The 144,179-nt window shown below is 34.3% G+C and overlaps 7 protein-coding genes across 8 annotated transcripts; 6 read left to right on the forward strand and 1 right to left on the reverse strand.

The window, feature by feature from the left end:
- Nucleotides 1-5,994: 5,994 nt before the first annotated feature.
- LOC139900624 (uncharacterized) lies at nucleotides 5,995-6,549 on the forward strand. Its single transcript, XM_071883388.1, has one exon. The coding sequence runs from the start codon at nucleotides 5,995-5,997 to the stop codon at nucleotides 6,547-6,549; it is 555 nt and encodes a 184-aa protein (XP_071739489.1).
- A 14,203-nt stretch (nucleotides 6,550-20,752) lies between these two features.
- On the reverse strand, nucleotides 20,753-21,250 carry LOC139900625 (uncharacterized). The gene has a single exon (XM_071883389.1). It carries the CDS (start codon nucleotides 21,248-21,250, stop codon nucleotides 20,753-20,755), a length of 498 nt encoding a protein of 165 aa, XP_071739490.1.
- Nucleotides 21,251-57,253: 36,003 nt separating this feature from the next.
- On the forward strand, nucleotides 57,254-61,197 carry LOC139897043 (uncharacterized). 2 transcript variants are annotated; one of them, XM_071879685.1, is made up of 9 exons: nucleotides 57,270-57,301; nucleotides 57,426-58,059; nucleotides 58,324-58,423; nucleotides 58,832-58,888; nucleotides 59,452-59,569; nucleotides 60,302-60,384; nucleotides 60,473-60,534; nucleotides 60,641-60,722; nucleotides 60,832-61,197. In XM_071879685.1, exons 2-9 carry the CDS (start codon nucleotides 57,752-57,754, stop codon nucleotides 60,886-60,888), a joined length of 867 nt encoding a protein of 288 aa, XP_071735786.1. In that variant the 5' UTR covers nucleotides 57,270-57,301; nucleotides 57,426-57,751; the 3' UTR covers nucleotides 60,889-61,197. The 2 variants fall into 2 exon arrangements, with proteins under 2 accessions (XP_071735785.1, XP_071735786.1); XM_071879684.1 differs by having other exon boundaries at nucleotides 57,254-58,059.
- A 1,709-nt stretch (nucleotides 61,198-62,906) lies between these two features.
- LOC139900626 (probable receptor-like protein kinase At2g23200) lies at nucleotides 62,907-86,077 on the forward strand. The gene is made up of 4 exons (XM_071883391.1): nucleotides 62,907-64,013; nucleotides 71,960-71,986; nucleotides 85,726-85,730; nucleotides 85,864-86,077. The coding sequence occupies exons 1-4, from the start codon at nucleotides 63,111-63,113 to the stop codon at nucleotides 86,075-86,077; spliced, it is 1,149 nt and encodes a 382-aa protein (XP_071739492.1). The 5' UTR covers nucleotides 62,907-63,110.
- Nucleotides 86,078-86,174: 97 nt separating this feature from the next.
- LOC139900627 (uncharacterized) lies at nucleotides 86,175-86,630 on the forward strand. Its single transcript, XM_071883392.1, has one exon. The coding sequence runs from the start codon at nucleotides 86,175-86,177 to the stop codon at nucleotides 86,628-86,630; it is 456 nt and encodes a 151-aa protein (XP_071739493.1).
- A 195-nt stretch (nucleotides 86,631-86,825) lies between these two features.
- On the forward strand, nucleotides 86,826-88,015 carry LOC139897044 (probable receptor-like protein kinase At2g39360). Its single transcript, XM_071879686.1, has 3 exons — nucleotides 86,826-86,941; nucleotides 87,036-87,282; nucleotides 87,424-88,015. The coding sequence occupies exons 1-3, from the start codon at nucleotides 86,843-86,845 to the stop codon at nucleotides 87,855-87,857; spliced, it is 780 nt and encodes a 259-aa protein (XP_071735787.1). The 5' UTR covers nucleotides 86,826-86,842; the 3' UTR covers nucleotides 87,858-88,015.
- An 851-nt stretch (nucleotides 88,016-88,866) lies between these two features.
- LOC139900628 (receptor-like protein kinase HERK 1) lies at nucleotides 88,867-103,508 on the forward strand. The gene is made up of 3 exons (XM_071883393.1): nucleotides 88,867-89,076; nucleotides 102,891-103,337; nucleotides 103,482-103,508. The coding sequence occupies exons 1-3, from the start codon at nucleotides 88,867-88,869 to the stop codon at nucleotides 103,506-103,508; spliced, it is 684 nt and encodes a 227-aa protein (XP_071739494.1).
- The last annotated feature ends 40,671 nt before the right edge of the window (nucleotides 103,509-144,179 follow it).

Here is a 144,179-nt window from a genome sequence, read left to right on the forward strand (position 1 = left end):
GTTTCATGATCTCCTCATCTAGATTTCCAAATTCGACTTTACTCCAACCTTTTAGTTCATTCTTAACATTTTTTAGTTTATCCCTAAACACACAATCTTTTCTCAAACTTGTAACCGGTTTTGACCAAGCATTATTTATCACACGGTCCACACCTTCTTTGTTAAGCCATTCATCAAATATTTTAAATGGTTTTGGGCCAAAGTCAATGATCTTATCTTGAAGGAGAAGTGGACAATGATCAGATTCTCTTCTTTCTAAAGGAACCACTGATAGGTCACACCAAAGATTGTGGAACTTATTGTTGATGAGGAACCGGTCCAACCTACTAAACTTAACTCCATCGTCGCTAATCCGAGTAAACCTTTTCCCATTTAAAGGGATTTCAACTAAGTTATTTCTGGCAATGAAGTCGTCAAATCGTGTGGCCCGAGCATGATGGAATACACAATTTAGACGCTCCAATTGAAACCTAACTTCGTTGAAAACGCCACATATCACCCAAGACGTATCTAAATACCTCATGATACCATCAAGCGAATCCCACATCTCAAGCTTTTTTGCATCGGTATGGGGCCCATAGACGTTGACGATAATCGTCTCATGACCTGAGCCACACCAATTACCTTGAATTGCCAAAAAATAATCACTAGCAATGGCACTATTGGCCACAAAACAAGACAAATCCCACACCTATAGCATCCCTCTCGAGCTACCAAACGCTTCTTTTTAAACATACTCGCAATTATTATTACCCCAAAGTGTATGTACCCACGAATCCTCAAAATGCTTACATTTTGTTTCTTGAAAAGCCGCTATGTCAGGCCTTTCTTTCGCACATAAACCCTTCACCGACCCAAATTTGCCCTTAACCCCAAATCCACGAACGTTTAAGGAAACAATCTTCATAAAAAATAAATACGAACGAGACAAACAATGATCAGTAACTTACTGAGGATTGAGGTTGGACCACCTCAATCCGACTCGCTCCCCAAATTCTTTGACTTCTGCACTGTTGATTGAATGAAACGTTGAACAATCCTCTCTATGAGACGAATTGGATTTCGATTTTGCCCTCGCAGCTCTCTGCACCATACCAGGTTTTCTACCACAAGATTTACACTTATGCCTCTTCTCATCCCCCAAGTTTTTCCCATTTTTTTGCCATATGTTTCAGCCTCTTGATTCTGAAAGAAGCTTTCCAGTTCATCAACATACCCCAATAACAATTATTGCAGAACGATACCTCCGATGTATTAGATGCTTTTTTTGTCGGTCAAACATTACATCCTGCTTTAATTCTGTTGCTCGTGGTGGGCCTTTCCGGAACATTAATCCTAGGAGATTGGGTTTTGACATTTTCCATTTTTGGGCCAGAACCAACTGGGCATTTAGGCCCATTATCGGAATGCACATCATCGAATCCAGCCCGGCAAGATTCACATGCGTTACCTTGAGTGTCCACCTTTTGGGGACTTCCACCCGCCGTATCATTCTCTGTACACGCAGTCAAATCTATCTTGGTATTAGAGCAACAGTTATTATCATCATTAGGAGTATTAACAGTCTCTTTTACCACCTCCTCGTTATCTTCTTCATCAATATGCACCCCCGATATCCTTAACCATGCCATTCTACCATCCAGCCAAAAAGCCGTATCCCAAGCCATGATTTTATGAACCCACCTTTTTAATGGATGACACTCCTGGCTAACGACCTTAGCAGCAGCATCAACTAAGTCGAACACCATCATAACGTTTAGTCCACCGAGGAGTTTAATTTGGATATTATCAAACCCTTCTTCCTTGCAAATTACTTCTAGATTTTTAAGGATGCCCATGTTAATGGCCTCACCCACAATTTCATGTTTAAGAACCTCCATGTTGTTGTTCTTTTCTTCCACCTTGACTACTTTTTTCCTTATTCTCTTCCACTCCTTTAGTAGGCAACAAGTCTCCCTTATTCCTGATATTGTTGAGCTTGGAACGTAGGTCCTCTTTGCCCCCAACTACTTCGCTGAATCTGCGGCCATCCTGAACTTAGACCAATCATGACCACCTGCAGCTAGGCCCATATTCATATTCGATTTGTTGTTCCTATGTTTATCTTCTCTTTCTTCCGGTTTAGGGCTTCGTACAGTAGCTTTAAAGATTTTGATGGGAGCATCTGCAAACTTTATGCCTTCCAGCGACTTCAACATCATATTAGCATCGCTTACGTCTGCGAATCTAACAAACGCAAACAGTCTCTTGGTTGCTACATAGACATCACGTACCGTACCATAAGGTTTGAAAACCTTCCATAGATCTACCACCTTCCACTCTTCCGGAAAGTTGAAGAACATGAATGATGTTAGATGATTTCCGTTTGATCCCTTGCGTTGATAACCATAGTCACCGTTGTACCTATCTCTAGAACCCGCCGTGCCTGCCCTCTCAAAACGCTCTCTCTCATCACTCTTTCTCTCTCTATTTTTCTCTCTCATCTCTCTTATGACTGATTTCCTGTATTGATGACAAATTCTAGGACTTGACTAATTTACACCAACAAACTATCTATATGTTTATATTTGTATGGGCAAACTAATTTTCAATCAACATTAAACTATGCATATCTCCAAACAAATGAAATAACCTAACCGAATCTGTCTAATAGTAACTTCTAGTAACTTCTAATGACATTGTGTGATTATATTATCGTTATATGTTTATGTACACCTTTTGCAAATTTTCAATCAACATTATATTCTAAAACGAATATAGAAAAGGCATACTTACCAGTTAATGATTTGTATTAAAACCTTACAACTTTAATACAAATCATTAACTGGTAAGTGTATGCTGGTAATATAACCTGATGCATCATTACTCTTACAACCAAATATCTATTCCTTCTAGCTCCAAAACCCAGTCTCTGCAAAAACCAAACACAAAGGCATCATTCAAACAACATATCAAACGCCAATTTTTTTGGCTTTAACGCTTCTTAAACCAATCACGCAGATGTATATACAGTCCGAGTCAAATATATTTGGGTCATTTTAGTATGTCACTGTACCTAACAGCCCAATCACTCTTGTTCTCCAATTAATGGTCAAACAAATGATGATGGTTATTTTAATTTCATCCTTGCTAAATGATGTAGCAAAAAGCTCATATTACGTTAAAATTAAAATAAATAGGCTCATATTATGCTAAAAGACTTATGTGGATACTAGGTAGAATGATCAAGTATTGTAGGCTGACCAGAAAACGATTTACTCAAAGAACAACCAAGTATATATTACCTGACGAAAGGCGGCTAACAGAATAGATAAAATAATATAAGACCCGATAGTAACTGGGTCAAACAAATCGTTCATGAGATGTTTCCTCTTCTGCTGGTTCTGGCAAAATATTGATGAAAAACTTGGCCTGGAAATAAACAAAATTACATTTGTAGGCAAAAGAAACATGTAGATGCAGAAATAAGAATATTGTTTAGTATAAATCAAACCTGCTTTGTGTTGGCACCTGAAATTAATAATGTACAAGTAATAAACAAATTAGAAAACAAATTGCAATTACTACTTAATTGATTTTGTCAAAAGTACTACACATGTAAATAGAGTATTTTAATTTAGATTAATTTCTTAATATGAAAGTGATACTTCTAGTAGCATTAGAAGGAAAAATATACTACATAAACTTCACATGAGATTCTCATCTGAAGCCTCTGACAGAGGTGTAAAACTATATGCATTTGATCCTGTATTATTAATCTGCATTCATCAAATACGACATAAGAAAGCAACACAAAATAAAGTAATAATCAAGAATAATCAATCCCCATAATCATAATTGATATAATTAACCCTGGATACCTTCCTTAAAGTCTGTAGAGCTGACTTCAGCTGTAAAATGGCTAATAAGGACGATTTAGCCAATTAGGACACTGTAAACATTTAAACACATTTTTATGTGACTTTTGACCAGGTTAACGTGTACTAACCACATACATGGTTTCACTTATAGCTAAATTTTAATATCTAACCAGATTGACAAGTTATAAATCAAATGCAACCCAAATTGACCCATTTCCATAGAAGTGGGTCAATGTTTCACCTCTAGATGCTAAGTTAAAATCTTTTGAGTGATTGAATAAAGATAATATGACACTGACATTTTGCTTTTTAGCAGGCTTGTACTTACCAGACAGTGAGCATATTAAGACGTTATCACCTGCTTTTCTAACTCGTAGGCTAAGACATAACCTATTCCTGGAAACAAAATTTGCTGATGAACAAGAAAACTATATTAGTGTATACATGGATAATGATAATTTTCATCATATTAAAATGATCCACAATAAGTTCATAAAAATGTTCATCTTTGCATTGATTATTTTAAACAGATACCAACTCATTAAATCAATGACTATTTTAAACTTTAAAAGGTAAGCCTCTGGGCATTTTCCAAATAATTATAACATGAATGTATGACAGCATATGTTAAATCATATTATTAGCAAGCAACTACTTACAGTGTCACAAAATGCAACATTTCCTATATTCCCCTTTATTATAACTTCAAAATAGTGAATTCAACTGTGGTTCGGTGTTCACTATATTTGTGGGGCATGGTAGACATTTTATTATATTTAAATGAAATTATATCATGAATCCATTACGCGTAATCCAGATCATTTCTGTATTGCCAAGTTTGTTAGTGTACCTAAAAGCCATAACTTTGATCGTGACCAAAAAATTTCTTTATCTTTTCTAATTAAAGAGCATGTTAAACACTTTAAATCAACTGTCACACATTCGAATAAATCCACCGCTTTAAATGTTTGGTAAAAGATTTAAATCAACTATCAACTAATGATGATTCAAACAGAGCACAAATTCATCACTTTGTAAACGCAACAATGAAAGATATAAAAGTACCAAAATAAATTTCTACCATGACTACTTAATATACCGGAGAAACAGAGCGTAACTGAGCGTAACTGAGATTTTCATGAATAGGGTTTCAAGTAACGACAATAGTTGTGAAAAAACCCTAATTTTCCGGCGAGTGAGTGACGGAGATTGTGGAGAGAAGAAATATTGGAGGGCAAGTGACTGCTTCTTTAGAATTCAACCTAAATATTAATATTGATGCAGATAGAGCACCATGAGTCGGTAAAAAAATTTTAGCCGTTATCCAACGGTGGGGACGGTGGGAAATTGGGAATCCTCACACCGCGCCGGCGTTAAATCGCCATTAAAGACCGGCGTGGGGATCAGCGTCAGGCTGGTAATGGTGTTGAGTTTGAAAATATATCCGTTATTTTATTTTATTTTTTCTTCTATATATATATCTACATTTTATACTCATTTCACAACAACATTATTTCTTCAAACAAATACTTCCTTCTCCAAATTAACTCCTTTCTTTCATAAAATGTCTTCGACATCATCGTCTAACGAAAAGTATTTGATGCAAGTGCTCGATATAGTAAACAACGAGGCGTTAGAAAATGAAAATGAGGCGGAAAGTTCAAACACACGTCGTTACATAGACCGTGAACATGAAGCCGCACATTTACGTCTTATTACTGACCATTTTGTTGAAGGTTGCAAATACTCCAACAATAATTTTAAAAGGAGGTTTCGGATGCGGCGTCGCGTTTTTCTCCGAATTATGGAAGATATTCTCAACTACCGTAAAGATCCGCTACCTAAATATTTTAGGTATTTTCATTTACGAGTTGATGCGCGCGGCAAGTTGAGTATTAGTACATACTTAAAAATAAATGTCGCTCTACGGAAACTAGTTTATGGTGATACACCCGATCTTTTTGACGAGTACTTGCAAGTCGGAACGAACATGTCGTGAAATGCTAATGAACTTCTGTAAGTGTATTATTGATTTATATAAAGATGAATATATGCGAGAGCCTACCACGGATGATATCAAACGATTGTATGAAGCTCACGAAGATATTCACGGTTTACCTGGAATGATGGAATGATGGGAAACAACGACTTAAACGTCTTGAATGCTAGTAATCTCTTCAACTCAATGCTTAATGAAGAAATAGAAGACATTCCTTTTACTGTAAATGGCGTTGAGTACAAAAGAGGATATTATCTAGCCGACGGTATATATCCCGGGTGGGCATCATTTGTTAAGGCGTTTTCAAGTGCAAATGATGAAAAACGTAAGTACTTTTCGAAGAAACAAGCAGCGGCTCGCAAGTATGTTGAGAGGACTTTTGTTATTTTACAAGGGCGTTGGCATATACTACAACAACCGGCAAGGGCATATAGCATCAATCTTATGAAACAAATGATGTATACGTGCATTATCTTACACAATATAATTGTTGAAGATAATGTTTTTGCTCTAACCGAAAATGATTGGGTTTACGAACCCGTTCGTAATATGCAAACAACTTGGATCGAGAGGTGCGAAACTTACAGGAGGAGGACTAAAGAATTACGAGATAGGGAATTGCATGAGGGCCTACGATCGGATTTGGTTGAACATGTATGGGCTAATCGTGAGACGTCGGGGACGGATTAAGTATTGTGTTTTTTATTAAATAATGTATTTTTAAGTATTTTTTTTTAATTAATGTAATTTTTTATTAATGAAATTTAGAATTGCATTTGTTTTTATATTTTTAATATATAATTAAACTATATAATATTATTAAAAGTGTTTAAAAAATAATTAAATAATGATTTAACACTGAGATTTAACACTGAACGATTTTCCCTGTTTTGGCATCAGTGTTAAATCCAGTGTTAAATTTAACAGTGAGATTTAACACTGAACGACTCTTAGTGCTCTTATGGTTTATCGCCATAGAAGATATACGTAGCTTGGCCGGTATTTTCATGCGGTTTGTAAATTGTAGTGCTTCCAGGGAAGTACCATTAAATCTATGGGCCACATAACTAAAAACTAAACCTTTATCCCTTTTAGTATTGGTTTTGCTATAGTATTTGATTATTAATCAAAACGCTCATTTTGGTAGCTAAGTATAAGGATTCGCCTTCAAATACTTGTAATTGTTAAAAATACGTCGCAAGCCATATCTGCGACAATGTATAAAATTTAAGTCGCGAAGACTTAGAATCATGACCGAAAACAACACGAGTCGCAATGTTGCACGATAATTGAAACACCCTTGACTCGATTTTTCTAATAAAACGCGCGACACACGCTAAAACAGGTTCTGACCTGTAGTAGTTTTTAAGTATAACGTGCATCACCCACAAAGGGTACGCGGCATACATCAAGCATGTTCCGGGCCTGCATTACAAAGCAGCCTTTTTGACTCACAAAACTTGACACAAAAGACCCCTAACTTTGAACTTTCACACTATAACCAAGAACAACATCATATATTCCTTGTTAATTGTGCAAAGTACTTTTTGCACACCATTTTCACACATTATGCTACTAAAACAAACACACACATAGTGACTTTCATACAATTAACAATTTCAAAATACTTGTACTAAATCAAGCTAAAACATATGACGAAAGACTTCAAGGGAACACTAACAAATCAAGTGGTGCATCCTTGGGGGAACAGGACATCGAACTGCTGGAGTGTTAAGTTAGAATTAAACAATGTTTGCTGAATCTGTGAAACTTGTGACCGCGAGTTTAGACTTATGGTCGCAAGAATCACATTAGAGAAAGGGTTTGCTGAGAAAACAAAACTCGCGATGACAAGAATTTAGTTACGGTCGCGAGAATGGTATCTGACCAGAATATTCTAGATTTAGGTAGCTTGCCCGTGGAGTACACCTTTCTCTGTGTTTTAGAGTTGAGATATAACCACGTTAAATCTCGTGTCATTTATCTTTATTTATTTATGCTTTATTATTAGTTTGTCGTTCGTGGGTGTGGTGATTAGTATATATCAACTATCTAGTTTGGGTCCTAAATCCTAACAAGTGGTATCATGAGCTCAAGGTATCAAGTTTGGGAGCGATTGCGAATTGGAAGCAAGAAGAAAAAAAACGAGTTGTTGCTGATCAGATTCGTTTTTTGGTTTAGGTTAAACGACGGGCTAGGGATTTTTCTTGCAACACGTACCGATAATAGATGACTCAGTTGGTCGCAATGAACTCATGGATATGTCTATGTATCCAGGTGAGTTGATCACATAGAAATTCGAGTAACGGTTCTAAAAGTTATCATGCAATCGTACGCGTCATTTGTATGATGATGGTGGTTCTTTTTCGGGAAGGGTACGGAGTCAAGGTCGGGTCAATGGGTTTATTGCCGAGAGATTTGTTTGGAGATCCGGGTGTTGGATCTGAGTTCTCGTTCTTCGCGATCCCATGCGAGAGAATGATTGAAATTTCAAATTAGGAGTTTCAGGAGCTGCTATAGTAGAAAATTCGTAGAGGGTTCATTTACCGTTGGATCAACTTGATGTTTTGGGTGTTGTTATCAGACACACTGATCTACACGTGGTAAAAAATTTAGGCTGATCTGACTGTTAGATCTTGAGATATGATTTTTCGAATCTGGGCAGTTTTCAGGATGAAATTTTTCGGGTTTGATGAAGCGTGCACGAGATGGTTTTTTCTCGAAAACTTCGAACGATACGAGCTATTTTTAAGAGATGTGGGTTTGTTAAGGGAGCTCAGTATGGTGGTTTAACTCATATTTTGGCGGTGTTGTAATGAACGAGGTGCATCGGGTTTGAAAGTCGATAGTGGGAGTTATCGTGGGAAGTTTGTTGCTTACGTGTATTGAAATGGGATGACCAAGTGTATGGTCTGATATTCCATGGTCTATAGAGTATGGGAAGGATTAGAGCTCCTTGTCACTAAAGTAAATTGATTGTCGAAGGGAGTCGGATAGAACGCGTTCGACGGTTGCTCTGTTCTTGGTTGATGTTTCAACAAATGGAGCGTTCTTCTTCGAGGGTGATCAATTAAAAGTCTTTAGGTGATGTAAAAGGGACAGATAATCGTGTAAGTCCAAGAACTTGAGCTTTCTAGGATCTTTGAGGGTGTTAGAAACTCGGTGTGAGTTTGGTAACCGACTGAAGTTATCGAGCTAGTGGGAGTTAGACAACTAGTGGAGTTATGGAGATGGTTGAGAGACTTGTTTCTCCAATGTTCTCAGATTAGTGTGTTAATTTCGGGTAACACTAGGGCTTCGAATAATTGTTCTACTCTCCGATGACAAAGAAATTTGTGACTAACCGGTAATACGAACCAAGTGTCTTCTCAAAAGCAGCGGTTTAATTTCTTGCTCGTACAGTGGGAGTGTTTTTGGGAGAGCAGATGGGGTTTGTGAAATTCATAGAGCTATGAGGAGGTTAGTGTACCAACAAGAAAGCGGAAAGTTGAAAAGTTTGTAGACTTCAAGGTGGTGATTGCGTTCTCACTAGGGTATCTTGAAGAATAGTCTACAAAGGCGTCTATTGGGGTTCCTTTTTTATTGTTGAAGGAAATCATAGATAGACGGGTATAATCTGTACAAGTGGTCGTTGACATGTGTGTTCGGGATTGGACATGTCTAGATCGATGTGTGAGGCGTTGTTGTCTCATGATGAATCCTAAGATTAAAGTCTCTCTCGCTTCAATTTGTCTTTTAGTGTAAGAAGATTATCTTCGTGTTAGAAAATGGTGGCGATAGAAATCGAGATGGCCCAAGCTAGTAAATAAGAGATTGGATTATCGCTCAGCGGTGGTTTTTGGTGCCGAAATACTTCACTTGCTCGTAGGCTAATGAGTGAAGTGCGACGTGATTTAGGTGTCTCATCCGGCGTTATCAAAAGGAGTTGGTAATCGGCTAATCTATAGTTATTGTGGGTTTGTTGAAGAAATATAGTGACGGGTGGGTGAAGGTTGTTTAATGTCTCCTTTGATTGTGTAACGACCCTGGATTCTCCAACATTTATTTATTAATAATTATTATTATTAATACGTGTGATTAAACGAATGTATGTTATTACTTTTACATGTTGCCATGACTGCCCGTACTTGATTCTTTAATGCCCGAAACGTCCTTGTGACACGCGTACATTACACGAATAATATTTTTAGAATATTATTTACATTCATGATTAGTTTTATTAATCATTTTGATTAACTATGGTTATTAGTTAACTACTTGGGCTTTAGTTGGAATAATTTGTGAATTACTTGAACTTGGGCTTGCTAAATGTTGTGGACTCATGGTTATGGACTTATAAGCCCACCCTACACTTTAATGGACTTAATTAGCCCAACACCCATGTAAGTACTACCTTAGGATTTAACTAGATGAAAAACTTAGTAAAAATCTATTTACCATTTACTTGCACCTCATCCCCATACAAGCACCCTTAATTACCATCCTTTTAGTCAATAAGCATGCAAGTAGTAGTGGGCATCTCCCACCCTCATTGGTGGTGGAAAATCACGGCCACAAGGCATGGGGAGGGAGGTTTTTGGTTTCCAAGTTTGACTACATAAACTCTTGTTCCACTTCACCCTTTCACACTTCAACCTTGCATCTATTTTCTCTCTTTTTCTCTCTAGTTCTTGTAAGTATTATGAGCAATTCTCTCTTCTTTCTCCTTGCTAAAACCGAACCACAACACCCCTTTAATCATCATCATTTACTTGTTGTTACTTGTTCTTGTTATTGTTACTTACTTGTAGTTGTTTTGATTACTAGTTCCTTATTGTTACGTACAAATTACTAAGAAGCAAACTTTCTAGTTTGATTCTTCATTTATCTTGTGTTAACAAGAACATGCAAGAACAAAACTCCCAAGTTTATGTTCTACCTCTATTGTTTTAAAAGATTGTAAGTTCATGGTTGTAAAAATCATACTTGAAGCTCATGTTGTAAACTTTAAAGTTTACTTCCTTAAAGATCGAGACTTAGGTTTAAATCTTTAAAAGTATGAAACCCATGAACTTACTACTTGTGTAATTAGTTATTTCTCCATTTGTTCATGTATTAAAATCGTGAATGCAACTTATTTTATTACAGCATATAGTACTTAACCTTGTAATGATCCTGTTGTTGATGATTCGTACACGATGGTTTTGTACGGGGCATCACAGATTGGGAGATTTTTGGAGTGCGAAGTTCAAATTAAACAAGGTTTGTCGATTCTGTGAAACTTGTGACCGCTAGTTTAGAGTTATGGTCGCAAGAATCACATCAGAGAAAAGGTTTGCTGAGCAAACAAAACTCGCGAACACAAGAATTTAGTTGCGGTTGCAAGAATGGTATTCGGTCAAAATATTCTAGATTTTGGTAGCTTGCCCCCAAATTTATTTCCTTGTGTAGATTTGTCTATATAAACACCCTATGTAACCCATACAATGTGTTCACGAAATTTATAGTAAAAAATCTCTAGTTTGCGCCCGTGGAGTAAACACTTCACTGTGTTTTAAAGTTGGGATATAACCACGTTAAATCATGTGTCGTTTATCTTTATTTATTTATGCTTTGTTATTCGTTTGTCGTTCGTGGGTGTGGTAATTAGTATAAATCACCTGTCTTGTTTGGTTGCTAAATCCTAACACGAACATTCACTTACCAAAAGAGTCCTACTTGCTAATCAAACTAAGACTTGCTTTTGCCTTTGTCGCTAGAGCTAACATCACCTAGAAAATTCATACAACAAAATGGAATAAGCAAAAAGCTTAGTGAATATATAAACGTAAAAAATACTATAACTATTAAGCATGGCATACATACAAACATAAGTAATAACACTCACTACATATAATGCTAACGGATCAGTACCCTAATCACAAATGTGATAACCACACAAGGCTTATTGCCACCACCATTGCTAGTGTTTGTTAGGCAAGTAAGCACAATTTAGGATAAAATTCCCATCCAAATCACGCTTCACCACTTGCTCAATCGCAAGTCAATGACGTGCGACCCATTTACCGCCTATATACTCAACTTGAGAGCTCGAACGTTCGTTAATCAGCACAAAATGTGAGCAATATCTTCCGCCACCTATAGCACAATGAACACATACACATATTATGTGACACTACTAAATTTTTTTTTTTTTTAAACGTGGCGGAAGCATTAGTATTAGTTAACCATTACAATAACATAAACATATTTAATTACATATTCAAATCATTTAATATTAAACAATAATTCTAGTGTCACGTGACATTACAACCAAAATTCAGTTTTAACGGAAAAGACACATCAGAGTTTCTTCATAGTCAAACATAACATCGCCAAGCCCGTCTTCTCCCCAAAATGCATCACTTACAAAAGCTAACAACCTGCAGGGAGGAGATGGAGGGGAATTAGCACGAAGCTAAGTGAGTACGACTAACTACAGGCAATAGTATACAGGAACCGTCATACTAATCGTGTCACAAAATCTAACACACAAACATCACCCAAGTGCCGTCTACAGAGACTCTGGCGGCTCAGCCAAACCATTAACCACCAGTTGATCGGACTGGGGCTTACCAGAAGTTCCTCCACCACCGTGTGTATATATATATAATCCACAAGTGACGGACGCGTCATTTACATATATATACACCTCGATTGTCTAGGCTGCCACATGAGGAACCCAACCAGCAGGTTGATCTCTCCTACCGAGGCTACCACACAATAGGGACGTACTGGGCTCCAGCAGACAAGCATCAACTAACATGCAGTCATCACAACATACTAACTAACCACAACAGTAAGTATATCTAACAAGCATGACAATCATAATATAACATGCTACTCTATACTATATACTTCAGTTAGTCCCACTCACCAAATACCAGCAACCAGCTCAGATAATCTACTACTGAGCGGCTTTCTTATCCTTATCACCTAAACATAAGGCAAATCAAGTTAGTTGCTGTCCGTTAACACCAAACAACACAATACAGAAATTTTTGTATCAAAAAGCGTCCGCTAAATTTTTTTTTTTCAAAATATACATCCTGATCATCAATATACAAACGGGCAGCATAACGGCTAAAAACCAACACTTAGTAAAATATTTCACTGCCAAAGAAAACTCGGTCGACTGTCAGAGACAGTCGGCCGACTGTCTTCACTTACTCGGCCGAGTGTCTGATTACTCGGTAGATGGTCTCTCACAGACACACTCGGCCGTGGGTCAAACACACTCGGTTGATGGTCGAGTTGGTCGGTCGAGTGTCAAGAGACACTCAGCCGACTGTCTTTATCTGCAGAAGCTGAAGAACAAAATTACGGGTTTCACCCAAAATCGACCAATTCTTGCTTTAGAGCTCGATTATGACCTCAAAACTGACCAAATCGAAGACACTAAACATGTAGAAACATAAACTCACAAGATTTAGACTCAAACAACATCAAATCTAACCATTTTGACTCAAATTACTCATTTTGTAAAAACTTACACAAAAACTCAAATTTCTCAAAGATTAAAGCATGAAATCTTGTGATTCTTACCTTGATAGAATCAGTAAATCACAAGGAACAAGATAACGTAAAAGATTTAAGCTCAAGAACAAGGATTAAAGATTAGGGTTTGAAGTAGGTGAAGGAGATGAAGAACGAGTGTGTTTTGGGAAGAATTTGGAAAATGCAAGAAATGGTAACACTAGGCATCATATTTGGGTTAAATTCCCACACTGTGCAACACACGGGTATTTATCAGTGTTATCTGATATCTTTCGTACATCATTTGGCAACCCAAACAAAGTCCAAATTAAATAAACAAACATGTTCTGTGACCCTTGTTACAAACTGGTCCTAACCACATCATTAAATAATAATAAACATTAAATAAAAATAAAAGCATATAATAACACAACACCAACTTAAGGGCAATTTAGTAATCTTCAGCTAGGACCAATTGAGGATGTTACAAATCTACCCCCTTAAGAAGATTCCGTCCTCGGAATCTAGTCAAGGTCAAATAATTGGGGATAGCGCGCCCTCATTAACTCCTTGGTTTCCCACGTTAGGTTAGAACCTAAACTGTGCCGCCATTCCACTAACACCATTGGAATCTGTTTCTTTCTTAGCTTTGTGACTCTCTTGTCCACTATACGGATTGGCTCTTCTACTAATTTCTTAGTCAGATCAACTTTCAAATCTTTCAACGGAAGAATCTGACTTTCATCATCCACTTTACACTTTCTCAGATAGCACACATTGAACGTGTTGTGAATTCCTGCTAACTCTGTTGGAAAATCTAAATCAACGATTTGATCATTCAAATTTTCTCTGATCGGAAATGGCCCAATAAATCTCGGTGCTAGTTTACCACGTTTACCAAATCTGATCACCCCTTTCCACGACGAAACTTTCAAATACACACGATCACCTACATTAAATGTTACCGGACGTCTACGCGGATCAGCATACATCTTTTGTCGATCTCTGGCTACTTTTAACTTCTCACGTGCAATTTCTACCTTTTCTGCGGTTAACTGAACAATTTCGGGACCTGCAAATTGTTTCTCACCTGCTTCTAACCAACACGTGGGAGTTCTGCATTTTCGACCATACAACATTTCATACGGCGGCATTCCGATACTCGAATGATACGAATTGTTGTAAGCAAGCTCTATCAATGGAATATGCGAATCCCAAGAACCTCCATATTCTAAGACACATGCTCTCAACATGTCTTCTAACATTTGAATCGTTCGTTCACTCTGACCGTCTATTTGTGGGTGATATGTTGTACTTAAATTCACACGCGTACCCAGATTTTGTTGTAAACTGTTCCAGAAGTTCGATACAAACCTAGTATCACTGTCGGAAACTATAGACAACGGTAGACCATGTCGACTAACGATTTCTTTCAAGTACAACTCTGCCAAATCACTTAACGAAGCAGTGTCACGAGTAGCCAAGAAGTGAGCAATCTTTGTCAGACGATCCACTATCACCCAGATCATGTCATGTCCCTTCTGGGTTCGGGGTAACTTGGTTACAAAATCCATCGTTATATGATCCCATTTCCATTAAGGAATTTCTAACTGTCGTAGAGATCCATATGGTTTCTTATGTTCTGCTTTAACTTGCGCACAAATATGACATTTCTCAACGAAACCTGCAACATCTGTCTTCATTGTCGGCCACCAATATAACTTTTTCAAATCCCTGTACATCTTGGTACTACCTGGATGCACTGTTAGTCTAGATTTATGCGCTTCTGTAAGGATTAAATCCCTCAATTCTCCAAGTATGGGCACCCAAATTCTATCTTTATAGGTCTTTAATCCTCTAGAATCATTGCATAGGTCAAAAAAATTTTTGGTCATTTGCTCAGTCTTTAGGTTTTCATCATTCAATGCTACTAACTGAACGGTTTTCAATCGATCGATCAAGTCTGAAACTATCTCAATTCTCATAAATCTGACATTTTTGACTGTTTTCTTACGACTCAGAGCATCTACGACCACATTTGCTTTTTCCGGATGGTATTTAATCTCACAATCATAGTCTTTAATCAATTCTTGACATCGATGTTGACGCATATTTAATTCTTTCTACGAAAAGATGTACTGAAGACTCTTATGATCTGTATAGATTTCACAATGTGTACCATACAAATAGTATCTCAAAAGCTTCAAAGCAAACACAACTGCAGTTAACTCTAAATCATGAGTAGGGTAATTTCGTTCATGATTTTTCAACTGTCGTGAAGCATACGCTATACCTTTATTTCTTTGCATCAAAACACAACCCAGACCTGCACGACACATCGCAGTAAACCACAAAATCTTTTGTTCCCTCTGGTAAAGCTAAAACCGGCGCTTGACATAACAACTGTTTGAGAGTCTGAAAGGCTTTTTCTTGTTAATCGGTCCATCTAAAGACTACATCTTTTCTGGTTAACTTATTTAACGGACCTGCTATTTTAGAAAAGTCTCTAATAAATCTGCAGTAATAACCTGCTAAACCCAAAAAACTCTTAATTTCTGTCAGCGTTTTCGGCGAGTTCCAGTTCATTACAGCTTCTATCTTAGACTGATCTACTTTGATACCCTGTTCATAAATCACATGACCCAGAAACTGTACTTCCCGCAGCCAAAATTCACACTTGGAGAACTTAGCGTACAACTGTTCGTGTTTCAAAAGCTCTAACACCAACCTCAAATGCGTAGCATGATCCTTCTTGATTTTCGAATATATCAGAATATCATCTATGAAAATAATCATAAACTTGTCGAGATACTGACGACACACTCTGTTCATTAAATCCATAAACACTGCTGGCGAGTTTGTTAACCCAAATGGCATAACTAGAAACTCATAATGGCCATATCTTGTTCTGAATGCTATTTTCAGTATATCGGTCTCTGCAACACGTACCTGATGATACCCTGAACGTAAATAAATCTTTGAAAAGTAAGAAGCACCCTGTAACTGATCGAATAAATCATCTATTCTCGGTATCGGATACTTATTCTTTATTGTTCTCTTGTTTAAATCACGATAATCTATACACATATGAAGCGACCCATCTTTCTTTTTCACAAACAACACAGGAGCACCCCACGGTGAAGAACATGGTCGAATAAACCCCTTATTTAACAGTTCCTGAATCTGAGACATCATCTCTCGGATTTCTGATGGAGCTAATCTGTAAGGACCTTTTACAACTGGGGTAGGACCCGGAACCAAATCGATTTTATACTCTACTTCACGTACTGGAGGTAACCCTGGTAAATCATCTGGAAACACTTCTGAAAATTCTGACACAACGGGAATATCAGTCACCTGCTTCTTTTCTTTCTTAACATCGATCACGTCGGCTAAGAACGAATCACACCCTTTAGATATCGCCTTCTGGGCTTTCATTAGGGAAACCATAGGAAAGTTAAATCCACTGCGCTCTCCCCAACTTATCACTCGGGATCCATCGGCCAAACGGAAAGAAATCATATTCTTATCACACTTAATATTAGCCCTATTAGCTCTTAACCGATTCATGCCTATGACTACATCAAAGCTAGGTATAGGCATCAACAAACAGGTTAAAGGGAAGGAATGGCCCTCGATTTCGATGGTAATTCCAGTCACAGATGATGTGCATGGAACCATTGTACCATCAGCTACTTCTATTCCCAAAGGCGCATCTAACATCCTAACAGGCAACTTCAACTTATCACAGAAGCCTAAGGACATAAAAGAACGATCTGCTCCTGAATCAAACAACACACGAGCTGGCAAGAAATTAGCCAAGAACATACCGGTAATAACGTCATCGGTACTGGTTGCAGGTACCGTCATCTGAAACGCCCTTGCCTCTGCTGTTAGAGGATTCTTTCTCTTCTGCCCGGCAGTAGAAGCAGAAGATCCCCCAAAAGTTACTGACCTCGCCCCTGACCCTGCCCCAGAACCGGTTCTTGACGCAGATGGATAATTCACTGATCTATGTCCTTCTTGATGGCAACTCCAACAAACATTAGACTTAAAGGAACAAGCTGTTGATTCATGACCTATCACCCCACATTTCAGACATCTTCGGGTCATTGGAGAACATGGACCAGCATGAGTCGATTTACAAACATTACACCAACCAGATTAACTAGAAACCGATTCGCTCATACCAGACTTAGTTTTCTGTTTAAACCCGCCTAACTTCTTACCACGAAATCCTGATTGCTTACTTGATTGCTGAATAGACTGACCACCAGTTTGACCTTCTGATTTTCCCCCAAAAGATCCACCTTTTGAACATTCTCTTTTTGTTGCCATTACATTACCTTCAGTAACCTTGGCCATCTCATGAGCTTGCGCCAAGGTTGTTGCAAATCTCGCAACTGTTCTATACTCTGGCTTAATCACCCACATAAAATGCTGAATTTTATCCTTTTGAGTCGGTACCCATTGTTAAACGAACCTTAGCTTCAATGTAAAATCTCTAAAAACTTCATCAATCGTCATACTTTCCGTCATCCTCATATTTAAAAACTCCGTTTTCAATCTTTCCATCTCATACTCCGAACAATACTGCTCACGAACCTTAGCAGTGAATTGTTCCCAAGTAATCTGGCTGATCTATTCTCTGGGTAAATATGCAGTGATAGAGTCCCACCATTCCATTGCATCACCTTTGAGAAGCCTACTAGCAAACAGTACCATAGATTCAGGCTCACAGAAACATGCTTCCAATGCTCGCTCTACTTCTCTTAACCAATTGAGTGTCATTGTAGGGCTTGTGTGACCGCTATACTCAGGGGGTTTGCAGTCTAGAAACTGTTTATAGGTACACTTCTTTCTCGTATCGGGAACTTGAAATGGGTATATCATCTGATTTGGAAACGACTGGTTAAATGGGAATGGCATTTGGAGGTTTTGATAGGTGGTTTGAGGAAACTGTGACTGAGAACTGCCACCGGCTTGAGTATAAAAATTTGGAGGAAAAGTTGTGTTCAACGCAGTGGTATTAGGGTTCCATCTTGTTCGTTCTGGTTCTAGTTCTTTAATTTTCTCTTGAGCTTCTATTAATCGACTTTGAAGGTTTATTACTTCTTGAGAGGTTGCTTCCTCTGATGATACGTGTCCATCTTCATCGGGAGCTCTGAAGATTCCAGTTCCAGGGGCGGCAGGGCCAGTAGCGTTAGCTTCGTTATCTGCCATTACTGCACTACCACAACACTCACACCAAAGCTTAGTATAAATTCTGTTAGTACTAACAACTAACACATAACCTGTCCTAATACTCACCTAACTCATCCCCAGCATGTTATGTTTGACATGACTCTACGAAGTTTGGAAACATGACATTTAGATCACAATGTACATGCTGCCAAACTAAGCTCTGATACCAACTTGTGACACTGCTAATTTTTTTTTCTTTTTTAAACGTGGCGGAAGCATTAGTATTAGTTAACCATTACAATAACATAAACATATTTAATTACATATCCAAATCATTTGACAACCAATATTAAACAATAATTCTAGTGTCACGTGACATTACAACCAAAATTCAGTTTTAACAGAAAAGACACATCAGAGTTTCTTCCTAGTCAAACATAACATCGCCATGCCCGTCTTCTCCCCACAATGCATCACTTACAAAAGCTAACAACCTGCAGGGAGGAGATGGAGGGGAATTAGCACGAAGCTAAGTGAGTACGACTAACACACAACCATCACCCAAGTGCCATCTACAGAGACTCTGGCAGCTCGGTCAAACCATTAACCACCAGTTGATCGGACTGGGGCTTACCAGAAGTTCCTCCACCACCGTATGTATATATATATAATCCACACGCGACAGACACGTCATTTACATATATATACACCTAGATTGTCTAGCTACCACATGAGGAACCCAACCCGCAGGTTGATCTCTCCTACCGAGGCTACCACATAATAGGGAGGCACTGGGCTCTAGCAGATAAGCATCAACTAACATGCAGTCATCACAACATACTAACTAACCACAACAGTAAGTATATCTAACAAGCATGACAATCATAATATAACATGCTACTCTAGACTATATACTTCAATTAGTCCCACTCACCAAATACCAGCACCCAGCTCAGATAATCTACTACTGAGCGGCTTCCTTATCCTTATCACCTAAACATAAGGCAAATCAAGTTAGTTGCTGTCCGTTAACACCAAACAACATAATACAGAAATTTTTGTATCAAAAAGCGTCCGCTAAAAATTTCTTTTCAAAATATATATCCTGATCATCAATATACAAACGGGCAGCATAATGGCTAAAAACCAACACTTAGTAAAATATTTCACTGCCAAAGAAAACTCGGTCGACTGTCAGAGACAGTCGGCCGACTGTCTTCACTCACTCGGCCGAGTGTCTAGTCACTCGGTCTATGGTCTCTCACAGACACACTCGGCCGTGGGTCAAACACACTCGGTCGATGGTCGAGTCGATCGGTCGAGTGTCAAGAGACACTCGGCCGATTGTGTTTATCTGCAGAAGCTGAAGAAAAAAATTACGGGTTTCACCCAAAATCGACCAATTCTTGCTCTAGAGCTTGATTATGACCTCAAAGCTGACCAAATCGACGACACTAAACATGTAGAAACATAAACCCACAAGATTTGAACTCAAACAACATCAAATCTAACCATTTTGACCCAAATTACTCATTTTGTAAAAACTTACACAAAAACTGAAATTTCTCAAAGATTAAAATATGAAATCTTGTGATTCTTACCTTGATAGAATCAGTAAATCACAAGGAACAAGATAATGTAAAAGATTTGAGCTCAAGAACAAGGATTAAATATTAGGGTTTGAAGTAGGTGAAGGAGATGAAGAACGAGTGTGTTTTAGGAAAAATCTGGAAAATGCTAGAAATAGTAACACTAGGCATCATATTTGGGTTAAATTCCCACACTGTGCAACACACGGGTATTTATCAGTTATCTGATATCTTTCGTACATCATTTGGCAACCCAAACGAAGTCCAAATTAAATAAAAAAACCTGTTCTGCGACCCTTGTCACAAACTGGTCCTAACCACATCATTAAATAATAAAAAACATTAAATAAAAATAAAAGCATATAATAACACAACACCAACTTAAGGGCAATTTAGTAATCTTACAGCGAGACCCGATTGAGGATGTTACATATTACTTTCTAAGTTCTTCAACTAATCAATTCTACATTCTAATTGTGAGTTTCTTCTAAATACTACCTTACCCAAAATGAAACCTCTAAAAGTGTTGACTCTAACAAATACATTTCTTTGTTTTAAACCTATTAGTTCAGTTCCACAAGAATTTTATACATACACTTCAACTTTAATGTACAACATTATTATTTTTAATTAGTTTGACACATGAACATGACTAACAAAACTTGTTGATTCACCATTCCATGCAACGTGGATGGTATTGCACCAAACATGCGCAAAGCAGTGCGCCCAAGAATAATGTTAAACCTAGACTGATTTCGTATTACATAAAGGTTTAACAAGGCTTGGCGCTTTAGCGATTCATCACGATTATCTACTAATTCAACTTGCAATTCCAACTGACCAATAGGCCAAGTTGATTCTCCTGAAAAACCAGCTACCGAAACCGCAGTAGGTTTCAGCAAAGCTTTAATAAGTGCAGGCAATTTGTAAAAACATTGCTCATACATTACATCCACACTGCTACCAGTATCAACATGCACCTTCAGAATTATAATGCCAGTATTCGCAATGCGGCATGAAACCACCACTGGTTTATCAAGATCGGCGCTCAAGTTTATAGGAGGAAAAGTAATAGAGGGGCATTGCCAGCTTGTGAATTGATCAGATACTTGGAACAATGACATTTTGCCTTGTACCTCCACCACATTAATAACCTAAATTTCGCGTAAATTCTCTTTCTTGCTCACCATTTTAACTCCCAGATTCTTCACTGCTGGAGCTTTTCGATCAGCAGCATTTGGCACTTGCGGAGCATTAGATTCTGCGGGAAAGATAATCGCATTTGCAGTACTTGCAGCACCTTGAGCTATTAAATGATCCAGTTTACCTTGCTCAAATGCCTCCGCGATCAATTCTGCCAAATCTCTACAGTGGTTAGTATCATGACCATAGTCATCATGGAAAATGCAAAACTTGGATTTATCACGTCTGCTGTTTTCCGCTAAAGGTTTAGGATCAGGAAAAGATCTCGCTACCCTTTCTTGAAAAGAATTTTCTTAGGCGTTTTTGTTAACATTTGGATGATGTTAAAGGACTCATAATTACATTTTTGCGAAGAATAACGATCGCGACGGTTATATCCATGATTATCACTTTGACCTTGATGTCTGTCATTACGCGGGTAACTACTGCCGCCATTTCGCCTTGGATATCCCGAACCGTGAAAGTTGTCATTGTTTCCATCACGGAAAGAATCATTATCATCCCGCCAACTTTTATCCTTTCCCCATCCACATGCAGGGGTTATAGCACTGTCCTCTCCACCTGATGTTAAAGCAGAGGGGTACGAAATAGTTATATTTTTACTATGAAATACTATTAAATACGAAACAATTTTACACAAGTTATTTATTTATTTATTTATAGAATGGATATACCTAAACCTTGCTACAACACTTATAGGCAGTGTACCTAATCGTACAGTAGTGTAGTTTTTAGTAAGTCCGATTCGTTCCGCAGGGAGCTAGCCAAGTTTAACGCTATATTTTTAAACTATATTTATGTCAATATATATATATATATATATATATATATATATATATATATATATATATATATATATATATATATATATATAGTCTTGAAATAAAAACATACTAGAATCACTTCTTTATTCTTCACACTTTGTACATCAGTGATTTCTATACGGCGGTATGAACAATGATGGTAACGATGTGGTTTACAGTCCCACATGGCTATAAAAATTTAGATCCGTTAGGAAATTGGATCTTTATGAAAATATTTGATCTTTTTGAAAATTCAATCTAGCTTTTACTCTAGATAAGTTTTCCGGAATAACCCTTCACCGGTGTTTGCAAAATGTTTTTGTGGGTTTGGTGGGTTTCAGATTTTTTAGCTCAAAACTTGCGGTTTTGTGTCACCCACTTGCTAACCTTGTATTGAAAAAGCAACACGTCCAGTATACTTGCTCCGTATATTACCTTTCGGTAAACTACCGTCCGATTGTAAAGGAAAGCATTGAACAAGCAACTGTTTAGGCAATGTCCCGTGACATGCTTTTAATTATGGTCTATATCGTTTCGGATGCAATTACTATCCTTTGTAGGAGCAATAGTAAAGATCACCCTATAGTTTTTCGGTCTGGCACAAGGTCCTGTCTTTGACCATGCTATGCAACCACCGTTCTTACGATTGACACCCGATTTGGTTCAGGTGACCTAATGAATTCCAGGTGAATTCCTAGGATTTTACGTTCAATGGTAATGAACGCATTAAAAATGGGCTTTCAGAAAACAAGTCGGTTTGTAATTTGATCAAAATATTTTCTCGTTCAAGCTCGAGTTTAGATATCATTGAATTCCATGAGTTTGAATTCTCAATCTTTAAGGTCAATCTCAAGGATTGAATAATATCAGTCTTAAAAGCTGATTTTTGATCTTTAAGGAGATTATCCTTTCTGGGGATCTGATTCATTAGTCTTATAAGCTAATTTGCACGGTGCCCCTCCCATTGTACGAGACAGATCCTCTCATGGTTTGGATAAGTCTGACCACTTGGCGACCCTGTTTGATGCTGAGCTCCATGGATTTCCAGCTGATTTTCGAGAAAACTTTTCAAGGTTTTTCGTAGACTCTACAACTGGTCTGGACGACAACTTCCTGACCTAAATCAAGAAGCGCGTGTCTTTTTCTCGGAAGACTTTACTTCCTTTTAAATCAAGTAGCACATTTCTTTCAAATATATTATAAGAAATTGGGTAAAACTGATAAAATTGTCCAAAACAAAAGTATATCTTCAATTATTTGTACACAAATATGTGATATATGTTTTAAATAATTTGGTAAATTTTTCCCACACTTGGCTTTTATTTTCCTTTCTTTGCCTTTTTATTTTTCTCTATTCCATTTTAAATGAATTCAAGCATTTTGGGTTTTTTTCAATTTATGTCCTTTCCGAGGTAACAATAATTTCGGTGTTAACACCTAGTTTTATCGTTCATAAATATGTATAAACATGATTTTGAGTTCATTTAGTTAAAAATTTTAAAAAATTTTACTAGAATTGGGTAGTCAGTATATAAGACTAGGGCTGTTCTTTATTATCAGAGAGCACTAGATTCTAATACAACTACTGCGTTACTAGTATTTTTAATGGTAACCAAGTGTTTAAATTAAAATTTTAAAAATCCGAAAGAATTTAACCCCTTCCCACACTTAAGATCTTGCAATGCCCTCATTTACAAGAAACCAGTAGCAATTTAAATTATTGAGGGTGATTAGCGTAGAAAAATGATTAAATTTTACCAAAGTTTCCAAACATATTGTTGTTTATGTTGAATGATAAATTGTGCACATCATTTGTTCATTCCTGCAGTTGTTATTTCACATATATTTTGCATCTTGTCGTCAAAATTAATAGCTTTTGCTGAACTTAATGCCAGTCTTTGAAAGTGCGCTGTTTTACCCTATTTTGTACATGAGATAAACTACAAACATATATATATACATATTTTTGTTATATTTTTTTTATAAAACCTTTATTTATTAAAACAATTTAAATGAATAATTTTTTTAAAAAATTTTGTTTCCTTTTACTTTAGGTAGTTTCGGTATGTTTACCTAGTCCATCCCTCGACAAAATTTAAAATTTGTCATTTTCAAAGCGATTGTTTTAAAAGCAAAGATTTTTAGGTTTTTTAATTTTTTTTTTTGGTATACTTTAGATCAATAATATTAAAAATAATGATAATAAAATTTTTTGCCCCGCCATCGGGTAAAGCAATTTCGGTTCCATGACATAGTCTTCAACTTACGACGAATTTTAGAAATCATATTTTTAACTTAATGAAATAAAGTACATTTTTGTTTTTTAAATTCACACCAAACTTAAATTTAAAATGCATAAAATTTCATATAAATATTATTAATATTTATATATTTTAGTTTTACAAACTTATATTAAAAATATTAGTTTTTTTTAAAAAAAAAATATTTACAAACTTAAATATATTGATTTTAAAAATTTACAATATTAATTTTAAAAATATGGTAAAAATAAAATTAAAAATCTTTTTGGTCTTTTATCCCACTTTAATCAATCAAATATTATCAAATATTTACGCCCCTCTTTTGGGTAAAGTAATTTCGGCTATTTTACCTATTTTTACTCCTGACGAATTTCTGAAATATTTTGGATTGATTGATTAAAGATATTTATACCTTAAGAATAAACGGTAAATTTCGTAGTGATGTAATAAATTTTTGTATGATATCAATAATTTCGGTTTCGCATACCTAATTTTATTGAATATCAATTTAATACTTTATAGCGAACGATTCAGCGTTTATTATCAAAAGGTTAAAAGCAATAAAATAAAAACTGTACATACTTACCTATGAGAAAGAATTCTCAGAGACTTGCTTTAGCCGACTCATAGGAGAGTCGTGTGATTTGGTTTTCTATAGCTACATAAGCGTAACCTCGATTCTTCAATAACTTTTATTCTAAACATATGAACGGTCCTTCTCTGATAGAGTAACAAATTCGGTATTTGAATATGTTTGATTGTTCGAACATTTACCTTCGTGTGACCATTTTCCGCATTTATGACATCTTTCAAGGTGTCGTGCTCTTCTTTTTGTTGCGGATTTTGATTTTCCTTTACCAAAATGTGTCTTATGATGATCTTTCCTGAGTTCTTTCCTTACTACGTCCATTTTGCCTCTTATGAATGATACCAGTTCACTCGGAAAAGTGTTATTATTACGTTTAGTAATCATAGCGTGTAATAGTAGACCATGGTTCAGATCAAAGGAATTCTTCATCTCGTAAAACCTAAAAGAAATAAAAATTCAGAATGGAGGGAGAAGACTAGTTCTTTAGGGTCTGCTAGGGAAAGACCATTCGGATTCCATTCTCGAGAACTACACGAAAACAGAATATCTAACTCTAACAGAAATATATATTACCCTTAAAAGATTCGAATTTTCCCACACTTAGTTAGCTGTGGTATCGAAATTGTGATTAACTTCATTGTCAACTTCCATCGGACCATGTATGTAATGTTTAACTCTGTGACTATTAACTTTAAATTCAATCCCATTTGAATTTATCAACTCTATTGTTCCATATGGAAAAACTCTTTTAACTATGAATGGTCCAGACCATCTAGATTTCAATTTTTCAGGAAATAGCTTGAATCATGAATTGAAAAGAAGGACTCTGTCTCCTTCTTTAAATTCTTTTGAACTTTTGATTCTTTTATCATGCCATTTCTTCATTCTTTCCTTATAGATTAACGAATTTTCATATGCTTCATGTCTTAGTTCTTCTAATTCGTTTAGTTGACTTAACCGTAGACGTCCAGCTTCATGTAAATCAAGATTACATGTCTTCAAAGCCCAAAATGCTTTGTGCTCAATTTCTACTGGAAGGTGACATGCTTTTCCATAAACGAGTTTAAAAGGTGTGGTTCCAATTGGAGTTTTGTAGGATGTTCTAAAAGCCGAGAGTGCATCCTCCAATTTCATGGACCATTCCTTTGGATTCGATCCTACGGTTTTCTCTAGAATACGTTTTAATGCTCTGTTGGTATTTTTAACTTGTCCACTAGTTTGTGGATGATAAGCGGTTGAGATTTTACGAGTCACTCCATATCTTTTGAGAACTTTCTCAAGTTGATTATTACAAAAATGAGTACCCCGATCACTTATTAAGCTTTCGGTGTTCCAAACCTTGCAAAAAGACGTTTTAAGAAGTTGACTACAACTCGTGCATCGTTAGTTGGGAGAGCTTGTGCTTCCGCCCATTTAGATACATAATCAATAGCAACGAGAATGTAGAGATTATTATGAGATTTTGGAAATGGACCCATAAGTCAATACCCCAAACGTCAAATACTTCACATACTTGAATGACATTTTGTGGCATTTCATCACGTTGACTTATTTTTCCGGTCCTTTGACAAGCATCACAGGATTTACAAAGAAGGTGTGCGTCTTTGAAAATTGTAGGCCAATAGAATCCAGCGTTATAGACTTTTCTTGTTGTAAGTTGAGGCCCATAATGCCCTCCTGTTGGTCCTATGTGACAATGGTTTAATATTTGATTAGCTTCATCTCCGAATACGCATCGGCGTATTATTCCATTGGGACAACTTTTAAACAAATGTGGATCTTCCCAAAAATAGTGTTTTATATCACTAAAAAATTTCTTTCGTTTTTGATACGACAACCCCTTTTCAAGGAATCCACATACTAAATAGTTTGCATAGTCTGCAAACTATGGAATTTCATTATAATCGATTCTTAATAGATATTCATCAGGAAAGTTATCTTGTATGGCCGATTCATTTAGAACTTCTAATTCAGGATTTTCAAGACGAGAAAGATGATCGGCTGCGAGATTTTCTGCTCCCTTTTTGTCTCGGATTTCAATATTGAACTCTTGTAAGAGTAAGATCCAACGGATTAATCGTGGTTTAGCATCTTGTTTTAAAAACAGGTATCTAAGAGCATAATGGTCGGTATAGACCACCGTTTTAGCTAGAACGAGATATGAACGAAATTTGTCAAAAGCAAAGACAATGGCAAGGAGTTCTTTTTCAGTAGTTGTGTAATTCGTTTGTGCTCCTTGTAACATCTTACTAGCGTAATAAATAGGTTGAAATCGTTTTTCAATATTTTGTCCTAAAACGGCTCCCATTGCAAAATCACTTGCATCGCACATGAGTTCAAATGGTAGATTCCAATTTGGAGTTATCATGATCGGCGCATTAGTGAGTTTTTCTTTAAGAATATTAAAAGATTTGATGCATTCATCTGAAAAGATGAATGGAGCATCCTTTTCTGGGAGTTTATTCATAGGAGTGGCAATTTTAGAAAAATCTTTTATGAAACGTCGGTAAAAACTGGCATGCCCTAGAAAACTCCTAACTCCTCTAACATTGGTGGGATGTGGAAGTTTAGCAATTACATCTACTTTAGCTCTATCCACTTCAATTCATTCCTTTGAAATTTTATGACCAAGAACGATGCCTTCTTTAACCATGAAATGGCATTTCTTCCAATTAAGAACTAGATTTGATTGCTCGCATCTAATAAGCATTCATTCAAGATTAACTAGACATGTTTCAAAAGTATCACCGAAGACTGAAAAGTCATCCATGAATACTTCCATGTATTCTTCTATCATGTCGTTAAAAATCGCCATCATGCACCTTTGAAAGGTTGCAGGGGCGTTGCAAAGTCCAAATGGCATGCGTTTGTAAGCAAAAGTACTATAAGGGCATGTGAATGTGGTTTTCTCTTGGTCCTCGGGTGCTATTGGAATTTGAAAATATCCGAAAAAACCGTCAAGAAAACAATAGTAACTATTCCCGGCTAATTTTTCCAACATTTGATCAATGAAAGGTAAGGGAAATTGATCTTTTCTGGTGGCGTTATTTAATTTTCTATAATCAATACAAACACACCATCCTGTTACAGTCCTAGTAGGAATAAGCTCATTTTTTTCATTTGTGATGACAGTCATGCCACCCTTCTTAGGTACACATTGAACTTGGCTTACCCATGGACTATCAGAGATTGGATAAATTAAACCTGCATCTAGTAGTTTAATAATTTCTTTCTTAACAACATCTTGCATATTAGGATTTAGTCTTCGTTGGCATTGCACATATGTTTTATGACCTTCTTCCATAAGGATTTTATGTGTGCAATACGAAGGACTTATGCCTTTAATGTCATGAATCTTCCATGCAATAGCTGGTTTATGAGCTTTTAACACAGAAATGAGTTGAGATTTTTCATTTTCAGTAAGAGAAGACGATATTATTACAGGTAATTCAGATTCACCATGTAAATAAGCATATTCCAAATAGTTTGGAAGTGGCTTTAACTCTAATGTCGGTGGTTCTTCTATCGATGATTTGTATCGATATCTGTCTTCTTCTTTTAGCATTTGAATTTCTTCTGTTGTTGGTTCATATCCATTAGCCATGAGTGCGGCTAACATTTCAGCTTCATCAATTGGTTCAGTTCCTTCTCCTAAAGAACATTCTCCTGTTCCTTGTAATTCTGGAAATTCTTCTAACAATTCGGCATGTGAATCTATAGTTTGAATGTAATAACATGTATCATCTGCAGATTGCGGTTGTTGCATGGCTCTATCAACAGAAAAGGTAACACTCTCGTCCTCTATACTTAGGGTCAGTTTCTTACTGAACACGTCTATTATTGCTTTAGCCGTGTTTAAGAATGGTCTTCCTAATATGAGAGGAACTCGAGAATCTTCTTCCATGTCCGGAATAACAAAGTCTACTGGAAATACTAAAGTACCAACTTTAACTAGCATGTTCTCCATTATCCCTCTAGGATATTTTACTGATCGATCTGCTAGTTGTATACTTATTCGTGTTGGTTTCAATTCTCCCAGGTCTAGTTTAGCGTATAGTGAATACGGCATTAAAATTATACTAGCACCTAAATCTGCCAATGCTTCTATTAAACTAAGACTACCCAGAAAACATGGAATTGTGAAACTTCCTGGATCTGAAAGTTTTTCTGGTAGTTTATTCAACAGCACTGCAGAACAATTAGCATTCATTGTAACAGACGAGAGTTCTTTCATTTTCTTTCTATTTGTGATTAGATCTTTCAAGAATTTAGCATATCTAGGCGTTCCTGAAATCACATCAATGAAAGGAAGATTTACATTTATTTGTTTAAACATATCCAAAAATTTGGATTGCTCGTCTTCAAGTCTTTCTTTTCTCATTTTACTCGGGTAATGAAGTGGTGGTTGGTATGGTTTAACATAAGGTTTAGCCTTAGCTGTGTTATCTTCATTAACCTTTTCAACTACCGGTTCTGTTTCTTTCTCTTGCTCAGATTGTGGTTCTTGTGTAGTAGGAATAGAGTCATTAGAAATTTCAGGTATTTCAGGTGGTTTAAGTGTAATACCACTTCTTGTGGTAATTGCTTTAGCTGTTTCATTCCGGGGGTTAGTATTTGTATCACTAGGTAGACTTCCCGGTTTTCTTTCACCTATTAACCTTGCTAGGTTGCTTACTTCTTGTTTCAGATTTTGAATAGAAGCTTGTTGATTTCTAAATGCTTGGGCATTTTGTTCATTCATTTGTTTCTGAGATGTGAAAAATTGAGTTTGAGATTCAACTAGCTTCGACATCATGTCTTCTAAGTTTGGCTTTTTATCATCGGTTTGTGGTGGTTTATTTTGAAAAATAGGTCTTTGCTGATTGTAAGTATTACTAGATACTTGTTGATTGCTAGGACCTTGTTGGTTGTTGTATGGAACATTTCGGTTATAATTCTGATTTTGATTGTAAATTGGTCTTGGCGGTTGATAATTATTCTGATAATTATTTCCAGGCCTTTGGTTCATGTATGAAACATTCTCTCGTTGTTCCATTGTTTGTTCAATACTGAGACAATCTTTTGTCAAATGTGGTCCTCCACACTGCTCACAACTAATTCGTATTGCGTGAATATCTTTAGTCATCTTTTCCATTCGTCTCTCGAAAGTATCTATCTTTGCAGAAATGGAATCAAAGTCATGGCTAGAATCGGCTCTAGCCGCTTTAGATGATCTAACAATATCTTTTTCTTGATGCCACTCATGTGAGTGGGAAGCAGTGTTATCAATAATTTTGTAAGCTTCAGTTGCGGTTTTCTTCATAATGGAACCACCAGCTGCTATATCGATGTCTTTTTGTGTAGTAATGTCGCATCCTTGATAGAATATTTGTACTATTTGATAAGTGTCTAAACCATGTTGAGGACATCCTCTCAACAACTTTCCAAATCTTGTCCACGCCTCATATAGAGTTTCATTTGGCTTTTGCGTGAACGTAACAATTTCTCCTTGAAGTCTTACGGCTTTAGATGCCGGAAAGAATTGTTTAAGAAAATTTTCAACTAAAACATCCCATGTATCAATCGCCCCTTAGGTAACGATTCTAACCAATCTTTGGCTTCTCCCTTTAAAGTCCAGGGAAATAACATGAGATATATCTGTTCATCCTCAACTTCTCTGATTTTGAATAGAGTACAGATCCTATTAATGGTTCGAAGATGTTCATTTGGATCTTCCTTCGGTGCACCACTAAATTGGCATTGATTAGTTACCATGTGTAGGATATGTCCTTTTATTTCATAATCTGGCGCATTAATGTCTAGTTGAGTAATTGCGTGACCTTGGCCAGTGCGTTTAGCCCTCATTCGGTCTTCCATACTTAGAGGTTCCAGATTTTCCATGATTGAATTTGTTGAATCTGAATCACTAGAGGATTCTGATTTAATGGTTTCTTCCTCGACAATCTCTGGATGAGTAATTTGTGATTCAGGAGGAATGATTAGTGGTTCAGGATCTCTGAATTGTCCCTGAATATCCTCCAGATTCTCAATTGTGAGGTCGGGTTCAAAAAATGGATTATCGAAAATTTGAATTAGAGTACTTGGTCGACTAGATGACGATTCTAAAGAAAAATCAATGGCGATAATATTGGCTAGATGTCTTGATTGAGTTACAGGTGGTGAACTTATGAAAGTTGGTGAACGTTTTGCTCGGTGCATTCACTGAATATCCTATTAGTTATAAAAATAAAAATTATATAAGTTATCAAATTAATAGACTTTTCTGATTTTGCTCACGTTTTGAATAGCCAATAGATGCAGCAGGTAGCCAGGACCCTTTAAATCGGAAGTCCACAACTCGCCACTAACAAATCCAACTATTACTACGAACCAGAAAATTTTGGATGTCTATCAATTTAACGGTGTAAAATAATTTTTCTTCGAAATTTTGAAATAAAAATCTATGTCCTGAAAACTAGAGCGTCGAGAAATAAGAAAGAAAAAGAGTGCGTCGGAAAACGTCGAAAAATAAAAGGTCGAAAAATAATAAAATGCAGCGTCAAAACTTAAAAGTCTAAAAACTAAAAATTAAAACTTACGTCTAAAGGTATTAAAGCTTAAAAGGAATTCTATATCCAAAATGGCAATAACTTAAAAAGGCACTAAAATCTATAAAATATTAAAGCGATAAGCGACGTCGTAAAATTCTAAGGCGTCTAAATCTTAATCTAATGGAAAAGCACTTAAGGGATTTTATGGCAAATCTTAGAAATCTAACAATAAAAATAAACTACGGCAAAAACTAACTTAAAACTAATTACGAATGATAAAAATACAAATTACAATTAAACGATTAAAAAGAAACAAAATTTAAAAATAAAACTTATGTAAAAAAAATACAATTTTTATAAAAATATTATTTATATATTATTATTTTATAAAAGTATTAATTTATATAATTAATAATAATAAAAACACTTAATATTACAAATAAAATTAAAACTAAACTAAATATATTAATTACTAAAACCCTAATTAGGTTAAATATTAAAAATAATAAAATTATTAACCCTAATCTGTAATTAATGCGTACTAGGTTTGCTGCCAGAGCAGGCTCCGCGAGTGCGGATGTCTGCTGCCCAATAACTCCGCGAGTGTGGAGGATGTAGATTCAAATGAGTAGCATGCTCAAATTCGTACAGTTTTAACGTTTAGTATATTTTTTTTTTACTTTTTTTACTTTTAATTTTTTATGTTTTTAGTTTTTATAAAATATAACTTAAATAAAACTTATATTTTAACAATTACTTATTAGATTTTTATAATTCTAAAAAAAAATAAACTTTTTAATTAAAACACCTAAATAGATATATATATATATATATATATATATATATATATATATATATATATATATATATATATATATATATATATATATTTATGTTTTTATATTTTTGTTTTTAATATTTAAAACTTATATTTTTACAAAAATAGATTAAAACTTAATAAAAATCTTTTTTTATAGCGTTTCGCTTCGGCGTTGAATTGTCCCCGGCAGCGGCGCCAAAAATACTTGATGTTAAAGCAGAGGGGTACGAAATCGTTATATTTTACTACGAAATACTATTAAATACAAAACAATTTTACACAAGTTATTTATTTATTTATAGAATGGATATACCTAAACCTTGCTACAACACTTATAGGCAGTGTACCTAATCGTACAGTAGTGTAGTTTTTAGTAAGTCCGGTTCGTTCCGCGGGGAGCTAGCCAAGTTTAACGCTATATTTTTAAACTAAATTTATATCAATATATATATATATATATATATATATATATATATATATATATATATATATATATATATATATATATATATAAGTCGTATTATTATTATTATAAAAGGGGGGTTTTTACCGTTTAATGACCGGTTTGTCGATTTTAAAACTTTAGTCACTATTAAAACCTAATGTAAAATATTAAAAATAAATATAACTTAATTTAAAGCATAAAGTAAATGACGATAATAAAATTGCGATAAATAAAAGTGCGATAAATAAAATAACGATAAATAAAATTGCGATAATTAAAAAGTACGATAATTAAAAATGCAATAAGATATAAAATAAAGGAATTATGCTTATTTAAACTTCCATAATCATGATGTTCGACGTGTTGATTTTAATTTATTACCATGGGTTCATTGTCCTTTGTCCTAGATTATTCGATATGTCCATACGGTTTTATCCATAATAGTCCATCAGTCATAAATATAAAGTGCGAGAGTCCTCGTCAAATTATCCTTATACCCGAAGTCAAATATTCCAACTAATTGAGGATTCAAACTGTAACAAGGTCTTAATACTTTGTTTAATAAATACACCAGGTTATCGACTGCGTGTAATCCAAGGTTTCAATACTTTGTTAACAATTACACCAATTACCCTTGAATGTAATCCACCCCTGTTTCAACGAGTCCATTGACTATTAATCCATCCCCGTGTCCGGTAAAATGAATAATTATTGGTATTTATAGATATCCCGCCCACCGTACCCGATTAAGCGTATGTGGTTATTTATAGATACGTCGAATTGTAACCTTTAATATTAAATTAACGAGTTATCGTTTAGTTAATATAAAACCCATTAATAGCCCATAGTCTAATTTTCACAAGTGTCGTTCTTTTGTCTAAACCCCAATTATGGTACAAAGCCCAATTACCCAATCTTAATATTTAGCCCAACATCACGATTACTTCGATTTAAATAAGCATAATAATAACTTAGCTACTAGACATTAATTTAAAAAGGTTGAACATAACTTACAATGAGTATTAATAGCGTAGCGTTACACGGACAGAATTTCGACTTACAAACTTAAAACATTCGCCACTATAACCTTATTATTATTAAACTTAAATTAAAATTAAAATTATAAAATATAAATATAAATATATCGTAGATAGATAAGAAAGAAAAGGGGTAATGAATTGATCAGAATGCGCGGCCTTTTATAGGCCCACGTTTCACTGTTGAGCTCCGCGAGTGCGAAGCTTTTGTGCTTCACAGCTCTGCGAGTGCGGAGATCTGAAATCCAGTTCATAGATTAAATCCAAAACGTGGGCTGCGTATAATTATAATATATAATAATATATATAATTAATTATATATTATATTATATTCTTTGCATAGTTGACTTGTAATTTTTGGTCCGTTGCGTCGCGCGCTGAAAGTTGGTTCATGTCTCGGTTCCGGATTTTCGAACGCCTTTTCGTACGATTTAATATCTTGTACTTTGTGTTTCACGGCTTGTACTCTTGTAATTTTTAGACGTTTCTCATCAATAATTTGGACCACTTGGATTGTACTTTGTACTTTTTAGCTTTTTGGTCATTTGCGTCTTCAATTCGTCGAATCTGTCTTTTGTCTTCACCTTTTATTATTTAAACGGATATAACTTGTAAATATAACAACTGCAACTAAAAGCTTGTCTTTCTTGAGGGATAATGCTATGAAATATATGTTCGTTTTTAGCATTATCATCACCTCTGATGTAATCATACGTTTCTTGATGTACCTTAGCAAAAGTTGGCGGAACATCTCTTCTCAAACACCGCACAAGTGTTGGATGTCGTTGCGGATTAATGGCTTGAAAAAACCCAGAGATTTTTTGGTCTTCATTCAAACTTGGTATCTTTTGGCATTCATAGATGTATCGCGTAAGTAACGCATTTAAAGTTTCCTTGTTACCCTGCTTGATGTCATGACATTCGATATGCGTCTTCTTCTGCGGTAAAAGGTTTTGAAACTGCAACAAAAATTTATCGCGAAGATTGATAAAGCCAATAATAGTACGGGCTTGCAAATTATGGAACCACTCCCTTGCTGATCCCTGATGTGGTAGCGGAGTGGTATATAATACTATTAAATTTTACAACGAAACACTATTAAATACGATACAATTTTACACAAGATATTTATTTATTTATAGAATGGATATACTTAAACCTTGTTACAACACTTATAGGCAGTGTACCTAATCGTACAGTAGTGTAGTTTTTAGTAAGTCCGGTTCGTTCCACAGGGAATCTTTTTGAAACAAAGCTCAACGCTATATTAGTTTACTTTTATAAAAATACAAATATATATATAAGTAATATTATTATTATAAAGGGGGGTTTTTACCGTTTAATGACCGGTTTGTCGATTTTAAAACTTTAGTCGCAGTTAAAACCAAATGTAAAATATTAAAAATAAATACAAGACTTAAATTAAAGCATGAAGTAAATAACGATAAATGAAATTGCGAATAATAAAGTGCGATAATTAAAAAGTACGATAATTAAAAGTGCGATTAAATACAATAACAATAAAAATGCGATAATTAGAAGTGCAATTAAATATAAAATAAAGGAAATTAAATATGAAATAAAAGAATTATGCTTATTTAAACTTCCGTAATCATGATGTTTGACGTGTTGATTTTAGTTTTGTGCCCATGGGTTAATTGTCCTTTGTCCTGGATTATTTAATATGTCCGTCTGGTTTTTGTCCATAACAGTCCATCAGTCATAAATATAAAGTGCGAGTGTCCTCGTCAAATTATCCTTATACCCGAAGTTAAATATTCCAACTAATTGGGGACTTAAACTGTAACAAGATTTTAATACTTTGTTTAATAATTACACTAGGATGTCGACTGAGTGTAACCCAAGGTTTTAATATTTTGTTATCAATTATACCAAGTGTCCTTTGTACATAATTTCACCCCTGTTTTAATTATTCTAGTGGCTATTAATCCATTCCCGTGTCCGGTTAAATAAACGATTATTCGTACATATAAATACCCTGCCCATCATGTCCGATTGAGTGTATATGGTAATTTATAGGGACGCCCAATTGTAAATCTTTGTATTAACATTAACAAACTATCATTTAGTTAAACAAATATAAAGCCCATTAATAGCCCATAGTCTAATTTCCACAAGTGTCGTTCTTTTGTCCAAACCCCAATTATGGTACAAAGCCCAATTACCCAATTTTAGTAATTAGCCCAACATCATGATTACTTCGTTTTAAATAAGCATAATAATAACTTAGCTACGAGACATTAATATAAAAAGGTTGAACATAACTTACAATGATTAAAAATAGCGTAGCGTTACACGGACAGAATTTCGACTTACACCCTTACAACATTCGCTAACATATCCTTATTATTAGAATTATAATTAAAATTAAAATATAAATTATAAATATATATATATATTTTACGTATATATGAGAGAAGAAGAAAAAGATGGATGAAAATGATCAGAATTCGGTTTGCTTTATAGGGAGTTTCAAAACTGGGGGCTCCGCGACTCGCGGTATTTTCCCCTTCAAACTCCGCGAGTCGCGGAGTTTGATATCTTTTTTTTTTTTTATATAATCATTAACTTATAAAACAATTAAGTACTTAATTTTAAAATTTTGTTTCCCTTGTTATTTAGGACGAGGTCGTTTCGGATCGATGTCCTAGTCCGTCCCTCGACAAAATTTTAAAATTTGTCTTTTTGTAGCGATTGTTTTAAAAGCTAAGATTTTTGGGTTTTTTTTTTTTTTTTGGCATACTTTAAATCAATAAGATTAAAAATAATGATAATAAAAGTTCTCGTCCCTCTCTCGGGTAAAGCAATTTCGGTTCAAAAACCTAGTCTTCAACTTACGATGAATTTTAAAAATCATATTTTTAACTTAATGAGATAAAGTAAATTTTTGTTTTTAAATTCACACAACTTAAATATAAAATTCAAAATTAATATTAAAAATTCACACCAAACTTAAAATTTGAAATGCATAAAATTAAAAATTTATGTTTTAAAAATTCACATCAAACTTAATTTAAAAATTCATATTATAAATTCACACCAAACTTATATTAATTTTTTTTTCAAATATTTACAATTTTAAATATATTGTTTTTACAAAGTTTACAATATTAATTTAAGATTTAAATATTAATTTTAAAAACATGGTAAAAATAAAATTAAAAATCTTTTTGTCTTTTTATCCCACTTTAATCAATCAAATATTATCAAAAATATGCGCCCCTCTTTTCGGTAAAGTAATTTCGGTTCCAAGACCTAATTTAACTCATGACGAATTTTTAAAATATTTTGGGTTGATTGTTTAAAGATATTTATACCTTAAGAATAAACGTTAAATTTCGCAGTGATGTAATAAATTTTTGAATGATATCAATAATTTCGGTCGCCAAACCTAATTTTATTCAATACCAATTTAATACTTTTTAGCGAACAAATTAGCGTTTATTATCAAAAGGTTAAAAATAAAAATAAAAATAAAAACTGTACAGACATACCTGTGAAATGGATTTCTTAGTTATATGATCTATCCCATTCATAAGATAGTCGGTTTAATTGGTTTTCCATAGCTACATAGGCGTAACCTCGAGCATTCAGTGTCTTTTCTTCTAAACATATGAACGGTCCGTCTCTGCATAAAGTAACAAATTCGGTATTTGAATAGGTTTGATTATTTGAACATTTACCTCCATGTGACCATTTTCCGCATTTGTGACATCGTTCTAGGTGTCGTGCTCTTCTTTTCGCTGCGGATTTTGATTTTCCTTTACCAAATTGTAACTTATTATCTTCGCATCTGGATTCTTTTCTAACTCCGTCCATTCTTTCTCTGATTACTGATACTATTTCACTCGGTAGTATGTCATTATTACGTTTAGTGATCAAAGCGTGTAGCATTAGACCATGGTTTAGTTCACAGGCAGTCTTCATTTCGTAAAAACCTAAAAAAAATAAAAATTCAGAATGGGGGGAGAAGACTAGTTCTTTAGGGTCTGCTAGGGAAAGACCATTCGGGTTCCATTTTCGAGAACTACACGAAAACAGACAATCTAACTCTAACAGAAATACATATTATCCTTTAAAGACTTGATTCTCCCCACACTTAGTTAGCTGTGGTGTCGAAATTGTGATTAACTTCGTTGTCGACTTCCATCGGACCATGTATGTAATGTTTAACTCTGTGACCATTAACTTTAAATTCAATCCCATTTGAATTTATCAATTCTATCGTTCCGTATGGGAAAACTCTTTTGATTATGAATGGTCCAGACCATCTTGATTTCAATTTTCCAGGAAATAGCTTGAATCGTGAATTAAAAAGAAGAACTCTGTCTCCTTCTTTAAATTCTTTTGAACTTCTGATTCTTTTATCATGCCATTTCTTCGTTCTTTCTTTATAGATTAACGAATTATCGTATGCTTCATGTCTTAATTCTTCTAATTCGTTTAGTTGACTTAATCATAGACGTCCGGCTTCATGTAAATCAAGATTACATGTCTTTAAAGCCCAAAATGCTTTGTGTTCAATTTCTACTGGAAGATGACATGCTTTTCCATAAACAAGTCTAAAAGGTGTGGTTCCAATTGGAGTTTTGTAGGCTGTTCTAAAAGCCCAGAGTGCATCCTTCAATTTAATGGACCATTCCTTCGGATTTGATCCTACGGTTTTCTCTAGAATACGTTTTAAGGCTCGGTTGGTATTTTCAACTTGTCCACTTGTTTGTGGATGATATGCGGTGGAGATTTTATGAGTTACTCCATATCTTTTAAGAACTTTCTCAAGTTGATTATTACAGAAATGAGTACCCCGATCACTTATTAAAGCTTTCGGTGTTCCAAACCTTGCAAAAAGACGTTTTAAAAAATTGACTACAACTCGTGCATCGTTAGTTGGGAGAGCTTGTGCTTCCGCCCATTTAGATACATAATCAATGGCTACGAGTATATATAGATTATTATGAGATTTTGGAAATGGACCCATAAAGTCAATACCCCAAATGTCAAATACTTCACATACTTGGATGACATTTTGTGGCATTTCATCACGTTGACTTATTTTTCCGGCCCTTTGACATGCATCACAGGATTTGCAAAGAAGGTGTGCGTCTTTGTAAATTGTAGGCCAATAGAATCCAGCATCATAAACTTTTCTTGCTGTTAGTTGAGGCCCATAATGCCCTCCTGTTGGTCCTGTGTGACAATGGTTTAAAATTTTACTAGCTTCATCTCCAAATACACATCGGCGTATTATTCCATCGGGACAACTTTTAAACAGATGTGGATCTTCCCAAAATTAGTGTTTTATATCACTGAAGAATTTCTTTCGTCTTTGGTACGATAATCCTTTTTCAAGGAATCCACAAACCAAGTAGTTTGCATAGTCTGCAAACCATGGGATTTCATTATAATCTATCTTCAATAGATATTCATCAGGAAAGTTGTCTTGTATGGCTGATTCATTTAGAACTTCTAATTCGGGATTTTCAAGACGAGAAAGATGATCAGCGGCGAGATTTTCTGCTCCTCTTTTATCTCGGATTTCAATATCAAACTCTTGTAGGAGTAAGATCCAACGGATTAATCTTGGTTTGGCATCTTGTTTTGAAAATAGGTATCTAAGAGCAGAATGGTCGGTATAGACTATTGTTTTTGCTAGAACGAGATATGATCGAAATTTGTCAAAAGCAAAGACAATAGCAAGGAGTTCTTTTTCAGTAGTTGTATAGTTCATTTATGCTCCTTGTAACGTCTTACTAGCATAATATATAGGTTGAAATCGTTTTTCAATCCTTTGTCCTAAAACGGCTCCCATTGCAAAATCACTTGCATCGCACATTAGTTCAAATGGTAGATTCCAATTTGGTGTTATCATGATCGGTGCATTAGTGAGTTTCTCTTTCAGAATATTAAAAGATTTGATACACTCATCTGAAAAGATGAATGGCGCATCCTTTTCTAGGAGTTTATTCATAGGAGTGGCAATTTTAGAAAAATCTTTTATGAAACGTCGGTAAAAACCGGCATGCCCTAGAAAACTCCTAACTCCTCTAACATTGGTGGGATGTGGAAGTTTAGCAATTACATCTACTTTAGCTCTATCCACTTCAATTCCTTCTTTTGAAATTTTATGTCCAAGAACGATGCCTTCTTTAACCATGAAATGGCATTTCTCCCAATTAAGAACTAGATTTGATTGTTCACATCTAATTAGCATTCGTTCCAGATTAACTAGACATGATTTAAATGTATCACCGAAGACTGAAAAGTCATCCATGAAAACTTCCATGCATTCTTCTATCATGTCGTGAAAAATCGCCATCATGCACCTTTGAAAGGTTGCAGGGGCGTTGCAAAGTCCAAATGGCATGCGTTTGTAAGCAAAAGTACCATAAGGGCATGTGAATGTGGTTTTCTCTTGATCCTCGGGTGCTATTGGAATTTGAAAATATCCGGAAAATCCATCTAGAAAACAATAGTAACTATTTCCGGCTAATCTTTCCAACATTTGATCAATAAAAGGTAAGGGAAAGTGATCTTTTCTGGTGGCGTCATTTAATTTTCTATAATCAATACACACACGCCATCCTGTTACAGTTCTAGTAGGAATAAGCTCATTTTTCTCATTTGTAATGACAGTCATGCCACCCTTCTTAGGTACGCATTGAACTGGGCTTACCCATGGACTATCAGAGATTGGATAAATTAAACCTGCATCAAGCAGTTTAATAATCTCTTTCTTAACTACATCTTGCATATTAGGATTTAGTCTTCGTTGGCGTTGCACATACGTTTTATGACCTTCATCCATAAGGATTTTATGAGTGCAATACGAAGGACTTATGCCTTTAATATCATGAATCTTCCATGCAATAGCGGGTTTATGAGCTTTCAACACAGAAATGAGTTGTGATTTCTCATTTTCAGTAAGAGAAGACGATATTATTACAGGTAATTCAGATTCACCATGTAAATAAGCGTATTCCAAATGGTTTGGAAGTGGTTTTAACTCTAATTTCGGAGGTTCTTCTATCGATGATTTATATCGATATCTGTCTTCTTCTTTTAGCATTTGAATTTCTTCTGTTGTTGGTTCATATCCATTAGCTATAAGTGTAGCTAACATTTCAGCTTCATCAATTGGTTCATTACCTTCTCCTAAAGAGCATTCTCCTGTACCTTGTAATTCTAAAAATTCTTCTAATAATTCTGCATGTGCATCTATAGTTTGAATATAATAACATGTATCATCTGCAGATTGTGGTTGTTGCATTGCTCTATCAACTGAAAAGGTAACACTCTCATCCTCTATACTTAGGGTCAGTTTCTTACCGAACACGTATATCATTGCTTTAGCCGTGTTTAAGAATGGTCTTCCTAATATGAGAGGAACTTGAGAATCTTCTTCCATGTCCAAAATAACAAAATCTACTGGAAATACTAAAGTACCAACTTTAACTAGCATGTTCTCCATTATCCCTCTAGGATATTTTATTGATCTATCGGCTAGTTGTATGCTTATTCTGGTTGGTTTCAATTCTCCAAGGTCTAGTTTAGTGTATAGTGAATACGGCATTAGATTTATACTAGCACCTAAGTCTGCCAATGCTTCTATTGAACTAAGACTACCCAGAAAACATGGAATTGTGAAACTTCCTGGATCAGATAATTTTTCTGGTATCTTATTCAACAGCACTGCTGAACAATTAGCATTCATAGTAACAGCCGAGAGTTCTTCAATTTTCTTTCTATTTGAGATTAGATCTTTCAAGAATTTAGCATATCTAGGCATTCCTGAAATCACATCAATGAAAGGAAGATTTACATTTATCTGTTTAAACATATCCAAGAATTTGGATTGCTCGGCTTCAAGTTTTTCTTTCTTCATTTTACTCGGATAAGGAAGTGGTGGTTGGTATGGTTTAACATAAGGTTTATCCTTAACTGTGTTATCTTCATTAACCTTTTCAACTACCGGTTCTTTTTCCTTATCTTGATCAGGTTGTGGTTCTTGTGGAGTAGGAATGGTTTCATCAGAAGTTACAGGTATTTCCGGTGGTTTAAGTGTTGTACCACTTCTTGTGGTAATGGCTTTAGCTGTTTCATTCCGGGGGTTAGCATTTGTATCACTAGGTAGACTTCCCGGTTTTCTTTTACCTATTAACCTTGCTAGGTTACTTACTTCTTGTTCCAGATTTTGAATAGAAGCTTGTTGATTTCTAAATGCTTGAGCATTTTGTTCATTAGTTTGTTTCTGAGATGTGAAAAACTGTGTTTGAATTTCAACTAGCTTCGTCATCATATCTTCTAAATTTGGCTTTTTATCATCGGTTTGTTGTGGTGGTTTGTTTTGAAAATTTGGTCTTTGCTGATTGTAATTATTATTGGATACTTGTTGATTGCTAGGACCTTGTTGGTTGTTGTATGGAATATTTCTGTTATAATTCTGGTTTTGATTGTAAATCGGTCTTGGCGGTTGATAATTATTCTGATAATTATTTCCAGGCCTTTGGTTTATGTATGAAATATTCTCTCTTTGTTCCATTGTTAATTCAATACTGAGACAATCTTTTGTCAAATGTGGTCCTCCACACTGCTCACAACTAATTCGTATTGAGTGAATATCTTTAGTCATCTTTTCCATTCGTCTCTCCATAGCATCTATCTTTGCGGAAATGGAATCTAAGTCATGGCTAGAATCGGCTCTAGCTGCTTTAGATGATCTAATGATATCTTTTTCTTGGTGCCACTCATGTGAGTGGGAAGCAGTGTTATCAATAATTTTGTAAGCATCAGTTTCGGTTTTCTTCATAATAGAACCACCAGCTGCTATATCTATGTCTTTCCTTGTAGTGATGTCGCATCCTTGGTAGAATATTTGTACTATTTGACAGGTGTCTAAACCATGTTGCGGACATCCTCTTAACAACTTTCCATATCTTGTCCATGCCTCATATAGAGTTTCATTCGGTTTCTGTGTGAATGTAACAATTTCTGCTTGAAGTCTTACGGCTTTAGATGCAGGAAAGAATTGTTTAAGAAATTTGTCAACTAAAACATCCCATGTATCGATCGCCCCTTCAGGTAACGATTCCAACCAATCTTTGGCTTCTCCCTTTAAAGTCCAGGGAAATAACATGAGATATATCTGTTCATCCTCCACTTCTCGGATTTTAAATAGTGTGCAGATCCTATTAAAGGTACGTAGATGTTCATTTGGATCTTCCTTCGGCGCACCACTAAATTGACATTGATTAGTCACCATGTGTAGAATTTGTCCTTTGATTTCATAATCTGGCGCATTAATGTCTGGATGAGTAATTGCGTGACCTTGGCCAGTGCGTTTAGCTCTCATTCGGTCTTCCATACTTAAAGGTTCCAGATTCTCCATAATTGAATTTGTTGAATCGGTATCACTGGATGATTCTGATTTAATGGTTCGTTCCTCAACAATCTCTGTTTGAATAATTGGTGGCTCCGGAGGAAAGTTTAATGGTTCAGGATCTACGAACCGTTCCTGAATATTTTCCGGATTCTCAATTGTGAGGTTGGGTTCAAAAAATGGATTATCGGAAATTTGAACTGAAGTACTTGGTCTACTGGATGACGATTCTAAAGAAAAATCAACGGCGGTTATATTTGCTAAATGTCTTGATCTAGTTACAGGTGGTGAACGTACAAAAGGTGGTGAACGTCTTGCTCGGTGCATTCACTGAATATCCTATTAGTTTTTAAAAGGAAAGAAAAATTATAATAAGTTATCCAATTAATAGACTTTTCTGATTTTGCCCACGTTTCGAATAGCCAAAAGATGCAGCAGAGGGGCAGGATTCGTTTGGTCTCAATATAATTGAGGACTGTTTGGCTCCAATAACCCGGTCCACGTACAAATCCAACTATTACTACAAACCAGAAAATTTTGATGTCTATTAATTTAACCACTTAAAATAAATTTTCGTAATTTTAAGAAATTTAGATAAGAAGTAGAATAAAAATCTATGTCCTAAAAACTAGAATAGCGAGAAATAAGAAAGAAAAAGAGTTCGTCGAAAAAGGTCGAAAAAGAAAAATGGTTGAAAAATAAAAGGTGACGAAAAAATAAAAGAAACTTATAAAACTTAAAAATACTTGACTAACCTAACCTTATTACTACAACTAACTTAAAATTATAATCGCAAATTGAAATTACTAATTGAAATGATAATTGATACATAGGTAAAAGGTGTCTAAAAATATTAAAGCTTACAGGAAAAATTAAATCCTAAATGGAAATAACTTAAAAAGAAACTAAAACTTAAAAAGGCGTCGCAAAATTCTAAAGTATCTAAATCTTAGTCTAAAGAAAAAGCACTTAAGGAATTCTACGGCAAAGCCTAAAAATCTAGAAGTAAAAATAACTATGGCAAAATCTAAGTTTAAAACTAAATATGAGCTAAAAATACAAAAGTTACGCTAAAACGATTAAAAAGGGACAAAATATAAAAATATACAAAAAGTTGTAAAAAGTACAATTTTTATAAAAATATTATTTTTATATTATTTATTTATTAAAACTACTAATTTTACAAATTAATTAAACTAAATTAAACAAAATATAAAATAAATAAAAAGTAAAACTAAAAATAAAACTAATTATAATAATAATAATAATAATTAGGGTTAATATTAATTATAATTAATAATAATCAGTAATAAATGCAGTTTTAGGGTTTCTGTCGGTGTCAGAGAAACTCCGCGACTTGCGGTATTCAAGGCTTCAAACCCCGCGACTCGCGGGGTTCCAAAATTCAGCTGACAGGTTATTTTAAATTCGACGCGTTTTTCTTTATTTTTTATTTTTTTTTATTTTCTGTTTTTAAATATGTGTATTAATAAAACTTTATATTTAAAACTTAAATAAAAATAGAATCACTTTATAATTTTATAATTTTATAAATAAAAATCTTAAAACTAGATTTATATATATATTTTTTTTATATTTATATGTTTTTAAATAAAAACAAAATACTTAAATAAAACTTATGTTTTTGTAAAATAAAAACAAAGAAACTTTATAAAACTTAAATATTTATCAAACTCCTAAAAATATTTATATTTTTGTTTTTCTTTTTATATTTTCGAATATTTAAAACTTTTTTTTTTTACAAAAACGAATTTTAATAAAAGTAAACTAAAAATCATTTTTTTTTTTTTTTATATATTAGCGTTGCGCTTCCGGCTTTTAAGAGAGTTCCCCGGCAGCGGCGCCAAAAATACTTGATGTGGTAGCGGAGTGGTATATAATACTATTAAATTTTACAACGAAACACTATTAAATACGATACAATTTTACACAAGATATTTATTTATTTATAGAATGGATATACTTAAACCTTGCTACAACACTTATAGGCAGTGTACCTAATCGTACAGTAGTGTAGTTTTTAGTAAGTCCGGTTCGTTCCACAGGAAATCTTTTTTAAACAAAGCTCAACGCTATATTAGTTTACTTTTATAAAAATACAAATATATATATAAGTAATATTATTATTATAAAGGGGGGTTTTTACCGTTTAATGACCGGTTTGTCGATTTTAAAACTTTAGTCGCAGTTAAAACCAAATGTAAAATATTAAAAATAAATACAAGACTTAAATTAAAGCATGAAGTAAATAACGATAAATGAAATTGCGAATAATAAAGTGCGATAATTAAAAAGTACGATAATTAAAAGTGCGATTAAATACAATAACAATAAAAATGCGATAATTAGAAGTGCAATTAAATATAAAATAAAGGAAATTAAATATGAAATAAAAGAATTATGCTTATTTAAACTTCCGTAATCATGATGTTTGACGTGTTGATTTTAGTTTTATGCCCATGGGTTAATTGTCCTTTGTCCTGGATTATTTAATATGTCCGTCTGGTTTTTGTCCATAACAGTCCATCAGTCATAAATATAAAGTGCGAGTGTCCTCGTCAAATTATCCTTATACCCGAAGTTAAATATTCCAACTAATTGGGGACTTAAACTGTAACAAGATTTTAATACTTTGTTTAATAATTACACTAGGATGTCGACTGAGTGTAACCCAAGGTTTTAATATTTTGTTATCAATTATACCAAGTGTCCTTTGTACATAATTTCACCCCTGTTTTAATTATTCTAGTGGCTATTAATCCATTCCCGTGTCCGGTTAAATGAACGATTATTCGTACATATAAATACCCTGCCCATCGTGTCCGATTGAGTGTATATGGTAATTTATAGGGACGCCCAATTGTAAATCTTTGTATTAACATTAACAAACTATCATTTAGTTAAACAAATATAAAGCCCATTAATAGCCCATAGTCTAATTTCCACAAGTGTCGTTCTTTTGTCCAAACCCCAATTATGGTACAAAGCCCAATTACCCAATTTTAGTAATTAGCCCAACATCATGATTACTTCGTTTTAAATAAGCATAATAATAACTTAGCTACGAGACATTAATATAAAAAGGTTGAACATAACTTACAATGATTAAAAATAGCGTAGCGTTACACGGACAGAATTTCGACTTACACCCTTACAACATTCGCTAACATATCCTTATTATTAGAATTATAATTAAAATTAAAATATAAATTATAAATATATATATATATATATATTTTACGTATATATGAGAGAAGAAGAAAAAGATGGATGAAAATGATCAGAATTCGGTTTGCTTTATAGGGAGTTTCAAAACTGGGGGCTCCGCGACTCGCGGTATTTTCCCCTTCAAACTCCGCGAGTCGCGGAGAATGAAATTACAGCTCAGTCCCTTGGAGTCTTTCTCTGCCGACGGTTTTTATTTATAAATATAATATATATATAATTAATATAATTAATTATATATTATATTATATTTATATACATAGTTAACTTGTAATTTTTAGTCCGTTGCGTTGAGCGTTAAGAGTTGACTCTGGTCCCGGTTCCGGATTTTCGAACGTCCTTGCGTACAATTTAATATCTTGTACTTTGCGTTTTGAATCTTGTACTCTTGTAATTTCGAGACGTTTCTTATCAATAATTAGAACCTTTTTGATTGTCTTTTGTACTTTTGAGCTTTTTGGTCGTTTGCGTCTTCAATTCGTCGAATCTGTCTTTTGTCTTCACCTTTTATTATTTAAACGAATATCACTTGTAAATAGAACAATTGCAACTAAAAGCTTGTCTTTCTTGAGGAATAATGCTATGAAATATATGTTCGTTTTTAGCATTATCAATCCCTGCAAAACCATAGGAAATACCCGGCATGCTCCCGGTTCATCCCAATTATAGGTGCTTACAACTCCTTCAAAACGTTGCAGAAAATCCAAATGGTCAGTTAAACCCGAGTAAACTCCCAACGTTGCCGGCACAATGGGTGGTGTAACAATCGGATAATTAGATATATGCTGGACAAACTTGTCTGCAGCAGTAGTAATCTCGGTCGCCTTTTTGTGCGGGTATCAGTATTCTCCGCAAAAAATTTAGCTATCATATCTTGCAAAAAATTCGGTTGCTCAAACTTGTGCTGTATTGATTTAGGCGTAATGCTTTTAAAAGCATCCGCTAAGAAATTCTGAGCATTTTCTCTTCGCATAGCATCAGAAGTTTCACCCTCATCCCCATGGCGAGGAAAGGGTGTCGGTGGTCGCCTGTGATTAACATGCTAAATTTTTACAAATTCCTCCGCACTATCCGAACCATCAGAATATTCACTTTCTTCTCTTGGCTCTTTCGCAATCCTGGAATTATAAACAGAGTTTAAAAGAACGTGGTCTTCTGCATCATCACTATCGCTATCACGATGTTCAACAACTAAGCGATCAACCTGTGATCCTGAATCATTCAACGGCCATAAGTAAGTACGCGGTATGCGAGGTTCACGACCATACTTGGCATCTTTTTTGGCTTGCTCAATAGCAGTGCCAACTACTTTGTTTGCCTTCAAACTCGTCTTCCCAGCCAAAATTCTTAATCGCTTACCTTCAGCAATGGTTTCATCGCGGTTCTGTTGCGAATTTCTACGCGCAACCATTTTATCAGCAGCAACCTTTAGTTGCGGATCAATATTAGCGGTATTGACATTAGACGTTCTAGTGAGCAGTTCTTGAACTGAATTGCTCGCAGTAGCATTAACGTTTGCCTGCAAATTAACCGACAAGGCATTTTGCGAATCACTAGCCAACATATCAGCATTCACAGAGCTTATTGCTTGCTTTGCATTAGCTGCCATGTCCGACGATTAAATTAACTGGTATGCCTTGGCAATTTCCTGCAAATTATCATAACAATGCACGATTAAAATTAAACAAGCAATTTTGATTGTTTAATAGCATAAAACAAAAGAATTCGAGTTTAATTTTGAACGTGTCCCACGGATAGCGCCAATTGATCAATCCTAGATTAAAGAGGTACTTAATTAAGGATTGAGTGCAATGATATTAAGATGGTGAATGGGATGTTTGATGATTGTTTTGTGCCCTGATGATCGTCTTTCATTTTTCAATCAAGTGATCAACCACTCCGACCCGGTCTTGATTGTTAATTAGCATGATTCACCTTGACTTAATATAAATGTTCCTTGGGCAAAGTCACAAGTGAAAATTTCAAAGGTCTGAGCAAATAGCAGAGAATCAACAACCTATAAATGAGAGGCCAAGCTCTCTATTTATAGTTCTCAGAATATTCGCGGTGTGCGGATTGTCTTACCATCCGCGCTGATTTAGCGAAAATATTCCGTAGTCTTTTATTAATGCGCCATATTACCGTTATCTTAACTTTCAGCGGATATGGAAAGTCCTTTAAATAGTCTTCGCGTAACTTCTGTTTTTAGACTTTAGCAATTAAAATATACATATACAATGCTATGTATATGATCACAAACGACTTACAAAACTTCCTAAATCAGTTAACTCATAACAAGAATACAAATCTTCAACCAGTTTCATCTAATTTCTAGGATTCAAAACCCATTATAAGTTTTAAGTATTACACAACCCATCCACAACCATACTAAACCCATTACATCCCTAAATCATCATAATCATAGCAAAACCTCAAATAATATTGAAACATGCAAGTTAGGGTTTATTTTTTCAAATGATGAATAAAGATGGAGATGATGCAAAATAGTTAGAGATTAGCCTCCTTTCAGTTATCTATTGCTTGAATTCAAGATTAATCCTCCAAATTTTATAACCTTATGCAAACCCTGGATGCTTACTTTGCTCCCGTTCTTTCTAAATTTTCTATTTTTGATAAAGATAATAAAATGAGAGATATCTGGAACTTTCAGGAAATAATTGGGTTTATAATCTAAATTCGCATTAAAACCCTCCATTTTTCATATTTGACAAAACAAGCCTTCCTGATCTGGGACAATGCGTGGCGCGCACTAAGCTGGAGCAAAGCTGTCACAACTCTCTCCCCGATGAGCCATTCGTGTCCTCATGAACCACTCTTTATATGGCTTGTATTTTTTTGTTGGGCTTCTTTGTGGTGTTTGTTTTGTTTCTTTAGTTGTGTTTGGGTTATATTGTTTTGTTTTTGTATGGCTCAACTCACTATTAGATAGCTTTCAGTCTTTATTAGATTGATCATTTTTTAGTTCTCAAACTTGCCTTTATTTTATTATATTTGGTAGGTTCTTTCATGTTTTTGTTGAACAACTTCCAATTGTTAATCAGGATGTTAATTTGGATGGTCATACAACTCATTCTGTGGCTGAAGAGGTTCAAGAGGTTAATGAGCCTTTTGTTCATTCTAATTCTGTACAAACGACATTGGTAAGGGGTACTCTACCAAATTTATGAAACAGGTCGAGGAGGCCTCTAAAGCCGGTAGAGAAGCAGGTATGGAGGAAGACAAGATCAAAATTTTGTTTCCTCAATTGATTGATCAAACTGGTGTTTTAATGAATAATCAATGAATTTATTATCGGTTAACATAAGGGGGCGCAAGAAAAGGAGAAAAAGGGTGTGGGTCAAAGGAGTTGTGCTATGCCAACAATGTTCAATTCCTAGGGATAAAAGACCCATCTCGAATTGTTTCGTATCAAAACTATGTGGGGGAATTTTGCCTTCGTCTATGCTTGTTGTTTGTCTAGAGAGTTATCCGGAGGTATTGTGATATGGGATTCAAATTATTTCATTAAAGAAAATATTTGGTGTGATGATAATTATTTGATCGTAAAGGAGATGTGGGTAAGTGTTTCCTCGCCTTTATTCATGGTCAATTATGGCCCGAATAATCCGTCTTCCAAAGCAGGGGTTTGGGATAAGTTGACTAATTCCATCCGTGACTATGACGGGGAGTATGTATTCTTTGGGGATTTTAATGAAGTTATAGATGATACGGAAAGATACGGGTCAAATTTTAATCGGGCGGAGGCTATTGTGTTTAACTCTTTCAATATTGGAAACAATGGGTTGTTGGGCATTCCGTTAGGTGGTAGAAGGTTCACTTGGGTTAAAAATACTTCTACAAAAATGAGTCGGATCGATAGAGTATTGGTCAAGCCCAACGTTTTTAATTACTTTCCGGATTTGAAACTCGCTACTTTGGTTAAATGGGTGGTCCGATCACCTACCTATTTTGTTTCGATGTGACAAAACGGACTATGGTCCGATCCCCTTTAAATGTTATTATTCTTGGAATTTATGCGATGATTTTTATGATATAGTACAGGAGGCAGCTAATGAGGTGATGGATAATAGGTCTCTTACTTTCCATGACAAAATGAAGACTATTATTACCATTACCTTACCATTACCATATTAACTATTAGACAAAAGTTATGAATAGTTCCACGGGCAAAATCGTCATTTCACTTTAAAAGGGTATTTTGGTCTTTTCCCACTCATTAATAATAACTATATCTATTTTCTACACCCTTCTACATCCTCCTTCTCATAAATTTATAATTACAAATTTCAAGCCACATGGGCCATTTACAAACAACAAGCTTTTTCTCATTTACTTATTTATTCGATATATATATATATATATATATATATATATATATATATATATATATATATATATATATATATATATATATATATATATATATATATATATATATATATATATATATATATATATATATATATAAAGTTATGAATAGTTCCACGGGCAAAATCGTCATTTCACTTTGTCTTTTCCCACTCATTAATAATAACTATATCTATTTTCTACACCCTTCTACATCCTCCTTCTCATAAATTTATAATTACAAATTTCAAGCCACATGGGCCATTTACAAACAACAAGCTTTTTCTCATTTACTTATTTATTCGATATATATATATATATATATATATATATATATATATATATATATATATATATATATATATATATATATATATATATATATATATATATATAAAGCAAAGCAAAAGTGGAACGACGGTGTTGGTTAAGAAAATATATTGAGGTTTTATGGCCTTCGATTAACATATTAAATAGCTAAGGTTCACTTTTAACATATTATATAGTTAAAGTTCATTAACAATTTTATGGGCTTGAATCTAAACATTATTAAAAGCTAAAGTTTATTAACATATTAAATTGATCATAGGAAAAAAAATTGTCTATTAACCTTTATTTTCTTTATTTAGGTAAATATCTAATTATATATTACTGTAATAAGTGCAAGTAATCGATAATGCACAAATCCGAAGCGGAGCGAGCGTTATACCACTAGTATTAACAAATAGACAAAAGTTATGAATAGTAACCAGGGGCAGTTTCGACTTTTCACCTTTTTTTATATTAATTTTAACTAAATTTCATTTTACCACCAACGCCCCCACACTTTTTTGAAAAATTCAAATCCACCCCCCAAACAGGGAGGTAAAGTGTCAATTAACCATTTTCATAAAAAATCTTAAATAAACTCCACCCAAATATTCAACGGGTCATATCTTCTCGCTCGCAACGAGTTAAATTTTTCCGACACCATCGTTAAACTCGAAATAATTTTAGGAACACAATGTCACTAGCCACACGCAAAAAGGACGCTTTTTAAAAAATGCTAAATATTTGGGGTGCTTTTCATACACGTTGATTTTGCGTTAAATTTTTAAAAGTCGACAATTCCATAGCGAAACGCGGAGATGCACATATATTGTTAATTTAAAATAACATTTAAATCTCTCACGGGTTATACCTTTTAGTTCGACTCGAGTTGCACTTCAACGACATCATCGTCACAAAATAATTTTACTAAACGCAATAAAATACATTGAAAACCGAACCCCCGGCGCGAAGCGAGGGTTCGATAACTAGTTACCACTATATACTAAAATACTAAACTAAAACTATATACTAAAAGTGGTGTCACACCCCCAAAATGGACCAGGGGTAATTGTGACCAATCATATCATAACACAGTTGTATAAGCGAGAACGATTCTAAATGAGACGTTTTATTTATTAAATAAATAGCGGAAGCATTATTCAAAGTTTTACATCATAAGAGTACAGTAAATGAAAAATGTCTTAAATAAAATGATAAATATGAATGATGGACTCCATGCAAGCAGCAAAGCATACATCAATCACTTAGTAGCAAGTAGCAGCTAGCTCAATCATCACCTGAGACAAAACAAGCTTAAAGTGTCAACCAAAAAGGTTGAGTGAAATTCATAGGTTTATAAATAATATCCAAAGTTTTAGACCACAAGATTTAGTTTAAAGTTGATTGATATAGAAATATCAATCTAAAAGTGTTGTTGCATTTTGTAATATCACTACTAAACAAGTTTACCCTATGACACCTTGTACTGTCAGTGTCGTGGAATCATTATTATGTAACCAAAGACCAACGGTCGAATGGTTAGAGACGTTACTCTCAATAGGCCTACTCACAATAATTAAGTTTGCATTTAAACGTAGCAATTAACGATATTACGGTAGGGATTTAGCATGAATCAAAGCATGACAGCATAGTTAACAATTTAGTACTTGTGTCTAAGCGTAAAACAGTTATAAAGCAAGCATGTGTCTCACCCCAAAAGTTATAAAACAGTTATGAAACAGTAAAAAGTGGGGCTATGAAGTTCACCTTAGTAGCACACGAAAGAATTGAACGGAAGGACGTGACCGAGATCTCAACCTAGAGATAGAACGTATGATCAGACATTGCCTAACAGACAATAGTATATAGTACTATATTGATAGTAATGGTTCACTAAAGAATTTCCATTTTCAGAAGGTTACTATTTATGGAAAGTTTCCACTTATAGTAATTTTCCAATTTTAGAAAGTTCGGGTTAATCTTTAGCAACACGTTGTATAACTTTACTCAAACTTCGTTGCTATCAAATAAGTCAGGAATGACCAGATGTAACCGGGGGCCCAGGATTCTTGACCAGAATCTAAGTCATGGCATTCGAGATCCACAAGCTTACCCATAAATGGCAACCTAGACATTATTCACTTACGACCGTGAGTAGCGATGAAGTTCACATGAATTATACATTATCTTTGATTAACCTTCACTTTAGGTGTATACACACAACGAATTATTAATGTACTTAATAATTATATATGTGATAATATAACCTAAGTTTTATTTAATATTTAGTTATTATACCTTAGTATGTCTTATATATATTAAATATAATTACCTTTAAATAAATACCTAAATTACTTCAAAAATAATAGTGTTTTATTAATCGAACATTATTCAAAAATGTCTAAATAATAAATTAAATATCTAAAAATTACATACATAATTTTTATAGTCTTAGTTAATCATATAGATTAGTAGAAAAATTTAAGAAAACGTTTTTATTATATTTTTGTATTTATTTTTGTTTTTACCCTTAATGTATTCACAAAACAATTTTAATTCTACATAATTACTAAATAAACTCAAATAATTATTTTTATAATTTTTATAAGTTTCTATCAGTCTAATAACCTGTAAAAAAATATTTAAAAAATATTTTTTATTATTTTATATTTATTCTTAATTTACCTTCGAATTACATAATAATAGAGTTTAATTATATAATAAATACCAATTCGACTCAAGTAATTATTTTTATAATTTTTTCAGATCTATATAAGTTTTAAAAACTCAGAAAAAATTATATATATTTTATTTTTGGTTAAAAGTATTTATTACGAATTTTACATTATTTTTACGTTTAAACACTACATAATTCGTATTTAATTATAAATAATATTCCATAAATTATCAAAATTATTTTTATGCATCATAACACTTATAATACTAATTATAACATATAAACATAATTAATTTCCAATTTTACAAAGAATATATAATAAATATAAATATAAATGACAATATTGAAAAAAATTAATAAAAATAGAAAGTACCTCAAATTTTCTTCATGGTTTTGAGAGAATAACTTAAGTTTTTGTGTTTGGCAAGAAAAAATGAATGAGGAGCCATGTATTTATAGGTAAAAAATAGTTGGTGAAAAGAAAAAAAAATAATAAAATAAAGGTGCCAATTTTGACAAAATAATAAAAACATGTTAAAAATATTTTTAATAAGTTTTTGTTTTTGAAAATATTTAGTCAAAATTCATGGGCTCATTATTTAATTTATTAAAAAAAATCTTATTTCTTTTTATTTTTATTTTTTTATAAGCTAAAAATATATATAATGATTAAAATAACTTATCATTTAATTAATAATTATGTTACATATAGTTTTAAATATAATACGCATTAATATTAACTAAAGTTATTTTATATAATTAGTGTAAACTTTAGTTAACAGAACGTGTCAACTAAAAATAAATATTTGATCAACGTCGAATTTAATTATATATTACGTATGGATAACAACCCTATAGTCAAATTAGTCAATTCAGGTATGGAAATATGAGGGTTGTTATAAGTGGTAGAACTTATGGTCGTTCCACACAAAAGAATTGTCGTTCAAGCATCACTTTTCACACTATGAAATTTCACTTCACCCCCCAAAGATATTCAACTTATACACTTCTTCAGGGGTATAAACTGTAAATTTAATTTTTAATTTAAATCAAAAAACAACACCTACCGTAAATTTCCACGGGCCTTATCTTCCTACTGAACGTGAGTTAAATTTCACCGCTACCATCATTAAACTTAAAATAATTTTACGAATAAAACGAGACTAACTACGTTCGAAACGGGCACTTTTTTAAAAATGCTAAGAACACCGACATCTAAAACGGGTCTTAACGCATAAGCCGTTTCACTCTCTTTACGTACATAACGCTACGTTAAATATGAATATGCAGGTCGAACTGCCCCTCCGCATCGCGCGGGCCGAACGGGACTAGTTAAGAATAAGATAAGAGAATGGTCCAACAATAAAAGGGTGTTGGATAATAATAAAAAGTCTTTTCTACTGGATCAGATCAATACAATTGAAGCTAAAATAGAGATAAATTGGCCTACTAATGGTGACCTTTTGAATCGCAGCAACCTTCTTGTAGAGGTTGAAAAGTTGCAACAGATGGAAGATTTGGATTTTGCGCAAAAATCTTGAGTCAAATGAGACGTGAAGGGTGATCAAAATTCAAATTTTTCGCACATCTTAAAGCAACGTCGTAGTAATCAAACGGTTAAAGGAATATATATTAATGGGAAGTGGATTACGGACCCAGTTATTGTTAAAAAGGCTTTTTTTGATTTTTTTTTTTAAGACAAACGTCGATTTATTGGCGACTTGACTGCTGCTTAGTGGTTAAATTGCACCCCGGGCTTGATTTAAAATCCATAAAAATTTGATTCTACTATTTTCATGACGTCTCTTTTTTATTACTTTTTATCATATACGTATTTATTATATTCTTTGATTTATTTGTTTATTTCATTTTATTTAAATTATTTACTTAATTTATTTCTATTCTTATTTTTATTTGTTTTATTTTATTTTCTCCTACTTTTTGGGCCGTAGGTCCTCTCGGAAGCAATCTCTTTATCCGTCGAACAGAGAGAGAGAGAGGACTTTCCCTACTCTTGTGAGTGTTTCACTCGGGGTGGAAAAATGATTTCTCTTTATTCTATGATAGAGGAAGGATTGTCTACGTCTCACCTCTCCCATACCTCACACATGTGAGATTGGGTCTGTTGTTGTAAGTTTTTAGCCCCGGTAACTGTTTCCGTTAATTTTAATCTCGTGGCAGGCTCGAAAATCTCTATGGAAGATCGAAACACATTGGAAAGTATGGTTTTGGAGGAGGAGATTCGTAATGCGGTATGAGATTGTGGTAGCAACAAGGCTCCAGGTCCTGATGCTTTCTCTTTCGAATTCATCAAAAAAATTCGGGATTTACTGAAAGTCAAAATGGTGTCTACTATACATTCCGCGTTCAATGATAAGATCATGCGTAAAGGTGCAGGTTCCGCTTTCATCACGTTGATTCTTAAGGTGTCAAACCCGACTTTAATAAAAGATTTTCGACCAATTCCTTAAATAGGATTGGTTTATAAAGTGATCACAAAGGTTTTGGCGAACACGTTGGCAAAAGTCATTAATAAAATTATTTCGTGTGAACAATCGGCATTTATAGCGCATGAAGAACGAGTTTTTGTTCGACTCTATTCGTAACTTTTCTTTTTATTGGTTGTGTAATAGAGGAAAATTTAATGTTAGTTGAAACGATTGGCTCGTAAAGCTGTTGTAAGTTTGTTTTTTTTCCTCAATAGCGCCTGTTTTTTATTTTTATTTTATAAAAATAGATATTTTGCTGGTAAACAAAAAGGGGAGTGATATGTACACAACCTCAAATTTTTCATACACAACCAAATCAATTTTTAGACCATTTTCCCCTTCCTAAACATGTGTGATATGGAGTAAGTTTAAGTAAGAAAGGGTAAAATGGTCTAAAAAATTGATTTGGTTGTGTATGAAAAATTTGAGTTTGTGTACATATCACTTCCCTTAAAAAAAAAAAAAAAAAAAAAAGGTTCTTTCATGTTTACGAAAATTCCTATTTTCTAGGATAATTTGACAAAAATATATAAAATAAAATAACTATAAAAAGTGCATGTTTGAGTTGGTGAGAACATCATCATCATTGGGTGGAATGGTGACAACTAATGGCATCAAATGCTTATTGGGATTCGCACTATGGAGTACTTAAATTCCAAGATCTACACTACCAACCCATGAAAAGATTTCAAATACCTCAACCCCAAATAATTCATTTTTCTTACACAAATGCAACTAACTTTCTTCTTAATCATTGGCTAGACAGCCCAATTCTCAACTTTCAAACATTTTATTATTATTATTATTATTATTATTATTATTATTATTATTATTATTATTATTATTATTATTATTATTATTATTATTATTATTATTATTATTCATTTAATTCATTTATTACAAAGAGAAATGCAAGATGTTTTTTAGTACGTGTGTGTGCTAAGCTACAAAAAGTAAAAGTAATCAACAACAGTCTCTGTAGTGAGTAATGAGCCAAAAAGGTAACAGTAGCACCCAATCAAACCCAACTTTTGTCAAAAAGTTTACGCATTAAGAAAACCCTTTCTTTCTGTACCAGTTTATGATTATGTTGTAATTTGATACGTTGATTGCCTGAATTTGTAGATAATAAGAAAAAGATTCAAACTTTATTGTGGGTATGTTATAAAAATTGAAGCTTTATTGTGGGTTTGTTAAAAAGATTGAAGCTTTTTCGTGGTTCTGCTCTCATTTGTACAATTAGGGTTTGGTAAGGTATGCATGTGTTTATTTGGCGATTAAAAGATCAAATTCTTTTATTCTCTTCGAATTGAGTTAGGGTTATTGCTAAGGTTGGTGTTTATGATATCAATTGAAGTGTGTATATGATCATCATGGGGTCTTGTTATAAATTAAAGAATCTAGGGTTTTAATTTGATAGGTTATACTTTTCCAATATTTAATCTTGAAACATGGATACTGGGTTTCATTATGATAGAAACATTAGCTCTGCTATGAATCGACACGCGATTTCGTTTCAATCTAGTGGTATAGAAAGTACATCTGAGATGATTATGATGGGTGATTATTACCCAACGAACAATGGTGCAGCAACTATCGATACACGTTTTTTAGGAAATTCATGTTTAGCAAACAGCAGTTCAGGTTTTACACAATCTGCGAATTCGTGTGATTCTGTTCCGGGGGTGAAGCATGATGCAGGTCTAGCTGTTGAGTGGTCTGTTGATGAACAACATAAGTTGGAAGAAGGACTGTCCAAGTAAGTATTTCGTGACAGTTTATGTAAATACAGTAAACGGTTATATGTATAGCACTATAGCAGAGGTGGCAAATTGGGTGGGTTGGATAACGGGTCATATTATGTTTTGAGTGAAAATGGGATGTGTTCATTGAAAAGAATTTTAAGTGCAGCTTTAATCTGTATATTGCCTTTGTTGTATTAGTTACTCCATGTATTAACATGAGCATTTGTTTGCAGTTTTTTATTTCTCTAATAATAATGTACATATCATCTTGTCTGTAGATTTGCTGATGAACCCAGTATCATGAGGTATATAAAGATTGCTGCCACATTGCGCGATAAAACTGTTCGTGATGTTGCCTTAAGGTGTAGGTGGATGGCGGTGAGTTCTACTTATGTTCATATTAACATGATTTACTTGAATTAATGAAACTTCTTACTTATGAGTTATGAATAAGAATAAAAAACGTTCATTCTTGGCACACGGTTTTTATTCTTACTGTTCTATAGATAAGGTTAGATGGACCATACATGATGGGTGGTTATAGAGTTGTCAAATTTCAACTCGTTTACCTATACAAAGTTCGGCTAAAAAGGAAGTGGGTTCAACACGTTGAAAGTCTCTAGAAGTATATTATATGAATACAACCTCTTAAATATAAATATAAATATTAGTTAAATATATATATTAAAAGAAGTACTATGTTATTACTATAATATTACAGTTTAAGTTGAATGGTGCATACCTACCTGATATTTTAGATGGTTAATAAAGTGAAATATTTGGCAGAGAAAACGAAGGAAACATGATGAACCTCATATGGGGAAAAAGTTGAAAGATAAGAAGGTACGCTTATGCCACTTTACATTTTTTTAGTCTTTATGCCCTAACTACTAAAGCACTTAACTTCGTGTATATGTTGATTTAGATTTAATTTTGTAGCTTGAAATTGATCCTATTTAAGAAATCATCTTTTTGTTGATCATTGCTTAGGATATATCTTAGGAGGGATGAACTTGATGATATGTAGTAATTGTAGTGCTTTCAAGTTATAATATTGATAATACCCAACTACAAACAGTTTATTATGCAAGGTTGCAAAAGTCGACGAGTCGGTTGGGACTTTGAAACAACTAGTTGGTCGAGTCGAGGACTAATCGTACGTTGGCTAATGTTTACTTTTAGTAATATGTGTGTACGTGCGCGCACGCATCACGATCATATGGAAATATTTTTTTGCACCATCTCCATTGAATGTTTTAGATCTTTTTAGTATAATATAATGTCCAAAACTTGACGTACTTCACTTAGCACCCATAATACGATTCTCTTTCTTCCCTTTGAGTTTTTATTGTCGTGTTTTGGAAGATAAATTTGCACATCGTTACCGATTTGTCATATTTATTCAGGCTAATCTCGTGGAATCATTCTCAAAGCCGAGTATATCATCAGTTCCAAATTTGTGTGTGGCTCCGTTCTCAGTTACCATGAATAATCGGGTCCAGACCGATGGTATTACTTTTGACGGTCAGTAGCTTGTGCATATTCAACTGCATGTCACTAGCGTAATAATTTGATCAAATAATCGAACATCGTGGAGCCATAAATGCACACTAAGTGATACACTTTATTTGTTAAAAGGAATAAACACATTCATTATAGGTGAGAAAATGGGTAATATATGGATATAAAATAGTGTAGACCTCACCGGATATCAGAGGTGGCAAGATGGGCGGGTAGGCCGGTTGGGGTAACCGTTAATTTTTAGTATTGGGTTAAAACGACTGTATCGGGTCGGGTTAAAGTACTAAAGTATTAGCATTGTACTGTGACTTTGTCGATTTTTAAACTATTTTAGGTAACAAAAATCTAAACCTTTTTTATTACTAATACAATTTATACAATAGTAACTCAAACGTTCGAATTAAATTTAGAATGTTATTAGCAATGAAGTTCAATTTTGTTGAGTTATAAGTCTGTTGACCATGTAGATAAACACACAGTCATGTCGACCCGTTTATAAGTAAAATGGGTTGAAATTGTAAGCTCTACTAGACATCCTAGAAATTCTTATAAAGTATTCTTTCTAATAAAGTTACGTAGTTATCAAGTTTCCAATCTTGTACAAACAAATAGTTCTAAGATGTGTAAGATGAAAAAATTCCTTCCTAATCTTTAACATATACTAGTATAAAGTTTGTATTAATAATAGGTCTTGAAAATTTTGCTAACCGGATGATTTATTCTACTTGTTTGCAGCATTAATTGGGTCAATAAGGCACTTAATTGAACAAAACAACGAAGTTCTTGGTCAGATCTCTGCTAATATTTCATCAATGAAAGTAAGTACTTCTAGTTTTTCAAGATATACAATATTTAGTATTCAAGATACTTTTTATTTATTTAATTTGAGACTTATTTCTTAAGCAGCTGCAGGAAAACATTAACCTCTTCAACCACACTAAAAATAATATAAGTGCCATCCTAAACAAGTAAGATATATACTCATGAACCTAATACTTCTGCTGGTTCTGGTACTTGTATATTTCCCACATTTTATTATTGCTAAAAATGTGTTTTTTTTTTTTTTGATTGCAGCATGAGGTATATGCCTGGGCCGCCATTGCCGATATCACTTAACGAGAATCTTGCTCATAGTATTTTGCCCACTACAAGCCAGGTATGAGGCATGCATTTTAAAACCAGTATCTTCGACCATTTATCATCTGATTGCGCATGCAAATATGATATCTTGCGCCCGCTAATTTTTTTTTTTAAAAAACTTGTAGAGAATGATGTTTGAAGCATCGAACGGGATGCATATGAAGCAAGAACCAGGGTTTTGATGTGGAGTTTTTTCGAGTTTGATTGCAAGTACAGAACTAAACCTGCTGTAAATTTGATAGGTAACGTTTGTGCAAATCTGTATTGATTGCCTATTCGGGTCCATGTTATATTAAAAAAAAAAAAATTGTAGATCCCATTTTTGGCTACGTGAAAATGTTTAGGTCATTGCTTAGCTTCGCGCGCACTGTGACTAGCGCCCCAATTTAAGATATGGTATGTTAGATTTTTGCGTCGACAATAAGATCTCAGTTGTAAGAGATTTTAGTTAAGCAGGTAGCAACTACTAAGATGATTTAATATTTTATATGTAGCTATACTTTTTGCAGTTATAATAGATTTATATATAACGTACGAATCAATCAATGCGCGCTAATCTTTTCATTCTTTTTGTCCTCTTTGATGTCCGCTTATGTATCGTAAAGGATTCATACTAACCAAGTGTCATTTGTAGCCTATTTTCGAAGTTTTTCAAGTTTTCGCTGAGCCTTAGCCTGTTAGCCCTTGCAAGCCATTTGATTATTTTCCATTTAGCTAAAAAATATCACCTGACGTGTTCAAACTGATTGATAATTAAAACACTTGAAATTACCAGTGCATTTTTTTTTTATGCTCACATCATATCTTGTACTACTACTATTGTGTTGTAGTTATTGGGTTATTTGGTACACCATAATTTATTAAAATAATCATAAAAAAGTATTTTGATTTGACTTATGATTTTAAAAATGATTTACGATACATATAAAAATTAATAGCTTACGAGTAATATATTATATTATCAGTTGATTTCAGCTTTGAATTTGCCTTTGGGTTTAACGAATTCAAAAAGTTTAATTAAGAATCAAATTTAGATTTGTAAATCAAACCGAAAACTGAATTCAAATTCGCTTTTATTTTTACGGTTTTCATTTATTTCCATTTTCATATTAACTGAAAATTAACTGTTTGAAAACGAATATTAAACACCATTAATTTAGTCCGAGATAAAACAATTCACTTTTTACGGGATAAAGTTGCTTTGAGAATACTTGATTATATACTATATACTATAACATAACAACAATAAGACCATCCCTAATGGGGGCGTGCTAGCCCTTGTGTGCCCGCAAGACGCCTTTAACACGCCTCTAGTGCGGCATGTTGGAGGCCTTCAAGTTTGGTGTGCGCGCTAGGAGCACCGGAACAAAGTTGGCGTACAAATTTAGTGGCCAAATTTGACTGTTTCAAATTATTTTTTTTTCTTAAATTTTTATCCATTATTTTATACAACTTCCAAAACATATTTTAACACTTAATTTAGTCCGCCTCCTTTAGGGGAGGTCAGAAGTTCGACCCTCGTTGGCTACATATTAAATACACAATTTCATCACTGCCATGAAGTATCCACCCATGACACCTTTTCCATATCGTTTGAGGGGTAAAGGGGAGGGGGTTTTACTTGGTCGTGCCCTTGGATCGGTTTCAAGGTTTCCTTCCGGGCAGCGATGGGGGCGGGGTTATTATCGCTGCATCGGCATAGTCGAAACGGGAGATGATCGCAACGGGTGGTTTAGTCCCCCTCGGGTAATCCCAATCGCTGCCCCAAAAAAAAAAAAAAAAACACGTCACTCAACACTCAACCCCATTATTTTCAAAAAAAAAGAAAAAAGAAAAATCTGCTCTATTATTTTCCAGTTTATCAGCATGCCCACCAAGTATCCAACCCTATCCATCAACACGCCAACGCGTCCGTCATGCTTAAAGATGATCTAAGAATAAGAATGTCAAGTTGTATAAATTTAAATCACTTAACTAAATAAATTTGCAGAATTGATACTTTTCCACATGCATATTACAATGAGAACTGTTAATTTAAAATGTGTAATAGTTAATTAAACCCTACTTATTTTATTGGTTTGACCGTTGAACCGTTCCAACTCCGATATATTCCGTACGGTTTTAGCGATTCAAACAAAACATGGGTTGTAACTTTAGCGTTTTCGTTGTAATTCATATTTTTTACTTAACCTATCACATAGAAACAATCAACACACTCTCTGTTCTTCTTCCTTCCACCTTCAAATCCATCATTTTTCTCATTTTCTTTTCAACTCAGATTTAATATAGTTATATATATATAGTTATGTACTCTATTTATAATTATATAAGTTGCTAGTAAGTTAATCACTCGATATTAAATCTCAGTTTCTACTTAATTTCTACTTGGTCAACGAATAGAAATATGGCAAGTTCAATCGCAGGGATTGCTCATTTACAAATCTCCCTTCAGAAAATACTAACCGCCACCAACAATTTTTCGGACAAAAACATAATCGGAAAAGGTGGTTTCGGGAACGTTTACCGTGGAAAACTTGAGCACGACGGAAAGATGATAAAAATCGCAGCTCGAAGGCTAGATCGTAAGTACGGATACGGAGACGTCGAGTTTCGGAAGGAGGTTTCCGCGCTATCTAGTCTCCAAGATACAGGTGGCATAGTCTCGATGATCGGGTTTTGTGACGAGAAGGGCGAAAAGGTCATTGTAAACCAACATTATCGCAAGGGAAGTCTAGTCATGTATATAAACGGTCCAAACGGCCCGAGCTTCACATGGAAACAAAGATTGACTATTGCTGAGTATCTTTTTATGGCCATACTCACAATCCATAGTGATATAGGAAAAGAATATATTATACATCGTAATATTAACAGCTCTACAATTTTATTAGATGATCACAGGTGGCCTATATTATCTGGATTTGAATTTTCCATTAAGATTCCGATGGAACAAAAGAAGCGGGTTATACTATCCGAAGTGATTGGTACAAAAGGTTATATAGACCCTGCAATTGAAAAGTATGGAGGTGTGACGTATAAATCGGATATTTACTCGGTGGGTGTAATTTTATTTGAATTGATATGTGGGAGGAAAGCTTTTGAAGAAAATAGGTTGCTTGCGCCACTTGCTAAATTTCATTATGAAAACGGAACACTCAAAGATATAATCCATCCTGATTTATTAGATCAAGTGGAACCTAAATTGTTAAACAAATTTTCACAAATAGCTTATTCGTGCTTAGAAGATGACCCAGCCTTACGCCCGGATGCGGAAGAACTTCTTGAACAAGTTGTAATCCCAGATCTTGTAAGCCGATCAATTCCTTAGCTTTTGTTAAGACCTAATTATAAATTTAAATTATTTTTATTATTTGAAACTAGAAATTATCCGATAAAACCTTTCCTCAGTATTGCTTAGTTTCTTTTTAAGCAGTGATTAGCAGGACCCCTATGCAATGATGACACACACAAATTGAGAAATGGTCCAAATTTTCCAAATACATGAATGATTGTCAATGAAATTCTATGAAGAGGTTGTTGGATTGTTTTTAGGTCTAGCAATATGTCCGCCATATATGCTCAAAAGTTCCTTAGTACTCTAAAATCAATTGGTGATAGATGGAGGTTCCCTTAAACTTATATGCATATATTTTGGTGGACCTAAAAATGATCCAACAGAGGTCTCAAGTTCAAACTCACTAGAAGCGTATATTGGTGTGGTTAGGGAAATGGGTCGGAAACGTATACAGAATCCCTTCCTGAGTAGCATCAATGGAAAAACGTTATCCGTTTACCCATTTATTAAGTAGTGATTAGCTTTAATAGATAATAAGAACGCCTTGACTATTTCACTTATTTCGTGTAGAATGAGATGGATGAAAAAGACAAATGTATTTTTATATTTTATACGAAGGTTAAAACACTTTAAATGGGATTCTCTCTCAACTTTCGACTAACAACCCCATACCTTTAATTTAAATATCTTTTACCCAACAACCACCCACCATACACCACCATAATCCACCACCCAACCACCATCTTCATCATCAAAATTCATTTTTAATTTCTTTTTTCCAGAAACCACCAACAAACATCACCATAATACACCATCCAACCATTACCTTCACCCAAAATCGGTAACCACGGAATTTGAACTCGAGAGTGAACAACTATGGGGAGTGTGAGAGAGAGTGTGAGGAGAGAGAGAGAGTGAGGAGAGTGAACAACTCAGGCTATGGCGGCTCGGTTAGGTTGCGAGAACGGTACAACGGAGGACTTCAAGATCGTTTATCAAGAATTTTCAGAATCCACTTGACATCATTCATGTTCTTCAACTTCCCCATTAATTGGACGGTAGCTGATCTATGGAGAACATTCAAGCCTTATGGCGACATTCGTGATATCTACGTGGCGGGAAAGAGGCTGAAAAACGGAAGCCGATTTGCCTTTGCAAGGTTTGGTAAGGTAAACAACTCGGATCAACTGTTAACCTCGCTTGAAAAAATTACTTTTGATGGTGCTCCGATCAGGATATTCAAAGCAAAGAAAAGGGATGAACCAAGTCTTAACAAAGTCCAGTTTCGTCAGGAACATAGATCAGCTATTGTCAACCAACAGCAACACTTTAACGCATTCAGAGATGAACGTAACTTCCGTGATGTAGTAAGAGATACACATGAAGATCTGAGGATGAAGCTCACGAAAGCTAATGAAGAGAAGGAAGATCTTAGATGTAAACTCACCAAATTGAGAATGGATAAGATGGACTGTCCTAATGGTAAAAATGAGGCTACAACTTGCATGGATGGGCGTACAATCAACTTAAAGGGGGTCCATCATAACTTGGGTATTCAGGGTAGGTCCTTCATGTGTGAGCTTAAAGGGTTAGATTCTTTCTTTATTTTTGAAGATTTATGTAGAGCAGAAGGGATGGTTAACTTCCATCTAAAATATTTAGGTGGTCTAAGTGTGCTAGTGGTTTGTGATTCTTCAGAAGCTGCTGAGGCAATCCTAAATAACAAAAATCATGGTTTGCACAGATGGTGTGTTAAGGTCTGTGCTCTTAGCGATTCTCAGTGGTCACCTGGAAGGCTAACTTGGGTTGATATTAGAGGCGTCCCTATCACTAAATGGCATGAGGATACCTTTAGATCGATTGCAGGTTGGTGGGGAAGAATACTTGAGATGGAGAATTGTAAAATCGAAGAAAAGAGTCAAAATCTCACATCTGGAAAGGTATTAGTTCACATGTGTAATAACACAAATTTAATTGACGGTTGGGTTACACTTTCAGATGACATTGGGTTAACTTATGTAACTATAAAAGAAGATACCAATAGAATTATCCAGATGTCTTTTGACCAATCTGGTGTCCAGGACGAAAATAAGTCTACAAAATCCTGCACAGATGATGATGAGTTTATTGATGATGATGATGAATTCATAGATGATACGTTCGATGGTTCAGACGATGATATTGGTTTCTTTAACCTGGATCCAGCTTCAAACGACGAAAAGCTGAATGAATCCCGGTTTGCTCAAAATCCTTGCAATATGTCCGATAATACTGACCGGAAAAGTAATATTCCGGTGGTAGAAGATGAAGAATCCGGTTGTTGTAACCTAGAAAATGTCTTCAAAAGTAATCATGACACTGTCAATGCAGAGAATGACAGAGAAGACGAATCGATTCCCGAAACAACATTTAATGGGGGTAACCGTTCCCCATATACGGCGCCTCATTATGTTGAGTCAACCCACGCAACACCTCATAATGAAGCAAGCCAGGAAGATAACGGTCATGTCCCTACAACAGGCCCAGAGCAGCATAATCCACCTTATGTCAAAGATGGCCCAATTACGAATGATAATACCAACCTGGACAAGGGTACTTCAAGCCCAATATCTAAAGGGGTTAATGGGCCTTGCAGTTTTCCAGTCAACAATAATAACTTAAAATCTAAAGGTAAAGAAACGGGTGGACCCAATGATACTGTTAAATCATATGGACAATCTTCCAAGGCTCAATCTGGAACTAAAAAAGGTGCGTCAAAGGGTTCCAAAAGAAACGAATCAAATAAAAAGGATTGTTGCCTTTCAAGTATTCGTCGCTGGAAAACTTCTTCCAGAATGATGAATTTAAAAAGTGCTGCTAGGAAAAAGTTAGACAATCAACCAATTAGATCAAGGTGTACTTCTTGTGATACGACGAGTCAAAAAACCTGTTCGATTGCAAACACAAATAAGGGAAAACAGGTGAAGTTCCATTCCTGCGATGCTGGGAAAAGTGACTCACCGTGCTCCTTTGGACCAATTAATTCAGAAGGAGTACATGAGTTTGGGTGCAGGTTAGGGTTGAAGTGGCAGAAGAAGACATCTGCACAGTAAGTTCATCTTTATCGCCCATTGCTGTTATTAATGAAGATAATTTCTTTTAACATAAGGGGTTTTTGTTCGGGTAAAAATAGTAAATTCGGGCCTGTTAAAAAAATGATTATGAAGGAAAAACCGTCTTTTGTTGCATTACAAGAGACAAAGATCTACACTGTTAATGATTCATGGATTAGTAACCTTTGGGGATCCACAGACTGTGATTTCATTCAACTGGAGATGGTAGGCAAATCGGGAGGGCAGTTATTAATCTGGGATACTAAACTGTTCGAGGCCATCGACATCATAAAGTTTGATAGGGTAATTGGTATTAAAGGAAAGTGGCGAAGCAATGGTATTGAAATCAACATTCTGAACGTTTATGGGCCACAGGATGATGTGAAAAAATAGAGGTTATGGGATTCATTAACTAGATTACTAGCAGATAGTGATGAGGCATGGGTTTTATGTGGGGATTTTAATGAGGTGAGAGACGAGACGGAACGATTTAACTGTGAGTTTGTGGCAAATAGAGCTCGTAGGTTTAATGACATGATTGAAACAAACAACCTATTCGATATCCCACTTGGCGGAAGGTCTTTTACTCGGGTAAGTGACGATGGGATCAAGTTTAGCAAACTTGACCGTTTCTTAGTTTCCAATAATTTCTTTCTTTCATGGGACAACCTCAAGGCAGTGGCTTTAGATAGAACCGAATCTGACCATTGCCCAATTGTTCTAAAAGATGATGAGAAAGACTACGGGCCCAAACCGTTTAAGGTGTTCGATGTTTGGTTAGACGAGGATGGTATTGATAAGGTAGTTACAGAAGCGTGGGGTAAGGTTTCTATTTCGGGTCCCCGCAAAGACAGAATCTTCATGAATAATCTCAAGTCAGTTAAAAATTCTCTTAGGGAGTGGAGCAAAGAAAAATTTGGTAAGTTAGACAATGATATCGAGGTTCACAAGATTTTAGCTCAAGCATTGGAATTAAAAGCAGAGACGGGTAATCTAAATGCAGAAGAGTTAGAAGCCTGGAAAAACGCTCGAAAAGAATGGTTAAATAAAGAAAAGATCAAGTCCGGTATGCTTAAGCAAAAGGCGCGTGTGCGTTGGGCCCTAGAAGGAGACCAAAACACAAAGTATTTTCACTCGATTATTCGAAATAATTATAGTAGATGTAACATCAGGGGCCTCAGAATCAATGGAGAATGGAACGATAAGCCTGATGAGGTGAAGGCAGAAGTATTCAAGCATTACAGTCGTTTATTTGAAGAACCTGACAGTTGGCGCCCTTCCATTGAGGATTTGAATTATCCTATTATTTCCGGTATTGATGCAGCCTCTCTCGAAAACAGATTCCTTGAATCAGAAATTCTTGAAGCGATTAACGACTGTGGAAGTACAAAAGCTCCCGGACCGGATGGTTTCAATATGAGATTCTTTAAAAAGTTCTGGGATATTATCAAAGGTGAGTTAATTGAGGCGATTAATTGGTTTTGGGAAAAAGGTGAAATATCAAGAGGCTGTAATGCTTCCTTTGTTACTCTCGTACCCAAAAAAGGTGATCCGATGGGGCTTGGAGACTACCGCCCGATTAGTCTAATTTGTAGCTACTACAAAATCGTGTCCAAGATTCTATCCAATCGGCTTCGCAAAGTTCTTCCATCACTAGTAGGTATAGAACAAAGTGCCTTTTTAAAATATAGATTCATCCTGGATGGTGCTTTGATTGCAAATGAGACGGTAGAATTCCTTAAAGCTAATCGTAAAAAAGGCTTCATCTTTAAAGTTGACTTTGAGAAAGCCTTCGATAGTCTCAATTGGAACTTTCTACTTGATGTGATGAAATCGATGGGGTTCGGGGACAAATGGAGAAAATGGATTATGGAATGCCTCAAATCGGCTTCGATATCAATCCTTGTTAATGGAGCTCCGACCAAGGAATTCTCGCTAGGTAGGGGTGTAAGACAAGGAGATCCTTTATCAACTTTTCTTTTTATTTTGGCGGCGGAGGGTTTAAACATTCTTACTAAAGCGGCTTTGGATAAGGGCTTGTTTAAGGGGGTTGAAGTCGGGAATGACAAAGTCGTAATTTCTCACCTTCAATACGCGGATGATACCATGTTCTTTGGCGAATGGAGCCGGTTGAATGCATATAATCTAATGAACTTGCTTAAGTGTTTTGAACTTGCTTCGGGCTTAAAAGTAAATTTTCATAAGAGTTGCATTTACGGGGTTGGTATAGATTGAATGGAACTTGAAAGTATGTCCAACCATATGGGGTGCCATGTAACGACCCTGGATTTTCCAACGTTTATTTATTAATAATTGTTATTATTAATACTTGTGATTTATCGAATGTATGTTATTACATTTACTTGTTACCATGATTGATCATACTTGACTTTAAATGCCCGAAACGTCTTTGTGACACACATACATTACACTAATAATATTTTTGAATATTATTTACATTCCTGATTAAGTTTTATTAATCATTTTAATTAACTAAAGTTACTAGTTAATTACTTGGGCTTTTATTGGATTATTATTTATTTGTACATGGGCTTAGAAGCCCACCCTACCCATATTAATGGACTTGTTAGCCCACTCTACTTAACTAGATGGATTATTTAGCCCAACACACATGCAAGTATTACATTTAAGATGAACTAGTTAGTTTAATACTTAAAGAATCTAGTTACAACTCTTTCCCATGAGAATACCTCTAATAACCACCTTTTTTAAGCCTTACATGCATGGATCTAGTAGACAACTCCCTCCCCCTTCCCTCTTTGCAAACCAACGGCCAAGAAGGTCTTTAGAGGGTTTTTGGTTTCATTTTTTTTTATTACTTCATTCACTAGTCTCCATTTTATTACACACACACACACAATACTTGCAACTCATTTTTCTCTCTTTTCTCTCTAAACTTTGTAAGTATCTTGAGCATTTCTTCTCTTCTTTTTTTCTTCATCTAAAACCAAAACACATACTTACATAATCATCATCATCATTTGTTCTTTGTTGTTATTTATTTACTTGTAGTTGTAATTGTTGTTGATTGTTACTTGTTCTTAGTTATTATTTACTTATTATTACAAGAATCAAGCTTTCTAGTTTGATTCTTCTTATCATCTTGTATTACAAGAACAAACAAGAACAAAACTTTCTAGTTTATGTTCTACTTTTATTGTTTCAAAAGATTGTAAGTTCATATGTTGTAAAATCATACTTGTAATTCATGTTTATAAACTTAAAAGTTTACATTCTTAAAGATCAAGCTTTGTCTTGAATCTTTAAAAGTATGAAACCCATGAACTTATTAACTTGTTTATTTAAGTTTATTACTTCATATTATGCACTTTAATTTCATGTTTATTGGTTTAAATGGTCAAGTATTACAAGTTAGTCTTGATCTCATACATCTTGAAACTAAAAGTTAACTTTAAAGGTTCAAGAACATGGAAGTGTAACTCTTTAGTTATAACTTCATACACTTGTGTTAGATTTAACTTAATAACTTTAGATCTAGACTTTTGGGTCTTGGATCTTCAAGATCTAACTAAGAACTATGTTCTACATCTTAAGATCTTGATTAGTTAGTTTACATTCAAGTTTGTAGTTCAATATTACTTTTATATTTCATGTATGTGTTAAATCTAAGACTTTGATGTAACTTTGGTTCATCAAAACACTTGCAACACTTAATTGAGTTGTGCTACTTATCTTAGACTTACACTTGGGTTATGATGGTCAAAACTTGGTAAAGATGATGTAAATACATCAACGAGTTGTACACTTGAAGCTATAAGCATCAAGGATGAGAACCGTGATAAGCATCGAATACCAAGAAACCCCGGAACCTACTGTTTACTGTTACTGGGTCTGATCAGTACGACCTGGGCTACTGTAAAGATGATTTTCAGTTAGCTCTATTCGATTAGATAACTTTTCATTTAGGACTCGTCTTAATCCGAGATACGGTTTAGGATTTATGGCCCTCCGATCGTCACTATATCCTTTTAACGTTGTGCTGAAAATTCTGACCTACTCGCACTTAGACCGTCGCCACGGTCAAACGAAGATGAGTTTGCTTCTGGAATTTTTACCACAGCTAGAGGACTCATATACGGAGCCATGGCCACTGGTCTCACCTTATTTCAGTAGGTATTGAGGCCGTGGTGACTGACCGAAGTCAGACTTTGTTTTAAACTCTTTTCATAAACGAAACTTACTTTACACCTTTTGTTTGATGATGAAATGATGATGACCCTTAAGACCTAATTTACATACATTTAAACCTATTGGGACGATTTAATGACTTAGTACTATTTGACTTAGGTTGAGGACTTTCCGGACCTACGTACTTGCTTATTTCCCGACTCGACTTTACCACTACTTTACCACTGTGAGTTATAGCATCCCTTTTTACTTTAACTATTTTGGGAACTGAGAATACATGCGCATTTTACGTTTTACATACTAGGTACGAGTACTTAAACTATATATATGTGTGGGTTATACAACGGCATAAACATTCCCTTTAGCTCGGTAACGTTTAGTCATTGGTTTTTGAACCGGTGAACGCGAATCTTAGATATGGATCCATAGGGTTTGACATCCCCACTCGGGCTAGTAGCGCTAGCATTTAACGAGTGTTTAATACTTCGTATACATACGCACTTGCCAAGTGTACTTTCAGGGGGTATAAACGTTAAGTTAGTTACCAAGTGCCCACGGTTAAACATATACTTTATCATACTGTTTTGAAACGCTGTTTGTAACACTGAAATCTCGTGGCCTACCTTACATTACTGTTATACTTAAACTATAGCTCACCAACCTTTGTGTTGACGTTTTTAAGCATGTTTTTCTCAGGTGCTTAAGGTTAGCTGCTTCCGCTGTGTACTAGTTGTAGTGACCCGAACTTTTCCATGTTTATATATATTAATTGAGATTGGTATTTACATGATTAAATGTTTCCAACATGTTAAGCAATCAAACTTTTTAAGACTTGATTAATTGAAATATGTTTCATATAGACAATTGACCACCCAAGTTGATCGGTGATTCACGAACGCTAAAACTTGTAAAAACTATATGATGACATATATATGGATATATACATATAGTTAACATGATACTATGATAAGAAAACATATCATAAAGTATATTAACAATGAACTACATATGTAAAAATAAGACTACTAACTTAATGATTTTTAAACGAGACATATATGTAACGATTATCGTTGTGAAGACATTTAATGTATATATATCATATTAAGAGATATTCATACATGATAATATCATGATAATATAATAATTTAAAATCTCATTTGATATTATAAACATTGGGTTAACAACATTTAACAAGATCGTTAACCTAAAGGTTTCAAAACAACACTTACATGTAACGACTAACGATGACTTAACGACTCAGTTAAAATGTATATACATGTAGTGTTTTAATATGTATTTATACACTTTTGAAAGACTTCAATACACTTATCAAAATACTTCTACTTAACAAAAATGCTTACAATTACATCCTCGTTCAGTTTCATCAACAATTCTACTCGTATGCACCCGTATTCGTACTCGTACAATACACAGCTTTTAGATGTATGTACTATTGGTATATACACTCCAATGATCAGCTCTTAGCAGCCCATGTGAGTCACCTAACACATGTGGGAACCATCATTTGGCAACTAGCATGAAATATCTCATAAAATTACAAAAAATATGAGTAATCATTCATGACTTATTTACATGAAAACAAAATTACATATCCTTTATATCTAATCCATACACCAACGACCAAAAACACCTACAAACACTTTCATTCTTCAATTTTCTTCATCTAATTGATCTCTCTCAAGTTCTATCTTCAAGTTCTAAGTGTTCTTCATAAATTCCAAAAGTTCTAGTTTCATAAAATCAAGAATACTTTCAAGTTTGCTAGCTCACTTCCAATCTTGTAAGGTGATCATCCAACCTCAAGAAATCTTTGTTTCTTACAGTAGGTTATCATTCTAATACAAGGTAATAATCATATTCAAACTTTGGTTCAATTTCTATAACTATAACAATCTTATTTCAAGTGATGATCTTACTTGAACTTGTTTTCGTGTCATGATTCTGCTTCAAGAACTTCGAGCCATCCAAGGATCCATTGAAGCTAGATCCATTTTTCTCTTTTCCAGTAGGTTTATCCAAGGAAATTAAGGTAGTAATGATGTTCATAACATCATTCGATTCATACATATAAAGCTATCTTATTCGAAGGTTTAAACTTGTAATCACTAGAACATAGTTTAGTTAATTCTAAACTTGTTCGCAAACAAAAGTTAATCCTTCTAACTTGACTTTTAAAATCAACTAAACACATGTTCTATATCTATATGATATGCTAACTTAATGATTTAAAACCTGGAAACACGAAAAACACCGTAAAACCGGATTTACGCCGTCGTAGTAACACCGCGGGCTGTTTTGGGTTAGTTAATTAAAAACTATGATAAACTTTGATTTAAAAGTTGTTATTCTGAGAAAATGATTTTTATTATGAACATGAAACTATATCCAAAAATTATGGTTAAACTCAAAGTGGAAGTATGTTTTCTAAAATGGTCATCTAGACGTCGTTCTTTCGACTGAAATGACTACCTTTACAAAAACGACTTGTAACTTATTTTTCCGACTATAAACCTATACTTTTTCTTTTTAGATTCATAAAATAGAGTTCAATATGAAACCATAGCAATTTGATTCACTCAAAACGGATTTAAAATGAAGAAGTTATGGGTAAAACAAGATTGGATAATTTTTCTCATTTTAGCTACGTGAAAATTGGTAACAAATCTATTCCAACCATAACTTAATCAACTTGTATTGTATATTATGTAATCTTGAGATACCATAGACACGTATACAATGTTTCGACCTATCATGTCGACACATCTATATATATTTCGGAACAACCATAGACACTCTATATGTGAATGTTGGAGTTAGCTATACAGGGTTGAGGTTGATTCCAAAATATATATAGTTTGAGTTGTGATCAATACTGAGATACGTATACACTGGGTCGTGGATTGATTCAAGATAATATTTATCGATTTATTTCTGTACATCTAACTGTGGACAACTAGTTATAGGTTACTAACGAGGACAGCTGACTTAATAAACTTAAAACATCAAAATATATTAAAAGTGTTGTAAATATATTTTGAACATACTTTAATATATATGTATATATTGTTATAGGTTCGTGAATCAACAGTGGCCAAGTCTTACTTCCCGACGAAGTAAAAATCTGTGAAAGTGAGTTATAGTCCCACTTTTAAAATCTAATATTTTTGGGATGAGAATACATGCAGGTTTTATAAATGATTTACAAAATAGACACAAGTACGTGAAACTACATTCTATGGTTGAATTATCGAAATCGAATATGCCCCTTTTTATTAAGTCTGGTAATCTAAGAATTAGGGAACAGACACCCTAATTGACGCGAATCCTAAAGATAGATCTATTGGGCCTAACAAACCCCATCCAAAGTACCGGATGCTTTAGTACTTCGAAATTTATATCATATCCGAAGGGTGTCCCGGAATGATGGGGATATTCTTATATATGCATCTTGTTATTGTCGGTTACCAGGTGTTCACCATATGAATGATTTTTATCTCTATGTATGGGATGTGTATTGAAATATGAAATCTTGTGGTCTATTGTTACGATTTGATATATATAGGTTAAACCTATAACTCACCAACATTTTTGTTGACGTTTAAAGCATGTTTATTCTCAGGTGAATATTAAGAGCTTCCGCTGTTGCATACTAAAATAAGGACAAGATTTGGAGTCCATGTTTGTATGATATTGTGTAAAAACTGCATTCAAGAAACTGAATTCGATGTAACATATTTGTATTGTAAACCATTATGTAATGGTCGTGTGTAAACAGGATATTTTAGATTATCATTATTTGATAATCTACGTAAAGCTTTTTAAACCTTTATTTATGAAATAAAGGTTATGGTTTGTTTTAAAAATGAATGCAGTCTTTGAAAAACGTCTCATATAGAGGTCAAAACCTCGCAATGAAATCAATTAATATGGAACGTTTTTAATCAATAAGAACGGGACATTTCACTAGTCTTGCTGTAGACACCCGCTGCTCTAGAGTTATCACCGCATGAACTGTTTATCTTGCATTCAAACTTATTTACTTTTGAACTATGATTTGTAACGACCTAAGGGTCACGTACTGTTATCTTTGCTTCCGTTCATAGAAGCATACTTTTGGATGTAAAACATTTGACGTTGTTTATGACGTCACCTTTTATCATGAATGCAACTTGTTTTGAAAACGCATATAGTGTTTGACCTTGTAATGATCCTGTTGTTGATGATTCGTACACGATGGTTTTGTACGGGGCATCACATGCCCTTCATCTATCTTGGTCTACCGATAGGTTCGAGAATGAATAAATTAAATGATTGGCGTTTGGTGATTGATAAAGTTAATAGTAGACTCTCGAGTTGGAAAAGAAGATCGATGTCATTTGGTGGATGTCTAGTTCTTATTAAATCGGTTCTAACAAGTTTTCTATTGTACTATTTTGAAAGGATCCGAAACTAATCATCCGGACGTTGTCCATATTGATTACAAACGAATTACAATAGTTGATAACATTGCGAGGTACTTGCCCTCTATATGATACATCTTACAAACGTTGCATTTATTCTTAAAAGGCAATCTATAGTTACATCCATAATTGACATATTCGCCTGACATTTCATAATATTCAAATGACCTAAACCGCCATTTACTTAATAATAGTCTCTATGAACTTCAATGACTCGAATGCAACGCCTTATGATATAAGTCCTTAATGGCCTCAAGTAGTATCCTTAGTACGAGATAATGCACAGCGGAAGACTTAATTCATACCTGAGAATAACATGCTTTAAAATGTCAACATAAAGTTGGTGAGATATAGGTTTAATGTCGACAGCGATATAAATATAGACCACAAGATTTCATATATAAACATTTTAATAAAAATATTCTAAGTGGTTGAGCACTTGGTAACCATACTTAACAATTAATCACGTCGCATATTCCCTTTAATATGAAATCTTACTACACTGTACCAAGTGTAGTCACGAAACGAAGTACTGTGCAACCGTTGAATACTGGTCGTCCAGTCCGGTTGGGGTTGTCAGGCCCGATAGATCTATCAACAGGATTCGCGTTTACAATACCGCTGTAAATATTAGTTACCAAGCTACAGGGAAGTATGCCAGTGGTACAACTCAACGTAGAATATATTTTTCAGTTACTTGTGTCCATAACGTAAAACATAAAATACATGTATTCTCATCCCGAAATATTTAGAGTTTAAAAATGGGACTATATACTCACTTTCGTCTTGAAGATATATATAATTTGACTTGGTCTCCGGTTGATATCACGAACCTATCCATATATAATATATCAATACCTTTTCTTTTTAAACAAACGTCACATATATATACTTGTTATACTTTTAATACTTTGAATAATTCCTTAGTCCGTAGTTAGCAGCTCGTTGTTAGTAATTCAATTTTAATGGTTCATTTTTAGATGTTTAATATACCCGCAATGAAATAAATAAAACCCCCAACGAAATAAATAAAACCCCATCGTATATGTATTGGTCAAGATTAATCTTGACCCACGGTACCGGTGTTGTCAAATGACGTGTTGCGTACATAAAGTACCAGTGTTGTCAAATGACGTGTTGCGTACAAACATGGGATCTTATGATTAATCTTCTCGTGTTGTTTACGGGTGATCCTGAACCATATAAAATTGAATTATAAGTACATATATATAAAATATCATGTTATCTTAGAAATATGTGATTTATTTAATTTTTCCCAATTAATCCCGAAGTTAAACAAGTCTAGGATAACCAATTTTGTTTCGGTCATAGTTTCTTCGTTACAAATCCGTTTTCGTTGATTCAACTTGCCATCTCCTTGGATCGAGTCCCTCTTTAAGACTATGAACTGAAAATACCTTGGTTTGTATTCAAAATCACACGTCATAGGTGAAACTTTAGTGAAACTTATGAAGTTAAACATTTTTGTTACAAAAAAATAACACTTAATGACCATTTTTCTAAAAATACTTATACTTTGAATTAAATCATGAAATTTTTATGTGTTAACATATTTATAGTAAAAATCATTTTTCCAGAACATAAACCTCCAATTCAAAGTTTAAGATAGTTTTTAATTATCCAACCCAAAACAGTCCCCGGTTACACTCCGACGTCGTAAAAACAGTTTTTAAGATATTCTTTGAAAAACCAAGTTATACCTTGTTAAGTTAGCATATATTTAAGTTATATTACAGGTCTTGAAGTATTTTAAAAGTTAAGTTAGAAGGATCTATTTAGTTTGCAAACAAGTTTGAAAACTTTCAAACTATGTTCTTGTTGTTAAAATTGTATACCACAAAATATGATAGCTATATATATATGAATCGAATAAGGTTATGAACATAGATACTACCTCAAGTTCCTTGGACAAGGTTGCTGTAAAAGAGGAGTAAAAAGCTAGAACCAAAAGGGTGATGGAATTGGATGAAAGATTGGAAGTAAGTTTGTGTTCTTGGAAGGATTTCTTGAAGTGTTTTTGTATGGTTTTCTTATGGTGTTTAAGTAAGGTTTTTGAAGCTAAATGATGGGGAAAATGCTTGGAGATGATCAAGTATGAAGTTAAGAGTATTTTGAGAGAGAAATGGAAGTGTAAGTATGAGAAAATGGGGTGAAGAAATGGTGTGCATGCATAAAAACGTTTTTAGGTTATAAAGGAAAAAAAAGATACCTAACTTTGTTTTCTTGCTAAATAATTCATGCTACTTGACAAATGGTTGGTTCCACATGTTTCTTAATCATTTAAGGCTGCTAAGGAGCAGATTTTTATTGGTATATACCAATAGTAAATACATCTAGAAGCTGCGTATGATACGGGTACATATACCCTAGGTATACGTATAGAAATCTTTGAGAAAACGGAACGAGGATTCAAATATAGCTATCTTTTGTAAATATACTTATATTGTTTTATGTATTTAAGTCTTTAAAAGTGATTAAATACATTACTTATACGATATATGTATAAACATTATAGGTCATAAGTATTTAAGTCAAATAACGTTACGTATGGTTATCGTTTTGAAAACTTAAGTTAGTAGTTTCAAAATATACTTATAACTTATTGTTATTAATACAAAATGAGATATTAAAACATTCTTAGATCATGTTAAATATGTATATATACATATATATACACAAACGTATAATTATCATATATTGTATAGTTCGTGATATCATCGGTCAAACTAGACGGTCAAACGTTGTGTAAAACTCTTTTCGAAAACATAAGTCTCAACAATTTGGATTGCTTATCATGTTGGTAAGGTTTAATTTATGTAAATATTAATCTTATAAGTATAGAACGATCGAAAAAGTGCGGGTCAACTTTAGGGTTTTTGCTTATCGTGTCGGAACCATATAGAGATTAGAGTTTAAATTTGGTCGGAAATTTTCGGGTCGTTACAGTACCCACCCGTTAAAGAAATTTCGTCCTCGAAATTTGGTAGAGGTTGTCATAAATAACAATAGGAATGTTTTCATGACGAATATGAGGTAATAATGAAATTTTATCATTATTGAAAGATTTAGATAAAACGATTCGGTTATGTGAGACGCACGAGCGAAGCTATCACAAAAGAGTGAAATGAGTAAATATAGAATTGTTGTAACCGATGACGTGATTATGATCGATTTCCGGGATTTAAGGGTTTTAAAGAAAATCTTATGTAATAAGATTTAGTTTTGCGGCGATCAGGATCTTCTTTGATTTAACGCGGCAATCTGTTTTGATTTCTTTGTCGAATATTTCACTATAAATTTACCTCCTTCCCTTTCTTTCTTCCCACATCTTCTATTCTTTCTCTTTAGTTCCTACTTTAAGACATTCGCTAATATGCTCCATCCCATTCTAATCCTTGTTATATTTCTAACTTTCATATCTTTCATTCTTCTTTTTCATCTATCACCAGAAGAATATATTCTCTTTTATCCTTTCCTTGGAATTATAATGTTTTTAATTCTCCCGTGCCTTTACGTTGCAATACGTATTGATATGCACGGTTTGTAGTTTCGGGGTTGTTGTTAGGCTTTATACCTTCCCTTATATTTCGATGTTCCTACTCCCGTCCCTTAAAATCATTGTCATCCACAGTTAATGCTCTCTCTTATTTGCTGTGGTTTATGTTCCTATTTCTATTCTGAGGTTTTGTCCCTTCGTTTCTTCTTCCCGTCCTCGAGCCAAGCGAACAATGGTCCGAAATTCGTAGGTAGGAAATTTGGAATGAACCTAGCTATTGGTTTTAGAATGAAATTGTAATGGCACGATCTTGATTCGTTAAATTACTCGAATATTCCGGAAAAATAGAACTATCAAGGTGATACGTTCTAATATGTTTGGAGACTTGATAGAATGTAGGAGCCGTGTAACATGGCACATGATGACGGTACTGTGAATCATCACATTCCATTAGAAACTTAACATGACTTACTGTAATATAATGAAGTTGATCAAGTTTCATTATATTATACTAATTCATGCATCAGTTCCCAACACTACTTCAAATCATTTATATTTTAATCTCGGAGGTTTCAGAATTTAGAAATTAACACAGTTTCTTTTATATTGTAACGCAGATGTTACGGAGAGATAAATGATCGCAGATAGGAATAGTTGTAAAAATATCTCCAGAAATATGAAAAATATGTATAACGAATGATATGAAGATATCTTATAATATCTAAGATAAGATGATGATGAAAAATATCATCCGGGCAAGGTTTTGAATAAAGAGTAGGGTTCTTACTGACGGTTTCAGCAGGTACGGAATCGTTTGTATTCTTTGAGAGCAGGTTCAGTCCCTGTGATTTATCCACAGCCTCTTTCATACTTTGCTTCATCCGTTTTCTAGTTCCAAACTTTTTTTTTTTTTCAGCTTTACCACCTTACTATTCTTTGTCATCAAACTTTTGACCGTTAAAGTCGTTTACAGTTTTTGCTGCTTCGTTAGCATTTCAAGAACTATTTCATAGTCCCGGGTGTTTTTCAGAAACTTCACGTTCAGATTATGAAATTCTTAGGGATAGACATTATAGATATGATGGAAGAAGTTCCGCGAGATTTTCAAAATACTGATTGTTGATTTTGCCAAAAGGATAACGATCTGCTGGTGCACCTGTTGATGTTGTCGAGGGATATAAAAGGTTTTTCGGTAATGACGGCGAAAGGACAAGGTATAAATATCATGATTATAATAGAAATAATCTCACTGAAAAGTCGAAGTGGAGCTGTGACAAAATTAGCTTCTTGAAAAGGAATTGTAGGGTTGTTCTTGCTAATAAATGGCAAAGGATTCAATACGTTATGTGTTAAATTATGAATTTGGGTTCGAGAGTTCTTCAGGTGTATAACTGTATGTATAAATCTTCATTCCGTAGGCGAGGTGCGGCGGGTTCAACTTCTCGGTCGAGGTGTTTTCAGGAATCATGAAAGGATTTGAATGCGAATTGTAATCGTCAAGTTACGAATGAGGTATAAGATAAAATCAAGTGGCAAGCTTGAAGAATTGTTTAGCTTCATATGTTACAATCAACATTTTAATTCATTTTAATTGTCCAGAGTTAGCCGGAACAGTTAGCGTGGAATCCTTAATAGATTTTTAATTAGTTAAATCGTGTGTTTCTAACAAATTTTTTATTTATTTTGTCCAATATTTTCTTCTTTATGCCACTTGTTGGATTCTGGTAGGTCAAAATCCGAATATGAAATTTGATTGAAAATGGTTATTCTGGGGTGAGCGGATACGAATATCGGTGGTTGTAAGTAAGATAATAGATAACCGTTGAATCAGATTCAAGAATGTACAATATAACTTATTAATGTGAATTCTAAATATTCCTCGGGTATACCCACCCGTTAAAATATTTTCATCATTAATAGTTTGTACGAAGGAATTTTTAATTACTATCTTTATGAAAATATACTTGCATATATATTTTCTTCAGAGATAATCATAGATTTAATGAGTCAATATGATATTAAACTCATTTGATTTATCGTTAATTCTAGATTACATAATCTCTAAGACTTTAGAAATTACATAATCGTCATACGATACGTAAAGCGAAGATAATCGATGTAGAACGATATATAGAACGAAGATCATACTCGAAGTACAGATATTGAGTCGTGTGATGTTGATATTCGAGATACAGATTGTGATGTTGAGATTTAAGGCGCGGTTGTGATTGGGGTGATAAAGGTACTGTCGGCGTTGACGATGGTAGTACGGATTATGCTGCTGGTGCTGCTGTTGGTGTTTGTAACCTTCGCACCATATTCTCCAAAACCACTACCCGAGCACGGAGTTCGTTGACTTCTTCTATTATACCGGGATGATTGACGGTTGGAACGAGCGAATGAACAAGATTTGAAATATGGGATAGTATGTAATCATGACGAGATACTCTAGAAATGAGCGAGAAAATGGTGTTTCGAATAGGTTCGCCGGTAAGTGCTTCAGGTTCATCGTTAAGAGGACAATTTGGTGGATGGAATGGATCACCTTCTTCTTGCCTCCAGAAATTTAGTATATTACGAACCCATCCCCAATTCATCCAGAATAGATGATGGGAAATTGGTTGATCCATTCCGGTAACGCTGTTCTCGGAGCTCGAATGGAAATCCATATCGGCGAAGCTATCGAAGTCGGAGGAATTTGAGCTGGATGAAGAATCCATCTTGTATGGTCGGAGAAATGAATTTTTGGTTTGGAATAGATTATAGGAGTTGGGTTTGGTACTCTTCAATACATAATTTACATATGTATATATAATATCAAAATCCCATGAATTACGGAGAATCTTTGAAATACGTCAGGCAATGTCTATCGTAACAGATACGCTAGGATATGAATTTTGTCTATACACTATCGATGCACTAAATGCAGTAAGACGTGTCTAGACTTAAGAATGATAAGCAGGCAGTTCCCTAAGAATGATAAGCAGATGATTTCCGACTAGGATTGATAAGCAAAACTTTTGACAGGCAGACACGGTCAAAGTCCAGACTCACTTAATGTATCCTAACAACTACTAGTTAGACACACTAATGCAAGGCCTGGTTCGCTAAGACCAACGCTCTGATACCAACTGAAAGGATCCGAAACTAATCATCCGGACGTTGTCCATATTGATTACAAACGAATTACAATAGTTGATAACATTGCGAGGTACTTGCCCTCTATATGATACATCTTACAAACGTTGCATTTATTCTTAAAAGGCAATCTATAGTTACATCCATAATTGACATATTCGCCTGACATTTCATAATATTCAAATGACCTAAACCGCCATTTACTTAATAATAGTCTCTATGAACTTCAATGACTCGAATGCAACGCCTTATGATATAAGTCCTTAATGGCCTCAAGTAGTATCCTTAGTACGAGATAATGCACAGCGGAAGACTTAATTCATACCTGAGAATAACATGCTTTAAAATGTCAACATAAAGTTGGTGAGATATAGGTTTAATGTCGACAGCGATATAAATATAGACCACAAGATTTCATATATAAACATTTTAATAAAAATATTCTAAGTGGTTGAGCACTTGGTAACCATACTTAACAATTAATCACGTCGCATATTCCCTTTAATATGAAATCTTACTACACTGTACCAAGTGTAGTCACGAAACGAAGTACTGTGCAACCGTTGAATACTGGTCGTCCAGTCCGGTTGGGGTTGTCAGGCCCGATAGATCTATCAACAGGATTCGCGTTTACAATACCGCTGTAAATATTAGTTACCAAGCTACAGGGAAGTATGCCAGTGGTACAACTCAACGTAGAATATATTTTTCAGTTACTTGTGTCCATAACGTAAAACATAAAATACATGTATTCTCATCCCGAAATATTTAGAGTTTAAAAATGGGACTATATACTCACTTTCGTCTTGAAGATATATATAATTTGACTTGGTCTCCGGTTGATATCACGAACCTATCCATATATAATATATCAATACCTTTTCTTTTTAAACAAACGTCACATATATATACTTGTTATACTTTTAATACTTTGAATAATTCCTTAGTCCGTAGTTAGCAGCTCGTTGTTAGTAATTCAATTTTAATGGTTCATTTTTAGATGTTTAATATACCCGCAATGAAATAAATAAAACCCCCAACGAAATAAATAAAACCCCATCGTATATGTATTGGTCAAGATTAATCTTGACCCACGGTACCGGTGTTGTCAAATGACGTGTTGCGTACATAAAGTACCAGTGTTGTCAAATGACGTGTTGCGTACAAACATGGGATCTTATGATTAATCTTCTCGTGTTGTTTACGGGTGATCCTGAACCATATAAAATTGAATTATAAGTACATATATATAAAATATCATGTTATCTTAGAAATATGTGATTTATTTAATTTTTCCCAATTAATCCCGAAGTTAAACAAGTCTAGGATAACCAATTTTGTTTCGGTCATAGTTTCTTCGTTACAAATCCGTTTTCGTTGATTCAACTTGCCATCTCCTTGGATCGAGTCCCTCTTTAAGACTATGAACTGAAAATACCTTGGTTTGTATTCAAAATCACACGTCATAGGTGAAACTTTAGTGAAACTTATGAAGTTAAACATTTTTGTTACAAAAAAATAACACTTAATGACCATTTTTCTAAAAATACTTATACTTTGAATTAAATCATGAAATTTTTATGTGTTAACATATTTATAGTAAAAATCATTTTTCCAGAACATAAACCTCCAATTCAAAGTTTAAGATAGTTTTTAATTATCCAACCCAAAACAGTCCCCGGTTACACTCCGACGTCGTAAAAACAGTTTTTAAGATATTCTTTGAAAAACCAAGTTATACCTTGTTAAGTTAGCATATATTTAAGTTATATTACAGGTCTTGAAGTATTTTAAAAGTTAAGTTAGAAGGATCTATTTAGTTTGCAAACAAGTTTGAAAACTTTCAAACTATGTTCTTGTTGTTAAAATTGTATACCACAAAATATGATAGCTATATATATATGAATCGAATAAGGTTATGAACATAGATACTACCTCAAGTTCCTTGGACAAGGTTGCTGTAAAAGAGGAGTAAAAAGCTAGAACCAAAAGGGTGATGGAATTGGATGAAAGATTGGAAGTAAGTTTGTGTTCTTGGAAGGATTTCTTGAAGTGTTTTTGTATGGTTTTCTTATGGTGTTTAAGTAAGGTTTTTGAAGCTAAATGATGGGGAAAATGCTTGGAGATGATCAAGTATGAAGTTAAGAGTATTTTGAGAGAGAAATGGAAGTGTAAGTATGAGAAAATGGGGTGAAGAAATGGTGTGCATGCATAAAAACGTTTTTAGGTTATAAAGGAAAAAAAAGATACCTAACTTTGTTTTCTTGCTAAATAATTCATGCTACTTGACAAATGGTTGGTTCCACATGTTTCTTAATCATTTAAGGCTGCTAAGGAGCAGATTTTTATTGGTATATACCAATAGTAAATACATCTAGAAGCTGCGTATGATACGGGTACATATACCCTAGGTATACGTATAGAAATCTTTGAGAAAACGGAACGAGGATTCAAATATAGCTATCTTTTGTAAATATACTTATATTGTTTTATGTATTTAAGTCTTTAAAAGTGATTAAATACATTACTTATACGATATATGTATAAACATTATAGGTCATAAGTATTTAAGTCAAATAACGTTACGTATGGTTATCGTTTTGAAAACTTAAGTTAGTAGTTTCAAAATATACTTATAACTTATTGTTATTAATACAAAATGAGATATTAAAACATTCTTAGATCATGTTAAATATGTATATATACATATATATACACAAACGTATAATTATCATATATTGTATAGTTCGTGATATCATCGGTCAAACTAGACGGTCAAACGTTGTGTAAAACTCTTTTCGAAAACATAAGTCTCAACAATTTGGATTGCTTATCATGTTGGTAAGGTTTAATTTATGTAAATATTAATCTTATAAGTATAGAACGATCGAAAAAGTGCGGGTCAACTTTAGGGTTTTTGCTTATCATGTCGGAACCATATAGAGATTAGAGTTTAAATTTGGTCGGAAATTTTCGGGTCGTTACATATTTCTCGCTCTACCGTGCGTCGCCTTGTGTGTTAAAATATCTTGAGTGTGTGAGGCGTAATTTTTTTTGGGGGGGTTCGGGTTTGGATTCCAAAATTTCTTGGGTCAAATGGGTGTGTGTCATTAATTCTTACAGGAATGGGGGGTTAAATATTGGGTCCTTAAAAAGTAAAAATCTAGCTTTGTTGGGAAAGTGGTGGTGGAGGTTTAAAACCGAAACTAACTCACTTTGGGTCAAAGTCGTTCGAAGTATCCATGGTTCTTGTGACGGCCTTGAGTTGGAAAGTGGTTCAATCCACCTTTCGACAAAGGGTGTGTGGCGTAATATTGTTATTGCAGGTAAGGTTATAGAAGACACACAAATGCAATTCAAGAATTCTTTCATCAAAACAATAGGTGACGGGGTTCGACATCCTTTTGGCATGAGCGTTGGATAGGTGACGATAAATTATGTCATTTGTTTCCGAGGCTTTATAGGCTTGAAGAATCTCCTGATGTTACCATTAATGATCGTTTGCCTGAGGGAACTGCTGTATGGCAGTGGAGAAGAACACCTTATGGTCGTGCAATGGGTGAGTTTGACTCGCTACTGTCTCTTTTAGCATCTTACGCACCTGATCGAGATAATCCGGACAATTGGAAATGGTCAATGGCGTCGGACGGGCTGTTTAAAGTGAATCCTTGCTGCTGAGATTGACAAACACTTGCTGTCTAATACTTCCACAAATCAAGGTACTTTCCGTAATAATTTAGCCCCTAAAAAAATCGAAATATTTGTTTGGCGGGCAATGAAAAAAAGATTACCCGTAAAACTTGAACTTGATAGAAGGGGTATAGATCTTCATAGTGTGAGATGTCCTTTATGTGATGATGATTTAGAATCCGTGGACCATTCGATCATTTTTTGTGAGCATGCTTTGGATGTATGGGATCGGGTTTTTAATTGGTGGAACATGGGTAACTTCTCAAATTTTAGTCTACTTGAAATCTTCAATGGAAAAGGTAACAATGTGATGTCGAGTTTTGGAAGGAAAGTATGGCAAGCTTTGTTGTGGATTGCCGCTTATCTCATTTGGAAAAACAGCAATAACATGGTGTTCCAAGGTAAAAGTTGGAATGGCCCGGTTGCTCTTAATGAGGTCCAAATCAAATCATTCGAGTGGATATCCTATAGATCGAGAGGTAGGAGTTTCGATTGGCTCACATGGCTTTCAAACCCGTCTAGTTATCTTACGGCTTCATAGTGTATTTATTTTTTGAGTTGCAATCTTTGCATCTCATTGTTGTAGTTGTTTCTTATATTCCTCCTGTATGTCGTGTCTGTTTTGAGTTAGAGGCTGTTAGCCTAGTGTCTTTTTCGTGTTTGCATAGCTGTATTCTATGCCCCTGTACTCTCTTTTTGTGTTTAATAAAGTTGCTTGCTGTTCAAAAAAAAAAAAAAAAAAAAAAGAATGAGATGGATGAAAACGATAAGGAGGATCCAATGCTTTATTTTGAAGATGTGAATCAAATGTCAAGAGATATGTTGAACAAATCACAATTTGACCATTGGAAGGTGATAATTTACAACATGTTTAAGGTAACTATGTTTAATCTTCTAACAAGTATATGTTATAACTCTCTTTTCGCATCTTTTCACAATGCTGCAGGTAGAGAAGTTGGAACATTTAAGACTTGAGCTAACAAACATATATGACTCTCCCTACAATAGGGACTCTAGACCAAAGTATGGCCAGCTTGTCAAAAAAGAAATCGAATGTTATGACAAAGAACATGTTTCCTTCATCGAACACAAGAAGAAAGACGAAGTACCCAAGAAACACCACACTGTAGCGGTGAAGACCCTCAAATATGATGCAGATCTATCCCTTAGAGAAATAGAAGTACTTGGCCTTTGTAAGCATCCCAACATACAATCTTTTCTTGGATTCTATGACCAAGATAGTACGATCAAGCTTTTTTATGAGTATGTTTCATTTAAATACCTCTCTGAGTTTTTGTATGATGTAAGATTTACGTGGGGAAAACGTTTGAAAGCATGCATTGATGTTGCACACGGAATAAATTATCTTCACAATGAAATGGAGGACAAAAAGATGGTAATACACGGTGATATATGCAGTCGAAACATTGAGATGGATGACAACTGGGTGGCAAAGATCGTCGGATTTGAAAGCTCGGTTATCATGGATTTGAATCAAGATGTGGATTATGTCCAAGTTAATGAGATTATTGATTGTGATAAATATTACCTTGATTCAGAATACGCGAAGACTGCTAAACTAAAAAGAGAATCAGATGTATTTAGTTTTAGAGTAGTAATGCTTGAAATTCTATGTGGAGAGTGGGGCCCTGATATAACAAGAAAGGAGGGATGCAAAGATAACGAGCTTATAAATTTGGCGCGACAATGGTTTAACGAAGGGACGATAAAGAAAAAAGTATCTCCCATAATTCAAGAAGAATATTAAGGAAACAATTCATTTTTAAACAAAAACAAATGGCCCAACAAAGATTCTCTGGATACATTTATCAGTCTTACAGAACAATGTGTAGCGGAAAACCATAACCAACGTCCAGATATGAAAGCTGTCACCAAGGAACTTCAAAAAGCATTAGCTTTCCACGTAAGTCAATACATAAAACTTTCTCTTTGCTTGTTCTTTTATCTTAACACATAAAGTAGTTTCAGAGTGGAGAGGGTCAATAAAAAACTTAACTTCAAAAAAAGAAAGAAAAAAAAAAGAGATGATCTCATTGAGTCTAAAATGGGTTGGGTCAACTCGAATGATTTTTGTTTAAAAAGATTATCATCGAAAAGCGTGTCAAATTAAATTACATGCAGATTATTTTGTGCATGAAATGTTTGACCTATTTGACCTATTTAGCCCGCATGAAATGTTTGACCCATTTGACATATTTAGCTCATTTGACCCATTTTCTCTATCGCTAATAATATAACCAGGGGTGAATGCATTTGGGTGGTAGTGGTAGTACGGGCTACCAGTGAAATACGTAATTTAGTGAAAAAAATTTTGGACTAATATATAGTGATACCACTTGATAGTTTAAATTTTTTGAGTGACACCTTGAACTTTTAATTAGTGACACCAGTAAATACGATTTCTAGATCCGCTACTGAATATAATGGAGTATGTAACAGAAAACCCATAGTTGCTTGCAATTGCAAAGCATAAACCTCTTCAAGCTCCATTCCAAATTTTATGCCAGTTAAGTACATTATAAGCATAACACATCCCCTCAAGTACACTAAAAGTAATATAATACTTGGTCAATTTTATCACAGACCAAAGCGGGTTATCTTTGATCTAAATTTTTTATCACAAATTAAAAAAAGAGCAGTTTGTTAACTTGAATGATATCACGGTCATACCAAATTGGGCTATATGTCAAAATCGGTGCAGATTAAAGTTACAATTTTCATCTTATTCGCAAGAAAATCACAAGGACCCCTTGAGAATGTCATTCAATGACATCCAATTGGCGACACAAGACTTCAGTCGTGCGAATTGTATCGGAGGAGGAGGTTTCGGGCAAGTTTACAAAGGAAAACTTGCACACACAAATAATGTACACTCTACCATTGTTGTAAAGAAGTTGGATAAAACTCAAGGGGAGAGACAATATTACAATGAGCTACAAATTCTTTATAAGTATAATCATGAGAATGTCATCGGTCTTATTTGTAGTGACTCGAACTTTTTCATGTTTATATATATATTAAATGAAATTGTTATTTACATGATTAAGTGTTTCCAACATGTTAAGCAATCAAACTTGTTAAGACTTGATTAATTGAAATAGGTTTCATATAGACATTTGACCACCTAAGTTGACCGGTGATTTACGAACGTTAAAACTTGTAAAAACTATATGATGACATATATATGATTATATATATAGTTAACATGATATTATGATAAGTAAGTATCTCATTAGGTATTTTAACAATGAGTTATATACATAAAATTGAGTTTCTTGAATTAAGAAACTCGAAACGATATATATAACGATTATCGTTATAACAACTTCTTACTAAATACATATGAATCATATTAAGATATTGATACACTATGTTTAATCATGATAAATGATAAGTAAACATGTCATTAAGTGTATTAACAATGAACTACATATGTAAAAACAAGACTACTAACTTAATGATTTCGAAACGAGACATATATGTAACGATTATCGTTGTATCGACATTTAAATGTATATATATCATATTAAGATATATTAATATATCATAATATCATGATAATATAATAATTTAACATCTCGTTAGATATAATAAACATTGGGTTAACAACATTTAACAAGATCATTAACTTAAGGGTTTCAAATCAACATTTACATGTAACGACTAACGATGACTTAACGACTCAGTTAAAATGTATATACATGTAGTGTTTTTAATATGTATTCATACACTTTTGAAAAACTTTAAGACACTTATCAAAATACTTCTACTTAACAAAAATGCTTACAATTACATCCTCGTTCAGTTTCATCAATAATTCTACTCGTATGCACCCGTATTCGTACTCGTACAATACACAGCTTTTAGATGTATATACTATTGGTATATACACTCCAATGATCTGCTATTATCAGCCCATGTGAGTCACCTAACACATGTGAGAACCATCATTTGGCAACTAGCATGAAATATCTCATAAAATTACAAAAATATGAGTAATCATTCATTACTTATTTACATGTAAAGAAAATTACACATCCTTTATATCTAATCCATATACCAACGACCAAAAACACCTACAAACACTTTCATTCTTCAATTTTCTTCATCTAATTGATCTCTCTCAAGTTCTATCTTCAAGTTCTAAGTGTTCTTCATAAATTCTACAAGTTCTAGTTTCATAAAATCAAGAATACTTCCAAGTTTGCTAGCTTACTTCCAATCTTGTAGAGTGATCATCCAACCTCAAGAAATCTTTCTTATTTATAGTAAGATATCTTTCTAATACAAGGTAATACTCATATTTAAACTTTGATTCAATTTCTATAACTATAACAATCTTATTTCGAGTGGAAATCTTACTTGGACTTGTTTTCGTGTCATGATTCTACTTCAAGAACTTTCAAGCCATCCAAGATCCTTTGAAGCTAGATCCATTTGTCTCTTTTCCAGTAGGTTTATCCACAAAACTTGAGATAGTAATGATGTTCATAACATCATTCGATTCATACATAAAGCTATCTTATTCGAAGGTTTAAACTTGAAATCACTAGAACATAGTTTAGTTAATTCTAAACTTGTTCGCAAACAAAAGTTAATCCTTCTAACTTGACTTTTAAAATAAACTAAACACATGTTCTATATCTAAATGATATGTTAACTTAATGATTTAAAACCTGGAAACACGAAAAACACCGTAAAACCGGACATACGCCGTCGTAGTAACACCGCGGGCTGTTTTGGGTTTGATAATTAAAAACTATGATAAACTTTGATTTAAAAATTGTTCTTCTGGGAAAATGATTTTTCTTATGAACATGAAACTATATCCAAAAATCATGGTTAAACTCAAAGTGGAAGTATGTTTTTCAAAATGGTCATCAAGACGTCGTTCTTTCGACTGAAATGACTACCTCTTACAAAAATGACTTGTAACTTATATTTCCGACTATAAACCTATACTTTTTCTGTTTAGATTCATAAAATAGAGTTCAATATGAAACCATAGCAATTTGATTCACTCAAAACGGATTTAAAATGAAGAAGTTATGGGTAAAACAAGATTGGATATTTTTTGATTTTTGTAGCTACGGGAAATATTAACAATTCTATACAAATCATATCCTAGCTAACTTATATTGTATTATACATGTATTCTAATATATTATGTAATCTTGGGATACCATAGACACGTATGCAAATGTTTTGACATATCATATCGACCCATGTATATATATTATTTGGAACAACCATAGACACTCTATATGCAGTAATGTTGGAGTTAGCTATACAGGGTTGAGGTTGATTCCAAAAATATATATACTTTGAGTTGTGATCTAGCCTGAGACGTGTATACACTGGGTCGTGGATTGATTCAAGATAATATATATCGATTTATTTCTGTACATCTAACTGTGGACAACTAGTTGTAGGTTACTAACGAGGACAGCTGACTTAATAAACTTAAAACATCAAAATGTATTAAAAGTGTTGTAAATATATTTTGAACATACTTTGATATATATGTACATATTTGTTATAGGTTCGTGAATAAACTAGTGGCCAAGTCTTACTTCCCGACGAAGTAAAAATCTGTGAAAGTGAGTTATAGTCCCACTTTTAAAATCTAATATTTTGGGATGAGAATACATGCAGTTTTATAAATGTTTTACGAAATAGACACAAGTAATTGAAACTACATTATATGGGTGAATGATCGAAGCCGAATATGCCCCTTTTGCTTGGTAACCTAAGAATTAGTAAACCGATCTACTAATTGAGGCGAATCCTAAAGATAGATCTATTGGGCCTAACGAACCCCATCCAAAGTACCGAATACTTTAGTACTTCGAATTCGTTTTTATCATGTCTGAAGGATTTCACAGAATGGTAGGGGATATTCTTATATGCATCTTGTTAATGTCGGTTACCAGGTGTTCACCATATGAATGAATTTTATCTCTATGTATGGGATGTATATTGAAATATGAAATCTTGTGGTCTATTATTATGATTTGATAATATATAGGTTAAACCTATAACTCACCAACATTTTAGTTGACGTTTTAAGCATGTTTATTCTCAGGTGATTATTAAGAGCTTCCGCTGTTGCATACTAAAATAAGGACAAGATTTGGAGTCCATGCTTGTATGATATTATGTAAAAACTGCATTCAAGAAACTTATTTTTGATGTAATATGTTCTTATTGTAAACCATTATGTAATGGTCGTGTGTAAACGGTATATTTTAGATTATCATTATTTGATAATCTACGTAATGTTTTTTTTAAACCTTTATCGATAAAATAAAGGTTATGGTTGTTTTAAAAATGAATGCAGTCTTTGAAAAACGTCTCATATAGAGGTCAAAACCTTGCGACGAAATCAATTAATATGGAACGTTTATAATCAATATGAACGGTACATTTCAGTTGGTATCCGAGCGTTGGTCTTAGAGAACCAGAAAATTGCATTAGTGTGTCTTACCGAGTTTGTTAGGATGCATTAGTGAGTCTGGACTTCGACCGTGTTTTTTCTTCAAAAAAATAAAAATAAAAACGATTGCTTAACATTTTTTTGTTGGAAACTATATATTATTAACATGTAAATATTATGTGATATATTAATCTCTTAACGTGTTTGATATTGTGTGATAGATGTCTACCTCTAGTATAAATCCCATTGATTCACTTAATAATAATGAAGTGTCGAATATATTTTGGGAAGATTCACAAATTCTCGAAGAGGAACCGGAAGAAGAGGAACCGGAAGAGGAGGAACCGGAAGAGGAGGAACCGGAAGAGGAGGAATCGGAAGAGGAGGAACCAGAAGAAGAAGAAGTTTCGGAGGAAGAAATATTGATACCTATAGTAAATCGATTAAATAAAAGAAAATCCTCAACCAACGGACCAAAGTTATTAATGGTCAGTGGTGTTTCCGCCGATGAAGCAAAATATTGGGAAGATTACCAATTTTCCGATGAATCGGATCCCGATGAGGATTCCGATGATATTATAGAAATTACCTCGACCCAATTTAATAAAGCGAAAGAAAATAATAAGGGAAAAGGTATAAAAATAGAGAAACCCGATTCCAACCCCGATGAACTTTATATGTATCGACAACATCCGTATTTCCTAAAATGTAACAATGACCCGGGAACCTCTAAACCACCAGGTTTTTCTAAACCATTATATAAAACGACGGCTCGTATTAGAGGAACACCATATATTCCTAGAAAATTAGGAAAACGAACCAAGTCCGAAGAAGAAGAAACCAGTGATTCAGATTAGAGGGTTGTAATCATGTTGTGTATTATATGTATTGTAGTGTGCTTGTATTTTTTTGTTCTATGTAAAAATTGCTTGTATTGTTTGTTAATTATCTTTTACGAATCTAATTCTTGTCTATTTTACAGTATAAAAACAAAATGGACGTTAAGGGTAGACAATCGAATATTTTAGAAGACCTACCAGAGTATATGATTGAGGAAATCTTGTCTAGAGTCGGTCAGAATTCATCAGCACATTTAGTTATGGCGAAATTAACTTGTCAAACATTTGAAACACTTTCCAGAAATGCCTTAGTTTATAAAAGGCTTTCCTTTGATAGGTGGGGTATATCACATTGGGGAGACCGTAAGTTACGCCGTGTTTTCTTTAAAGCGTTAAATGCGGGGAACCCAAATGCAATTTTACGCTACGGGTTAAGAACCTATTTTGACTCAACATATCCCAACATAGGATTTCGTGAATTAGAAAGAGCTTCTAACATGCAACATAAAGAAGCATGTTATGCTTACGGGTTAGTGATGTTCGCTTCTTACCAAAGTGAGAAAAAGAATATCGGATTGCAACTTTTAAATAAAACCTTCCCACAAGTGACGGATTCAGTAGTTGGGGTGAGAAACAAGGTTTTTAGATTATTACGGGACTGTTGGACTTTACGAAACCCTCGTCCTTTTGACGACGTTACAACATGCTGCCTAGCCAATGGTCATAACGGTTATTTTCCACAAGACCAAGGATGGGAAGTCGTCTTAGTAAAACCAGAATGCATGACTTGTTTCTGGACTTATGAATTACGTGTCTTTATTTCCTTTACTGAACAACTTGCGTATTAACTAGATTTATCTTCAAAACTGTCCTGTATCATAGTGTACTATATTTCATGTTATATGTAATATAGCGAAGTTGTAAGTTTGAAGAATATTTGTATGTGATATATTATTATAATCAGTTTTTCATATGAAATTGTAGTAGTTGAATTGTATATTAGCTACTAAGTATGAACTTAACGGGTAGGTAGTACCCGAATTTAAACTTATAAAACGCTAATATGAAGAAAAAGCTTTTATAAATGAGTTCATATTATGCTACGAAATACTATTGACTACTCTTAATATTCTGTATGATTAACAAGATTCAGTTGTCTATTTTGAAGGAAATGGCACCGACTACTCGACACACCATGAATATGAACGAAGAGGAATTTCGTACCTTTCTTGCTGTAAACATAGCCGCAGTATAGGCTGCGCTACATACCAACAATAACGCTGAATCTAGCAATGCAACTAACGGCGCAAGAAATCGTGTAGGATGCACCTACAAAGAATTCACTGCCTGCAAACCTTTGGAATTTGATGGAACCGAAGGACCAATTGGATTGAAACGCTGGACTGAGAAAGTCGAATCGGTGTTTGCCATAAGTAAGTGTACTGAAGAGGACAAAGTTAAGTACGCTACGCATACCTTCATAGGTACTGCGTTAACGTGGTGGAACACCTATCTTGAATAGGTAGGACAAAATGCTGCTTACGCACTACCGTGGTCGGCATTCAAGCAATTGATGAACAAGCAGTATCGTCCTAGAAACGAAGTCAATAAACTCAAGGCAGAACTTAGAGAGTTACGAACACAAGGGTTCGACGTTACCACATATGAACGACAATTTACAGAGTTATGCCTATTGTGTCCGGGAGCATTCGAAGATGAAGAAGAGAAGATCGACGCGTTTATAAAAGGGTTACCAGTAAGGATTCAAGAAGATGTAAGTTCACACGAGCCCGCTTCTATACAGAAGGCAAGTCGAATGGCTCATAAACTCATAAATCAGATTGAGGGAAGAATTAAAGAGCAGGCAGCCGAAGAAGCCAACACGAAACAACTCAAGAGGAAGTGGGAGGAAAACGGTGACAAGAGTCACCAGTACAACAGCAATAACAATTACAACCACAACCGCAACAACTATCCCAACAACCGCAACAACGATCGCAACAATAACCGCAATCCTAACAATAACTACAACAAACATCCCAATAACAACAACAACTACAACAACCGTTTCAACAACAATAACAATCCCAACAACAACCTCAATAACAACAACGGCAACAAAAAGCAAAAACAGCCATGTCATAGGTGTGAAGAAAATCACGAGGGGTTTTGCACGACATTTTGCAATAGGTGTAAAAGAAATGGTCATAGCGCGACAAAGTGTGAGGTCTACGGACCAAAGTTTAACAGAACTAAGGGAGCAAATAATGCCGGAACAAGTAATGCCGAAATGAATAGTGTCGGAGCAAGTAATACCAACGCTGTTTGTTATAAATATGGAAAACCGGGCCACATTATTAGAAGTTGCCCGAATCAGGGGAATACTAATGGGCAGGGCCGTGGAAGAGTTTTCAATATTAATGCGGCAGAAGCACAGGAAGACCCGGAGCTTGTTACGGGTGCGTTTCTCATTGACGATAAATCTGCTTATGTTTTATTTGATTCGGGTGCGGATAGAAGCTATATGAGTAGAGAATTTTGTGCTAAATTAAGTTGCCCATTGACGCCTTTGGATAGTAAATTTTTACTCGAATTAGGAAATGGTAAATTAATTTCAGCCGATAATATATGTCGGAATCGAGAAATTAAACTGGTTAGCGAAACATTTAAGATTGACTTGATACCAGTAGAGTTAGGGAGTTTTGATGTGATAATCGGTATGGACTGGTTGAAAGAGGTGAAAGCAGAGATCGTTTGTTACAAAAATGCAATTCGCATTATACGAGAAAAAGGAAAACCCTTAATGGTGTACGGAGAAAAGAGCAACGCAAAGTTAAAACTTATTAGTAACCTGAAGGCACAAAAACTAATAAGAAAAGGTTGCTATGCTGTGCTAGCACACGTTGAGAAAGTCAATTCCGAAGAAAAGAACATTAATGATATTCCCGTCGCAAAAGAATTTCCCGATGTATTTCCGAAAGAATTACCGGGACTACCTCCACACCGATCCATTGAATTTCAAATAGACCTTATACCGGGAGCTGCACCAATAGCTCGTGCTCCATACAGACTCGCACCTAGCAAAATGAAGGAACTTCAGAGCCAATTACAAGAACTTTTAGAGCGTGGTTTCATTCGACCAAGCACATCACCGTGGGGAGCTCCTGTTTTGTTTGTCAAGAATAAAGATGGTACATTCAGGTTGTGTATCGACTACCGAGATTTGAACAAACTTACCATCAAGAACCATTACCCACTACCGAGAATCGATGACTTATTTGATCAACTACAAGGCTCGTCTGTTTATTCGAAGATCGATTTACGTTCTGGATATCATCAAATGCGGGTGAAGGAGGATGATATTCCAAAGACTGCTTTTAGGATGCGTTACGGTCATTACGAGTGTATGGTTATGCCATTTGGATTGACTAACGTACCAGCTGTGTTCATGGACCTCATGAACCGAGTGTGTGGGCCATATCTTGACAATTTTGTCATTGTTTTCATCGATGACATACTTATTTACTCGAAGAATGATCAAGAGCACGAAGAACACTTGAGAAAAGTGCTAGAGTTGTTAAGGAAAGAAAAACTGTACGCTAAGTTTTCAAAGTGTGCATTTTGGTTGGAAGAAGTTCAATTCCTCGGTCACATAGTGAACAAAGAAGGTATTCAGGTGGATCCAGCAAAGATTGAAACCGTTAAAAAGTGGGAAACCCCGAAAACTCCGAAACACATACGCCAGTTTTTAGGACTAGCTGGTTACTACAGAAGGCTCATCCAAGACTTTTCCAGAATAGCAAAACCCTTGACTGCATTAACGCATAAAAGGAAGAAATTTGAATGGAAGGATGAACAAGAGAAAGCATTTCAGTTATTGAAGAAAAAGTTAACTACGACACCTATATTGTCATTACCTGAAGGGAATGATGATTTTGTGAAATATTGTGACGCCTCAAAGCAAGGTCTCGGTTGTGTATTAATGCAACAAACGAAAGTAATTGCTTATGCATCTAGACAATTGAAGATTCATGAACAAAATTATACGACGCATGATTTGGAATTAGGCGCGGTTGTTTTTGCATTAAATACTTGGAGGCACTACTTATATGGGGTCAAAAGTATTATATATACCGACCACAAAAGTCTTCAACACATATTTAATCAGAAACAACTGAATATAAGGCAGCGTAGGTGGATTGAATTGTTGAATGATTACGACTTTGAGATTCGTTACCACCCGGGGAAGGCAAATGTGGTAGCCAACGCCTTGAGCAGGAAGGACAGAGAACCCATTCGAGTAAAATCTATGAATATAATGATTCACAATAACCTTACTACTCAAATAAAGGAGGCGCAACAAGGAGTTTTAAAAGAGGAAAATTTAAAGGATGAAATACCCAAAGGATCGGAGAAGCATCTTAATATTCGGGAAGACGGAACCCGGTATAGGGCTGAAAGGATTTGGGTACCAAAATTTGGAGATATGAGAGAAATGGTACTTAGAGAAGCTCATAAAACCAGATACTCAATACATCCTGGAACGGGGAAGATGTACATGGATCTCAAGAAACATTTTTGGTGGCCGGGTATGAAAGCCGATGTTGCTAAATACGTAGGAGAATGTTTGACGTGTTCTAAGGTCAAAGCTGAGCATCAGAAACCATCAGGTCTACTTTAACAACTCGAAATCCCGGAATGGAAATGGGAAAACATTACCATGGATTTCATCACTAAATTGCCAAGGACTGCAAGTGGTTTTGATACTATTTGGGTAATAGTTGATGGTCTCACCAAATCAGCACACTTCCTGCCAATAAGAGAAGATGAGAAGATGGAGAAGTTAGCACGACTGTATTTGAAGGAAGTCGTCTCCAGACATGGAATACCAATCTCTATTATCTCTGATAGGGATGGCAGATTTATTTCAAGATTCTGGCAGACATTACAGCAAGCATTAGGAACTCGTCTAGACATGAGTACTGCCTATCATCCACAAACTGATGGGCAGAGTGAAAGGACGATACAAACGCTTGAAGACATGCTACGAGCATGTGTTATTGATTTCGGAAACAGTTGGGATCGACATCTACCGTTAGCAGAATTTTCCTACAACAACAGCTACCATTCAAGCATTGAGATGGCGCCGTTTGAAGCACTTTATGGTAGAAAGTGCAGGTCTCCGATTTGTTGGAGTGAAGTGGGGGATAGACAGATTACGGGTCCGGAGATAATACAAGAAACTACCGAGAAGATCATCCAAATTCAACAACGGTTGAAAACCGCCCAAAGTCGACAAAAGAGCTACGCTGACATTAAAAGAAAAGATATAGAATTTGAAATTGGAGAGATGGTCATGCTTAAAGTTGCACCTTGGAAAGGCGTTGTTCGATTTGGTAAACGAGGGAAATTAAATCCAAGGTATATTGGACCATTCAAGATTATTGATCGTGTCGGACCAGTAGCTTACCGACTTGAGTTACCTCAACAACTCGCGGCTGTACATAACACTTACCACGTCTCGAATTTGAAGAAATGTTTTTCTAAAGAAGATCTCACTATTCCATTAGATGAAATCCAAATCAACGAAAAACTTCAATTCATCGAAGAACCCGTCGAAATAATGGATCGTGAGGTTAAAAGACTTGAGCAAAACAAGATACCAATTGTTAAGGTTCGATGGAATGCTCGTAGAGGACCCAAGTTCACCTGGGAACGAGAAGATCAGATGAAGAAAAAATACCCGCATTTATTTCCAGAAGATACGTCAACACCTCCAACTGCTTAAAATTTCGGGACGAAATTTATTTAACGGGTAGGTACTGTAGTGACCCAAACTTTTCCATGTTTATATATATATTAAATGAAATTGTTATTTACATGATTAAGAGTTTCCAACATGTTAAGCAATCAAAGTTGTTAAGACTTGATTAATTGAAATATGTTTCATATAGACATTTGACCACCTAAGTTGACCGGTGATTCACGAACGTTAAAACTTGTAAAAACTATATGATGAAATATATATGATTATATATATAGTTAACATGATATTATGATAAGTAAGTATCTCATTAGGTATTTTAACAATGAGTTATATACATAAAATTGAGTTTATTGAATTAAGAAACTCGAAACGATATATATAACGATTATCGTTATAACAACTTCTTACTAAATACATATGAATCATATTAAGATATTGATACACTATGTTTAATCATGATAAATGATAAGTAAGCATGTCATTAAGTGTTAACAATGAACTACATATGTAAAAACAAGACTACTAACTTAATGATTTCGAAACGAGACATATATGTAACGATTATCGTTGTATCGACATTTAAATGTATATAAATCATATTAAGATATATTAATATATCATAATATCATGATAATATAATAATTTAACATCTCTTTAGATATAATAAACATTGGGTTAATAACATTTAACAAGATCGTTAACTTAAAGGTTTCAAATCAACATTTACATGTAACGACTAACGATGACTTAACGACTCAGTTAAAATGTATATACATGTAGTGTTTTAATATGTATTCATACAATTTTTAAAGACTTTAATACACTTATCAAAATACTTCTACTTAACAAAAATGCTTACAATTACATCCTCGTTCAGTTTCATCAACAATTCTACTCGTATGCACCCGTATTCGTACTCGTACAATACACAGCTTTTAGATGTATGTACTATTGGTATATACACTCCAATTATCAGCTATTAACAGTCCATGTGAGTCACCTAACACATGTGGGAACCATAATTTGGCAACTAGCATGAAATATCTCATAAAATTACAAAAATATGAGTAATCATTCATGACTTATTTACATGTAAACAAAATTACACATCCTTTATATCTAATCCATATACCAACGACCAAAAACACCTAAAAACACTTTAATTCTTCAATTTTCTTCATCTAATTGATCTCTCTCAAGTTCTATCTTCAAGTTCTAAGTGTTCTTCATAAATTCTACAAGTTCTAGTTTCATAAAATCAAGAATACTTCCAAGTTTGCTAGTTTACTTCCAATCTTGTAGAGTGATCATCCAACCTCAAGAAATCTTTCTTATTTACAGTAAGATATCTTTCTAATACAAGGTAATACTCATATTCAAACTTTGATTCAATTTCTATAACTATAACAATCTTATTTCGAGTGGAAATCTTACTTGAACTTGTTTTCGTGTCATGATTCTACTTCAAGAACTTTCAAGCCATCCAAGATCCTTTGAAGCTAGATCCATTTGTCTCTTTTCTAGTAGGTTTATCCACAAAACTTGAGGTAGTAATGATGTTCATAACATCATTCGATTCATACATATAAAGCTATCTTATTCGAAGGTTTAAACTTGAAATCACTAGAACATAGTTTAGTTAATTCTAAACTTGTTCGCAAACAAAAGTTAATCCTTCTAACTTGACTTTTAAAATCAACTAAACACATGTTCTATATCTAAATTATATGCTAACTTAATGATTTAAAACCTGGAAATATGAAAAACACCGTAAAACCGGACATACGCCGTCGTAGTAACACCGCGGGCTGTTTTGGGTTTGATAATTAAAAAATATGATAAACTTTGATTTAAAAGTTGTTCTTCTGGGAAAATGATTTTTATTATGAACATGAAACTATATCAAAAAATCATGGTTAAACTCAAAGTGAAAGTATATTTTTCAAAATGGTCATCAAGACGTCGTTCTTTCGACTGAAATGACTACCTCTTACAAAAATGACATGTAACTTATATTTCCGACTATAAACCTATACTTTTTCTGTTTAGATTCATAAAATAGAGTTCGATATGAAACCATAGCAATTTGATTCACTCAAAACTGATTTAAAATGAAGAAGTTATGGGTAAAACAAGATTGGATATTTTTTGATTTTTGTAGCTACGGGAAATATTAACAATTCTATACAAATCATATCCTAGCTAACTTATATTGTATTATACATGTATTCTAATATATTATGTAATCTTGAGATACCATAGACACGTATGCAAATGTTTTGACATATCATATCGACCCATGTATATATATTATTTGGAACAACCATAGACACTCTATATGCAGTAATGTTGGAGTTAGCTATACAGGGTTGAGGTTGATTCCAAAAATATATATACTTTGAGTTGTGATCTAGCCTGAGACGTGTATACACTGGGTCGTGGATTGATTCAAGATAATATATATCGATTTATTTCTGTACATCTAACTGTGGACAACTAGTTGTAGGTTACTAACGAGGACAGCTGACTTAATAAACTTAAAACATCAAAATGTATTAAAAGTGTTATAAATATACTTTGAACATACTTTGATATATATGTACATATTTGTTATAGGTTCGTGAATCAACCAGTGGCCAAGTCTTACTTTCCGACGAAGTAAAAATCTGTGAAAGTGAGTTATAGTCCCACTTTTAAAATCTAATATTTTGGGATGAGAATACATGCAGTTTTATAAATGTTTTACAAAATAGACACAAGTAATTGAAACTACATTATATGGGTGAATGATCGAAGCCGAATATGCCCCTTTTGCTTGGTAACCTAAGAATTAGTAAACCGATCTACTAATTGACGCGAATCTTAAAGATAGATCTATTGGGCCTAAGGAACCCCATCTAAAGTACCGGATACTTTAGTACTTCGAATTCGTTTTTATCATGTCCGAAGGATTTCCTGGAATGATAGGGGATATTCTTATATGCATCTTGTTAATGTCGGTTACCAGGTGTTCACCATATGAATGAATTTTATCTCTATGTATGGGATGTATATTGAAATATGAAATCTTGTGGTCTATTATTATGATTTGATAATATATAGGTTAAACCTGTAACTCACCAACATTTTTGTTGACCTTTTAAGCATGTTTATTCTCAGGTGATTATTAAGAGCTTCCGCTGTTGCATACTAAAATAAGGACAAGATTTGGAGTCCATGCTTGTATGATATTATGTAAAAACTGCATTCAAGAAACTTATTTTTGATGTAATATGTTTTTATTGTAAACCATTATGTAATGGTCGTGTGTAAACGGTATATTTTAGATTATCATTATTTGATAATCTACGTAATGTTTTTTTAAACCTTTATCGATAAAATAAAGGTTATGGTTGTTTTAAAAATGAATGCAGTCTTTGAAAAACGTCTCATATAGAGGTCAAAACCTCGCGACGAAATCAATTAATATGGAACGTTTATAATCAATATGAACGGGACATTTCATTATTGGATTTAGCAACGAAACTGATTAAAAACTCATTGTTTATGAGCACGCATCGAAAGGGAGTCTTGATAATCATTTGAACAATGTTAGTCTTACGTGGAGAAACCGCCTTAAAATATGCATTAATGTTGCAACTGCGTTGAGTTTCTTTCACGGGGGGTATTCAAAAACAAGAGGTGGTGATACATAGAGATATCAAAACCGCTAACATTCTATTGTTTGATGATTGGAAGGCGAAAGTTGGTGATTTTGGACTTTCTTTGATAAGTCCGATAAATCAAAAAACAAACTTTACCATCGATCATCCTTGCGGCACAAGGGACTATGTGGACCCAATGTACCTAAAATCGGGTATTTTAACTGTAGAATCAGATGTTTATTCATTTGGCGTGGCCTTATTTGAGATATTGTGTGGTAGAGCAACTTATACAATCCCGAGACGTAAGAGTGTGTCTCTACTCAGTTTCATTAAATACAAGTCTCTACTCAGTTTCATTAAATACAAGTTTGAAAACGGGAAAGAAGATGATGTGGTGTTTAAAGCTATAAAGGAAGAAATCGTTCCGGAATCATTATCGACATTCTTAAATATTGTCTACAAGTGTTTGGATGAAGATAGGGAAAATCGACCAACAATGAAAGATGTTTTAGTACAACTTGAAAAGGCATTGGAGATTCAAGTAAGTTATCATAGATACTAAAGTATGCTTCATTTAAATGCCTTAATACTAAACATAAAAAAATGCTAAATTGATGTAAATTATACAGACAAAATGAGTTGATTCATAAGTTTGAAGATGTTTAACTATTCATGTTGTACACAGGATAAGCTTTATGATGCAGGAGCCTAGACTCGCTTTGAAGCAAATCCACATTTCAAGAACTTTCACACCTACTCTCTCTAGATTATGTCCTATTTAGTTACTTCATGTTTTGCTCCTTCGAAATATCAAATCTGAAAGCAATAATGGTTTTATCTGTTGATGTACACGTATGAATGATTCTGTAGTTCGAACTGTGTTTGCATATAATATAATATAATGTATTTCTGAATTAATCTAATATTAATTAATTATTTATTGTTGAAAAGAGTAGTTCTTAACTTGAATATATTTTGTTATACGGAGTATGTCATATTGGTTGTTTAGTTGTGAGTTGTGCTGGTTTAGAAGTTCAAAGGCTTGCTGGTAAATGTTCAAGGATTTTGAGGGGCATTTTTGGATATGTTTACTTGGAAAATATTAAAGGGCTGAAATTATTATTATTTTTTTTTTTTTTTAGGTTTTACAAAATATTGGTTACCAAATATGCTTAAAATTTATAAGGAACGCCACTAAATTTAGACCATGGTGACGGGATGATGGGGCGTGATGGAGTGTTTTTGTGAGGTACAGTGCTGATTTGGCAAAGGTGATGGCGTGATGCCATGATGGAGTTTGTAGTGGTGGGGGTGATGATTATGTGATGAGTTCAATTGGTCCCACTATTTTAATTTCTTTTTCATTTTAGTTTGATTTATTTTTTTAACTTGTTTGTTTTTTATAAAAATATATATTACATACTTAAATAATAAAAATTTATAAAAACACACTTAAATTAATAAAAAGCAAACCATTACAATTTATTAAAGTCCTAAAAATTAAAAATTACGATAATTTAAAAATCCTAGTACAATTACTTTATTAAATTCCTAGAACTTAAAACGTACGTTTATAATAAAATATAAATTACTCGTCGTCACTTGAAAGCACGATATAATCTTTATATTTCTCGGCCATCTTTTTCTTGAACCTTAAAGCGGATTTTCTTTCTTTCAGATCGGCGATATCGGCTAAATTAAGTTTAAATAATTTTATGACTTCCATTACCGATCGTGTTCGTTCTTTCTCTACAATTGCATCCATAACACTGTTTCGCCTCTCCACTTCTTTGTCCTTTTTGTCGGACCATTGTGAAGCTAACTCGTCGAATCTTGAAGAGTTGGAAGAATTCGTACCACGTGATGAAGTACCCGCATCAGACGAACCGGATTTTTTAGCAGCCTTCTTTGATTATTCTCTTCCCATTGGACGTTGAATCGCATCTTCTCCAAATAGATCCCGGAGGTTGGTTAACCGATCTTCCCCAAGATTGATTGTTTGGTTTTCGCCAACCACATCATCGTCTTCATCTTCGAGTTCAAGTTGCGAACCTCTTCTTCTACGCACACCACTTCCACCAACTGCAGGTGGTGTATACCACTTTGGCTTCCTCTTCAAGAATTCCCAAACATCCTTATAAGCCCACGGCTTCGCTGCCCGTTGTTGCCATTTTTGCACCGTTAAACTATACACATCTTCTTCGTTTCGACCGCTACACCTTGGGTTACGTTCTTCTTCATTATATAAGGCAGTAAAATCTTTGCACGCCTTATCCATATGACGCCATTTCCCACTTAATTGATCGTCATTTCGTAAATAATTGGAATCGTTACCTGTTAAACTTATTACGAACTCTACCCCAAAATGTCGAACCTCTTTGTGAGTTACCATGAACATCATCTTCCGAACAATCAATCCAACATGACGCCAACCAAGGGTGGAGATCTCGAATCTCGAAGAGATCTCGTTTGGACAATTTTTAGGAGATCTCGGTATCTCAGAAAAATCTCGGGGAGATCTCGGATGTTGACTTACATTAACTTTCTAGTTTTATAAGATAATTATATACAAATAATTAAATATATGTATATTTATATACATTTTTACGAGATTTCACAAGAAATTTCAAGAAATGAGCGAGAAAATCCGAAAAATTACGAGACTTTATGAGAAAATACGATAAATGAGCGAGAAAACTTGAGAAATCGTGGCTTTGATCAAGCTTGACCCCGTTGACCATGAAATCTCGATGATGTGCCAATTGTTAGTGACTTTTCCGATGTATTTCCTGAAGAATTGTCGGGTCTTCCACCTCATCGACCGGTTGAATTCCAAATCGATCTTATTTCGGGAGCCGCACCAGTAGCACGTGCACCGTATAGACTTGCTCCATACGAAATGCAAGAATTGCAAAGTCAAATTCAAGAACTACTTGACCGTGGTTTTATCCAACCTATCCATTCACTATGGGGCGCTCCGATTTTATTCGTCAAAAAGAAAGATGGATCCCTACGAATGTGTATCGATTATCATGAACTAAATAAATTGACGGTTAAGAACCGGTATCCTCTTCCAAGCATCGATGACCTCTTTGATCAACTACAAGGGTCTTGTGTATATTCAAAAATCGATCTCCGCTCGGGTTATCATCAACTAAGGGTTAAGGGGGAAGATGTCTCCAAAACCGCTTCCCTGACTCGTTATGGTAGTTATGAATTTCTTGTAATTCCATTTGGTCTAACTAATGCACCGGCGGTGTTCATGGATCTTATGAACCGCGTGTGCAAACCGTATCTTGACAAATTCGTTATTGTATTCATCGATGATATCTTGGTCTATTCTAAAAGTGAAGAAGAACACGAACAACACCTCCGACTCGTGCTTGAGCTCTTGAGACAAGAACGAATCTATACCAAATTCTCCAAGTGTGAATTTTGGTTGAAGGAAGTTCAATTTCTTGGTCATGTTGTAAGCGATCGAGGTATTAAGGTCGATCCGGTGAAAATTGAAGCCATTAGTAAATGGGAAACCCCTACTAAACCTACTCACATTCGTCAATTCTTAGGCCTTGCCGGGTATTATCGTAGGTTCATCGAATATTTCTCTTTGGTTGCACGTCCTCTAACCGAGTTAACTCACAAGGGAAGAAAATTCATTTGGGCAACCGAACAAGAGTCCGCATTTCAAATCTTGAAGAAAAAGTTAACCACCGCTCCTATCTTATCTCTCCCCAAAGGCAATGATGATTTTGTTGTAAATTACGATGCCTCAAAACATGGTTCTGGGTGTGTATTAATGCAACGAAAGAAAGTTATTGCTTATGCCTCCCGATAATTGAAAATCCACGAACGAAACTACACGACACATGATCTCAAACTTGGAGCCGTTGTCTTTGCACTCAAAATGTGGAGACACTATCTTTACGGGACCAAAAGTACCATCTTCACTGACCACAAAAGCCTCCCACACATCTTCGATCAAAAACAACTAAACATGAGACAAAGGCGGTGGATTGAAACTTTGAACGATTACGATTGTGAACTTCGTTACCATCCCGGGAAGGCAAATGTAGTAGCTGATGCCTTGAGCCGAAAAGAAAGAATGGTGCCTCTTCATGTCCGAGCCTTAAACATCACCATCCACACCAATCTCAATAGCCAAATCCGGGTAGCCCAAGATGAGGCTCTCAAAGATGAAAATATTTCACACGAACACTTGAACGTTCTCGTCTCTCGATTCGAAGTTAAGGAGACCGGACTCCGATATTTCGTCGGAAGAATTTGGGTGCCTAGTTATGGGGACTTACGAAGCCTTATTCTAGACGAAGCCCATAAGTCAAGGTACTCGATTCATCCCGGTGCCGGTAAGATGTACCACGATCTCAAAGAACAATATTGGTGGCCGAACATTAAAAGGGACGTCGCTACTTATGTTGGAAAGTGCCTAACTTGCTCCAAAGTCAAAGCCGAACATCATAGGCCGCCCAGGTTAGTTCAACAACTCGAAATTCCGCAATGGAAGTGAGAAATAATAACGATGGACTTTATCACAAAACTACCAAAAACGGCGGGCGGTTATGATACCATTTGGGTTATTATTGACCGTCTCACCAAATTCGCCCACTTCCTAGCCATGAAAGAAACCGACAAAATGGACAAACTTGCACAACTTTACATAAAAGAAATTGTATCTCGGCATGGTGTACCCCTATCGATTATTTCCGACCGAGATGCCCGTTTTGCTTCTAGATTTTGAGGTGCCTTACAAGAGGCTTTGGGGACACGTTTAGACATGAGCACCGCATACCATCCGCAAACCGACGGACAAAGCGAACGCACGATTCAAACTTTGGAGGATATGTTACGAGCTTGCTTTATCGATTTCGAAAAAGCTTGAGAAAAGCATTTGCCTCTAGCCGAATTCTCTTACAACAATAGTTATCACGCGAGTATTAACACCGCACCTTTCGAAGCGTTATATGGCTGTAAATGCCGCTCTCCTATTTTTTGGGCCGAAATAGGTGACAAGCAAATCACCGGACCCGAACTCATTCATGAAACAACCGAGAAGATCGTTCAAATCCGAGATAGGCTCAGGACGGCCCGTAGTCGTCAAAAGAGCTATGCCGACATTAGACGAAAAGATCTCGAGTTCCAAGTGGGTGATCGTGTAATGTTAAAAGTCGCACATTGGAAAGGTGTAATCCGTTTTGGGAAACGCGGAAAGCTAAATCCGCGATATATTGGTCCTTTTGAAATCTTGGAACGTATTGGACCCGTTGCTTATCGTTTAGATCTTCCGACTCAATTGAGCTCCGTTCATCCTACTTTCCATGTATCAAACTTGAAGAAGTGACTTGCTGAAATCGAACTCGTCATCCCTCTCGAGGAGCTTACTATCGATGACAAACTACATTTCGTGGAAGAACCGGTTGAAATTGTGGACCACTCAGTCAAGACGCTAAAACAAAGTAAAATCCCGATTGTCAAAGTCCGTTGGAACGCCAAAAGAGGACCCAAGTTTACTTGGGAAAGACAAGATCAAATGCAAAGAAAGTATCCTCACTTATTCGTAGAATTGGCAACGCAAGATCCCGAGGAGGAAGCAACACCTACTACATCTACCTAAATTTCGGGACGAATTTTTTTTTAAGGAGTATGTAATGTAACAACCCGCCTTTTTCCATTTACTTTCTGTTTCATTATTTTAAAGTCCGTTATTTAATTATAACATCACCCATTAATTTGCGTTTTTTTATAATATTTTGTTTAGGTATTTCACGCACCCGCTTCTAAACTCGAGGGACTAAAATTGCCAAGAGACCAAAGATTTGACTAGGTCAACTAGTCAAACCCTTTCTCCTCCACTCATTCACTCACCCCCCTTTCTTCTTTGATACTTCCATTTTCTCTCAACCCTCAAACAAATATTCATCATCTAAATTCGATCTAGCAAGCGTTCTTCAAAACAAATTACATATTTGGAATCCTTGCATCTTCCTCATCAATTCCATACCAATTTCATCTCTTTTGGGTAAATTTATAAAAACTCTAGATTCCTTGTTCTTGACTTATAAAAGTGTTAGTTAGTGTCTATGGCTCGAGTCTAACATGAATATATGAACTGTATGCTCGATCTTGTTGTTTTGGTGTAACTAACTTGAACTTGAAAAGTGACTAGTTTGATCTTGAGATTTGTTGCTTGAATGTTGTTAGATGTTAAAAGTTCATGTATTAAATGTGTTACTAGCATCACTAGCTTTATTTTGATGTGTAGGATGACTAAGAAAACTTCACTAACATGATTATTAATTTTGTGATTTTGGTGAGGGTTTGATAGACTTAAATATGAACTTTTAATGCACTAAATGCTATGAAATGTTGTTGGTAAGTGTTTGGTTGCTATGTATGTTTGAGTACCTTCGAAACAGCGTATTATATGTAGGTAGTAAGTTCCCGAATTATCAAATTGCATTTATGATATTGAATGTAATTAATGATGAACATTTAATGCGAATTTGGTTGTGGTAAATGATGGAATGATTGATAAAATGTGCTTAGTTGTTTTCCTCGTCAAAATACCTTTCCAACGATATAAGATACATGTTTTAAGTGTTTCCGGTTCACATTTTGTGTTTAATTGAAGTTTGGTTCGTGCACTTGTGAAATTTCAGCAATTGCAAGTGCACAGGTGTTTGGACGCCATCCTGGCTTTCATTGCTGGACGCCGTCCAGTGATTTTGGACGTAGTCCAAATGAACTACAGATTTTTGCTTTGCTTGGTCGTTTACCGTTTAATTCTAACTATGCTACACACCTCTGATTAATATGTAACTTGTTCTAACATGCTCATATATGATTATATAACTCAGAAAAATTGTCCGAGACTCGACCCGAACGTGTTGACTTTTTTGTTGACTTTGACTTAACCAAAGTTGACTTTTATTCAAACTTAACCGAATACTTATGCAATCGTTCTAACGTGCTTTTATACTTGTATCTTGCATGAAACTTGACAATTTGACTCACATGCTATATTAATCGAGTCGTAACGAGCCATAGGACTAATTGAACAACTTTAACCGACCGTGTTTACCGATATTGATACAACCTATTTGTTTAGGTCAAGACTAGCATTCGTTCTTGCACAAGTTACTTTGTGAAGTACATTTATATTCGTGCACTCAAGGTGAGATCATAGTCCCATCTTTTCAACAATTTTTATTATTTGAATCGTAGGATGAGAAACATATACGTTTTATACTCTTATACTTTGAACACAAGTACGGAAACAAATATTCCACATGCGAGTTAGAACAAAAAGCCTCAATTCAATTATCATTAGTTACACTTGTAGGGTGTAAACGTGAATTTATGTTGTGTGGATCCATACGGGCTTGACGCGCCCTCATTCGGACGGTTAGCTACCGTTAGTGGATGAAATATATTTTCGGGTATAGTGTAGGTTCTAACACTATGATAACGGGGTTCGTAAAACTGTTAAGTCTTGATAATTGGGTGCTCGCGAACGTACAACAACTTTGGAATACAAACGATTTGGATAATCAACTTTATATTAAATCTTGTGGTTCAATAATATATACTTACTAAACCTATGATTTTACCAACGTTTTTCGTTGACAGTTTCTATATGTTTTCTCAGGTCCTTGAATGCTAAGTGATTCATGCTTCCGCACACTATTTTGATACTTGCTTGGATGTCGAGTATACATGCATACATGGAGCGTCTTTTGACTTTACTTTAAATCGTGTCGCATAGGTTTCATTTGTACTTTAAACGTTGTAATGTAACTAGTTGTTAGACTACTTTGTAAACTTTAAAACATCTTTACATTTGAAATGAATGCGACATATTTTGGTCAAATAAATATATATATATATATATATATATATATATATATATATATATATATATATATATATATATATATATATATATATATATTAAAGAATTATGACCACGTTACGGGACCTAAGTTGATGGCGCCGTCAATGACGATTTTGTCGGGTCGTCACATTCCAAAAACGAGATCTCAGAGAGATCTCGGGGAGAAATAACGAGATTTACAACACTGACGCCAACCAAATTTCTTCGTTTGGAGTCCACAATTTTTTATGTTGTGGTTCTTTCGCAACTTCTTTTCCTTTTTCGTTTATGACTTGTACGCACTCGAACTTGTGGTTTTTGACTTCCATCACGAATTTCTTCGACTTCTTCGTTATCTAAAGGTGTAAAGGTTTTTTATGTTTGTGTCCATGGTTGCGTATTTGGAAGTTGAAATGGTATAACACTGGGTTGCGAGTAATGAGAAAATTGTGATGGTAATTGTTGTAGATATGGTTGATGAAATGGTTGTTGAAATTGTGAAGTGTATTGTTGTTGATATTGTTGATGTTGTAGAAACTGAGAAGAAAAAAAGACGGATTATTATTTAACTCATTAAGAAGATTTTGTTGCGGGATATTGCCAAATGGTCGATTACCCCGAACGTTTTGAGGCGAATGCGAGCTCGACCCGGGCATATTTGGAGACCCGAAGTTGTAGAGATTACCGGAACCGGGCTCATTATGACCGGGATTTTGAGATATTGTTTAAGAAATTGAAAATATTATAGAGAGTGTTTTGTGATAGAAGTGAAAGTGTTGTGTGAAAAATATATAAATGAGAGTGTTTATTTATAGAGGTGCGTAATATTTATTGTTTATAAAATTAAAATTTATTTTATTTAAAAAGTTGAATATGGCAACGGATACATATACATTCAAACGTTCAAAAACACAGAAGGGGAGCCAATCAGATCGAATCAGTGCAACTTTTCTTCTCCGTGATCAACCCATCGCACCTCAATTTTTTTTGCACCATCACGCCCCACAGAGGCGCTATGGTGGAGTGATTGTGGATATTCGATGCCCATCGCGCTGCACTACGAGCAGTCTTAACTACTGGATCCATATAACTTGAACCAAATTTTATCTCATGGGTCAAATGGATTCAATGGTTTGATTGTAGGGTCGATTTATGTTATATACATACATTTATTTCTTTCATTTTTCGATGTGGGATACATTTAACCGATTAGCTCTTTTTTTTTGTTTTTTGAAAAGCAGATATCATTTATATACACACAAAATATACAAAGAGTACAATTAGGGGATCATCCCATGATACGCGAATCAAACTGGAACAATATGCATCACGGCCTAATAGTCACAAAGCTATTTAACTTAAACAAAGAATGAGGATTAAATAGCCAATTGTGCCAATCGAAATTCTTCTTCTTGCAACACTTCACAATTCAATCAAATGAAAGTACTTGTATCTCATTTAGAGCCACCAGAGGATTCCAACTTTTATTGGAAAAAAAATTTTGGTTCCGATTTTTCCAAATAAGATACCCGCACGTCCATTTTACCGCTGCCATGTCTTCGCACCCCAATCCGGTAGAGGTTGAGGAGAATTATCACCGAAGGCATCGTTTAGGTTGAAGTTCGAAGCCAAACCAAAACCCCACCAATTAAAGACTTTTTCCCAAATGACACGAGAATGTTTGCAACTAATTAAGGCATGAATAACCGTCTCAATATCATTGTCACACAACGGGCAATGAACGGAGTGAAGATCAACACCCCGTTTGTCAAGTTCCGACAAGACGGGAATTCTACTCCTATTCGCCCTCTACACGAACACTTCTACTTTTTTGGAACCAAACAATTACGTAAAGTAACACTATTTGTTGTACCCAAGCCAAGAATGCGAGGAGTGATTTCATTAGTAAGATCTTTGGTTGAGAAAATACCATTGTCACTAAGAGACCAACTCCAAGAATCTGCATTTTCTGGGGTAAGTTTAAACCCACACTGCAGGTTGTTTTACTCGATGTAACACCCCGCCAAAATCGCCATTGACGTTGATGTTAAATCTGGTCCCAGTGCTTGGCTTGACCTCTAAGCAACAGCAAAGTTCTAGCAGAAGCAATAAGTACCTGAGAATAAACATGCTAAAATGTTAACACAATGGTTGGTGAGTTCATAGGTTTTTGTACAACGTATAAAATTTACAAAAGTTTCATAGTTTCAAATAGTTTGAAATAGTTTAAAACAGTAATACAAATATTAAATTCTCGAGTCCATAAATGGTTTGATAGTAATACAGATCAGAAGATCTCAACTTCATAAACAGTTTAGAAGAAATATGATTTCAAGCTTTCAAGTACGAAAATAAGATCGTAGTTCATAACATATCAAGTTTGTAAACAGTTCCACAGTTTATAAGATTTCACAGTTATCAAATTCATAAACAGTTTCCATACAGTTTCAAAGTGTAAATGTTTACTGAGCACTTGGTAACAACACTTAACACCACATGTAGTATCCTACATGATTTTCCTTTACCCTGTATTGGGCTATACACTATGCTAAATGTATTGTGTCGAAGTAACTAGCACCACAGTTAAGGTAGGGTGAGGTTGTCAAACCTAACAGATCTGCTCTAGTGATTCGTGCTTGATGATTTTGTGCAACGTACATCTTTTACCCTCAAAATTTATATATGATTCAAACACTACAAATAAGCACACACAACTAACGAGCACTTAAAACCCGGTTAGTATAGCACTTCAATGTAAGTATTCTTATCAAGTTCGTCCCAAGAGAGCAGTGTAAGTCAAATATTTGAAACTATTAATTGTCCTAGGGTTTGTTTGATTGAGGGGTTTTGATTGATATTAACTAACAACTAAAACTTGCACAATTAAACATACTTAAACTTACCGAGTAAACTAGTAGCAAGAAACAAGTAACGAAGTATTAGGACTTAAATCAAATTAACTAAGAAGTGTTCACTTATCTAATCCTCTCTATGTTTGGCTTACCCCGTTTTGCCTATTTTGCTATCTCATTCGTTGTTGAACTATTAAATGTTTAGCATCACAGCTAAACCTCAAATCAAATAACACTCCGCGAATTCACATAAGCATTGTATTCTAAGATTGAGTTAAGCATGATTTGGTCATTGAGATTGAGCTTGTGTTAAAATCACTTAAAACCCCCAACTATCGAAATCACTTAAGATAATCGGCACTACTATATTGACTAAAGGACAATTGAAAACTAACCTAGATCAAGAACATAATCACTTGAAATTCCTAAGCTAGTTGTCTAGATCACCTAAGGTGTTGAAGCACACATTGATTCACTTCTCAAATCACTAAGAGAGCTACTCAACATATGTAATCAAAGTTAAGCCTAAAACAAACTCATAGCAATGGATCTTTAGCTAACTTAACAGCACATGATCATGTAATTCATTCAAACAACGTTATTCAATTGATTTTGTGGCAAACACTAGCATTAGAGATTCATAGATAAGCAAACACAAGCGATTTAGCCAATCATGGCTAAGATCAAACTAATAATAAGCGTAGAAACATAAACAATCATCATCTTCAAGTTATTATAAGTAATAGATTCAAAATATGTAAAGTAAAGTGGAGATTACAACCCAAAATGTAAAGAAGATGAAGATCTAAAGCTAAACAATGATGAATATTGAGCTAGCTTCCTTGAATTCACCCTAAAACACCAATGGATGATGAAATTAGGGTTTTGTATATGAAATTCGGACCTAAGACAGCTGCTCTCTAAAGATGCATATAAAAAATGACCTAATCTCATTCCTTTTATAGTGCTGAAAAACTGGGCTGAAACAGTGACAAGAGCGCCGCTTTTGACTCAAGAGCGGCGCTTTTGGCTTAAATGAAGAGCGGCGCTTTTGATCAGGAATGCCGCTTTTGGCTCAAATCAGGGGCGACGCTTTTGTTGTAGGAGCGACGCTTTTGGCTAGATAGGAGCGGCGCTTCTGGCTTTAGGAACGGCGCTTTTGCTCACTGATGAAAAATGGAGCTGAAATGTGCATAAGAACGTCGCTTTTGCAGTTGGTGCAGCGCTTTTGCTCCATAGGAGCGGCGCTCTTAGTTGAGGAGCGACGCTTTTTGAGCTGATTCTGTACTTTCCAATTCCTTAGCCACTTTTGATCAAGATTTTGTCAATTTTACACCAAATCAAGCCCTTAGCCCCCAATTTACCAATTAGCTCCATCGCACACAAAATAGGCTCTAAGATCGTCAAAATCGAACAAAGTGAGGGAGATATCGCGAGATAAAACATATATAATTGGAGCGAATAAAACCCCCTACATTTGAGTCTTTGCTTATCCTCAAGCAAACAATCGACAAAACAAGCTTTGGAGATAGAGAACAAATAAGTGAAATATGCCAAAGCGCAAAAAGTTTGGGCAGAAATTTATACCTTCATGAATATGCACTTGATGGCTAGAGTGTTCTCCAAAAACTTGAAATTGCTTAGGACCAAGCACAAACATCATCTTGTCTTCTAACACAAGCTCAATGCAAGCTTCACATAATATCTTCAACTAATCATGACTTCAAATCTTCAATCCTCAATCACTAACACAAACAAATTTAAAGCCTAAGTCTACCTGAACCAATCATTCTCCCGGTCAAAGTCAACTTCATTTTCGAGAAGGTCATCAAACATCAATCACAAAGTATCAAATCTTCACAAACTCAACTTAGACCTCCTTGACCTTGACCAAATATGTAGGATTCACGGGATAGCCATAAACTCATCAAACTAATCAATCACATCAAATCTCCAAATCAATCACAAGCTAACACAAAACTACTCAAACAAACCAAAGGTGTACCCAAAAGATGTAAAATGCACCCCAAAATGAATAAGGGCCATGAATATCACACATATCACCAATCGTCAAGAAATGCATCGTGTAAAGAATACGCCTCCAAAAAGATATGTTCACCTCATCAACGCACGATGGCTATCCCTCTTCCACTTCCATGCCCCCAAAACACCTATTTTCGTCAATTCCAATAATGGCCATCACTTCCAAATGATAATCGTCAATTCCAAGTGTAGGGTTAAGGTGGGTCTGCTAAAGGTAAGGGACTGGGTACCCCACCTTTATTGGTCACCCGGGTACGGAGTAACCGACACTCATCAAGCTTTCTATCACAACTCTATGGTTTCTCTCATAGTAGGGTGAAAGCATTGACGGAGGTTCGTGGAATTAGGGCCCCACGTGGCTAAATAAGAGAATCTGCCAATTCCAAATTTTGAAGTACTGGGAAGACTTTAACTTCCTTTAAGAGGATTGATCTTGACTTGGGAGACTTTACTCCCAAGCTTGGAACATAACATAACTTGAAAGACTTTACTTCCAAGTTTGGAAGACTTGACTTCCAAAATGAGACATTGGGAGGACTTGACTCTCCCGGGAGTGTCAAAGCTTGAAGCTTTTATTCACTCATCTACTTCACACATAACAAGCTTTTATGCTTATTTAAAAAAAGGTAGGAAGTAGTTACTACCTTTTCGTTAGTTAATTGAACAAGGGTGCCATAGCTTTTGACTATGGGTTGTGTTGTCTAGCAACACTAGCACGAAGCCATTGCTCCTAAAAAGGATAGCACTTTGTTAAGCTCGGTGGCTCCTCTTCCCACGGTATGATACACCGGTTGAAACATCGTGAAATGATGAGACAACCAATGTCAATATGAAATGGTGTAGATTAGGAAGTCTCCTACACCAAGTAAAATGAAATTCGGGAGACTTGACTCCCTACAATGGATGGACTCGATTCATCCGGAAGTGTTAAAGCACGAAGCTTTAAACACTTGGTTTTGTTGTACATGCATGAAAGACTTTAACTTTCAAGCATAAGCTTGATTTCTCCTCAAGATTTTATCATTTTTGCACAAAATCGTATAAAAAGTGAAAGACTTTACTTTCACTTTGTGAATTGCAAGTATGAAACAAAAGCAAGACTTTACTTCCTTAAGTTTTGAAAAACAAGAAAAAGACTTTACTTTTCCCAAAATTTTTAAAAATTTCTACAAGTTTTAACCACTTTAGTGTTTATGATATGAATTAATGTGATGGTTAAAGACTTGTTCCAAAAATCTGTTCGACATTACAAGCTTGAAACTTTATAGCATATGTGATACTGATCAAGCATATTTTCACGGGGTCAAGGTGAACCTACGCTTGAGTGCATAAAGGGGTTTAAGGACTAACAATATTTGAACCTCCGACACTTAGTCGTGGATAACCCATATCGGTATCGTTTTGATTCCGACAGGGTGGCCGATTTGAGAGTCCACCAACAACCTAGCATACGAGGTTGAGTGGCCCTAAGACATGAAGGTTTTATAGTTTGAGACATACCTGAAAGTCTTTAAGATCGTAAGAAGCTTTATTCGTACGATGGAGATTTGTATGTTGTGGTTTACATATGAGTAAATGAATGAATATATATATTAGGGTTCATGAGCTATGTATTTATAGGCTCACGAATTAGGGTTTCGGTTGAATCTCTTCCCTAATTAAATGTGATCTTGTCCCAACTAACTTTCGTTATTTAAGGAAAAGAATCCATATCGGCTATACCGTACATTCTTCTAGAATGTACCAGACCCTTATGGAAGTGTACGAAACTCGCATCAGATGGTATAGGCGCATAATGTGTGGCTATACCCGTGCCACACGCCTTATATGGTAGTTTGTGTGCGATCTAGGGCTTTGGATGCGCAATCCGCATAGTCTTGCGGATATGCGTATCATTAAGTCCCCCCAGTTCGATGTTATATACAATGACAATAAGTGTATAGCGTTGAACTAATAAAATAATAGCACCGAATAATGCCCAATGATTACCTCGGATCTTAGGATTGTGTATTTTAACATATTGGCGAGACACATAGGACATCATATGCGTGTATGTGTAACCAACCACCGTTTGCATTAAATGCAATATATTCGTATAGTTGAAAAATCGTCCTTTCGACTGTAATTCCTTCACCTGAGGTGACAACTATCACTATTTATCCTAAAGATAATGATGACAGCGCATGCAACTGTCTAGAGTTGCTATTGTACGCCGATTGTTAATTTACGTAGATTGTGACACGTGTATGCTGAAGAATTATCCGTGTTATTTTCGTTTATACTTGCCTATAAATAGCCAAATTACCCTTTTTGGGTTTACACGCTCCTCTCGATTTTCAAATATTTGCTCTTTTTTTCGGCAGCCATTTACTTTTCCGTTCGTATTCAGTTATCCGAAGGTCCGTGCTTTCTTTTCTTCCTTCTTTTATTTACGTTTTTAAATCTTGCACCGATGTGCCATGTCTTCTGACAAGAACGTCAAGGATATAGAGTTGTCGATTAATAAATCGGAGATTCACCAAATCGTGCAACAATATCCTCCTCTTGAGGAATATTCCCCGATTGCCCCCTTAAATGGCCAACAGGCTAATAAACCACCAGAGCTAATGATTGCAGTCTACGAAAAAGTTATGGAGCTCGGTAACACCCGTATTCCTCCAACCCCTTTTTTCTTGGACGTTCTTCGCCACTATTCGATCGGTATTAGCCAACTTCACCCGTATGGTGCCAATCTCATATCTATTTTTGAAATGTGGTGTCGTGCCAACGGTCAGAAGCCGTCTTTAGCCATTTTTACCAATCTGTTTTGTGCCTCCATGAGTGATGAGAGCTGGTTTTCTTTTGATAATGTTGCCAAGTTTTGTGTTACCCCAAAACAGGGTGTGAAGGGGGCGTGGAAAAAGATCATTTTTCTTTATTAAATCTACTTGTATTTCTGAAGAGTTTAATAGCATTCTCGTCTGGTATTCTGGCAAGAAGGGGGAGAAAAATAAACCTCTGCTGATTCCTACTGAGGAAGACAAATTTTATAAGTCTTGCCTTAACCTTCAGCTTCCATCTCGCGTTTATCCCAATGTCCCCTTAGTTATCGGCTGCATTTCAACCCACTGGGCGTGTTCTGATAAGCATCCTGTTATAATTAAGAACAAGAAGGGTATATCCCTTTTTTAATTGCATTACATAGGGTGTATGTTTAATTCCCTTCTTCTCATATTTGTATGTATTCATGTATTTGCAGAGATGGACTTGAACGAGTTCATGCTGTTGAAGACGTTCGATGGCGTTTCTTATGGACAGAAAGATCTACATGATACTGACTCTGATGTGCACCCAGAAATTATCACGGCTTCAACTAATCCAGCTGCTCCTGCTACTTCGAAGTGCAGGACAACCAGTCTACGTTAAAAGAGAGAAACTGACGTGTCTTCCTTTGTTGAAATTCAGCGATCCCCTGTTGTTGAAACTTCGAAAGCGACCGAAAAAAGGCCAATCATAGGTAAGCGCCTTGTATGCTCTGTTTTAGAACATTTCTATTTTGCATTCATTATTATTATAGATATATTTTATTGTAATTCCTTATGTTGCAGATATTAGCAATCCGATTGAAATTGACCAAGAGGTGCAATCTATCAACTGTGCCCCTGCTTCAGAAGCCCAAGTATCCCAAACTATTCCAAATTCTCCCGTTCTCCATCAATCAACTGTAGATCCAAATGTTTCCTGCGAGCTTCCACCATTCCAAAGGCGCACCAACTTGTATTCGGACGCCTTTTCACTTGATACTAGCTGCAACAAGCGTGCTCGACTCAACATTCCGACCAGCTTTTCTTTATCCCCTGACATGAATCTGGATTATTTTGAGAAAATTTTTAAGATATCTGTCCCCACTTTTTCCCAACAATTCTCGCATCTAGGTGCATGCGGTCCTTCCAATCTTGCTACAAAGTTTGAGCATCTTTCTCCTGAGCAAGATCTTTTCGTTGATACGCAAGCCACGATGTTTAATCTTGCCAAAGATATTAGCCGTCTGAAACAAAAGTCTAATTCCATAATTCTTGGTCATAAACATCTATCGTGTGAGCAAAGGGAGTTTGCCAAGCTTGATGCTGAGAAACAACCGATTTCTAAACAGCTTCATCAGGAGGTTGCTGCCCGTTTAAAAGTGGAAGATAGGAATACTCATCTTGAGGGTGAGTGCCAGCGTTTATTGAAGGAAATCAAGCGTTCTGAAACTGTTCGTGCTGATCTTGAGTCGCAAGTGAATCATCTATCCCTACAACTTGGTACTGCATCATCGGAAAATTGCCAGTTTAAAAAACAGCTTGAGGAGTTGAATGCGGAGTGCCAAACAGTTGTTAACGAGCGTGATGATCTGAAGACCAAGTGCTCAAGCCTCCAAGCTGAATGCTCAAGCCTCAAAGCTGAATACTCGAGCCTCAAATCTAAATACTCGACCCTAAGGTCCGGTCTTCCTGAGATTGCAAAGCATATTATGGCTTGTCCGAGTATTCGCATTTCGTTTGGTAAGGCTATAGTTGATGCACGTGCTCTTGAGCGATCGCGCTTTTGGGATGTTGTGAAATCAAACCTTGTTGTGCCGGATATTATTCCGACACCCATTTCAGATGAGCTTATGGAGGATGCTGACGGAAAGTTTTCGGAAGCCTGTGCGGCTTTAGCAAGTTTAAGGATTCCTCGTTTGGAGGAATTGGCTGAAAATCGGAACTTTTCATCCCGTCAAGTGGTTGACGATATGCTTGCATTGGTTGGCAGGCGGTGGGTTGGAGGGGCAGTGATTGTCCACTTTCCATTATGTTGTTTTTTCGCCAGCGAGGGATGGGCCCTGGTAGTTTAAGGGTTTCGCATCCCTATATCTATATTTATGTTTTTTGTTTTGAAAGCGGGATATACGTCTGATCGCTACGGGCGAGGATTGTATATTCTCCTTAGTGTAGGGCACCGTTCCAATTAAGCCACCCTTAGTATATTAGTAGGAAATAATTATTTTAAACGATATGCGGAAGAGTAGAATTCTATCCTTTATAGGTATCTGCCTTTTCTTATACTATGTTGGAGTATAAGAGATTTTCTGTTTGCTGAAGGCATTTTGATATAAATATTGCTCTACTTATCGTGTATGAATATTTGAATATATTTTGCTATATGCGTTTCATATTTGTTTGCAAATTTATAAGCGTCGTATTTGCATTCGTATGCGCATTACAGCATGGGAATAAATGTCATTCGCATATGACGGGAGCGACCCTTATATATGCGCATGATCTTTTTATTCTTACATATTATCAAAGCAAACCAATACTTATACATATTATACTCTTGAGTTTTAAATTATTTGTACGCATTGATAAACCAATATCGAATCCATCTATATAAGCAACCCAATGCTTATTTCAAGAGTCTTTTGGACAATCTAATGTCCGTGATATGAACAAGTAACCAAACATATATTTTATAGTCATGACTTTGCAAGTCTCCGTCTTGCGCGGTATACAAGCATTTGAAACAAACTAATGTTTTACTACTGTTACCATTAGAGATAGTATTAGTAACCAAACTAAACTATGCCACTTGGGACTCGGAGTGTGTCCTTGTGCAGCTTAAGGGGCATATAAGTAATAAAAATGCACAGATTATGAGCTTAAATTGCATAATTCAATTTAAAAAAAAAAAAATCGAATGACAGAAATAGAAACATAACAAAATTTTAACAGATGTCTGGGTGATCAATCCTACTGTTGCTATCTTTTGCTTTTTTGCGCCGTTTATTTTTACGCATGCAAGGCGCATCCTGTCAGTTTTCTTTCAAGCCCTTGTGCCCCTTTTTGTTGCATTTTACAGTAGCCAAATTATATGGGTTATTCACCACGCAATCACTTCTTGGATTTTTATTTTTCCTTAGCGCTTTTAACGTGGCAGTGCCATCATGTACTTTAACCCAATGTTGCTTTCGTGGCCTTTTTCCTTTTGACTCTCTTTCACTTTCCTTTATCTTTTCACGGACTATCTTCCTAGGTTTTTCGTTTGTATGGTGTTTAACCCACCCTTCGTTCGATTGTCGTTGTTTTAAATGCTATAAACCTCCTGTTGATATAATGTTCGAGAATAAATTTCAATTTCGCTTAGGGTAAAATTTTTAACTTTGTTGCTGTTGTACGCAACTTACCTCTTTCTGACGACCATGTTTGAATGATGTCAGTAGATGTTTGGGTGCGCACACTTTGCTTTATAGCGAGCTCTTTAGGCACATCATTCTCTACAGTTATACTAGTTTTTGACGCTGCGTGAAATGTCCCGTTCTTATTGATTAAAAACGTTCCATATTAATTGATTTCGTTGCGAGGTTTTGACCTCTATATGAGAGGTTTTTCAAAGACTGCATTCATTTTAAAACAAACCATAACCTTTATTTCATAAATAAAGGTTTAAAAAGCTTTATGTAGATTATCAAATAATGATAATCTAAAATATCATGTTTACACACGACCATTACATAATGGTTTACAATACAAATATGTTACATCGAAATCAGTTTCTTGAATGCAGTTTTTACACAATATCATACAAACATGAACTCCAAATCTTGTCCTTATTTTAGTATGCAACAGCGGAAGCTCTTAGTATTCACCTGAGAATAAACATGCTTTAAACGTCAACAAAAATGTTGGTGAGTTATAGATTTAACCTATATATATCAAATCGTAACAATAGACCACAAGATTTCATATTTCAAAACACATCCCATACATAGAGATAAAAATCATTCATATGGTGAACACCTGGTAACCGACATTAACAAGATGCATATATAAGAATATCCCCATCATTCCGGGACACCCTTCGGATATGATATAAATTTCGAAGTACTAAAGCATCCGGTACTTTGGATGGGGTTTGTTAGGCCCAATAGATCTATCTTTAGGATTCGCGTCAATTAGGGTGTCTGTTCCCTAATTCTTAGATTACCAGACTTAATAAAAAGGGGCATATTCGATTTCGATAATTCAACCATAGAATATAGTTTCACGTACTTGTGTCTATTTTGTAAATCATTTATAAAACCTGCATGTATTCTCATCCCAAAAATATTAGATTTAAAAGTGGGACTATAACTCACTTTCACAGATTTTTACTTCGTCGGGAAGTAAGACTTGGCCACTGGTCGATTCACGAACCTATAACAAATATGTACATATATATCAAAGTATGTTCAAAATATATTTACAACACTTTTAATACATTTTGATGTTTTAAGTTTATTAAGTCAGCTGTCCTCGTTAGTAACCTACAACTAGTTGTCCACAGTTAGATGTACAGAAATAAATCGATATATATTATCTTGAATCAATCCACGGCCCAGTGTATACGTATCTCAGTATTGATCACAACTCAAACTATATATATTTTGGAATCAACCTCAACCCTGTATAGCTAACTCCAACATTCACATATAGAGTGTCTATGGTTGTTCCGAAATATATATAGATGTGTCGACATGATAGGTCGAAACATTGTATAAGTGTCTATGGTATCTCAAGATTACATAATATACAATACAAGTTGATTAAGTTATGGTTGGAATAGATTTGTTACCAATATTCACGTAGCTAAAATGAGAAAAATTATCCAATCTTGTTTTACCCATAACTTCTTCATTTTAAATCCGTTTTGAGTGAATCAAATTGCTATGGTTTCATATTGAACTCTATTTTATGAATCTAAACAGAAAAAGTATAGGTTTATAGTCGGAAAAATAAGTTACAAGTCGTTTTTGTAAAGGTAGTCAGTTCAGTCAAAAGAACGACGTCTAGATGACCATTTTAGAAAACATACTTCCACTTTGAGTTTAACCATAATTTTTGGATATAGTTTCATGTTCATAATAAAAATCATTTTCTCAGACTAACAACTTTTAAATCAAAGTTTATCGTAGTTTTTAATTAACTAACCCAAAACAGCCCGCGGTGTTACTACGACGGCGTAAATCCGGTTTTACGGTATTTTTCGTGTTTCCAGGTTTTAAATCATTAAGTTAGCATATCATATAGATATAGAACATGTGTTTAGTTGATTTTAAAAGTCAAGTTAGAAGGATTAACTTTTGTTTGCGAACAAGTTTAGAATTAACTAAACTATGTTCTAGTGATTACAAGTTTAAACCTTCGAATAAGATAGCTTTATATGTATGAAATGAATGATGTTATGAACATCATTACTACCTTAAGTTCCTTGGATAAACCTACTGGAAAATAGAAAAATGGATCTAGCTTCAACGGATCCTTGGATGGCTCGAAGTTCTTGAAGCAGAATCATGACACGAAAACAAGTTCAAGTAAGATCATCACTTGAAATAAGATTGTTATAGTTATAGAAATTGAATCAAAGTTTGAATATGATTATTACCTTGTATTAGAATGATAACCTACTGTAAGAAACAAAGATTTCTTGAGGTTGGATGATCACCTTACAAGATTGGAAGTGAGCTAGCAAACTTGAAAGTATTCTTGATTTTATGTAACTAGAACTTGTAGAATTTATGAAGAACACTCAGAACTTGAAGATAGAACTTGAGAGAGATCAATTAGATGAAGAAAATTGAAGAATGAAAGTGTTTGTAGGTGTTTTTGGTCGTTGGTGTATGGATTAGATATAAAGGATATGTAATTTTGTTTTCATGTAAATAAGTCATGAATGATTACTCATATTTTTGTAATTTTATGAGATATTTCATGCTAGTTGCCAAATGATGGTTCCTACATGTGTTAGGTGACTCACATGGGCTGCTAAGAGCTGATCATTGGAGTGTATATACCAATAGTACATACATCTAAAAGCTGTGTATTGTACGAGTACGAATACGGGTGCATACGAGTAGAATTGTTGATGAAACTGAACGAGGATGTAATTGTAAGAATTTTTGTTAAGTAGAAGTATTTTGATAAGTGTATTGAAGTCTTTAAAAAGTGTATAAATACATATTAAAACACTAAATGTATATACATTTTAACTGAGTCGTTAAGTCATCGTTAGTCGTTACATGTAAGTGTTGTTTTGAAACCTTTAGGTTAATGATCTTGTTAAATGTTGTTAACCCAATGTTTATAATATCAAATGAGATTTTAAAGTATTATATTATCATGATATTATCATGTATAAATATCTCTTAATATGATATATATACATTAAATGTCTTTACAACGATAATCGTTACATATATGTCTCGTTTAAAAATCATTAAGTTAGTAGTCTTGTTTTTACATATGTAGTTCATTGTTAATATACTTAATGATATGTTTACTCATCATAGTATCATGTTAACTATATATATATCCATATATATATCATCATATAGTTTTTACAAGTTTTAACGTTCGTGAATCACCGGTAAACTTGGGTGGTCAATTGTCTATATGAAACATATTTCAATTAATCAAGTCTTAACAAGTTTGATTGCTTAACATGTTGGAAACATTTAATCATGTAAATATCAATCTCAATTAATATATATTAATGTGGAAAAGTTCGGGTCACTACACTGCGTGCAAGCTACTTTTTGACTTTATATGTGCGCTCACCCTTGCATTTTGCTTTTGCATCGCAAGTTGCCACTCTTTATCGTTAGGTAATTTTTTGACCCTTGCATGTGCGGCTTTTTTCTTATTCCTTGGTTTGCGCTTTCTCGCTAAACTAATGATGCGGGTGCGGATCTTTTCTCCTCAGTTTCTTTTGATTCCCTGGTTCGTCTTTACACTTTTTCTAAGATTTTCCAGACCCTGTACCTTATAATAGTGTATAATATTTTAAAACAAATAGTTAAAACACAGTTTTTATGCACCCTTATTACGTAATTAAGCGTTTATCTTAATTGTTTATTACTTTAAAGTAAGCAGCTTTGTTTGAAATACAAATGGGTGCTTGTACTTTTTTCTAGAAACTGTGACATTGCAACATTAAATATCGAATTGAAATATTTGTGTACCTGTGAGCGTAGCATTTCTTGGGTCATTCGCTGTTTACTTAACTCCACATCTTTGACTTTTTGCATCGTTCTGTCCTTCCCATCCACTTCTGATTTTATAGTTGCGACTCCCCATTTTGTTGGGAATCTTAACAAGCCATGTATTGTGGATGGTATGGCACCTAGCTTCTGCGAGGTGTTCCTGCTTAATAGTGCGTTGCGCTCAGCTCTCGATTTGACTACAGCGAATTCAATCTCAACATCCCTTCTATTTTTATCATTGGTGCCGTATCGTAGTTCTAACCCAACTTTAATCATTCCTAATGACGGGACCATTTCACCAGCAAAACCAAACAAAGTAACTGTTTTCTTTTTCAGCTACGACTTAACTGACATAGGCAGCGACATGTAGCAATGTTCATACATTATATCTTACCATATTTATGGTTTTTTCTGCTTCTCCTGCTTTTGGTTTGCTTTTCTTTTGCCACGGATATTCTTTTTCCTGTCTTGATTTATGGCCTTCTGCTTTAGGCGATTTCTTTAAATGCTGCAACCTTCCCTTTTTTAGTTCTGCAACCACCCTCTCGATTAACTGCCTGCACTTATTAGTTTCATGACCAAAATCAACACGAAAATCACAAAATTTGGTTTTGTCCTTTTTTGCATAATCGGGTAGTGGTGTCGGAGCTTCGAACGTTTTACACACTGACTCGGTTGCCAATATTTCCTTTGGTGTTTTGCTGAGATCTTTTATGATTGCATAATTATCATCGAGAACGCTCTTGTTTCTTTAATTGCCACCTCCTCTACTGTTGTTGTACCGTCGGTACTTATTGTTATTATTATAACTTCCGCCTTTGAGAGGGCTATTATTATACCTCTTCGCAGATCCAGAGCTCTTGCCCTGATCACCATGGTGATCATCATCATTATTACCTTTGCCCAGGTAGCTTTTTCCGTAATTCTGTGTTATATCTTCTTGCGCCCGTATGTAATCATGTGCCTCCTTTATTGCTTCCGCAAATGTTTGTGGAACCTTCCTTTGCAACATCTGCCACAAAGATAGGTGCCTTCCTGTATCAAGGCAGTGTATAAATCCTGACACCTTTTGACTTTCTGGTAAATCTGGTATTTTAGCCACTTCCTTGGTATACCTATCAATGATCTCACCAAAGGATTCTTTGGGTTTTTTCTTTATATCATGGCATTCCACATGCGTTCTTCTACGCACACGCAGACTATGAAAATTAAGTAGAAACCGGGATCTTAAGTCTGCATACCCGTTATGCTTCTGGGAGTTAAATTATTTAACCATTCCCGCGCCACTCCTTGCAACACGATTGGTAGCATATGACATGCTACCTCGTGTCCCCAATTGTGGGTTCTTGCCATCCCCTCAAACCTTTGTAGGAAGTCATCAGGGTCAGATAACCCATCGTAGCTTCCTAATGTTAGTGGTATTACAGGTGCTTGAGGGAACGGGTGATTCGCTATATGTGCGGCGAATTTTTCTGTAGTGGGATCCATCTCTAGAGATTGTCTTTCTTTATGCCCTTGCATTACTGCAAACCAATTTTGCATAAACTCCTGGAATCGCGCTAGCTCATTGAGTGCTTGCGCTAAATATGGAGGTGCAACTTGCTGCAATTGTGAAATAAAATTATTCGAGCTGCTTGATTTCAGCGGATTATAAGGCGCACTCCCCTCATCACCATGGTGTTGAGTTCGCATTAACCCACCTACATTTGGTTGGGGTGGTGCATAGGTCATCTTCGCTTGTAGTGGCGCTACTTTAATATACGAACCATCTAGGTTTCTCAAACCCAATCTTCTAATTTCTTCTTGCGCACTTTCCGGGGTAACCCTCAAAGTTTGAGTTTCCGGTTCCACCGTTGTGATAATTGGGATTGTTCCTACATACGTAGTTTTTGCTATTAGCTTGGCACCACTTGGAGGAAAGTCATACCCGTCGTCTGTTTCTTTAGAGCGTATATAGCTCATGTTGGCTGGAGATCCGAAACTTATTTTTTCCGAAGACTTCGTGCGTCCCGTTTCCATTTCTTTGAAACGCACATAGCTAGTTTCTACTGCTGGGGGCACATCTTCTCCACTACTCTGCAGCCACTCACTTTCTGTCCCTACCGTGGTCAGAGGAACAGTTTTTTCCGTCTCGGAGCTTGTCGGCCCTGTTTGGATAGCTTCTGTCGAAGGGGGTTTTGACACCTTTTTCCCTTTCGTCACAGATGCATGTTTTGATATTTGTTCAGGTGTTCATTGACCTGTAAATGTCTGAAAAGTCGGCTTCGAACCTTTGTTGCCTGCCATTGATCTGAATTAGGTGAACAACCTGAAATTGACCGATTAGTATGAACAAAAAATATTTTATTGAAAACACAAAAACGAATTAGATTCATTATGAATTTCCTTCTTATTTACTCATATAACCGGTTCCACGGATGGCACCAAATGATCAAGCATATTTTCACGGGGTCAAGGTGAACCTACGCTTGAGTGCATAAAGGGGTTTAAGGACTAACAATATTCGAACGTGTAGTGACCCAAACTTTTCCATGTTTATATATATTAAATGAAATTGATATTTACATGATTAAGTGTTTCCAACATGTTAAGCAATCAAACTTATTAAGACTTGATTAATTGGAATAGGTTTCATATAGACAAATGACCACCCAAGTTGACTGGTGATTCACGAACGTTAAAACTTGTAAAAACTATACGATGACATATATATGGTTATATATATAGTTAACATGATTTTATTATAAGTATGTATCTCATTATATATTTTAACAATGAGTTATATACATAAAAATGAGACTATTAAATTAAGAAACTCGAAAACGATATATATAACGATTATCGTTATAACGTCTTACTAGGTACATATGAATCATATTAAGATATTGATACACTTGGTTAATTATGTTAAATGATAAGTAAATATATCATTAAGTGTATTAACAATGAACTACATATGTAAAAATACGACTACTAACTTAATGATTTTGAAACGAGACATATATGTAACGATTATCGTTGTAACGACATTTAATGTATATAGATCATATTAAGAGATATTCGTACATCATAATATCATGATAATATAATAATTTAAAATCTCATTTGATATTATAAACATTGAGTTAACAACATTTAACAAGATCGTTAACCTAAAGGTTTCAAAACAACATGTACATGTAACGACTAACGATGACTTAACGACTCAGTTAAAATGTATATACATGTAATATTTTAATATGTATTCATACACTTTTGAAAAACTTCAAGACACTTATCAAAATACTTCTACTTAACAAAAATGCTTACAATTACATCCTCGTTCAGTTTCATCAACAAATCTACTCGTATGCCCCCGTATTCGTACTCGTACAATACACAGCTTTTAGATGTATGTACTATTGGTATATACACTCCAATTATCAGCTCTTAGCAGCCCATGTGAGTCACCTAACACATGTGGGAACCATCATTTGGAAACTAGCATGAAATATTTCATAAAATTACAAAAATATGAGTAATCATTCATGACTTATTTACATGAAAACAAAATTACATATCCTTTATATCTAATCCATACACCAATGACCAAAAACACCTAAAAACACTTTCATTCTTCTATTTTCTTCATCTAATTGATCTCTCTCAAGTGCTATCTTCAAGTTCTAAGTGTTCTTCATAAATTCCAAAAGTTCTAGTTTCATAAAATCAAGAATACTTCCAAGATTGCAAGTTTACTTCCAAGTTTTCTAAATCCATTCCAAGTAATCATCCAAGATCAAGAAACCTTTGTTACTTACAGTAGGTTATCTTTCTAATACAAGGTAATAATCATATTCAAACTTTAATTCAATTTCTATAAATATAACAATCTTATTTCGAGTGGAAATCTTACTTGAAATTGTTTTCGTGTCATGATTCTGCTTCAAGAACTTTCAAGCCATCCAAGGATCCTTTGAAGCTAGATCCATTTTTCTCATTTCCAGTAGGTTTATCCAAGGAACTTGAGGTAGTAATGATGTTCATAACATCATTCGATTGATACATAAAAAGCTGTCTTATTCAACGTTATAAACTTGTAATCACTAGAACATAGTTTAGTTAATTCTAAACTTGTTCGCAAATAAAGTTAATCCTTCTAACTAGACTTTTAAAATCAACTAAACACATGTTATAAATCTATATGATATGCTAACTTAATGATTTAAAACCCGGAAACACGATAAACACCATAAAACTGGATATACGCCGTCGTAGTAAAACCAGGGGCTGTTTTGGTTAGGATAATTAAAAGCTAAGAAGAACTTTGATTTAAAAGCTATACTTCTGGAAAAATGATTTTTCTTATGAACATGAAACTATATCCAAAAATCATGGTTAAACTCAAAGTGAAAGTATGTTTTTCAAAATGGTCATCAAGATGTCGTTCTTTCGACGGAAATGACTACCTCTTTCAAAAATGACTTGTACATTGTATTTCCGACTATAAACTTATAATTTTTCTATTTAGATTCATAAATTTAAGTTCAATACGAAACCGTGGCCACTGGAATCACTCAAAACGGATTAGAAACGAAGAAATGGCGAGTAAAACAAGATTGATAAAAATTACTCATTTTACCTACGTGAAAGTTAGTAATAAATCTATTCCAACCATAACCTAATCAACTTATATTGTATATTATGTAAATCTTGAGATACCATAGACACGTATACAATGTTTCGACCTATCATGTCGACCCATCTATATATATATTGCGGAACAACCATAGACACTCTATATGTGAATGTTGGAGTTAGCTATACAGGGTTGAGGTTGATTCCAAAATATATATATAGTTTGAGTTGTGATCAATACTGAGATACGTATACACTGGGTCGTGGATTGATTCAAGATAATATTTATCGATTTATTTCTGTACATCTAACTGTGGACAACTAGTTGTAGGTTACTAACGAGGACAGCTGACTTAATAAACTTAAAACATCAAAATGTATTAAAAGTATTGTAAATATATTTTGAACATACTTTGATATATATGTATATATTGTTATAGGTTCGTGAATCAACCAGTGGCCAAGTCTTACTTCCCGACGAAGTAAAAATATGTGAAAGTGAGTTATAGTCCCACTTTTAAAATCTAATATTTTTGGGATGAGAATACATGCAGGCTTTATAAATGATTTACAAAATAGACACAAGTACGTGAAACTACATTCTATGGTTGAATTATCGAAATCGAGTATGCCCCTTTTTATTAAGTCTGGTAATCTAAGAATTAGGGAACAGACACCCTAATTGACGCGAATCCTAAAGATAGATCTATTGGGCCTAACAAACCCCATCCAAAGTACCGGATGCTTTAGTACTTCGAAATTTATATCATATCCGAAGGGTGTCCCAGAATGATGGGGATATTCTTATATATGCATCTTGTTAATGTCGGTTACCAGGTGTTCACCATATGAATGATTTTTATCTCTATGTATGGGATGTGTATTGAAATATGAAATCTTGTGGTCTATTGTTACGATTTGATATATATAGGTTAAACCTATAACTCACCAACATTTTTGTTGACGTTTAAAGCATGTTTATTCTCAGGTGAATACTAAGAGCTTCCGCTGTTGCATACTAAAATAAGGACAAGATTTGGAGTCCACGTTTGTATGATATTGTGTAAAAACTGCATTCAAGAAACTGATTTAGATGTAACATATTTGTATTGTAAACCATTATGTAATGGTCGTGTGTAAACAGGATATTTTAGATTATCATTATTTGATAATCTACGAAAAGATTTTTAAACCTTTATTTATGAAATAAAGGTTATGGTTTGTTTTAAAAATGAATGCAGTCTTTGAAAAAAAAATTTCTCATATAGAGGTCAAAACCTCGTAACGAAATCAATTAATATAGAACATTTTTAATCAATAAGAACGGGACATTTCAGTACGTCCGACACTTAGTCGTGGATAATCCATATCGGTATCGTTTCGATTCCGACAGGGTGGTCGATTTGAGAGTCCACCAACAACCTAGCATACGAGGTTGAGTGGCCCTAAGACATGAAGGTTTTATAGTTTGAGACATACCTTAAGATCGTAAGAAGCTTTATTCGTACGATGGAGATTTGTATGCTGTGGTTTACGTATGAGTAAACGAATGAATATATCTATTAGGGTTCATGAGCTATGTATTTATAGGCTCACGAATTAGGGTTTCGGTAGAATCTCTTCCCTAAATAAATGTGATCTTGTCCCAACTAACTTTCGTTATTTAAGGAAAAGAATCCATATCGGCTATACCGTACATTCTTCTAGAATGTAGCGGACCCTTATGCAAGTGTACGAAACTCGCATCAGATGTTATAGTCGTATAATGTGCAGCTATACCTGTGCCACATGCCTTATATGGCAGTTTGTGTGCGGTCTAGGGCTTTGGATGCGCAATCCGCATAGTCTTGCGGATATGTGTATCATTATATACGTTTACCCGAAAAAGTTTAAAACGGCCCGATATTTTAACTCTCCCCCTACATTTAGTGTATGCAATGCCCTCATTGAATTAAAACGAAAGAATAAGTGAAAATGGGGGACATTTTGAAATAGAAAAGATGAGAGAAAAGAAAGTAAAAACCGGCTAAGATCAAACAATCTTTGTTGTTTCCATTCGAAAAACTTAATCACCAAGGTCGCTTGCATGTCATTGTACCACTTGATGAGCCAAAAGAAGGAGCCAAGTGCATATGCCATTCCCTACAATTGAAGCATGTTCACAAGGTACAAAATGTGCGGAGCCATACCCGGGGGAGTATGCGTACCCACAATAAAATCATAACGCTCCAAAGATACCAACAAATTCATACAATAAAATCATTACGCTCCAAAGATACTGTAACGACCCTACTTTTTCCGTTATCTTTTACCGTTAATTATTTAACGACCGTTAACTGTTATTCATGCCACGTCATTTCTATTACCTATAATATTATTTTTATAATAATATATTAATTATTATGTGTTATATGAATGTTTGTATTCATATCTTAAATTGTACGTTTCTACGTGTCGCGGATTTCTATCCGGCGAATCTTTTCGGTTTTCAAACCAACGGTCGAGCTTTTGGGATTTTTAAGTCCTAAGTATTTTAAATATGATATTTTAATGTCATATGATTATATATAGTGTTTATATATTCTATCCGTCGCGTATTTGTTATCTCTCCGAAAGTTCAATCGCGTAGTAGCGTTTTCGCGTTTTGGGCTTCGATCGGGCGTTCGGGCCACAAGTAATTTATCAAATATAAAAAATGGGCCATGTGGAGCCCACCCTATTGTGAAACTCGGCCGAACCCTCTTTAGAGAGGGGGTATTGTGTAAATTTTGCATTCTAGTGACATTTAATCAAAACATCACTACATCATATCATATTAATCAAACCTAAATGAGATCTCTCCTTCTCCTTCCTCCCTAGGCCGTCCCATATCAGCAAAATCACCATCATCATCATTTGTTCATCATCTAAGGCTTGGATCATTCAATTGTTTGCATAATCGGATTGCTCTCTTCATCCTCTACGTGATTGTATCATTTGATTCTCGATTAGGGTATAAACTCTAACCCTAGATTTTTAATTTTTCTTATATTTTCTGTTTTTGATGATTATTTTGATAGTATGATGATTACATGTTATTGTATTGATGATTGTATGCGTAGAATTGCTCAAATACATATGTTTTTGGTTTGATTAATTTGGGACAGCAGCTTCTTCATTCATATCTGATATTTTAACTGTTATAAAAGTGAAATTAAAGTATCTAGATGAGTTCCTCTCATCAAGACATTAATTTTAGACTCCGGATTCATGTCATTTCGATTCCCGGAACTCTAGATATGATTAAAATGGTGTTTTGTTAAGATTAAATTGTGAAAACGAATTGGTACAGGTATGGTCCGACTTTGTGATCATTTTTAGAGGCTTTAGTGTGTACTAGTGTGTTAGGAATAATTATGGGATGAACTTTCATGTTCGGGCCATCGAAATCCGAGCCACGGATCACCCGTTATGACTAAAACATGTTTTTGAGCGGATTGAAGATCCAAACTGATTAGTGACTGTAAGTCACGACTTTTTTTACTGTTCTTGGGGTGTTCTTGAGCACACTAAGGTGTTGGGTGAGTTGGTTAGGTGAAGATATATATAAGACTCGCCGAAAACTGATTCCCGAGACTCAAGTTATGACCCGATGAACTTTTAATTAAAACTTATGGTTTTTAATTATGACTTATGATAAAAATAATGATTTTCATTATTAATAAATTACTTATGATATAAAAAGTAATTAATTTAATTTAAGACTTATGATATATATTTATTATATCATTTATTAATTACTTGAGATTTAATTAAACATTTAATTAAACTTATGATTAATAATACTTTTATTATTAATGAAAAAAATACTTGTGGTAAGTATTAAACTTATATTATGAGATTATTATAATAAGACTTATAATAAGGATTAATTAATTGTTTAATTATTATAGGGCTTAATTATTATTTAATTATAATTTAATTATTAAATATTTATGATTTAATAATTAAAATTAGAAACTTATGATATGATTAATAATTCATTATTAATTAATAATACTTATGATATGACTTAAAATTTATTATTAATTAATAATGCTTATATTATGATTAATATTTAATTAATTAATTAAATACTTATGTTATATTAATTATATCATTTAAACTTATGTTAACTTTAATAATTCATTTTAATTTAATTAAACTTATGTTATAACATAATTATACATATTTAACTTTAATTAACATTATAACTTATATTATTATTACAACTTACACTTTAAAAACTAATGTTGACTAAGTTTGACCAAGGTTGACTTTTGAGTTGACTTTCGGTCGACTTTGACTTTCAGTTGACTTTTGTTGACTTTCTAATTAAGGAAACTTTCCTAACTTAAAAACTTTCTAAAAATAGAAACTTTCTAAATTTGGAAACTTTCCAAAAATAGAAACTTTCCTAAAATAGAAACTTTCCTAAAATAGAAACTTTCCAAAAATAGAAACTTTCCAAAAATGGAAACCTGCTAATAATAGAAACTTTCTAAAAATAGAAAGTGTGTGTCCGCACGCTGTTCCGATCAAACCGATGCATGTTGAGTGTTGTTCTATGTCTACTTGCAACATGTATAATAGCTATCATACTAAGACTTGACCTAAGTTAGTTACTTATATCGACCTGCTTTATTTATAGGTCGGCGTTGTGATCATTCCTGATCACTTTACTTCTTTTGCTGTTCGCATATTTGTGTGGTTACTTCGTTTGCTATTAAGGTGGGTTATAGACCCATTTTTCTATTTTAAATCTTTTGGGATGAGAATATGTAACAACCCTCACTTTTCGACTTCTAAATTACTGAATTAACCCTAGAGTTATATGTCTGACTATATGTATTAAGGGTTGTTATATACAATTAAATATTGACCGAATAGTAATTTTTAGTCAACAATGTACGCTTAAATAAAAAAATATATTATTAATTTATATAATTTGACATAATTTAACTAAGTATATAAACTTTGTATCACTTTTATTATTTAGTTAATGTATTATATATTTAACTATATAATAAATCCAATTATATATAAATATAATAATATTTACAAACTTACTAAAACTATAGTTTAAAAATTAAAATCATAATTATTATTAAAAATACAAAATACCGAATTATTTATTATTTTTATGCAAAATTTGTATTTATTAATTAAATAAAACAAAAAAATAAAAAAAAAAAATATTATTGACAAATATTCTTAGAAAAGCATTAAATCAATTTGTTTATTTATATAAAAAATCCTTAAAATAAATAAAAAAATAAATAAATAAATAAATAAATAAATAAATAAATTACTTTTTAATTAAAAATTGTAATGGAAAAACTACTTTTATTATTTTATTTTGTGCATTATCCCATGACCTAACATTTAATATTTTTTAATTTTAAAATCCCATTAAGAATTAAAATATTTCTTTTTATTTTAATTATTTTATTCTTTTTACCTAATTTTTTCAAGTATAAATACCCCTCATTTCTCATTCAAACTCACACCAAAATTTCTCTCATTCTCTCTTTGAAGAATTACTACTAGTAAGTATTCTTTTCTTACTTTTTATTTTTTTACTTTTTACTTTTTACTTTTTACTTCGGTTATTATTTTTACCGAAACATGTAAATAATGTTATAAATTATATGCAATTAAAAATAAAATAAATAACATGTATACACTATTACTATTACTAGCACCTATAACCTACTACTTATATTGTAACATAAAAACATTTTGGGGTATGTATTAGAGATGTATAGATCTTCGAACTTTCTTGACGAATGGTTTCTATGAGATTCTAGGCAGAGGGTTTGGATTTCTGATTTAAAGGGTCCTTTGGCTCAAGCCCCTAGATCTAAATTAGCCATTCGAAGGGAAAGGGGTGATTGGAAGCTTATCTAATACGACAAGTATCCTAAAATGGAAAACACTGATAAAAGTAGAAACTCTCTAGTCATAGAAACTTAGTAAAATAAGAAACTTTCTAAAAATGAAAACTTTATAAAAATAGTAACTTACTAGGAATAGAAACTTAGTAAAACAAACTATACTTAAACACATACTTAAACTTAAATATGGGCAAAACACTTAACTACTATTAAATGTCAATAGGTTGACTTTTCTGCTCACTCGTTCAACTCTTTATTCCGAGGAATAACTCTCTCTACTTACTAAGGTGAATTCATAGCCCCTCTTTATTGCTAGCAAACTTACTTACGTTACTTGGGGTGAGACACATGCTGTTTTTACTTTTTACAATTTAGACACAAGTACCAAACTATTAAACTATGCTATACCCGGCTATGTCCGACTAAGTCCCTACAGTGATATTTTTAATTGCTGCGGAATGCTTAATTATTGGGGGTAGGCCTATCGGGAGTAACGTCCCCGATACATTTGACCAAGTCATTGTATTACTTAATAATGAAATTAAACCGACAAGGACAGACACAACTTGTCATGGGGCAAACTTGAACGTTTAGTCTAAATATCATGCATTGGCATAACTTTTTGATCCTACGGGAGATCAACTTTACAAACTAAATCTTGTGGTCTAAAACAACGACAAACTTTTTGTTAAACCTATGAACTTCACTCAACCTTTTTGGTTGACACTTTAGCATGTTTTGTCTCAGGTGCTGTTTGATTCAAGCTCTTATACTTACTGCTTATGTGATGCTACTTGGACATAGGATCAAGAGATATCGCATTTATTACTTCTGCATGTGAACATTTACGATATTGTTATTCCTGTCATTGTAACGATATTTCATTTTCTGCTGCGTACTCATTAAAGTTAAATTCATCATTTAGTATTGTTCTCATTTATTATAATATGTTGGTATGTTTTGATATTAGTGACGTTCCTTCCAGACCCTATTGGGAGGACGTTACAGATTGGTATCAGAGCCAGGCCCCGGACCAAACGTGCACAGCGAGGACGTTGTGTCCCATTAGGGGGGAGGATTGTAACATCCGTCCCACATCGGTTGGAGAGGGGAACGAAGCATGCCTTATAAGGGTGTGGAGACCTTTCCTAGCATGACGCATTTTGGGACCACAAGCGCAGCACATCCCATGAGAACTCTGCAGTTAAGCGTGCTCAGGCGAGAGCACTACCAGGATGGGTGACCTCCTGGGAAAGTGCTCGTCGTGTGTGGTTGCCAAGAAAAATCTGTGCGCCTACGGGTGTAACGACCCTGATTTTTCCGATCGTTCTATACTTATGAGATTAATATTTACATAAATTAAAACTTACCAACATGATAAGCAATCCAAATTGTTGAGACTTATGTTTTTGAAAAGAGTTTTACACAACGTTTGACCGTCCAATTTGACCGATGATATCACGAACTATATAACATACAATAATTATACGTTTGTGTATATATATGTATTTATATATATTTAACATGATCTAAGGATGGTTTAATATCTCATTGTGTACTAATAACAATGAGTTATAAGTATACTTTGAAACTACTAACTTAAATTTTCAAAACGATAACTAAACATAACGTTCTTTGACATAAATACTTATAACCTATAATGCTTATACATGTATCGTATATATAATGTATTTAATCACTTTTTAAGGACTTAAATACATAAAACAATATAAGTATATTCACAAAAGATAGCTATATTTGAATTCTCGTTCCGTTTCCTCAAGATTTCTATACGTATATCTAGGGTATATGTACCCGTATCATACTCAGCTTCTATACGTATTTACTATTGGTATATACACATCAAATCAACATCCTAATCAACATTATTACTGACCTAGATATGAGGTAACTAGGATTTGTCAAGTAGCATGAATTATTAGCAAGAAAACAAAATTAGGAATCCTTTTCTTTCTTTATAAACTAAAAACGTTTTTATGAATGAACACCATTTCTTCACTCCATTTTCTCATACCTACACCCTTATTTCTCTCTCAAAATACTCCTAACTTCATACTTGATCATCTTAAAGCATTTTCCCCATCATTTAGCTTCAATTACAAGCCTTAAACACCATAAGAAAACTCTTTCAAGAACATATCAAAATAACCACCCATTTGAAGAAGTTTACTTCTAACCTTTTGATCTAACTCCACCACTCTTTGATTCCAAGATTTTTCTTATCTCTTACAGTAACTTTGTCCAAGTAACTTGAGGTAGTAACCTTATTCATAACCTTATTCGATTCATATTTATATAGCTATCTTATTTTGTGTTGTAAAATTTTAACAACAAGAACATAGTTTGAATGATTTCAAACTTGTTCGCAAACTAAATAGATCCTTCTAACTTAACTTTTAAAACACTTCAAAACCTATAATATATCATAATGATATGCTAACTTAACAAGATACAACTTGTTTTTACAAAGAACACCTTAAAACTGAATCTACGTCGTCGGAGTGCAACCGGGGGCTGTTTTGGGTTGGATAATTAAAAACCATCTTGAACTTTGAATTGGAAGTTCATGTTCTGGAAAAATGATATTTCTTATGAATATGTTAACACATAAAAATTTCATGGTTTAACTCAAAGTGTAAGTATTTTTAGAAAAATGATCATTAAATGTTGTTTTTATGATGGAAAATGATCACTTTCATAAGTTTCACCAAAGTTTGATCTATAACCTGTGATTTCAAATACAAACTAAGGTATTTTCAGTTCATATTCTTAAAATTTGACTCGATCCAAGGAAGTGGCAATTTGAACTAACAAAAACGGAGTTGTAATGAAGAAACTACGACTAAAACAAGATTGGGTATCCGAAGCTAGTTTAGCTACGAAAATATTTGTAGAAAAAGTAAATTAATCATATCTTTTCTAATTAATATGATATTTCACATATATTTACTCATGATTTGATTTTATATATTTCAGGACCACCCGTAAACAACACGAGAAGATTAATCATAAGACCTCATGATTGTACGCAACACGTCATTTGACAATACGGTACTTTATGTACGCAACACGTCATTTGACAACATGGTACCATGGGTCGAGATTAATTCTGATCAATACGAATATGATGGGGTCTTTATTTATTTTATTTAATCAACTAATTGTGGACCACTAACATCGGACTGCTAACTACGGACTAAGAAAATATTAAAAGTATTAAAAGTATATATATATATGTAACGATTACTTAAAAAGAAAATATGTTGATATATTATATATATGGTTAGGTTGGTGATATCTATCGGAGACCAAGTCGAATTAAATACCTTCAAGGCAAAAGTGAGTTTCATTTGCTCCCTTTTTAATTGCTTTTGCAATATATATTTTTGGGCTGAGAATACATGCGCTGCTCTTATAAATGTTTACGAAATAGACATAAGTACTTAAAAATATATTCTACGTTGAGTTGTACCACTGGCATTCTTCCCTGTAGCTTGGTAACTAATATTTACATGGGTATTGTAAACGCGAATCCTATTGATAGATCTATCGGGCCTGACAACCCCAACCGGACTGGACGACCAGTATTCAACGGTTGCACAGTACTTCATTTCGGTGACTACACTTGGTACGGTGTAGTAAGATTTCATAATAAAGGGAATATGCGACGTTGATTAATAGTTAAGTATGGTTACCAAGTGCTCAACCACTTAGAATGCGTTACATACACTTGCGAGTGTATTATGTTTATGATTATGTGTGACGATCGCTCCAAATCCATATGGATGAACACGTCATTCATCGATTTCATTGCGAGGTATTTGACCTCTATATGATACGTTTTGTAAAAATTGCATTCTTTTGAAAAGGCACACCATAAATGAATATTTAAATCAAAGGTTTTCGACATCTGATGATTTCTACATATAGACAATCACTGTAAATAATAGTTTACAATAGTACTTCCGTTGACAATGCAGTCAAAATAATACACATGGTGATGATTTGGTGAATGCAACGTTTCCTTGAAAAATATGCCATGTAAGACTCCATGCACATAGCTTGTCTAACATATAAGCAAACAGCGGAAGACTTCTAGGGAACCTGAGAATAAACATGCTAACAAGTGTCAACACAAAGGTTGGTGAGTTCATAGTTTTAATGTTTTGCATAATCTGTACATAAAAGTGGATCACAAGATTTCAGTTGTTCCATCCAGAAACGTTTATCAAAATATTCTACGAAATTGAGCACCCTGATAACTAAACTTAACGTATATATAATTTGTACCCTTTGTATAATCATCTTAATAATACACGCAAACCAACGTGTACGCTTCTCAAATAGCATACGTCCGTTAAAAGGCTAGTGCTTTAGCTCGGACGGGGATATCAAGCCCTATGGATCCATATACTACTACTTGCGCCCACCAGTTCTTATAACTGGCAGTTAACAGTTACCAAAGCTAAGGGATTTTCGGCTCAAACTCAGTGTAGAATTTAGTATGTACTTGTATCCATTGCGTTTAAAATAAAGTGCACGTATTCTCAGCCCAAAAATATATATTGCAAAAGCAATTAAAAAGGGATCAATGAAACTCACCTTAGCAGCACATAAAGTTGTTCATTATAATGTGACTGAAACTCGGATTACCAAATAATCGTATATCTCAACCTAGAGAACATATGTTGGTCAATAAATATCTATCAAGCTAGGTCAGGTCATAGTGTATCACAATCCTAATGCTCGAGATCGACATACAAAGTTATCCAAAGTCGTTTCAAAAAGTCAATTTTGACAGTAGTTCAACAAAACGAGACGTACCTTATATAAGGATTCATTTACTCGGTTGGTAATATTCATAAATCCATTTTATCAATCTCGTAAACAAGTTGTTTAAATCTTAATTGCAGATTCAAAAGCAATTTCAATTAACGTCAATCATAATTCAGTTGATCATATCTTTTAATCCGTTTATCGAAACTATTCGGTGTCTAAAAGAAAAGTTATTGATTTTTCGCCAGCTTTCCAAAAACATGTATATCATATACCTTTTACCAGTAATATATGTATTTAATTCGTGATTCATCATAAACTGTTTAACGACAAAATTTAGCATACAAGCTTGTATAAATATATATACTCGAGCACTAGACATGGATACACTATTAGTATATAAAAGATAAAATATAAATGCTTACATATCAATATTGTGATTCAATTTTTCAGAAAAGTACGTAGACGTAACGGAGATGATAAACACTAGGTTTGATTCATAAATATACCCTCGAACATTACCCATAATTTCCTTAGCTCTATCCCGCTTGAAAACCCATTTTGAAAGTGACACGCTCATAACCTCGTCGTAATATTTTATGTATAATACTAATACTACTAATTAAGATTAATAATAATAATAATATTAATCTTAATAATAATAATAATAATAATAATAATAATAATAATAATAATAATAATAATAATAATAAGATTAATAATAATAATATTAATCTTAATAATAATAATAATAATAATAATAATAATAATAATAATAATAATAATAATAATAATAATAATAATAATAATAATAATAAATATAATACGGAGTAATATAGATAAATATGTGTGTGTAGGAATTTAAGCTTGAACTCGATCAATTTATAGAACTTTTTCTGAAAAAGTACCCCATGCGATCGCATGGGATTTGTGCTTCAAGGCCATGCGATCGCATGACCCTCTGATCCAGCTCACAAACTTTTAACTTTTTGTTTGTCGACATAATTTTATATAATATATATAATATATTTAATTTATATAATTAATTATATATTCTATTAAATTCACATGCATAGTTGACTTGTAATTTTTGTTCCGATAAGTCGTACGTCATCACTCGACTTATGTCCCGGTTCCGGTTTTTCAAATGTCCTTTCGTACGCTGAGAAAACTTGTATTTTACATTTCGTGTCACGTACCTTTGTCAAAATATAGCCTTAAATTATTCCTAAACTATACCACTCAAAGTATATCTTAAACTTTCAAGTATTTTGGTCATTTACTTCTATAAATCATCGTCTCGCTATTTGTTAATATATATATAATAATAAATCGTTTTATGACCAAGTTAATATATATTTTCAACATTCATAAACACGTTTTAAATATATGTCGTAAATTATTCATACAATTAATATTCCAACTTATCATATATATTCAAATAAATATTTAAACCAATAAGTTTAATGTACAGTATCAAACAATTAATACATTGTTACGTTTTCAAGTTATAGTATATATATATATATATATGTATCTATATACATATAATTGTTTGCGAATTGTCAAGAACAACCTAAAGGTATTTGAATATATGAAAGTAGTTCAAAAATATTGAGATTCGGTTTTACAGACTTTGCTTATCGTGTCGAAAATGTTAATCATACAAAGATTAAGTTTAAATTTGGTCAGAAATTTCCGGGTCATCACAGTACCTACCTGTTAAAGAAATTTCGTCCCGAAATTTGAGTGAGGTCGTCATGACTAACAATAAAAATGTTTTCATGACGTATATGTGTTGATAAATAGAGTTTTATCACCGTTGAATAATATGGATAAAACAATCCAATTACTCGAAGCGTATGAGAGAAGTTATCGTAATCAAGTGAAATGGAGAATAGAGATGCGTCTTATCTCTTGATGTAGTAACGATTGATTTTCGGAGTTTAAGGAATAGAAAATCTTCATAATTTAAATAAGATTTGATTTTTCAGAATTTGCGGAAATTAGGATTTTCTTTGATTAAATGCGTAATCTGCCTCTATTGCTGCGTCCGATATTTTGCTATAAATTGACCTCTTTCGTTTCATTATTTTCACTACTCCTACATCTTCTTCCTTATTTCATATTTTCAAAAGATTGTGAAATGCTTCATCCAGTTCTGATTCTTGATATACTCCTAACTTTCATATCTGTCATTCTTCTTTTTCATCTACCACCAGAGGAAATTACTTTCTTCTACCATTACCTTGGGGTTATAGTGTTTTTCATTCTCCCGTGTCTTTATATTGCTATACGCATTGATATACACGGTTTGTAATATATGTGTTGTTGTCAGGCTTTATATTTTCCCTTATATATCAAAGTTCCTGCTTCTGTCTTCTATAATTATTATCATCCCCAGTTAATACTTTCTTTTATTTGCTGCGATTTATACCCCAATTTCTATTTCGGAGTTTTGTCCCTTCGTTTCTTCTTCTTGTGACTAAGCATTGCTTGTAATGGTCCAGAATTCGTAGGTATGGATTTTGAAATGAACATAGTTAATGTTCTAAGAAAAAAAATTTGTAATGGAACGATATTGATTTGTCAAATTACCAGAATATCTGGAAAAGACCGAATCATCAAGAAAAATATTTTCTTGATATGTTTAGAGGTTAAATAGAATGAAAGAGTTATGTAACATGGTTCATGAGGAGGGTATGATCTGTGAACCTTTATCACGTTCCATTAGAAACTCAGCATGACTTACTATAATATAATCACGTTGATCAAGTGTCATTATATTATACTAACTCATGCTTCAGCTCCCAACACCACTTCCAAAATATTCATATTTTAAACTTGAAAGTTTCAGAATTTAGAAACTAAAATAGTTTCTTTTATGATGTAACACAGATATCGCAAGGAGAAAATTGATTTCCGATACGAATGATTATGAAATTATCTCCAGAAATATGGAGGATATTTATATTTATAATGAAAGATACGATGATATCTTAGAATTTCTAATATCATAGGATGATGAAGAATATTGTCCGCAAGGGTTTAGATTCGGAAGCAAGGTATTCGTTAATGGCTTCAGCAGATACTAAATCATTTGAATTCTTTGAAGACAGATTTCGTGCTTGTGATATATCCACAGCCTCTTTCATACTTTGCTCAATCCGTTTTCCAGTTTCAAACTTTCTCTTTTTCTGAGCTTTGCCAGCACACTATCCTTTATCATCAAACTTTTTACTGTTAAGGTCGT

This window comes from Rutidosis leptorrhynchoides, chromosome 3, assembly GCF_046630445.1.
Source record: "Rutidosis leptorrhynchoides isolate AG116_Rl617_1_P2 chromosome 3, CSIRO_AGI_Rlap_v1, whole genome shotgun sequence".
NCBI classification, from domain to species: Eukaryota; Viridiplantae; Streptophyta; class Magnoliopsida; order Asterales; family Asteraceae; genus Rutidosis; species Rutidosis leptorrhynchoides.

Coding starts and splice junctions, on each gene's coding strand:
- LOC139900624 (XM_071883388.1), top strand. CDS start 5,995: ATGGGAAACAACGACTTAAACGTCTTGAATGCTAGTAATCTCTTCAAC.
- LOC139900625 (XM_071883389.1), bottom strand. CDS start 21,250: ATGTCATTGTTCCAAGTATCTGATCAATTCACAAGCTGGCAATGCCCC.
- LOC139897043 (XM_071879684.1), top strand. CDS start 57,752: ATGGATACTGGGTTTCATTATGATAGAAACATTAGCTCTGCTATGAAT. Junction 58,060..58,323: donor TTGGAAGAAGGACTGTCCAA/GTAAGTATTTCG, acceptor TCTTGTCTGTAG/ATTTGCTGATGAACCCAGTA. Junction 58,424..58,831: donor TAAGGTGTAGGTGGATGGCG/GTGAGTTCTACT, acceptor AATATTTGGCAG/AGAAAACGAAGGAAACATGA.
- LOC139900626 (XM_071883391.1), top strand. CDS start 63,111: ATGGCAAGTTCAATCGCAGGGATTGCTCATTTACAAATCTCCCTTCAG. Junction 64,014..71,959: donor AAGTTGTAATCCCAGATCTT/GTAAGCCGATCA, acceptor TGTTTTTCTCAG/GTGCTTAAGGTTAGCTGCTT.
- LOC139900627 (XM_071883392.1), top strand. CDS start 86,175: ATGAAAAAAAGATTACCCGTAAAACTTGAACTTGATAGAAGGGGTATA.
- LOC139897044 (XM_071879686.1), top strand. CDS start 86,843: ATGGATGAAAACGATAAGGAGGATCCAATGCTTTATTTTGAAGATGTG. Junction 86,942..87,035: donor CACAATTTGACCATTGGAAG/GTGATAATTTAC, acceptor ACAATGCTGCAG/GTAGAGAAGTTGGAACATTT. Junction 87,283..87,423: donor AATAGAAGTACTTGGCCTTT/GTAAGCATCCCA, acceptor AACGTTTGAAAG/CATGCATTGATGTTGCACAC.
- LOC139900628 (XM_071883393.1), top strand. CDS start 88,867: ATGTCATTCAATGACATCCAATTGGCGACACAAGACTTCAGTCGTGCG. Junction 89,077..102,890: donor ATAAGTATAATCATGAGAAT/GTCATCGGTCTT, acceptor GATGATTGGAAG/GCGAAAGTTGGTGATTTTGG. Junction 103,338..103,481: donor AAAAGGCATTGGAGATTCAA/GTAAGTTATCAT, acceptor TGTTGTACACAG/GATAAGCTTTATGATGCAGG.